This window comes from Salmo salar, chromosome 14 (assembly GCF_965601325.2).
Source record: "Salmo salar chromosome 14, fSalSal1, whole genome shotgun sequence".
In the NCBI taxonomy this organism is placed as follows: domain Eukaryota; kingdom Metazoa; phylum Chordata; class Actinopteri; order Salmoniformes; family Salmonidae; genus Salmo; species Salmo salar.
The window spans coordinates 53,999,835-54,107,449 of record NC_138304.1 but is presented as its reverse complement, the minus strand read 5'-3'; the positions used below and the strand labels follow the sequence as shown (position 1 = coordinate 54,107,449).

Below are 107,615 nucleotides of genomic sequence, written 5' to 3'. Positions count from 1 at the left end.
AGACTGGATCTGCATGGTCCCGAGTGGAGCAGAGGTCTCAGGCTAGAGGCGTCACTACAGCCCCTGGTTCGATCCCGGGCTGTATCACAACAGCCCGTGATTGGGAGTCCCATAGGGCGGTGCACAATTGGCACATTGTCGTTCAGGTTTGGCCCAGGGATAGGCCGTCTTTGTAAATAAGAATTTGTTCCTAACTGACTTATTGACCTGGTTAAATAAAGACTCACAACACTGCAGAATAGAGCCTCGCCAGGAATGTGTGTGTAAATGTAGAGGCTATTTTTATACCCTAGATCTCACAGCATAGATCACCTCTCTGCCTGACAGCCAGACTGTGGTACCTCTGGTTCAAAGTCTGAGATGAATACCATACATTTGTTTGGAAAATATCTGTCACAAGTCAGAATGTTAAATATAATAATATTTGAACATAGTTTTCCGGCTGTCCGTGTGGTTGGTACTTTTGGAAGGAGGAAGGTGAGACAGTATATATCCACAGGGAAGTAGAACGAGGTCACCTGAGACATGCGCACTAGATGAAAACAGACGCGTTCATACCTGCACAGATCGTGCACGTGTTTACACGGTTCTTTGTACGCATGCTTCAGGTGAGCGTTTTGAAAAGTTCACCTAATTATACTTTCCTTCCTCCAAAAGGACCAACCGCACGGACAAGCGGAGAAGTAAGTTCACATATCATTTAATTCAATATAGTGGCTGGAAAGAACTTTCCTGATCATGAATGTCTGCCTGACATAAGAATTCATTACAAATGAAACGTCGTGGCTTCAGGATAATCACAACAGTGCATGGTTACATAGCCAATGTGAAATCCTATATACAATGAATTGCCATCGGTTACGTTTTAAATGGCGAGAAGGAGTTGTATTCCACATGTAGTCCACTAGTTTTGACTGCGTTGAACTAGACAGGGAATTGGGTGTCGTTTTAAGACGTATTTCCTCAGGATCAAGGGGCGCTGTGCTGCTGGATTTTCTGCTCTGGCTTTGCGGCCTTGTTCTGTAGCCTGGAAAAACCACCTCACAACGTTATGAAATGAATACCGGACTGACTTAACCGTGGAGCTCGTCTTTAATCCCGGCTCGGTCACCGTTCGGGATGGATTGAGCCAAGATGTCGTGCGTTTTGCTGCCGTTACAGCTCCGGTAACCTTTCCTCATGTTAAGCCTTGGAGGAGGAGGAGGAGGTTTTGTTCAGTGTTGTGGTACAACTATTACTTTCAGACTTCTGCTGTTCGAGTCTGGCAACAACACAACTGTAAGTGGGGGTTTTGGCTTCACGGAGAGACTTGTCAAATCAGATTTTTTTAAAGGCTATCGTTGTAAATGACTGTGTGTGAGAGAGACAGAGAGAGAGAATGAGGGATTCCAACAGAAGGATTTCATGCTACTAAACTTGATGATGAGGATAACACCAGTGAGTATAGTAAATGACTGTGAGAGAGCGAGAGAAGGATTTCATGCTACTAAACTTGATGATGGGGATAACACCAGTGAGTATAGTAAATACCATCGCTTTGTTTTTCCATCTAATCTCACCTCTGGTACAACATGCTGGCTACTATGTATTATATTTACGGCAGTCTGGAAGTCTTCATTTATAACCTCTGATAGGGGACATTTTATAAAGATGATGCTGAATATTTGACTCATTAGGTAACATTTGTCTATTTAAAGTATCTGTGTCGTTAGCGTCCAACGTTGAGTAGCAAAGCCACATAAACAACATTAGCTAGCGAGCTAACCGACGGGGAATAACGCTAACTAATGTCTTAGCTGGCAGTGGACAACATTTAGTCTGCTTTCGGGTGGCAGCTTTGTTCACATGAAAAACCCAATCGGGCGTTTTTATATCCATAATAACCGGGGAGAGGACGACATGCCTGTCCGTGATTACAGCAGCCAGTAGCCGCTACTACACACGACCACCCCGCTGATTTTTACCAGCTACAATATATCTATTTATCCTAAACTACTACTTGTTAACCTTATCGCTCTGTGCTGCTACTATTTAGTAACATTTTGAGCACGTTGTTACAACATTGTAGCCTTGATGTTATTGACTAACGTGTGCGGCCTCCTAAAGAGGTTTCTGTATCGCTACTAGCATATTGCTACTAGCATATTACCTCAACAGCAGATCCCTAAAGAGGTTTCTGTATTGCTACTAGCATATTACCTCAACAGCAGGTCCCTAAAGAGGTTTCTGTATTGCTACTAGCATATTACCTCAGATCCCTAAAGAGGTTTCTGTATCGCTACTAGCATATTACCTCAACAGCAGATCCCTAAAGAGGTTTCTGTATTGCTACTAGCATATTACCTCAACAGCAGATCCCTAAAGAGGTTTCTGTATTGCTACTAGCATATTACCTCAACAGCACATCCCTATAGATGTTTCTGTATTGCTACTAGCATATTACCTCAACAGCAGATCCCTATAGAGGTTTCTGTATTGCTACTAGCATATTACCTCAACAGCAGATCCCTATAGAGGTTTCTGTATTGCTACTAGCATATTACCTCAACAGCAGGTCCCTAAAGAGGTTTCTGTATTGCTACTAGCATATTACCTCAGATCCCTAAAGAGGTTTCTGTATTGCTACTAGCATATTACCTCAACAGCACATCCCTATAGAGGTTTCTGTATTGCTACTAGCATATTACCTCAACAGCACATCCCTATAGAGGTTTCTGTATCTCTACTAGCATATTACCTCAACAGCAGATCCCTAAAGAGGTTTCTGTATTGCTACTAGCATATTACCTCAACAGCAGGTCCCTATAGAGGTTTCTGTACTGATCCTAACCTCATTAACTCCCTGGACACAAGTTAACCATATACAACCAACTAGCTGGCACTTGTTCTCATCATAGCTAAGCTATCTTCTAGTAATATTATGAAATGTAACGACCTAAGGTAACATTATTGTCCACCGCGTACTGAATGTGACTTTGTGGGGCTTATTTTTAGCCTGTTATGGCTTCAACTACTTAACACAGCTACTTAACACAGCTGTTGTTGGTAAGCGGTTCCCAGAGCGGTGTAGTAGAGTACTTCCAACAGGCCAGATTAACTACAAACGGTATAATAAGTAGCCTAAGTATTGAACTGATTCCTTGTGTAGGATAGTTGTGTTAGAGTAAGTGAAAGAGGCTGGCCTATCCAAGAAGCTAGGCCACGGTATTTAGGACTGCAGATTGATCCGTTCTGCCTTTTTTTAGATCCCCATTTAAAAGAGAACATGGACAGGGGAGGGACCAGTTCCCTTATTCACAAAACATCTCAGAAAAGGCTCCAGGAATCCAGTTAACCTGTTTTTATAAGACTAAAAATACTCCCAGCTCAGAGTAGGTTTTAGGGTGATGTTAGGATGCTGCTCAGAGTAGGTTTTAGGGTGGTGTTAGGATGCTGCTCAGAGTAGGTTTTAGGGTGGTGTTAGGACGCTGCTCAGAGTAGGTTTTAGGGTGGTGTTAGGACGCTGCTCAGAGTAGGTTTTAGGGTGGTGTTAGGACGCTGCTCAGAGTAGGTTTTAGGGTGGTGTTAGGACACTGCTCAGAGTAGGTTTTAGGCTGGTGTTAGGACGCTGCTCAGAGTAGGTTTTAGGGTGGTGTTAGGACGCTGCTCAGAGTAGGTTTTAGGCTGGTGTTAGGACGCTGCTCAGAGTAGGTTTTAGGCTGGTGTTAGGACGATGCTCAGAGTAGGTTTTAGGCTGGTGTTAGGACGCTGCTCAGAGTAGGTTTTAGGGTGGTGTTAGGACGCTGCTCAGAGTAGGTTTTAGGCTGGTGTTAGGACGCTGCTCAGACTAACTCTTGAGTCAGGAGTAAAATCAACTTGTAAAAGTTTGAGCAGGTAAACATGACAGTTTGAGCTACTGGAAAGGAAAGATGTCTGACCCTCGTTCACATTTATTAGCTTAGTGCAGTGGTTACCAACCCTTTGATGGACTGGTCGGTCTCCATGACATTCCTAGTCGATCACCAAACATTTCTGGTAAAAAAAACCCAACAAAGACAAAGCCTTGTTTCTATTTTTATTATTGGTTTCGTGCTGTTGGCGGTAGGTGCACCTGATTTAGCAGGTATAGTGTCGGAAAACCAAGTGTTCCCGTTTTTGAATCATTTCATGTGTCTGAAGGTAGAACTACGACTCGCCAGGCCTAGAGAACAAGTGCACCTACAGGCCTACCGTTGGCCAATCGGATAGCTCTGATCACCGTGACTGCACTGTTTCCTGGAGCCATAGACTGTAAAAAAATAACCTTGAGCTCACTGCCAAGTCGATACTGTGAGATTTCCAAACTTTTAAAACCACGAGAAGGCTTCAACGACTACAGCGAAGCGCTGCTGTTTTTATGAGTATGTTCAAGTTTTTACTCAACACTGTCAACACGTTGTTCAACACTTTTTTAAATTTTTTTTATTAGCCATAAAATGCGGTTTCTCCCTACTTCCACTCACGCTACAACCAGCACTGCAGCTGTAATGAATGACTATAGCAAAGTGTTCTGATAAGCTTGAATTGTTATTATTAATTACTTCTCTTTTTTTAATTTTAATTTAATTCTTTTTTTTTATCAAATAATATTTCACGTTATCTGGACATGGGATTAACAACATGAATTGGTGCACGAGTCAGATATAATGCAGTATAACTTGAGTTTCGCCATCAGCTGTCCCCTTTTCTCAATTATCATGCTCACTCAGCAGTGCCTCACAAGTAATACAACAAAATGATCTATTACCAGTGTGATCCAATACATAACGTGTTTTAAATATCATTTCTAAATGGTCTGAGAACATTGTCAGGGCAATTCAAGGATAGCCAATATATTGGGCTATAGACTACTACAAACCATTTGTTTTTTAAAAGTCATGTTAAAGAAAATAACATGATAATCTGAGCTGTAGATTTTGACTCAAGATTTTGACTTGCATTTTGACTCAAAGGTTTGGTGACCAATGGTTTAGTCTACTGTTGCATGTCTGTCTGTATTACTCATATAGAATTATCAAGACATTCTTCTAACAACTCCAACGCTATTGCATGTGGCGCGGCACACCGCCGACTCGCGGCATTGTTCACTTCTCAAGACAGCATTTAGTTTTGTTATTTATTTAACTAGGCAAGTCAGTTAAGAACAAATTCTTATTTACAATGACGGCCTAGGAACAGTGGGTTAACTGCCTTGTTCAGGGGCAGAACAACAGATTTTTACCTTGTCAGCTCTGGGATTCAATCCAGCAACCTTTCCGGTTACAAGTCCAATGCTCTAACCAATAGGCTACCTGGTAACTCTTAACTGGTTCGGACAGCTCATGAGGTCTCCTAAATATCTGTCCACTTGGTGGGACTCATATGACTAAAGAGGCTTCATGCATAGATTTTATTTTGACCCATAACAGGAGGAGTAAAATCTCTCTCATCAGCACTTGTGGCTACAGCCCCTGATCTCAGGTCAGTGCTCCTACTTTGAGAAGCTTTGTGGCCACAGCCCCTGATCTCAGGTCAGTGCTCCTACTTTGAGAAGCTTTGTGGCCACAGCCCCTGATCTCAGGTCAGTGCTCCTACTTTGAGAAGCTTGATACATAAGGAACCTGCTATTTGTTTTCGACAAGGCTAAACAACAATCTGAGACACTGTTTGTAGATCTGAAGATGAATATTGGACTGTAATCAGAAAATACTTTGTAATGAAGTCATCATCCAGTATATTGACGTTGTAAAACTAGTCAACGTTTACCTTGGTCTATACTGGTCTCATCTGACCGCTCTCCCTTCTGGAGGGCGGATAGGAACTCACACAGGAGATACAGTATTTACTAACGCATGATGGCTTACCTATAGGTTGGTTCCACACGGCAGAACCTCTATAGGTTGGTTCCACACGGCAGAACCTCTATAGGTTGGTTCCACACGGCAGAACCTCTATAGGTTGGTTCCACACGGCAGAACCTCTATAGGTTGGTTCCACACGGCAGAACCTCTATAGGTTGGTTCCACACGGCAGAACCTCTATAGGTTGGTTCCACACGGCAGAACCTCTATAGGTTGGTTCCACACGGCAGAACCTCTATAGGTTGGTTCCACACGGCAGAACCTCTACAGGTTGGTTCCACACGGCAGAACACTATTTAGGGTTTAGTTAGGGACGTAGACCCGGCCTATGGTGGGATGGGGGGGGGGGGGGGGGGGGCCTTCAGACTGACTTCTCTGATGTAGGTTACACTCTGGGGTTTGTCTCTGATGGCAGACAGCTTTTTCCTACTGGGGTTTGTCTCTGATGGCAGACAGCTTTTTCCTACTGGGGTTTGTCTCTGATGGCAGACAGCTTTTTCCTACTGGGGTTTGTCTCTGATGGCAGACAGCTTTTTCCTACTGGGGTTTGTCTCTGATGGCAGACAGCTTTTTCCTACTGGGGTTTGTCTCTGATGGCAGGCTGACAGGCAGCTTGTTCCTACTGGGGTTTGTCTCTGGGGGTGTGTGTTCCAAATGGCACCTTTATTCCCTTCATAGTGCCCTACTTATGATTTGGCTCTTCTCAATAGTAGATATATATATATATATGAAAGAATAGGCTGCCATTTGGGACACACCCTTGGTGTTTAAATGTAAATCAAAGCGGAGAGAGGGGGAAGAGAGAAATCTGGTAATAGCAGTTGAAATGTGAGATGAAAGGAGGTTAATAGATACTTTCTGTGACAGTCTGACAGCACCTTCCTCTCTGTACCTCTGCTACACAGCATTTAAATCTCAGGCTTTAGTCCTCTCTTCATGTCTTAGTAGTTATCATACAGAAAGAGAGAGAACAAGGGAAGGGTAGTCTGTCTTGTCTTAGTATGATGAGCAGTGACTACATTGTTGGTGGGGGTCACAGAGCAGTGACTACATTGTTGGTGGGGGTCACAGAGCAGTGACTACATTGTTGGTGGGGGTCACAGAGCAGTGACTACATTGTTGGTGGGGGTCACAGAGCAGTGACTACATTGTTGGTGGGGGTCACAGAGCAGTGACTACATTGTTGGTGGGGGTCACAGAGCAGTGACTACATTGTTGGTGGGGGTCACAGAGCAGTGAGTGATTGGGGGGGGGCAGAATTTCTTGTTTGACTTTTGTCACCCAGTGTGTCATTGCCTCGTCATCACTTTACCTAACGCCTGCTGTCATGTTTACAAAGACGCTTTATTGCGTCCTTAATGGAACCCTGTTCCCTACATAGTGCGCTACTTTAGACCAGAGCCCTATGGCACCCTATTCCCTATATAGTGCACTACTTTAGACCAGACACCTATGGAACCCTATTCCCTACGTAGGGAATAGGGCGCCTAACCCTTGTGTTAGGTGATGGCCAGTCATTGCTGTTATGAGGTCAGGTAGTTTGGTGTCGGTATAGTAACTAGCATCATGCTACATACTCACTGCTACAAACCATGTAGACAGCCTCCAGCACCTCCACGCACACTGCTCTGTGAGAACAGGAGCCTGTCTGGTTCAGATTGAATTACTCTACATTGTGTCTGAACAATCCATCTTTAAACTGAGCTGGTTCTAGACCGGTCAACTCACGTTAAGGTTAGAAGAAGACTGTGTATGTGGTGGTGGTGGCGGCCCGTGAGCTCTGCAAACCACGTTCTCTAATCTGGTTGTGTTATCTGTGTGAGTCTCACATCTCATCAACAGACCGGCTAGATCCTCTGACTACCCTTAATCATGAAAGGGGGGCTGGAGGACTGTACCGTTAGTCGTGACGGGGGGGGGGGGGGGGCTGGAGGACTGTACCGTTAGTCGTGACGGGGGGGGGGGGGGGGGGCTGGAGGACTCTACCGTTAGTCGTGATGGGGGGGGGGGGCTGGAGGACTCTACCGTTAGTCGTGACGGGGGGGGGCTGGAGGACTGTACCGTTAGTCGTGACGGGGGGGGGCTGGAGGACTGTACCGTTAGTCGTGACGGGCGGGGGGCTGGAGGACTGTACCGTTAGTCGTGACGGGGGGGGGGGGGGGGGGCTGGAGGACTGTACCGTTAGTCGTGGTGGTACAGTAATGGCTCCTTTCTCCAGAAGTGTGGACTCCTTCGCTCCTCCACCAATCCAATGCTTTTAGATTTGTGTGGCAAGGGATGGACCTGTGGGAGTTTCCATCTCCTAGAACACTTCCTTTTAAATATGTGAAAGGGAAGTGAGCATGTGCACACTTTGGGAGGAAGAAGGACAGATAATATGGACATGTACCTGGCGTTACCGGAGCCGCCTGGACATGGCGTTACCGTCCGCCAGGCTCTGGTCCGCCAGGCTCTGGACCGCCAGGCTCTGGACCGCCAGGCTCTGGTCCGCCAGGCTCTGGTCCGCCAGGCTCTGGACCGCCAGGCTCTGGACCGCCAGGCTCTGGACCGCCAGGCTCTGGACCGCCAGGCTCTGCAATTAAATCATCCTCTGAGTTTGGTGCTCTTCTATAATTCATGTGATTTAGTTTGGTTCTTTATTCTATAATTCATGTTGGCTGATTTGGGTGGAAGAAGGTACGTTACAGTAGTGTTCTGTCTGGAGAGTAGGGTTGTATTGTGGAGTCATTTTGTTACAGTAGTGTTCCATCTAGGTGTTTGTTTCTGTTGAGTCATTTGGTTGGTTCATTCCAGGTCATCCTTGTTTTGCGTCACCAATGATCACCATCAATTCCATGAATGTTCACATCTCCTCCTGAATTGACTGGATTGAAATGGAGAAAGTGGATGGCAACCCTGCTGTGTCACTGCCCTGAGACGCTGGACGGAGCTGTCCAGTCCTGCTGTGTCACTGCCCTGAGACGCTGGATGGAGCGGGCCGACCCTGCTGTGTCACTGCCCTGAGACGCTGGACGGAGCGGGCCGACCCTGCTGTGTCACTGCCCTGCGACGCTGGACGGAGCGGGCCGACCCTGCTGTGTCACTGCCCTGAGACGCTGGACGGAGCGGGCCGACCCTGCTGTGTCACTGCCCTGAGACGCTGGACGGAGCGGGCCGACCCTGCTGTGTCACTGCCCTGAGACGCTGGATGGAGCGGGCCGACCCTGCTGTGTCACTGCCCTGAGACGCTGGACGGAGCGGGCCGACCCTGCTGTGTCACTGCCCTGAGACGCTGGACGGAGCTGTCCAGTCCTGCTGTGTCACTGCCCTGAGACGCTGGATGGAGCGGGCCGACCCTGCTGTGTCACTGCCCTGAGACGCTGGACGGAGCTGTCCAGTCCTGCTGTGTCACTGCCCTGAGACGCTGGACGGAGCTGTCCAGTCCTGCTGTGTCACTGCCCTGAGACGCTGGACGGAGCTGTCCAGTCCTGCTGTGTCACTGCCCTGAGACGCTGGATGGAGCGGGCCGACCCTGCTGTGTCACTGCCCTGAGACGCTGGACGGAGCGGGCCGACCCTGCTGTGTCACTGCCCTGCGACGCTGGACGGAGCGGGCCGACCCTGCTGTGTCACTGCCCTGAGACGCTGGACGGAGCGGGCCGACCCTGCTGTGTCACTGCCCTGAGACGCTGGACGGAGCGGGCCGACCCTGCTGTGTCACTGCCCTGAGACGCTGGACGGAGCGGGCCGACCCTGCTGTGTCACTGCCCTGAGACGCTGGACGGAGCGGGCCGACCCTGCTGTGTCACTGCCCTGAGACGCTGGATGGAGCGGGCCGACCCTGCTGTGTCACTGCCCTGAGACGCTGGACGGAGCGGGCCGACCCTGCTGTGTCACTGCCCTGAGACGCTGGACGGAGCGGGCCGACCCTGCTGTGTCACTGCCCTGAGACGCTGGATGGAGCGGGCCGACCCTGCTGTGTCACTGCCCTGAGACGCTGGACGGAGCGGGCCGACCCTGCTGTGTCACTGCCCTGAGACGCTGGACGGAGCGGGCCGACCCTGCTGTGTCACTGCCCTGAGACGCTGGACGGAGCGGGCCGACCCTGCTGTGTCACTGCCCTGAGACGCTGGACGGAGCGGGCCGACCCTGCTGTGTCACTGCCCTGAGACGCTGGATGGAGCGGGCCGACCCTGCTGTGTCACTGCCCTGAGACGCTGGACGGAGCGGGCCGACCCTGCTGTGTCACTGCCCTGAGACGCTGGATGGAGCGGGCCGACCCTGCTGTGTCACTGCCCTGAGACGCTGGACGGAGCGGGCCGACCCTGCTGTGTCACTGCCCTGAGACGCTGGACGGAGCGGGCCGACCCTGCTGTGTCACTGCCCTGAGACGCTGGATGGAGCGGGCCGACCCTGCTGTGTCACTGCCCTGAGACGCTGGACGGAGCGGGCCGACCCTGCTGTGTCACTGCCCTGAGACGCTGGACGGAGCGGGCCGACCCTGCTGTGTCACTGCCCTGAGACGCTGGACGGAGCGGGCCGACCCTGCTGTGTCACTGCCCTGAGACGCTGGACGGAGCGGGCCGACCCTGCTGTGTCACTGCCCTGAGACGCTGGACGGAGCGGGCCGACCCTGCTGTGTCACTGCCCTGAGACGCTGGACGGAGCGGGCCGACCCTGCTGTGTCACTGCCCTGAGACGCTGGACGGAGCGGGCCGACCCTGCTCCATCCAGCTTTTTCTACTAGCGACCTCCTGTGTTCCACCCTGCAGTGTGTGTGGGTAGGGGGAAGGCGGGGACCTTGCATCTCTAACTAAGCGGAAAATGTGTGGAGTCGGCACCTTTTTGTAACGCAGTCACTGCAGAATATCAGGTCCCTGGTGTAAAGCCTGGGTCTCTCCTCTCTGTTTTATTGTCCTTCTTTATACTGCCATGACCCTGAAGTTGAAACAGTGCAGGTTTTACTCCTGGATCTCCTGAGGTCAGCAACAAGACTGGCCAGGAGTGTTACTGTAGTCCAGCTCTACTGTTCTGCTCCTATTGGCCGTGTTACTGTAGTCCAGCTCTACTGTTCTGCTCCTATTGGCCGTGTTACTGTAGTCCAGCTCTACTGTTCTGCTCCTATTGGCCGTGTTACTGTAGTCCAGCTCTACTGTTCTGCTCCTATTGGCCGTGTTACTGTAGTCCAGCTCTGCTGTTCTGCTCCGATTGGCCGTGTTACTGTAGTCCAGCTCTGCTGTTCTGCTCCGATTGGCCGCGTTACTGTAGTCCAGCTCTGCTGTTCTGCTCCTATTGGCCGCGTTACTGTAGTCCAGCTCTGCTGTTCTGCTCCTATTGGCCGCGTTACTGTAGTCCAGCTCTGCTGTTCTGCTCCTATTGGCCGCGTTACTGTAGTCCAGCTCTGCTGTTCTGCTCCTATTGGCCGCGTTACTGTAGTCCAGCTCTGCTGTTCTGCTCCTATTGGCCGCGTTACTGTAGTCCAGCTCTGCTGTTCTGCTCCTATTGGCCGCGTTACTGTAGTCCAGCTCTGCTGTTCTGCTCCTATTGGCCGCGTTACTGTAGTCCAGCTCTGCTGTTCTGCTCCTATTGGCCGCGTTACTGTAGTCCAGCTCTGCTGTTCTGCTCCTATTGGCCGCGTTACTGTAGTCCAGCTCTGCTGTTCTGCTCCTATTGGCCGCGTTACTGTAGTCCAGCTCTGCTGTTCTGCTCCTATTGGCCGCGTTACTGTAGTCCAGCTCTGCTGTTCTGCTCCTATTGGCCGCGTTACTGTAGTCCAGCTCTGCTGTTCTGCTCCTATTGGCCGCGTTACTGTAGTCCAGCTCTGCTGTTCTGCTCCTATTGGCCGCGTTACTGTAGTCCAGCTCTGCTGTTCTGCTCCTATTGGCCGCGTTACTGTAGTCCAGCTCTGCTGTTCTGCTCCTATTGGCCGCGTTACTGTAGTCCAGCTCTGCTGTTCTGCTCATTTCTCTCTACCACTTTTCCCTGAAGTGTGCACTCGTTCACTACCACTTTTCCCTGAAGTGTGCACGCTTCGTGAGAGAGATACAGGTGATGTAAATGATGCAGGTGTGTAAATGAAACTGGGAACACAAACTACAGGCCAATTCTTGATGAGCTCGAGTGTGACATGTTCCTGTCGTTGCAGGTATGGGCGCTTGGCGCTGGCCAGACTGGATGAGGAAGTGAGGCTGAGAGAGAGAGAAGTCTGCAGAGAGACAACGGCTACCTGGGACTGCGGCAGGAGAGAGGACCTTTGGGCAGGTGAGGGGGAAGGAAGGGAGAGAAGCCTACACAGTCGAGACTACCTGGGACTGCTACTGAAGACTACCTGTGGGCAGGGGGGGGGGAGAGGAGGACTTCTTGGGGGAGGGGGAGTCATACTGATGGTTATGTTGTTAACCCTGTGACGTTAACAGGTTCCTGCAGCTTGTGTCAGGGTGGAGTTAACTGACCCATGGAGAATTACTTCCAGGCAGAGGCCTTCAACCTGGATAAGGTGCTGGATGACTTTGAACAGAACCAAGGTGAGACCAATTAACCCAATTAACAAATTAGCCAATTGGCAATCAAGTGATCAGACGTACTGTTTCTGGGCTGAGCGTTGATTCTCCTCTTCTCTCCAGAGTGAGTTTTTTTATAGGACGTATTATCTGGTTGTTAAAGGAGGGTAACGGTGGAGAGGGAATACACACACCACACATCACTTGAGGGTAACGAGCGAAGAGGGAATGCAGATAATAGGATCGGCCTCTCCCTCAGGGTTATGGGTAATTGGTGTCATATATATTTGGTTGAGGTGTGTGCGAGCGCTTGTCTGTTTTTAAGTGTGTGTGACGTTCATATCGCTGTTGAATTTTAAAAGGTGATGAATCTGGAGTCCTTAGCGGTGGAACTGCCACATCCGTTTCCCATCAAATCAAACTTTATTTGTCACATGCGCCGAATACAACAGGTGTAGACCTTAGAGTGAAATACTTACTTACAAGCCCTTAACCAAGAGAGTTAAGAACATATTGACCTAATAAACTAAAGTAAAAAGTAACACAATAGCAACGCTATATACAGGGGGTACCAAGTCAATGTGCGGGGATAGAGGTTAGTCGAGGTAATTTGTACATGTATTTAACCTGTTAGGGCTAGGGGGCAGTATTGACACGGCCGGATAAAAAACGTACCCGATTAAATCTGGTTACTACTCCTGCCCAGTAACTAGAATATGCATATAATTATTGGCTTTGGATAGAAAACACCCTAAAGTTTCTAAAACTGTTTGAATGGAGTCTGTGTATAACAGAACTCATATGGCAGGCAAAAACCTGAGAAGATTCTGAACAGGAAGTGGCCTGTCTGACAAGTTGTTGTTCATCTTGGCTCTTTTTATTGAAGACTGAGGATCTTTGCTGTAACGTGACACTTCCTACGGTTCCCATAGGCTCTCAGAGCCCGGGAAAAAGCTGAATGATATCGAGGCAGCCCCAGGCTGAAACACATTATCGCGTTTGGATAGTGGCTGGTCAGAGTACTCTGACCGCTCGTGCACGAGGGCACGAGATGTTTTTATTTTCTCTCTCTTTGTACGTATACACGCTTTCCCGGTCGGAATATTATCGCTTTATTACGAGAAAAATTGCATAAAAATTGATTTTAAACAGTGGTTGACATGCTTCGAAGTACAGTAATGGAATATTTAAAAAAAAAATGTCACGAAATGCGCCATGCTCGTCACCCTTATTTACCCTTTCGGATAGTGTCTTGAACGCACGAACAAAACGCCGCTATTTGGATATAACAATGGATTATTTGGGACCAAACCAACATTTGTTTTTGAAGTAGAAGTCCTGGGAGTGCATTCTGACCAAGAACAGCAAAGGTAATAACATTTTTCTTATAGTAAATCTGACTTTGGTGAGTGCTAAACTTGCTGGGTGTCTAAATAGCTAGCCCTGTGATGCCGGGCTATCTACTGAGAATATTGCAAAATGTGCTTTCACCGAAAAGCTATTTTAAAATCGGACATATCGAGTGCATAGAGGAGTTCTGTATCTATAATTCTTAAAATAATTATGTTTTTTGTTGAACGTTTATTGTGAGTAATTTAGTAAATTCACCGGCAGTGTTCGGTCGGAATGCTAGTCACATGCTAGTCACATGCTAATGTAAAAAGCTGGTTTTTGATATAAATATGAACTTGATTGAACAAAACATGCATGTATTGTATAACATAATGTCCTAGGGTTGTCATCTGATGAAGATCATCAAAGGTTAGTGCTGCATTTAGCTGTGGTTTGGGTTTATGTGACATTATATGCTAGCTTGAAAAATGGGTGTCTGATTATTTCTGGCTGGGTACTCTGCTGACATAATCTAATGTTTTGCTTTCGTTGTAAAGCCTTTTTGAAATCGGACAGTGTGGTTAGATTAACGAGAGTCTTGTCTTTAAAATGGTGTAAAATAGTCATATGTTTGAAAAATTGAAGTTTTTGCATTTTTGAGGTATTTGTATTTCGCGCCACCGGATTACACTGGCTGTTGAGTCCCACCTAGCCCATAGAGGTTAACAGTTTAGCTTCCCTCCCTCTCTTTGCCCCAACCTGGGCTTGAACCAGGGACCCTCTGCACACATCAACAACTGACACCCCACGAAGCATCGTTACCCATCACGCCACAAAAGCTGCAGCCCTTGCAGAGCAAGGGGAACAACTACTTCAAGGTCTCAGAGCGAGTGACGTTACCCGATTGAAACGCTATTAGCGCACACCACCACTAACTAGCTAGCCATTTCACATCGGTTACATGTAGGTAGGGGTAAAGTGACTGCATAGATGATAAACAGCGTCTAGCAGCAGTGTAAAAACAGGGGGTGACTGGGCAGCAGCATCAATGTAAAATAGTCCAGGTGGCCATTTGATTTAGTGTTCAGCGGTTTTATGGCTTGGGAATAGAAGCTGTTAAAGAGCCTTTTGGACCTAGACTTTACGCGCCGGTACGGTTTGCCTTAGCAGTAGCGGAGAGAACAGTCTGACTTGGGTGACTGGAGACTGACACCGCCTAGTATATAGGTCCTGGATGTGATGTACTGGGCCGTACGCGCTACCCTCTGTAACGCCTTATGGTCAGATGCCGAGCAGTTGACATACCAGGCGGTGATGCAACCGATCAGGATGCTCTCGATGGTGCAGCTGTAGAACTTTTTGAGGATCTGGGGAACCATGCCCCCCAAAAAAAATGATCTCCTGAGGTATAGGTTTTGTCGTGCCCTCTTCACGACTGTCTTGGTGTGCTTGGACTATGATAGTTCGTTGATGTTGACACGAAGGAACTTAACTCTCGACCCGCTCCACTACAGCCCCGTTGATGTAAATGGGGGCCTGTTCGGCCCGCCTTTTCCTGTAGTCCACAATCAGCTCCTTTTGTATTGCTCACATTGAGGGAGAGGTTGTCTCTGACCTCCTCCCTATTGGCTGTCGGTAATCAGGCCTACCACTGTTATGCTGGTTGGTCCGCGCATGCTTTGAGTACATTTCCTGGTAATCCGTCTAGCTCCGCGGCTTTGTGAATGTTGATCTGTTTAAAGGTCTTGCTCATATAGGCTACCGAGAGCGTTATCACACTGTCGTCCGGATCAGCTGATGCACTCATGCATCCTTCAGTGTTGCTTGCCTCGAAGTGAGCATAAAAGGCATTTAGCTCTTCTGATAGACTTGCGTCACTGAGCAGCTCATGGCTGGGTTTCCCTTTTGTAGTCTGTAATGGTTTTTAAGCCCTGCCACATTAGGGCTCCCGAGTGGCGCAGCGGTCTAAGACACTGCATCTCAGGAGTCACTACACACCCTGGTTCGATTCCAGGCTGTATCACAACTGGCCGTGATTGGGAGTCCCATAGGGCAGCGCACAATTGGCTCAGCGTCGTCCGGTTTAGGGTTTGGCTGCGTAGGCCGTCATTGTAAATAAGAATTTGTTCTTAACTGACTTGCCTAGTTTTAATAAAATTAAAATAAACATCCGATGAACGTCAGTCGTACAGATTAGTGTCCCGCTCCTTGAAAGCAGCAGCTCTAGCCTTTAGCTCAGTGCGGATGTTGCCTGTAATCCATTGCTTCTGGTCGGGATATGTACGTACAGTCACTGTGGGGACGACGTCGTCGATGAACTTATTGATGAAGCCGATGACTGAGGTGGTATACTCCTCAATGCCATTGGATGAATCCCGGAACATATTCCAGTCTGTGCTAGCAAAACAGTCCTGTAGCTTAGTATCCGCTTCATCTGACCACTTCCGTATTGAACGAGTCACTGGTACTTCCTGCTTTAGTTTTCGCTTATAAGCAGGAATCAGGAGGATAGAATTGTCAGATTTGCCAAACGGAGGGCGAGGGAGAGCTTTGTATGCGTCTCTGTGTGGAGTAGAGTTGGTCTCGGGTTTTTGTTTTTATTTTTTCCTCTGGTTGCAAATGTGACATGAGGGTAGAAATGAGGTAAACCAGATTTAAGTTTCCCTGCATTAAAGTCCCTGGCCACTAGGGGCGCTGCTTCTGGATGAGCATTTTCTTGTTTGGGACAATAGAACAAGATGTTCCTTCAAACAACCAACACTGTGGGGCAATACTTGCGAGCCTTTTGAAAGTTCAATGTTACGCACAAAATGTATATCCGCCTATTGATTTACTTTCACGTGACAATGCTGAATTATAGCTGGTACCATCAAGATGCATGTACATTTGAGTCATTTAGCAGATGCTCTTATCCATTAGCGAGTTAATACCTACTTGTACTTTTTCGTGCTGGTCCCCTTTTGGGACTTGAAACCACAACCCTAGTGTCGCCAATCTCTTCCAACTGAGCCACATGGGACCAGATAGCATGAGGTAACACAAGTGCATCAGACAAATTTTAAAATTGTTTAAGTAGTTAGATGTGTTCCCAACACTTGTTCATGGATGGAAGTGTCCTTAACATACCTTAAGTAACCTAAACTTAACTAACTAGTCCCAACAGCATGTTCTGATCATCAAGCAACGATCTGGTGCATAGTCCACGTGATTGTGGCAAGGGTTAGAATCGCATGTCGTCGCCCCCCCCCCCCCCCTTGAAAAATGTATTTACAGTGCATTCAGAAAGTATTCAGACACCTTGACTTTTTCCACGTTTTTGTTACATTATTATGGCCTTATTCTAAAATGTATTAAATTCATTTTTTTCCCTCGTCAGTCTACACACAATAGCCCATAATGAAGCCATGAGGTTGAAGGAATTGTCCGTAGAGTTCTGAGACAAGATTGTGTCAAGGCACAGATCTGGGGAAGGGCACCAAGGACACAGTGCCTCTATCATTCTTAAATGAAAGAAGTTTGGAACCACCTAGACTTAGGGTTGTCCTTTGCCGAAAGAAGTGAAAATATTATCTAACCTTAGCTTTAGCCTAGTTAAGAATGTATCAGTGTAATATTAGCAGACATTTTGTTACAGACCAACGTAAACCTTGAATTTGTAGGTTTAAAAAATATCCCTCTTTAGCCAGGGTTGACTTAATTTTAAGGAATGCCATTGGTTGGTGGATTATAAAAGTCTAAGGTCTTTCGTAGGCTGAAGTTGTGCCAGGATAGAATCAGAACCACCTATAGAGGTTAGCATAGTGCTAATGTGTGCCATGTTATCTAATGGGACCAGCTTCGATTTAGTGTTCTGTCACTTGCAAGTAAATCAATGTTTTTCAGTGGCTGTGTTTAAAAAAAAAAAATATATATATATATATATATATATATATATATATAGATTTTTTTATAGCCAGTGGTTATCGTTTTTGTATTTGAAACCGATGATATAGGCATCACAGTAGCAAAAAATATATAGATTTTTTTATATCAATATATATATATAAATATTTTTTTGCTACTGTGATGCTTGATGCCCATATCATCAGTTTCAAATACAAAAACGATAACCACTGGCTCCCAGAGGGACCACCTTGTAGGAGGGACAATCATTTCACCTTTTTTGTAGATCTCAGTTTCTTCGTCTGACATCATTGTATACAGTGGATAGCACAGTACAGTGTGTGTGTGTGTTGTCGCTGACTGTGTCTATTTTAAGACTAGTGCAGAGATCAGCAGTACAGGGTTGGAGTCATGCTGTGAATGGGTCATAAAAAGATTGAGGAACAGTGGGGAGGAAAAAAACAAAACAAAGGTGACCCAGGAATTATCACACCACTCAACGTCCGTTGCTATGGAGACCTCCGTGTGTTCAGGCTGTGACTGATTTACTTGTGTGTCCTCTTCCAGAGATCCAGCTTGGCAGATTTAAGTGTGTGTGTGTGTGTGTGTTATGGAAGTGAATGTTCAGGAATGTCGTCGTCCCCCCCCCCCACATTCCTCAGACTGTATTCATGTACCAGAGTGACTGATGGGTCTCAGAGGAGAGGGAGAGCACAGAGGGCGAACGGGGGAGGAGGGCGAACGGGGGAGGAGGGCGAACGGGGGAGGAGGGCGAACGGGGGAGGAGGGCGAACGGGGGAGGAGGGCGAACGGGGGAGAGCAGCCTCTTACTGGGGCAGAGTCCACTATGGGGCGGGGCTTGCCATACAGACAAGAGAAGAAGAGAAGAGAAGCGGTGGGCAGAGCAGGTTTTGTATAGCTCAGTGGGTTTTCCTGGGTTGTAGTCATTTAAGGAAACAGTTTACCGTTTTAAAGAACTAAACGGAAGCATACAGACACACTAGTTTCCTTTTGGACAAATTCTGGTATGTCCCTCCGTTCCGTTTGCTTCCCTTTTTAAGAAATGTTTTGTTTCAGAATCGGCCTAATTGAGTACGCCCCCAGGGCATGTTCAGTACAACAACAAACAAAAAAATTGTTTTGGAACGCTGCAGATAGAACTGACATGATTCCTAGAATCAGAGGTTTGTTCTACGTATCTATCTGAACATTTACCACCACAACGTTGTGTCTGCCGTCCTGCTGAACGCAGCCCCTGGAACATGCTTGTCCCTATGTGAAGCTAGCCAAAATAACTGAATAATAATTGATTTCATTTGTAAAGAGCCTTCCTCACACCCAAGGTGCACTTTTTTTTTTTAAATGATGATGATCCAGAACTGAGAGGACAATCAAAGCTTATATACAGGTGTCATCAGATCCGGAGGAGAACCGAATTAGCCGAGGTCCTTGAAAGCTTTTCTAAAGAGCACGTTCTTGAGCTGTGCCTTAGAGGACAGAGACTCTGCGGCCCTGATAACTTACTCAAAGAAAGAAATGCAGTAATTTCAATGATTTTACTGTTACAGTTTTATATAAGGAAATCAGTCAATTGAAATAAATTCATAAGGTCCTGATCTGTGGTTGAGGCCAGTTGGATGTACTGCCAAATTCCCTGAAATGATAATGGAGGCTACTTATGGTAGAGAAATGGGCATACCTGGGGCGGCAGGTAGCCTAGTGGTTATAGTGTTGGACTAGTAACCGAAAGGTTGCAAGATCGAAGCCCAGAGCCGACAAGGTAAAAATCTGTCGTTCTGCCCCTGAACAAGGCAGTTAAACCACTGTTCCCTGGTAGGCCGTCATTGTAAATAAAAATGTGTTCTTAACTGACTTGCCTAGTTAAATAAAGTTATCTGGTAACAGCTCTGGTGGACATTCCTGCAGTCAGCATGCCATTTGGACAGAAATAATGTTTTTGCCCGTATGGAAAATTTCTGGTGTCTTTTTTTTAAAATTTCAGCTCTTGAAACATGGGCGCAACACTTTACATGTTGGGTTTTATTTTTGTACAGTGCATTCAGAAAGTATTCAGACCCCTTGACTTTAACCACGTTTTGTTACGTTACGGCCTTATTATTAATTTGATTTGTTTTTTTTCCCTACATTTTTTTCCCTCATCAATCATCAATCTACACATACTGACGAAGCGGGAAAAAGGTTTTTTGAAATTTGTGCAAATGTATTAAAAATTGAAAAACGGAAATACCTTATTTACATAAATATTCAGACCCTTTTCTATGAGACTTGAAATTGAGCTCAGATGCATCCTGTTTCCATTGATCATCCTTGAGATGTTTCTACAACTTGACTGGAATCAACCTGTGGTAAATTCAATTGATTGGACACGATTTGGAAAGGTACACAGCTGTCTATATAAGGTCCCACAGTTGACAGTACATGTCAGAGAATAAACCAAGCCATGAGGTCGAAGGAATTGTCCGTAGATCTCCAAGACAGGTTTGTGTCGAGGCACAGATCTGGGGAAGGGTACCAAAACATTTCTGCAGCATTGAAGGTCCCCAAGAACACAGTAGCCTCCAGCATTTTTTTAAATGGAAGGAGTTTGGAACCACCAAGACTCTTCCTAGAGCTGGCCGTCCGGACAAACTGAGCAATCGGGGGAGAAGGGCCTTGGTCTGGAAGATGACCAAGAACCCGATTTGTCACTCTTGACAGAACTCCGGAGTTCTTCTGGAGATGGGAGAACCTTCCAGAAGGACAACCATCTCTGCAGCACTCCACCAATCAGGCCTTTATGGTAGAGTAGCCAGACGGAAGCCACTCCTCAGTAAAAGACACATGACAGCCTGCTTGGAGTTTGCCAAAAGGCACCTAAAGGACTCTCAGACCACGAGAAACGAGATTCTCTGGTCTGATGAAACAAAGATTGAACTATTTGGCCTGAATGCCAAGTGTAACGTCTAGAGGAAACCTGGCACCATCCCTACGGTGAAGCATGGTGGTGGCAGCATCATGCTGTGGGGATGTTTTTCAGCAGGGACAGGGAGACACGTCAGGATCGAGGGAAAGATGAACGGTGCAAAGTACAGAGAGATCCTTGATGAAAACCTGCTCCAGAGCACTCAGTACCTCAGACTGGGAGTGAAGGTTCATCTTCCAATAGGACAACGACTCTAACCACACAATGCAGGAGTGGCAAGTCTCTGAATGTCCTTGAGTGGCCCAGCCAGAGCCTGGACTTGAACCCGATCGAACATCTCTGGAGAGACCAGAAAATAGCTGTGCAGCGACGCTCCCGTCCAACCTGACAGAGCTTGAGAGGATCTGCAGAGAAGAATGGGAGAAACTCCCCAAATAAAGGTGTATCAAGCTTGTAGCGTCAAACCCAAGAAGACTCAAGGCTGTAATCACTGCCTAAGATGTTTCAACAAAGTACCTAGTAAAGGGTTTGAATACTTAGGTAAATGTATTTGTTTTTTTTATTTGTAATTTGCTGTGGGGAGGGTAATCACTAACAGGTAGTGCTACGGGAGTAGGGATGGGTACCCTAGCTAGCTACTAACCTCTGCATAACGTTATGCGAACTACGGGAAAGAAGTGCTCGGCAGGCGGGGGTGAAGGACACTGTACTGGTGGCCCCTAGCTAGCTAGGTGGATTTTCTTCCCCCAGCAGTTGGCATCCAACGTTGGTGCATCACCGCCACCTACTGTGCCCGAGAGATGGTGCCAGCAGCCTCAATGGCAGCTGCCGTGGCATGTAGTCAACGCAGTCTGCGAGGGGTACTTCGGAATGCGCAGCGTAGGAAAGGAGGAGGGGAGAAATTGGCTTTCAGGCCACTTCCTCCCAATACATCCCAACATTAATTTCCCAATCCACCCATTTCTGGTTTCTCCATTTCCACTTCTATTTGAACCCTTTCAGTACCAAAGAGGTTTTTTAAAACATACAGTGGGGGAAAAAGTATTTGATCCCCTGCTGATTTTGTACGTTTGCCCACTGATAAAGAAAGGATCAGTCTATAATTTTAATGGTAGGTTTATTTGAACAGTGAGAGACAGAATAACAACAAAAATATTGAGAAAAACGCATGTCAAAAATGTTATAAAATGATTTGCATTTTAATGAGGGAAATAAGTATTTGACCCCCTCTCAATCAGAAAGATTTCTGGCTCCCAGGTGTCTTTTATACAGGTAACGAGCTGAGATTAGGAGCACACTCTTAAAGGGAGTGCTCCTAATCTCAGCTTGTTACCTGTAAAAAAGACACCTGTCCACAGAAGCAATCAATCAATCAGATTCCAAACTCTCCACCATGGCCAAGACCAAAGAGCTCTCCAAGGATGTCAGGGTCAATATTGTAGACCTACACAAGGCTGGAATGGGCTACAAGACCATCGCCAAGCAGCTTGGTGAGAAGGTGACAACATTTGGTGCGATTATTCACAAATGGAAGAAACACAAAATAACTGTCAATATCCCTCGGCCTGGGGCTCCATGCAAGATCTCACCTCGTGGGGTTGCAATGATCATGAGAACGGTGAGGAATCAGCCCAGAACTACACGGGAGGATCTTGTCAATGATCTCAAGTCAGCTGGGACCATAGTCACCAAGAAAACAATTGGTAACACACTACGCCGTGAAGGACTGAAATCCTGCAACGCCCGCAAGGTCCCCCTGCTCAAGAATACATATACATGCCCGTCTGAAATTTGCCAATGAACATCTGAATGATTCAGAGGACAACTGGTGAAAGTGTTGTGGTCAGATTAGAGCAAAATGGAGCTCTTTGGCATCACCAACTCGCCATGTTTGGAGGAGGAGGAATGTTGCCTATGACCCCAAGAACACCATCCCCACCGTCAAACATGGAGGTGGAAACATTATGCTTTGGGGGTGTTTTTCTGCTAAGGGGACAGGACAACTTCACCGCATCATTTGACGGGGCCATGTACTGTCAAATCTTGGGTGAGAACCTCCTTCCCTCAGCCAGGGCATTGAAAACGGGTCGTGGATGGGTATTCCAGCATGACATTGACCCAAAACACACGGCCAAGGCAACAAAGGAGTGGCTCAAGAAGAAGCACATTAAGGTCCTGGAGTGGCCTAGCCAGTCTCCAGACCTTAATCCCATAGAAAATCTGTAGAGGGAGCTGAAGGTTCGAGTTGCCAAACGTCAGCCTCGAAACCTTAATGACTTGGAGAAGATCTGCAAAGAAGAGTGGGACAAAATCCCTCCTGAGATGTGTGCAAACCTGGTGGCCAACTACAAGAAACGTCTGACCTCTGTGATTGCCAAGAAGGGTTTTGCCACCAAGTACTAAGTCATGTTTTGCAGAGGGGTCAAATACTTATTTCCCTCATTAAAATGCAAATCAATTTATAACATTTTTGACATGCGTTTTTCTGGATTATTTTGTTGTTATTCTGTCTCTCACTGTTCAAATAAACCTACCATTTAAAATTATAGACTGATCGTTTCTTTGTAAGTGGGCAAATGTACAAAATCAGCAGGGGATCAAATACTTTTTTTCCCCCACTGTATGTGTATGTGGTTAGCTGATACGTAAAATACCTATCCAGGCATTGTAATATCTGGCATGTGTAGCAAAGCCTGCGCAGAAGAAAGTGCCCATAATCTCTCTTTCTCTTTCTGTCTCTCTCTTTCTGTCTCGCTCTCTTTCTCTCTCTCTCTCTCTCCGTCTCTCTCTTTCTTCTAGATGATGAGACAGACAGTCCAACTCTGTCTGATGCTAAGTGGAGTCAGATCCTGGCCCCTCCGACCCACTTCTTGTCTCTGAACCCTGCTCTGGCTTTGACCCCTGACCCCAGGGACGGGGACTGTCCCCTCCTCTTCAAGACCCTCCAGGCCCCTGACCCGTCCTCTAGCCACTTCCTAGGGCCTGACTCCAAACGCCACCCCACTGCCAAGCCTCCTTCCTGGGGAGAGGAGAGGCCAGGCCGCACTGCAGACGTCCACAGCCCTCCGCTCCCCCAACCCAACATCGGCAAGCTGGTGGGTGGTGAGGAGGGCTTGTCTCCCCCTGTGCCGGCTTCTTCTAGCCCCCCTCCTTACCACCATCTGGCCCTGGAGAACGGCTTCCCCTCTATCAGCTCCTCTTGTCCAGCCAGCCCTGCTCTCAACGGGCTCAGTGAGGAACCCTGCAAGGGGAACCATACAGGGGTGACCCCTTCAATCCAGCAGCCGTCTGCCCTCTCTGAACCACGTCCTGATGCCCCTGTGGAGGGTAGGCAGGGGGAGAGGAGTGGTGGAAGCTCTCACATTAGTCATTCACACTTTATCTATGAGGAGAGGCTGGGAGGGGACAGACAGGTGGCAGACAGACAGGTGGCAGTAGAGGAGTCTAACCCCCGGCTGGAGCCAGAGAGCGCTTGGACTGGGTCACCCATACAGGAGAGGGACAGAGAGGAGGCTGACATGGCTGGGGGACAGTCACAGGACACTGGGGAGAGGGGACAGAATGGAGGATGGAGAGAGGGAAGACCGGGAGAAGACTCTGGGGGGAACGTACAGAATGGAGGGGTGATGGAAGAACTGAGAGGGGGGAGAAAGAAGGAGAAGAGTTTGAACGGAGAGCTGGAGAAGAGTAGAGGTCAGAATGGAGAGATGGCTCTCACCAACGGCCTGGCGACTGCAAGGGAAGAAGAAGAAGAGGAGAGAGGGTCTCTCACCCCTCCTCCCTCCAAGGAGGACTCCGTAACAGAAGAGAAGGAGATGGAGGAGAGCAAGCAAGAGAACGAAGGAGGAGGAGAAAGAGGTGGTAGCTCTTTACCCAAGAAACTGAACAACAGTCGTTTGCAGCCGGTGAGCTTGCCGTTCGGCGGTGCACGTCCTAAACAGCCGGTCGGTCTCAAACTCCAGATCCCCCGGCCCCTATACGAACAGGTTCAGAACCATCTAGCACCTTCTGCTGACACCGCCGGCAGCAACACCGCCGGCAGCAACACCGGTGGCGGCAAGAACAAGAACCTTGAGAACCGTGGCGGTGCCGTAATCATGGATACGGCAACTGTAGTTGCCTTGGGTGACTCTGGTGGTGGTGTTGTGAAGAGGGAGTTGCTAACCGGGGCGTCTTCGTCATCGTCGTCAGGCCTGGTGGAGGTGTCAGAGAACAGCCCGGATAATGACTTCCAGGCGGGGCAGCATCACCAGGGGGCTCTGCCCAGGAAACAGCTCTCCTCCCTGGGTGATGTGGCCCCCGTGTGGGTCCCTGACTCCCAGGCTCCAGTCTGTATGAAGTGTGAGGTCCGCTTTACTTTCACCAAGAGGAGGCATCACTGCAGGGCCTGCGGAAAGGTGGGTGGATTCTATTCAGCAGGGCTCTTCAACCCTGTTCCTAGATAGAGATACCCCTCCTGTAGGTTTACACTCCAACCCTGTTCCTGGAGAGATACCCCTCCTGTAGGTTTACACTCCAATCCTGTTCCTGGAGAGATACCCCTCCTGTAGGTTTACACTCCAATCCTGTTCCTGGAGAGATACCCCTCCTGTAGGTTTACACTCCAATCCTGTTCCTGGAGAGAGACCCTCCTGTAGGTTTACACTCCAACCCTGTTCCTGGAGAGAGACCCTCCTGTAGGTTTTCACTCCAACCCTGTTCCTGCAGAGATACCCTCCTGTAGGTTTTCACTCCAACCCTGTTCCTGGAGCGATACCCTCCTGTAGGTTTTCACTCCAACCCCAGTGTTAATTCATCTGCTTCAATGTATTAATCTGTTTCTAGTTGGAATCAGGTGAGCTAGATTAGGGAGTGTGTAGGCATGTCTCAGTGCAGGCCGTTAGCCCAATATAATGCTCTCTCTCTCCAGGTGTAATGTAATGGTGTGTGTGTGTCTGCAGGTATAATATAATGGTGTGTGTGTGTGTCTCTCTCTCCAGGTGTAATGGTGTGTGTGTGTGTGTGTGTGTGTCTGCAGGTATAATATAATGTGTGTGTGTCTCTCTCCAGGTGTAATGTGTGTGTGTGTCTGCAGGTATAATATAATGTGTGTGTGTGTGTCTCTCTCCAGGTGTAATGTAATTGTGTGTGTGTCTCTGCAGGTATAATATAATGTGTGTGTGTGTCTTTGCAGGTATAATATAATGTGTGTGTGTCTCTGCAGGTATAATATAATGTGTGTGTCTGCAGGTATAATATCATTTGTGTGTGTGTGTCTCTCTCCAGGTGTAATGGTGTGTGTGTGTGTGTGTGTGTGCAGGTATAATATAATGTGTGTGTCTCTCTCCAGGTGTTCTGTGCTGCCTGCTGCAGCCTGAGGAGCAGACTGATCTACATGGACAGGAAGGAGGCCAGAGTCTGTATCACCTGTCACTCTGCCCTACTGAGTGGTGAGTCACTATTACTACAGATCTGGGATCAGCTTACTACATCCCATCCGTTAGGATTTAAACACAATACTGGTCCTAGATCAGCATCTACTAGTACATCTTCCTTGGGTTCGAACAGGGTTGGGTGTTTACGTTTTCAGATCCTATATCGATCTTGATCAAGTATCTTATATCGATCCGAGATCGACCTGGTCCCCTAGATCAACCTGGTCCCCTAGAGCTCCCTAGATCAACCTGGTCCTCTAGATCAACCTGGTCCCCTAGAGCTCCCTAGATCAACCTGGTCCCCTAGATCAACCTGGTCCCCTGGAGCTCCCTAGATCAACCTGGTCCCCTGGATCAACCTGGTCCCCTGGAGCTCCCTGGAGCTCCCTGGATCAACCTGGTCCCCTGGAGCTCCCTGGAGCTCCCTGGATCAACCTGGTCCCCTGGAGCTCCCTGGATCAACCTGGTCCCCTGGAACTCCCTGGAGCTCCCTGGATCAACCTGGTCCCCTGGAACTCCCTGGAGCTCCCTAGATCAACCTGGTCCCCTGGAGTTCCCTGGAGCTCCCTAGATCAACCTGGTCCCCTGGAGTTCCCTGGAGCTCCCTAGATCAACCTGGTCCCCTGGAGTTCCCTGGAGCTCCCTAGATCAACCCGGTCCCCTAGATCAACCCGGTCCCCTGGATCAACCCGGTCCCCTGGAGCTCCCTGGATCAACCCGGTCCCCTGGATCAACCCGGTCCCCTGGATCAACCCGGTCCCCTGGATCAACCCGGTCCCCTGGATCAACCCGGTCCCCTGGATCAACCCGGTCCCCTGGAGCTCCCTGGATCAACCCGGTCCCCTGGAGCTCCCTGGATCAACCGGGTCCCCTGGAGCTCCCTAGATCAACCTGGTCCCCTGGATCAACCTGGTCCCCTGGAGCTCCCTGGATCAACCTGGTCCCCTGGAGCTCCCTGGAGCTCCCTGGATCAACCTGGTCCCCTGGAGCTCCCTGGAGCTCCCTGGATCAACCTGGTCCCCTGGAGCTCCCTGGAGCTCCCTGGATCAACCTGGTCCCCTGGAGCTCCCTGGATCAACCTGGTCCCCTGGAACTCCCTGGAGCTCCCTGGATCAACCTGGTCCCCTGGAACTCCCTGGAGCTCCCTAGATCAACCTGGTCCCCTGGAGTTCCCTGGAGCTCCCTAGATCAACCTGGTCCCCTGGAGTTCCCTGGAGCTCCCTAGATCAACCCGGTCCCCTGGAGTTCCCTGGAGCTCCCTAGATCAACCCGGTCCCCTAGATCAACCCGGTCCCCTGGATCAACCCGGTCCCCTAGATCAACCCGGTCCCCTGGAGCTCCCTGGATCAACCCGGTCCCCTGGATCAACCCGGTCCCCTGGATCAACCCGGTCCCCTGGAGCTCCCTGGATCAACCCGGTCCCCTGGATCAACCCGGTCCCCTGGATCAACCCGGTCCCCTGGAGCTCCCTGGATCAACCGGGTCCCCTGGAGCTCCCTGGATCAACCGGGTCCCCTGGAGCTCCCTGGATCAACCGGGTCCCCTGGAGCTCCCTGGATCAACCGGGTCCCCTGGAGCTCCCTGGATCAACCGGGTCCCCTGGAGCTCCCTGGATCAACCGGGTCCCCTGGAGCTCCCTGGATCAACCGGGTCCCCTGGAGCTCCCTGGATCAACCGGGTCCCCTGGAGCTCCCTGGATCAACCGGGTCCCCTGGAGCTCCCTGGATCAACCGGGTCCCCTGGAGCTCCCTGGATCAACCGGGTCCCCTGGAGCTCCCTGGATCAACCGGGTCCCCTGGAGCTCCCTGGATCAACCGGGTCCCCTGGAGCTCCCTGGATCAACCGGGTCCCCTGGAGCTCCCTGGATCAACCGGGTCCCCTGGAGCTCCCTGGATCAACCGGGTCCCCTGGAGCTCCCTGGATCAACCGGGTCCCCTGGAGCTCCCTGGATCAACACGGTCCCCTGGAGCTCCCTGGATCAACACGGTCCCCTGGAGCTCCCTGGATCAACAGTTGATCCCCTGGAGCTCCCTGGATCAACAGTTGATCCCCTGGATCAACAGTTGGTCCCCTGGATCAACAGTTGGTCCCCTGGATCAACCGTTGGTCCCCTGGATCAACCGTTGGTTCCCTGGATCAACCCGGATCACCCCGGTCCCCTGGATCAACCCGGATCACCCCGGTCCCCTGGATCAACCCGGATCACCCCGGTCCCCTAGAGCGCCCTGGATCACCCCGGTCCCCAAGATCAACCTGGACTCCTAGAGCTCCCTAGATCAACCCGGTCCCTGAGAGCTCCCTCGACCAATTCTATATACTGTATCTCTATACATACTTTTGATCATGTAGTGTATGTGGACACCTGCTTGTCGAACATCTCATTCCAAAATCATGGGCATTAATATGGAGTTGGTCTCCCCTTTGCTGCTATAACAGCCTCCACTCTTCTGGGAAGGCTTTCCACTAGATGTTGGAACATTGCTGCGGGGACCTGCTTCCATTCAGCCACAAGAGCATTAGTGAGGTCGGGCACTGATGTTGGGCGATTAGGCCTGGCTCGCAGTCGGCGTTCCAATTCATCCCAAAGGTGTTCGCTGGGGTTGAGGTCAGGGCTCTGTGCAGGCCAGTCAAGTTCATCCAAATCTATATCAACAACCATTTCTGTATGGACCTCGCTTTGTACATGGCGGCATTGTCATGCTGAAACAGGAAAAGGGCCTTCCACAAAGTTGGAAGCACAGAATCGTCTAGAATGTCATTGTATACTGTAGCGTTAAGATTACTCACAGCCCCAGACCATTATTTCTCCTCCACCAAACTTTACAGGTGGCACTATGCGTTGGGGCAGGTAGAGTTCTCCTGGCATCTTTCAAACCAAGATTAGTCTGTCGGACTGCCAGATGGTGAAGCGTGATTCATCACTCCAGAGAACGCGTTTCCACTCCTCCAGAGTCCAATGGCGGCGAGCTTTACGTCAGTCAAGCTGACACTTTGCCTTGCACATGGTGATCTTGGGCTTGTGTGCGGCTGCTCAGCCATGGAAACCCATTTCATGAAGCTCCCGATGAACAGTTCTTGTTCTGACATTGCTTCCAGAGGCGTTTTGGAACTCAGTAGTAAGTGTTGCAACCAAGGCAGATTTTTACGTTCTACGCGCTTCAGTACTCGGCGGTCCCGTTCTATGAGCTTGTGTGGCCTACCACTTCGTTTCTGAGCCGTTGTTGTTGCTCCTTGACGTTCCCACTTCACAATAACAGCACTTACAGTTGACCGGAGCAGCTCTAGCAGGGCAGAAATTGTACAAACTGACTTGTTGGAAAGGTGGCATCCTATGCCGGTGCCACGTTGAAAGTCACTGAGCTCTTCAGTAAGGCCGTTCTACTACCAATGTTTGTCTATGGAGATTGCATGGCTGTGTGCTTGGTTTTTATATACCCGTCAGCAACGGGTGTGACCGACATAGCCGAATCCACTCTTTGAAGGGGTGTCCACATACTTTTTTTTGTGTCTAAAACCCCAAACAGCAAGCAATGCAGGTGTAGAAGCACGGGGGCTAGGAAAAACTCCCTAGAAAGGCCAGAACCTAGGAAGAATCCTAGAGAGGAACGAGGCTATGATGGGTGGCCAGTCCTCTTCTGGCTGTGCCGGGTGGAGATTACAACAGAACATGGCCAAGATGTTCAAACGTTCATAGATGAACAGCAGCGTCAAATAATAATAATCACAGTGGTTGTAGAGGGTGCAACAGGTCAGCACCTCAGGAGTAAATGTCAGTTGGCTTTTCATAGCCGATCATTGAGAGTATCTCTACCGCTCCTGCTGTCTCTAGATAGTTGAAAACAGCAGGTCTGGGACAAGGTAGCATGTCCGGTGAACCGGACAGGGTTCCATAGCCGCAGGCAGAACAGTTGAAACTGGAGCAGCAGCACGGCCAGGTGGACTGGGGACAGCACGGAGGCATCCGGCCAGGTAGTCCTGAGGCATGGTCCTAGGGCTCAGGTCCTCTGAGAGGGAGAGAGAGTTAGAGGGAGCGTACTTAAATTCACACAGGACACAGTATAAGACAGGAGAAATACTCCAGATATAACAGACTGACCCTAGCCCCCCGACACACACTATTGCAGCATAGATACTGGAGGCTGAGACAGGAGGGGTCGGATATAACCCCACCCACTTTGCCAAAGCACAGCCCCCACACCACTAGAGGGATATCTTCAATCACCAACTTACCATCCTGAGACAAGGCCGAGTATAGCCCACAAAGATCTCCGCCACGGCACGAACCCGAGGGGGGCGCCAACCCAGACAGGAAGATCACGTCAGTGACTCAATCCACTCAAGTGACACACCCCTCCTAGGGACGGCATGGAAGAGCACCAGTAAGCCAGTGACTCAGCCCCTGTAATAGGGTTAGAGGCAGAGAATCCCAGTGGAGAGAGGGGAACCGGCCAGGCAGAGACAGCAAGGGCTGTTCGTTGCTCTAGTGCCTTTCCGTTCACCTTCACACTCCTGGGCCAGACTACATTCAATCATAGGACCTACTGAAGAGATAAGTCTTCAGTAAAGACTTAAAGGTTGAGACTGAGTCTGCGTCTCTCACATGGGTAGGCAGACCATTCCAGAAAAATTGAGCTCTATAGGAGAAAGCCCTGCCTCCAGCTGTTTGCTTAGAAATTCTAGGGACAATTAGGAGGCCTGCGTCTTGTGACCGTAGCGTACGTACGGTGGTATGTACGGCAGGACCAAATCAGAGAGATAAGTTGGAGCAAGCCCATGTAATGCTTTGTAGGTTAACAGTAAAACCTTGAAATCAGCCCTTGCCTTAACATGAAGCCAGTGTAGAGAGGCTAGCACTGGAGTAATATGATCAACATTTTGGGTTCTATTCAGGATTCTAGCACCCGTGTTTAGCACTAACTGAAGTTTATTTATTGCTTTATCCCGGTAGCTGGAAAGTAGAGCATTGCAGTAGTCTAATCTAGAAGTGACAAAAGCAAAAACCAGTCAAAAGTTTGGACACACCTACTCATTCAAGGGTTTTTCTTTATTTTTACTATTTTCTACATTGTAGAATAATAGTGAAGACATCAACTATGAAATAACACATGGAATCATGTAGTAACCAAAAGAGTTAAATAAAAATATATTTGAGATTCTTCAAAGTAGCCACCCTTTGCCTTGACGACAGCTTTGCACACTCTGAACTTTTGACGGGTACTGTGTGTGTGTCTCAATCCTATCCCTTTATCTTGTTCCTCTGTCTCTCTCTGCCCTCAGCTCGTTCGAGGGAGGGTATGTGTGACGGGTCTAACCAGAGTCCTAACCCAAACAACCCAGCAGAGTACTGCAGTACCATCCCACCTCTGCAGCAGGTCCAAGCCTCAGGGGCGCTGGCCTCCCTTCCCCCCACTGTCATGGTCCCTGTGGGAGTCCCTAAAACATCCAGCTCAGAGGGTAACCATCTCCCATACACCCACCTGTTATGCCATCTCCCATACACCCACCTGTTATGCCATCTCCCATACACCCACCTGTTATGCCATCTCTCATACACCCACCTGTTATGCCATCTCCCATACACCCACCTGTTATGCCATCTCCCATACACCCACCTGTTGTAACCATCTCCCATACACCCACCTGTTGTAACCATCTCCCATACACCCACCTGTGTTGAAGTATTTACCAACAGTGTCCTGTCTGTGCGTCACAGGGTCTCTCGCACGGGAGCAGAGGAGGGTGTGCTTTGCAGACGGGATCCTACCCAATGGGGAAGCAGCGGAATCCCCCAAGCCCCCTGCTACCAGCCCCGCTCCCTCGTGTCCATTGGCCGTCTCGCAGTGTTCCAACAAATCCTCCACTGCTGATTCGTCAGAGGTACGATCTGCACCACAGGTCAAAAAGTATTTATTTTACAGTTTGTTGAAGATGAACATTAGCAAAAGTCTAGTATTTCCAGTTTAGAATTGATATTCTGAGGTGAGCTGGGTTAGGATTAGGAGGGAACCCACAGCAGGGCAAATTTACACTGGATTGACAGCCAAGAGAGATGTTTGTAACCCTGTGCTAAAATAGTCAGCCTGACACCAGCTCTCGGAAGTCTTCCTGACTTGAGTATGGAACGGCTGTGTTGATGTGTCTGCGCGAAGCTCCCGTAATGAAGGGGCTGTGCCTTCAGACTTCAGGGTGGCACCCTATGCTGGTTGGACTTAAATGTATCTTTTTTATTATTATTATTTAACTAGGAAAGTCAGTTAAGAACAAATTCTTATTTATAATGATCGTCCTAGGAACAGTGGGTTAACTGCCTTGTTCAGGGAAAGAATAACAGATTTTGACCATGTCCACTCAGAGATTCGATCTAGCAACCTTTTGGTTACTGGCCCTACGCTCTAACCACTGGGCTACCTGCCACCCCAAGATATCCCTGTTTTTAGAATTTAACTAATCATGAGCTGTTGATTTACGTAGGACCACCCCAGACCTTCTGTTTACAGCCAGCCCTTCCGGGATAAGCTAGCTAGCACAAACATTCGGAGTTCGGACATTGTTTGCTGCTAGCATCAGGAATAGGGCAAATTTTAAATCATCACACACATTTTCAAAACGTTACAATCAAATAAAAGATCCCAGAAATGTTCCATACGCACAAAAAGCTTATTTCACAAAAATGTTTACACCCCTGTTAGTGAGCATTTCTCCTTTGAAGAATAATCCATCCACCTGACGTGTGGCATATTAATAAGAAGCTGATTAAACAGCATGATCATTCCACAGGTGCACCTTGTGCTGGGGACAATAAAATGCCACTAAAATGTGCAGTTTTGTCAACACAATGCCACAGATGTCTAAAGTTGAGGGAGTGTGCAATTGGTATGCTGATTGCAGGAATGTCCAGCAGAGCTGTTGCCATTGAATTTAATGTTCATTTCTCTACCATAAGCCTCCTCAAACGTCATTTTAGAGAATTTGGCAGTACGTCCAGCCGGCCTCACAACCGCAGACCATGTATAACCATGCCAGCCCAGGACCTCCACATCCGGCTTCTTCACCTGCGGGATCGTCTGAGATCAGCCACCCGGACAGCTGATGAAACTGTGGGTTTGCACAACGGAAGAATTTCTGCACAAACTGTCAGAAACCGCCTAAGGGAAGCTCATATGTGTGCGTGTTGTCCTCATCAGGGTCTTGACCTGACTGCAGTTCAGAGTCGTAACCGACTTCAGTGGGTAAATGCTCATCTTCAATGGCCACTGGCACGCTGGGGAAGTGTGCTCTTCACAGATGAATTGCGATTTCAACTGTGTATGACGTCGTGTGGATGAGCGGTTTGCTCATGTCAACGTTGTGAACAGAGTGCCCCGTGGTGGTGTGGTTATGATATGGGCAGGCATAAAGCTACGGACAATGAACACAATTGCATTTTATTCTATGACAATTTGAATGCACAGATACCCTGAAGAGATCCTGAGGCCCATTGTCGTGCCATTCATCCACCGCCATCACCTCATGTTTCAGCATGATAATGCACGGCCTCATGTAGCAAGGATCTGGACACAAATCCTGGAAGCTGAAAATGTCCCAGTTCTTCCATGACCTGCATACTCACCAGACATATCACCCATTGAGCATGTTTGGGATGCTCTGGATCGACGTGTACGACAGCGTGTTCTAGTTCCCGCCAATATCCAGCAACTTCACACAGCCATTGAAGAGGAGTGGGACAATGTTCCACAGGCCACAATCAACAGCCTGATCAACTCGATGTGAAGGAGATGTTTCGCACCATGAGGCAAATGGTCACACCAGATACTGACTGGTTTTCTGATCCACGCCACTACTTAAAAAAAAAAAAAAGATATGTGACCAACAGATACATATCTGTATTCCCAGTCATGTGAAATCCATAGATTAGGGCCTAATGAATTGATTTCAATTGACTGATTTCCTTATTTGAACTGTAACTCTGTAAAATATTTGAAATTGTGCATTTATTTTTGTTCAGTGTAGCTAAATACAAACTAAAATATATGTTTTTAGCCCTTTGTTTACGCATAAATTAGTTCAGGAATAAAATGTGGCTTAACAAATTAAGTTACATGGACTGGTGTTGAAACGTGTTAAGAATTTTTTTTTTTAATGTAAATAATAGTTTCTAAATATTTTGTCACATACACAAGATATAGTATATTGACCTGATTTCTGAGAATGACTTCCTCTGTCCGTCATACATGCATCTGTAAGGTCCCTCAGTCAAGTATTGAATTTCAAGCACAGATTCAACTACAAAGACCAGGGTGCAGTAAACAGTCTCTGATGCTCGTCAGAAGTTTGCAAGCCCTGACACAATCATGGAGTACAAAGGGAAACCCAGCCGCGAGCTGCCAAGTGACGCAAACCTACCAGACGAGCTAAATGCCTTCTATGCTCGCTTCAAGGCAAACAACTTTTGAACAGGTTAACATTCACAAGGCCGCAGGGCCAGACGGATTACCAGGACGCGTACTCGGAGCATGCGCTGACCAACTGGCAAGTGCCTTCACTGTCATTTTCTACCTCCTCCCTGAGCCAGTCTGTAATACCTACGTTTCAAGCAGACCACCCTGTGCCCAAGAACGTCAAGGTAACCTGCCTAAATGACTACCCCCCCCCCCCCCCCGTAGCACTCATCTGTATCCATGAAATGCTTTGAAAGGCTGGTCATTGCTCACATCAACACCATTATCACAGAAACCACGGACTCACTCCAATTCACATACCACACCAACAGATCCGCAGACAACGCACTCTCCACACTGCCCTTTCCCACCTGGACAAAAGGAACAATTTACGTGAGAATGCTGTTCATTGACTACACTATAGTGCCCTCCAAGCTCATCACTAAGCGAAGGACTCTGGGACTAAACACCTCCCTCTGTAACTGGATTCTGGACTTCCTGACCGGACGCCCCCAGGTGGTAAGGGTAGGCAACAACTCATCTGCCACGCTGATCCTCAACACTGGGGCCCCTCAGGGGTGCGTGCCTAGTCCCCTCCTGTACTCCCCTGTTCACCCATGACTGAGTGGAAAAACACAACTCCAACACCATTAAGTTTGCTGACGTCACAACAGTGGCAGGCTTGACCACCAACGACGATGAGACGGCCTATAGGGAGGAGGTCAGAAACCTGGCAGTGGGGTGCCAGGACAACAACCTCTCCCTCAACGTGAGCAAGACAAAGGAGCTGATCAGGGACTACAGGAAAAGGTGGGCCGAACCCGCTCCCATTCACATCGATGGGGCTGCTGTCCATATCAGTCAGGAGCTATTATGGTCCCCCCCAACACACACACCAACAGTCGTGAGGAGGGCACGACAACGCCTATTCTCCCTCAGGAGACTGAAAAGATTTGGTATGGGTCCCCAGATCCTCAAAGTTCTACAGCTGCATCATCGAGAACACCCTGACTGGTTAGATCACCACCTGGTATGGCAACTGCTTAGCATCTGACCACAAGGCCCTACAGAGGGTAGTGCATACCACCCAGTACATCACTGGTGCCGAGCTGCTTGCCATCCAGGACCTCTATACCAGGCGGTGTCCTCTCTCAAAGTCCTAGACTGTTCTTTATGCTACCGCACGACAAGCTGTACCGGACCGCCAAGTCTGGGACCAAAAGGCTCCTTAACAGCTTCTACCCCCAAGCCATCAGACTGCTGAACAGCTTCTACCCCCAAGCCATCAGACTGCTGAACAGCTTCTACCCCCCTCAAGCCACCAGACTGCTGAACAGCTTCTACCCCCCTCAAGCCACCAGACTGCTGAACAGCTTCTACCCCCCTCAAGCCACCAGACTGCTGAACAGCTTCTACCCCCCTCAAGCCACCAGACTGCTGAACAGCTTCTACCCCCCTCAAGCCACCAGACTGCTGAACAGCTTCTACCCCCCTCAAGCCACCAGACTGCTGAACAGCTTCTACCCCCCTCAAGCCACCAGACTGCTGAACAGCTTCTACCCCCCTCAAGCCACCAGACTGCTGAACAGCTTCTACCCCCCTCAAGCCACCAGACTGCTGAACAGCTTCTACCCCCCTCAAGCCACCAGACTGCTGAACAGCTTCTACCCCCCTCAAGCCACCAGACTGCTGAACAGCTTCTACCCCCCCAAGCCATCAGACTGCTGAACAGCTTCTACCCCCCCCCCCCCCCACACACATTCATATTCCTTTTACGCTGCTGCTACTCTGTTTATTATCTATGCATAGACACTTTACCTACATTACCTCAACTAACCTGTACCCCCGCACATGGATATACCCCCTGTATACAGCCTCCACATGGACTCTGTACCGGTACCCCCTGTATATAGCCTCCACATGGACTCTGTACCGGTACCCCCTGAATATAGCCTCCACATGGCGTCTGTACCGTAACACCCTGTATAGAGCCTCCACATGGCGTCTGTACCGTAACACCCTGTATAGAGCCTCCACATGGCGTCTGTACCGTAACACCCTGTATAGAGCCTCATTATTGTTACTATTTTTCTTTGAGTTTAAGTGCCTTGCTCAAGGGCATATCAACAGATGTTTAACATAGTCGGCTCAGGGACTTTTCGGGTTATTGCCCCAACGCTCTTAAGAGCTGCCACTCATTATTTACAGAATGTGAAGGGAAATCTTCCCGTGAATAATGATCATTTAACTGTAGTGTTCTGGGAAATGTAAACATTACCCAAAAGTACTTTCAATCACCGTATTTACAACCATTCACAGCAGAGATCTGTCCACTTCACCAGTCCACCTACATTTTTGACAACAATCACTTTATATGCTATAACCACAGCCTCCCACCACTACCCTCCAGGCGTTGTCCCCGGCCCCTGCAGCTCCAGTGGGAAGCCCTGTAGGCAGCTCCATCAGTCTAATTCCGGAGGACGGACTTCCTCCCATACTCATCTCCACCGGAGTTAAAGGAGGTACGGGAGGCCACAGCACAGGTGCTTGACCTTAGCCATCCTCACTGTCGATCCTGCTGTATGGGGGGGGCTGCTTTTATTGGCCCATGAATTCCTTCTGGGAGGGGTCTGGGGCTGCTTTCATTGGCCCATGAAGCATGCTGGGAGGGGTCTGGGGCTGCTTTCATTGTCCCATGTTGCATGCTGGGAGGGGTCTGGGGCTGCTTTCAATTAGGCCATCATTGGCCCATGTTGCATGCTGTGAGGGGTCTGGGTCTGCTTTCATTGGCCCATGTAGCATGCTGGGAGGGGTCTGGGGCTGCTTTCATTGGCCCATGTAGCATGCTGGGAGGGGTCTGGGGCTGCTTTCAATTAGGCCATGTTGCATGCTGGGAGAGGTCTGGGTCTGCTTTCATTGGCCCATGTAGCATGCTGGGAGGAGTCTGAGGGTACATGTAGATAAGGTGGGAGCCCTCTTCAGTGGGGTTCAATGTGAGATGTTTGAAAGCTTTTGTTTTCCTCCCATCATCACCGCCCTCAGACTATGCGGTGGAGGAGCGTCCCTCTGAGATCGTTCTGATGCAGCAGCTGGAGGAGGGAGGTCCTGACCCGTTGGTTTTTGTGCTCAACGCCAACCTGCTGGCCATGGTCAAACTGGTCAACTGTGAGTTAACTTCTTCTACCTCTTAGGTCTGAATTAGTCCCTGAATAGAAGGAGAAAATGAAAACCTGAGTCTGAATTAGTCCCATTGTCATTGATTGACCAGAGCGTACGCTCTCCTAGGTCTGAATTAGTCCCATTGTCATTGATTGACCAGAGCGTACGCTCTCCTAGGTCTGAATTAGTCCCATTGTCGTTGATTGACCAGAGCGTACGCTCTCCTAGGTCTGAATTAGTCCCATTGTCGTTGATTGACCAGAGCGTACGCTCTCCTAGGTCTGAATTAGTCCCTGAACAGAAGGAGAAAATGAAAACCTGAGTGTTTATCTTTCCGGGACTGTTAGTGAATAACCCTGCTATACACTGTATAGTTCTAACCACCTCTCTCCCCCCTAGGCTACAGTATCTAACCCCCTCTCTCCCCCCCTAGGCTACAGTATCTAACCCCCTCTCTCCCCCCCTAGGCTACAGTATCTAACCCCCTCTCTCCCCCCCTAGGCTACAGTATCTAACCCCCTCTCCCCCCCCTAGGCTACAGTATCTAACCCCCTCTCTCCCCCCCTAGGCTACAGTATCTAACCCCCTCTCTCCCCCCTAGGCTACAGTATCTAACCCCCTCTCTCTCCCCTAGGCTACAGTATCTAACCCCCTCTCTCCCCCCTAGGCTACAGTATCTAACCCCCTCTCTCCCCCCTAGGCTACAGTATCTAACCCCCTCTCTCTCCCCTAGGCTACAGTATCTAACCCCCTCTCTCCCCCCTAGGCTACAGTATCTAACCCCCTCTCTCCCCCCTAGGCTACAGTATCTAACCCCCTCTCTCCCCCCCCTAGGCTACAGTATCTAACCCCCTCTCTCTCCCCTAGGCTACAGTATCTAACCCCCTTTCTGGTGTCCCTTCTCCCCTTGTAGACGTAAACAGGAAGTGTTGGTATGTGACCAGTAAGGGGATGCATGCAGTGGGCCAGGCTGAGGTGGTGGTGCTGCTGCAGTGTCTACCTGACGAGAAGAGCATCCCCAAGGACCTCTTTAGCCACTTCGTACAGCTCTACCAGGAGGCCCTCACAGGTTAGTTTAACATACTGCACCTCTACCAGGAGGCCTTCACCAGTTAGTATAATATTCCTCTACCAGTAGGCCCTCACAGGTTAGTTTAACATACTGTACCTCTACCAGGAGGCCCTCACAGGTAAAGATAATATACCTCCACCAGGAGGCCCTCACAGGTTTGGATAATATACCTCCACCAGGAGGCCCTCACAGGTTAGGATAATATACCTCCACCAGGAGGCCCTCACAGGTTAGGATAATATACCTCCACCAGGAGGCCCTCACAGGTTAGGATAATATACCTCCACCAGGAGGCCCTCACAGGTTAGGATAATATACCTCCACCAGGAGGCCCTCACAGGTTAGGATAATATACCTCTATCAGGAGACCTCCACCAGGAGGCCTACTAAGATATTTTACAGCTCTACCAGGAGGCCTTCACATGTATTATAATAATAATAATAATAATAATAATAATAATAATACCAGTATGTTACCTCAACCAGGAGGCCTACTTGGATGATACTATACAGCATTGCCAGGAGGCACTCTGTAGTGTCCCACTAATGTTCTGTGTGCATCCAAAATGTCTCACTATTTCCTATATAGTGCACTACTTTAGACCAGATTGGATTTGGGCAAAACAAATGCACTACATAGGGATTAGGGAGCCATTTTGGACGCCGCCTCTGTCTCACCACTCTCCACCTTATGCTGCGGTTAAAAATATTGTGTGACATTGATGTCTCTGTGCCTCAGGCTGTGGTTGTTTTAGATATACACAGCAACACCAGGGAAAGCCCACAGTCTGGGGAATGACAGACATATTGTCTGTGTCTCTGCTGGTTCAGTCATAGTCAGTCAGTACGGTGATGGAGAGAATGTTGCCTCGTCATCCTTAGCAGTTCTAGTGTTGTGTATTATCTAAATCAGGCCTACCCATCCTTCTTCCTGGAGAGATACCCTCCTGGAGGTTTACATTCCAACCCTGTTCCTGGAGAGATGCCCTCCTGGAGGTTTACACTCCAACCCTGTTCCTGGAGAGAGACCCTCCTGGAGGTTTACATTCTAACCCTGTTCCTGGAGCGATGCCCTCCTGGAGGTTTACACTCCAACCCTGTTCCTGGAGAGAGACCCTCCTGGAGGTTTACATTCTAACCCTGTTCCTGGAGAGATGCCCTCCTGGAGGTTTACACTCTAACCCTGTTCCTGGAGAGAGACCCTCCTGGAGGTTTACACTCCAACCCTGTTCCTGGAGAGATGCCCTCCTGGAGGTTTTAACTCCAACCCTGTTCCTGGAGAGATGCCCTCCTGGAGGTTTACACTCCAACCCTGTTCCTGGAGAGATGCCCTCCTGGAGGTTTACACTCCAACCCTGTTCCTGGAGAGATGCCCTCCTGGAGGTTTTAACTCCAACCCTGTTCCTGGAGAGATGCCCTCCTGGAGGTTTACACTCCAACCCTGTTCCTGGAGAGATGCCCTCCTGGAGGTTTACACTCCAACCCTGTTCCTGGAGAGAGACCCTCCTGGAGGTTTACACTCCAACCCTGTTCCTGGAGAGATGCCCTCCTGAACAGTGCCTTCAGAATGTGTTCATTCCTGGATTAAATCAGCCTGGATTAAATAAAACATTCTCACCCATCTACACACAATACCCCATAATGACACATTTGAAAACAAGTGAAAAAATGTATTGAATATTAAATACAGAAATGTTTAATACTTTGTAGAAGCACCTTTTGTTCTTTCTGGTTAAGTCTTTAAGAGCTTTCCACACCTGGATTGTGCAACATTTGCCTGTTTTGTAGAGGTATAGTGTTTATGTGGGTCTGGCTTGATGTCTTTACAGAGGGTTAGTCAATAGTTTGATCAAGACTACTAGGTTAGCTACTGACCCTGAATCTGGAATGTCACTTGGCAACTTGGCGTTCTGCTTTGATTGTTTTAAAAAAAAAAATTATTTGAACCTTTTTATTTAACTAGACAAGTCAGTTATTAAGAACAAATTTCTTATTTACAATGACGCCCGACCCCGGCCAAACCCTAACCCGGACGACTGTGCGCCGCCCTATCACGGCCGGTTGTGATACAGCCTGGAATCGAACCAGGGTCTATAGTGACGCCTCTAGCACTGAGATGCAGTGCTTTAGACCGCTGCGCCACTCCTTTGAGTACTAAGGAGGGTCCTGCCTCTATCCTTTGAGTACTAAGGAGGGTCCTGCCTCTATCCTTTGAGTACTAAGGAGGGTCCTGCCTTAATCCTTTGAGTACTAAGGAGGGTCCTGCATCTATCCTTTGAGTACTAAGTAGGGTCCTGCCTCTATCCTTGGAGTGTATTAAGCTCTGAGCTTCTCACACATTGAATTACCCTGAGAACATGCTTTGAGCTTCAACTGGTCAAATCTGCTGTACCTAGTCAGTTTTACATCTGAATGCCTGAAACCCATTGAAAACCTGTGGTTTGAATTGAAGAGGGCCAGTCCATAAGCACAGACAAAGGATATCAAGGATCTGGAAAAATTCTGTTAAGGAGGAATGGTCTAAGATCCCTTCCAGAAGGTTCTCTAATCTCATAAAACATTTTAGAAAAAACGCTCAGTGTAGTTATTCTTGCAAGGTGAGTTATTGAAAACAGGGGTGCCAATAATTGACAGTAAATCTTAGGGAGGGGACTAAGCACACCCCACTCGGCTGACTCTCTTTAATGGCTAATTAAAAGGTGTTTTCACTTCTCTTCTCCCTCCTCTCTCTAGGTAATGTTCTGACCCACCTGGGCCTCTCGTGCCTCTCCTCCCTCTCCCCCTCCCTCCTCTCTCTAGGTAACGTTCTGACCCACCTGGGCCTCTCGTTCCTCTCCTCCCTCGGCCCCTCTCCCCCTCCCTCCTCTCTCTAGGTAACGTTCTGACCCACCTGGGCCTCTCGTTCCTCTCCTCCCTCCTCTCTCTAGGTAACGTTCTGACCCACCTGGGCCTCTCGTTCCTCTCCTCCCTCCTCCCTCTAGGTAATGTTCTGACCCACCTGGGCCTCTCGTTCCTCCCCCTCCCTCCTCTCTCTAGGTAACGTTCTGACCCACCTGGGCCTCTCGTTCCTCTCCTCTCTCCTCCCTCTAGGTAACGTTCTGACCCACCTGGGCCTCTCGTTCCTCCCCCTCCCTCCTCTCTCTAGGTAACGTTCTGACCCACTTGGGCCTCTCGTTCCTCCCCCTCCCTCCTCTCTCTAGGTAACGTTCTGACCCACCTGGGCCTCTCGTTCCTCTCCTCCCTCCCCCTCTCCCCCTCCCTCCTCTCTCTAGGTAACGTTCTGACCCACCTGGGCCTCTCGTTCCTCTCCTCCCTCCCCCTCTCCCCCTCCCTCCTCTCTCTAGGTAACGTTCTGCCCCACCTGGGCCTCTCGTTCCTCTCCTCCCTCGTCCCCTCTCCCCTCTCCCCTCCCTCCTCTCTCTAGGTAATGTTCTGACCCACCTGGGCCTCTCGTTCCTCTCCTCCCTCGTCCTCTCTCCTCCCTCTAGGTAACGTTCTGACCCACCTGGGCCTCTCGTTCCTCTCCTCCCTCGGCCCCTCTCCCCCTCCCTCCTCTCTCTAGGTAACGTTCTGACCCACCTGGGCCTCTCGTTCCTCTCCTCCCTCCTCCCTCTAGGTAACGTTCTGACCCACCTGGGCCTCTCGTTCCTCCCCCTCCCTCCTCTCTCTAGGTAACGTTCTGACCCACCTGGGCCTCTCGTTCCTCTCCTCCCTCCTCCCTCTAGGTAACGTTCTGACCCACCTGGGCCTCTCGTTCCTCCCCCTCCCTCCTCTCTCTAGGTAACGTTCTGACCCACCTGGGCCTCTCGTTCCTCTCCTCTCCTCCCTCCCCCTCTCCCCCTCCCTCCTCTCTCTAGGTAACGTTCTGACCCACCTGGGCCTCTCGTTCCTCTCCTCCCTCGTCCCCTCTCCCCCTCCCTCCTCTCTCTAGGTAACGTTCTGACCCACCTGGGCCTCTCGTTCCTCTCCTCCCTCCCCCTCTCCCCCTCCCTCCTCTCTCTAGGTAACGTTCTGACCCACCTGGGCCTCTCGTTCCTCTCCTCCCTCGTCCCCTCTCCCCCTCCCTCCTCTCTCTAGGTAACGTTCTGACCCACCTGGGCCTCTCGTTCCTCTCCTCCCTCGTCCCCTCTCCCCCTCCCTCCTCTCTCTAGGTAACGTTCTGACCCACCTGGGCCTCTCGTTCCTCTCCTCCCTCGTCCCCTCTCCCCCTCCCTCCTCTCTCTAGGTAATGTTCTGACCCACCTGGGCCTCTCGTTCCTCTCCTCCCTCGTCCTCTCTCCTCCCTCTAGGTAACGTTCTGACCCACCTGGGCCTCTCGGTCCTCTCCTCCCTCCTCTCTCTAGGTAACGTTCTGACCCACCTGGGCCTCTCGTTCCTCTCCTCCCTCCTCCCTCTAGGTAACGTTCTGACCCACCTGGGCCTCTCGTTCCTCCCCCTCCCTCCTCTCTCTAGGTAACGTTCTGACTCACCTGGGCCTCTCGTTCCTCTCCTCCCTCCTCCCTCTAGGTAACGTTCTGATCCACCTGGGCCTCTCGTTCCTCCCCCTCCCTCCTCTCTCTAGTTAACGTTCTGACCCACCTGGGCCTCTCGTTCCTCTCCTCCCTCCCCCTCTCCCCCTCCCTCCTCTCTCTAGGTAACGTTCTGACCCACCTGGGCCTCTCGTTCCTCTCCTCCCTCGTCCCCTCTCCCCCTCCCTCCTCTCTCTAGGTAACGTTCTGACCCACCTGGGCCTCTCGTTCTTCTCCTCCCTCGTCCCCTCTCCTCCTCCCTCCTCTCTCTAGGTAACGTTCTGACCCACCTGGGCCTCTCGTTCCTCTCCTCCCTCGTCCCCTCTCCCCCTCCCTCCTCTCTCTAGGTAACGTTCTGACCCACCTGGCCCTCTCGTTCCTCTCCTCTCTCCCCCTCCCTCCTCTCTCTAGGTAACGTTCTGACCCACCTGGGCCTCTCGTTCCTCTCCTCCCTCGTCCCCTCTCCCCCTCCCTCCTCTCTCTAGGTAACGTTCTGACCCACCTGGGCCTCTCGTTCCTCTCCTCTCTCCCCCTCCCTCCTCTCTCTAGGTAACGTTCTGACCCACCTGGGCCTCTCGTTCCTCTCCTCCCTCGTCCCCTCTCCCCCTCCCTCCTCTCTCTAGGTAACGTTCTGACCCACCTGGGCCTCTCGTTCCTCTCCCCCTCCCTCCTCTCTCTAGGTAACGTTCTGACCCACCTGGGCCTCTCGTTCCTCTCCTCCCTCGTCCCCTCTCCCCCTCCCTCCTCTCTCTAGGTAACGTTCTGACCCACCTGGGCCTCTCGTTCCTCTCCTCCCTCGTCCCCTCTCCCCCTCCCTCCTCTCTCTAGGTAACGTTCTGACCCACCTGGGCCTCTCGTTCCTCTCCTCCCTCGTCCCCTCTCCCCCTCCCTCCTCTCTCTAGGTAACGTTCTGACCCACCTGGGCCTCTCGTTCCTCTCTTCCCTCCAAGTAACGTTCTTCTCTCTCCTCTCTCCAGGTAACGTTCTGACCCACCTGGGCCATTCGTTCTTCACCCAGAGTTTCCTGGGCAGCAGGGAGCATGGAGGTTTCCTCTACGTCACCCCGTCCTTCCAGTCCCTCCAGGACCTAATGCTCCCCAACCCCCCCTACCTGTTTGGGGTGTTACTGCAGAAGTGGGAGACCCCCTGGGCCAAGGTGTTCCCCATCAGACTCATGTTCCGTCTGGGTGCAGAGTACAGATGTGAGTACAGAGGCATTGCATTGTTTGGTTTTTGGCTGGATATATTTTTGGCTTGTTAGAAGAGAGATTGATGTAATTTACGTTTTACGTTATGTTTTCAGTCTACCCCTGTCCTCTGTTCAGCGTGCGGTTCAGAAAACCCCTCTTTGGAGAGACCGGACACACCATCATGAACCTGTTAGCAGTAAGAACTTGGCTTTTTCTTTTTGAATGATTTTTAAGTATATTGTTTATTTTCTGATTTTATATATTTTTGTTTCTTGTCTTTTTGCCTCTGAATGTCTTGTGTTGACGAGCAGGACTTCTGTAACTACCAGTACACCTTGTCCATGGTGAAGGGTCTATATAATATAATGTATCTACAGGACTTCTGTAACTACCAGTACACCTTGTCCATGGTGAAGGGTCTATATAATATAATGTATCTACAGGACTTCTGTAACTACCAGTACACCTTGTCCATGGTGAAGGGTCTATATAATATAATGTATCTACAGGACTTCTGTAACTACCAGTACACCTTGTCCATGGTGAAGGGTCTATATAATATAATATAATGTATCTACAGGACTTCTGTAACTACCAGTACACCTTGTCCATGGTGAAGGGTCTATATAATATAATATATCTACAGGACTTCCGTAACTACCAGTACACCTTGTCCATGGTGAAGGGTCTGGTGGTGGACATGGAGGTGAAGAAGACCTGCATCAAGATCCCCAGCAACCGATACAACGAGGTGAGGCTCTCAACCAATCATATTAGTTCCCAGTGGGGCTTAGCCAATCAGATTCCTACTCACGGGGGGGCTCAACCTATCACCTCCCCCCACTTTGAAGTTAAGGTCACAGCCAGTCATTAGTCACCATGCTCCTCAATCAGAGACAACAGACCAGCGTTAATTTCATCCACAAAAATAGTCACTCATATTCATAGGACACTTATTTTTCCGTGGCAATTATGACTAAAACAAGACGATCTTCTTTGTGATTTAAGTAGACTGGACAAGAGGTTTTTTTTGTTTTGGAGAGAGTGGGAGATTTTTTTCTTTGGTAATGAACATAATTAATATTAGCAGCAGAGATACGCAGTTGTGTTTAGCAGTGGGAAGGACGAGCTACACCTGGTACACGCGGCCCCTGCACGCGGCCCTGCACGCGGCCCCACCAGCTGGTGAGCTGCGGGGGATGAGCGTGGGCAGACAGGCTCCGCGTTCCCGATTTTATACATATCGCCACAGGCGACTCTCTTGCTTCCCCATTGCTTACTAGTCACCAACAGCCTTAGTTAGCTACCATTACCTGGTTAAGAAACACAAGCATCTTTATCAAATTTAAAAAACAATAGCAGCGTTGAGTTGAATAGTAAAACAAGTCTAGCTATGTTTTTCTCTCCCGAGAGAAATCAATTCCATATAGCTTAGTAGACCCCCTCCTCCCCCTCCCCCAGGGACTATCTGTTATTCAATGTGTTTCTATGGGCTAATAGCAGTAAGACCCAAAATATTTTTTTAATATTTTTGATACTTAAAATTCTAAATCAAATAGCTAAATGACCTTCTTAAAACAATTCCATATAGCTTAGTAGACCCACCCTCTTCCCCCGGCATAGACGGGGCTTAGACTGGGTTAACTCAAAATAAAGTTATTTACCCGGTCGGCGACGGGGGAGCCGTTTACCCGGTCGGCGACGGGGGAGCCGTTTACCCGGTCGGCGACGGGGGAGCCGTTTACCCGGTCGGCCTACAGAGGAGTTAAATTGTTTTGATTTTCCTTTCTGTGCCACCAAATGTTTGCATGTATGTTACCATGACTACATTCAGTGGGCTACTGATCATGTTACCATGACTACATTTTAGGGACTCCACTACATCACTGGGTGAAACAGTCCATATCTATGTAGGCTGAATTTAAGAAATCATATTTCTGCTATTGGGAAGAGAATAGGATGTTAATCAGGACCGGGGGCACTGTTGGTAGGGACCGGGGGCTCTGTTGGTGGGGACCGGGGGCTCTGTTGGTGGGGACCGGGGGCTCTGTTGGTGGGTGGGGAGCCGGGGGCTCTGTTGGTGGGTGGGGAGCCGGGGGCTCTGTTGGTTGGTGGGGAGCCGGGGGCTCTGTTGGTTGGTGGGGAGCCGGGGGCTCTGTTGGTTGGTGGGGGCCGGGGGCTCTGTTGGTTGGTGGGGGCCGGGGGCTCTGTTGGTTGGTGGGGGCCGGGTAATCAGTGATTTATGTTTACTATAGGTTAATGAGACAATATAAATGTGATGTGACTAAAATGAAAGGGCATTTAGTTGACTAAAATGGCCCACTGTTTATGTAATTTTGACAATAACTAGACTAAATCGTTATTCAAATGACAAAAGTAATGATATTTTAGTCTGAATGACTAAGACTAAATCTAATGAGAGTCCTCCTATGAACCTTAACAGACACGATGTAGCCTGAATTATCATTCTGTTTAAACTTACACTGATTCAGTCTGGACCTGCCTTCATTGATACAATGTATGTGATATTAGCTGTTATGATTCCAGGCTAACCAAGATGTCTGCAATTTGGTACAGAAGGCTTCGTTATTCCCTGTTAGCCATTGTTACTAAACGTATAGTTTATCTACGTGGTTACTGCCGTTCTAACATATGGTAACCCAGGGATATGACGCGTGGACTGTTTTCACAACAGCTTGTATGAACGCTCTTAACACAGTCTGTCTAAAACGCTCCAGATTCTCACTTGTTTTCTTCCTTGCGAATTACAGTTTAGAAATGTCAATCACATATACAGTTGAAGTCAGAAGTTTACATACATTTAGTTTGGAGTCATTAAAACTCGTTTTTCAACCACAACAAATTTCTTGTTAACAAACTATAGTTTTGGCAAGTCGGTTAGGACATCTACTTTGTGCATGACACAAGTCATTTTTCCAACAATTGTTTACAGACAGATTATTTCACTTATAATTCACTGTATCACAATTCCAGTGGGTCAGAAGTTTACATACACTAAGTTGACTGTGCCTTTAAACAGCTTGGAAAATTCCAGAAAATGATGTCATGGCTTTAGAAGCTTCTAATAGGCTAATTGACATCATTTGAGTCAATTGGAGGTGTACCTGTGGATGTATTTCAAGGCTTGACATCATGGGAAAATCAAAAGAAATCAGCCAAGACCTCAGAAAAAATCTTTAAAAATCTGATCTAATTTAGAGACCTGTTTGAACAGGCAGTTCAGAACCGATCTGGTTTAGAGGGTCTTTGTCTCAAACCCAATTCCCCCAAAACTCTACACTCCAGGGCATGCTATTGTTTTTAATGAAATATTAGTATTTTCCTCACAGCTACAACAGAGACGTATGAAATGTTATTTCTACCCCCTGCTATGAAAAAGCGGCAGGGTTAATCTGGTGACGTTACAGATTTTTACCTTTTTAATGACACAACCATATTCTCTGTCCCCTGCAGCTAATGAAGGCTATGAACAAGTATTTATGTCCCATGTCCCCTGCAGCTAATGAAGGCTATGAACAAGTATTTGTGTCCCCTGCAGCTAATGAAGGCTATGAACAAGTCCGATGAGCACGTCTTGGCCATGGGGGCGTGTTTCAACGAGCGGGCCGACTCCCACCTGGTGTGTGTTCAGAACGACGACGGAAACTACCAGACGCAGGCTATCAGCATTCACCATCAACCACGCAAAGGTAAGGTAGACACACGACAACGGAGTCATTTAAGTCTGGGAAGTGGACTAACAAAACCATAGATGGCGTTAGTGTTGAATCTCGCCCCTTCAGATGGCTTACGATTTAAATGGAAATGTCATGGAGATTTTAAAAGCAGTATTTGTTGTTTTCTTTTCCAGTGACCGGCGCCTGCTTCTTTGTGTTTAGTGGTTCTCTAAAGGCAGGACACCTGGCCAAGACCAGCATCGTTGAAGGTACTCCAGTTCACCCACCTTGTTATTTTGTGAATGGGATATACCCACCTGTTAGGCTAGATTAGTGGTTTGGGTTTTTACAGGTATCACCTATTTACCCACTGTCCTCAGGGTTTAAATTACCCACCTATTTTTTTTTTTTTACCATACCATCCCTGACGTTAATGGGCCGTACCTGTTCCCCTGTATACGGGGTGTGATATACCCGTTGTTCCCCTGTAGACGGGGGGTGTGATATACCCGTTGTTCCCCTGTAGACGGGGGGTGTGATATACCCGTTGGTCCCCTGTAGACGGGGGGTGTGATATACCCGTTGGTCCCCTGTAGACGGGGGGTGTGATATACCCGTTGGTCCCCTGTAGATGGGGGGTGTGATATACCCGTTGTAACCCTGTAGATGGGGGTTGTGATATACCCGTTGTTCCCCTGTAGACGGGGGGTGTGATATACCCGTTGGTCCCCTGTAGATGGGGGGTGTGATATACCCGTTGGTCCCCTGTAGACGGGGGGTGTGATATACCCGTTGGTCCCCTGTAGACGGGGGGTGTGATATACCCGTTGGTCCCCTGTAAACGGGGTGTCATATACCCGTTGTTCCCCTGTAGACGGTGTGATGGTGCAGATCACAGGAGAGACGATGGACGCTCTACGGCAAGCCCTGAGGGACATGAAGGACTTCAGTATCACCTGTGGCCTGGTCGACCAGGAGGACGGCCAGGAACACGTTCACATACAGTGGATAGAAGATGACCTCAACTTCAACAAGGGGTAAGGCAGGAAGAGAGGGTGGGAGAGGCAGGAAGAGAGGGTGGGAGAGGCAGGAAGAGAGGGTGGGAGAGGCAGGAAGAGAGGGTGGGAGAGGCAGCAGGGAGAAACGCATACAGTGGATAGATGACCTCAACTTCAATAAGGGGTGAGTGTTTTCTGAATTCCAAATCAACTCTAGCCCCTACACTCCTATAGATCTGAGGGATTGGTTAGATACCAACCCCTAGCCCCTATAGATCTGAGGGGATTGGTTAGATATCAACCCCTAGCCCCTATAGATCTGAGGGGATTGGTTAGATATCAACCCCTAGCCCCTATAGATCAGAGGGGATTGGTTAGATATCAACCCCTAGCCCCTATAGATCTGAGGAATTGGTTAGATATCAACCCCTTGCCCCTACACTCCTATAGATCTGAGGGATTGGTTAGATATCAACCCCTAGCCCCTATAGATCTGAGGGATTGGTTAGATATCAACCCCTAGCCCCTATAGATCTGAGGGATTGGTTAGATATCAACCCCTAGCCCCTACACTCCTATAGATCTGAGGGATTGGTTAGATATCAACCCCTAGCCCCTATAGATCTGAGGGATTGGTTAGATATCAGCCCCTAGCCCCTACACTCCTATAGATCTGAGGGATTGGTTAGATATCAACCCCTAGCCCCTATAGATCTGAGGGATTGGTTAGATATCAACCCCTAGCCCCTATAGATCTGAGGGATTGGTTAGATACCAACCCCTAGCCCCTATAGATCTGAGGGGATTGGTTAGATATCAACCCCTAGCCCCTATAGATCAGAGGGGATTGGTTAGATATCAACCCCTAGCCCCTATAGATCTGAGGGGATTGGTTAGATATCAACCCCTAGCCCCTACACTCCTATAGATCTGAGGGGATTGGTTAGATATCAACCCCTAGCCCCTACACTCCTATAGATCTGAGGGGATTGGTTAGATACCAACCCCTAGCCCCTACACTCCTATAGATCTGAGGGGATTGGTTAGATATCAACCCCTAGCCCCTATAGATCTGAGGGGATTGGTTAGATATCAACCCCTACACTCCTATAGATCTGAGGGATTGGTTAGATATCAACCCCTACACTCCTATAGATCTGAGGGATTGGTTAGATATCAACCCCTAGCCCCTATAGATCTGAGGGATTGGTTAGATATCAACCCCTAGCCCCTATAGATCTGAGGGGATTGGTTAGATATCAACCCCTAGCCCCTATATTTCTGAGGGATTGGTTAGATATCAACCCCTAGCCCCTATAGATCTGAGGGGATTGGTTAGATATCAACCCCTAGCCCCTATAGATCTGAGGGATTGGTTAGATATCAACCCCTACACTCCTATAGATCTGAGGGATTGGTTAGATATCAACCCCTACACTCCTATAGATCTGAGGGATTGGTTAGATATCAACCCCTACACTCCTATAGATCTGAGGGATTGGTTAGATATCAACCCCTACACTCCTATAGATCTGAGGGATTGGTTAGATATCAACCCCTACACTCCTATAGATCTGAGGGATTGGTTAGATATCAACCCCTACACTCCTATAGATCTGAGGGATTGGTTAGATATCAACCCCTACACTCCTATAGATCTGAGGGATTGGTTAGATATCAACCCCTAGCCCCTATAGATCTGAGGGATTGGTTAGATATCAACCACTACACTCCTATAGATCTGAGGGATTGGTTAGATATCAGCCCCTATAGATCTGAGGGATTGGTTAGATATCAACCCCTAGCCCCTACACTCCTATAGATCTGAGGGGATTGGTTAGATATCAACCCCTAGCCCCTACACTCCTATAGATCTGAGGGGATTGGTTAGATATCAACCCCTAGCCCCTATAGATCTGAGGGATTGGTTAGATATCAACCCCTAGCCCCTATAGATCTGAGGGGATTAGTTAGATATCAACCCCTAGCCCCTATAGATCTGAGGGATTGGTTAGATATCAACCCCTAGCCCCTACACTCCTATAGATCTGAGGGGATTGGTTAGATATCAACCCCTAGCCCCTATAGATCTGAGGGATTGGTTAGATATCAACCCCTAGCCCCTATAGATCTGAGGGGATTAGTTAGATATCAACCCCTAGCCCCTATAGATCTGAGGGATTGGTTAGATATCAACCCCTAGCCCCTATAGATCTGAGGGATTGGTTAGATATCAACCCCTAGCCCCTATAGATCTGAGGGATTGGTTAGATATCAACCCCTACACTCCTATAGATCTGAGGGATTGGTTAGATATCAACCCCTACACTCCTATAGATCTGAGGGATTGGTTAGATATCAACCCCTACACTCCTATAGATCTGAGGGATTGGTTAGATATCAACCCCTAGCCCCTATAGATCTGAGGGATTGGTTAGATATCAACCCCTAGCCCCTATAGATCTGAGGGATTGGTTAGATACCAACCCCTAGCCCCTATAGATCTGAGGGGATTGGTTAGATATCAACCCCTAGCCCCTATAGATCTGAGGGGATTAGTTAGATATCAACCCCTAGCCCCTATAGATCTGAGGGATTGGTTAGATATCAACCCCTAGCCCCTATAGATCTGAGGGATTGGTTAGATATCAACCCCTAGCCCCTATAGATCTGAGGGATTGGTTAGATATCAACCCCTACACTCCTATAGATCTGAGGGATTGGTTAGATATCAACCCCTACACTCCTATAGATCTGAGGGATTGGTTAGATATCAACCCCTACACTCCTATAGATCTGAGGGATTGGTTAGATATCAACCCCTACACTCCTATAGATCTGAGGGATTGGTTAGATATCAACCCCTAGCCCCTATAGATCTGAGGGATTGGTTAGATATCAACCCCTAGCCCCTATAGATCTGAGGGATTGGTTAGATACCAACCCCTAGCCCCTATAGATCTGAGGGGATTGGTTAGATATCAACCCCTAGCCCCTATAGATCTGAGGGATTGGTTAGATATCAACCCCTTGCCCCTACACCCCTATAGATCTGAGGGATTGGTTAGATATCAACCCCTAGCCCCTATAGATCTGAGGGGATTGGTTAGATATCAGCCCCTAGCCCCTACACTCCTATAGATCTGAGGGATTGGTTAGATATCAACCCCTAGCCCCTATAGATCTGAGGGATTGGTTAGATATCAACCCCTAGCCCCTATAGATCTGAGGGATTGGTTAGATACCAACCCCTAGCCCCTATAGATCTGAGGGGATTGGTTAGATATCAACCCCTAGCCCCTATAGATCTGAGGGGATTGGTTAGATATCAACCCCTAGCCCCTATAGATCTGAGGGATTGGTTAGATATCAACCCCTTGCCCCTACACCCCTATAGATCTGAGGGATTGGTTAGATATCAACCCCTAGCCCCTATAGATCTGAGGGATTGGTTAGATATCAACCCCTAGCACCTATAGATCTGAGGGATTGGTTAGATATCAACCCCTAGCCCCTACACTCCTATAAATCTGAGGGGATTGGTTAGATATCAACCCCTAGCCCCTACACTCCTATAGATCTGAGGGGATTGGTTAGATACCAACCCCTAGCCCCTACACTCCTATAGATCTGAGGGGATTGGTTAGATATCAACCCCTACACTCCTATAGATCTGAGGGATTGGTTAGATATCAACCCCTACACTCCTATAGATCTGAGGGATTGGTTAGATATCAACCCCTAGCCCCTATAGATCTGAGGGATTGGTTAGATATCAACCCCTAGCCCATATAGATCTGAGGGATTGGTTAGATATCAACCCCTAGCCCCTATAGATCTGAGGGATTGGTTAGATGTCAACCCCTACACTCCTATAGATCTGAGGGATTGGTTAGATGTCAACCCCTACACTCCTATAGATATGAGGGATTGGTTAGATATCAAACACTACACTCCTATAGATCTGAGGGATTGGTTAGATATCAACCCCTACACTCCTATAGATCTGAGGGATTGGTTCGATATCAACCCCTAGCCCCTATAGATCTGAGGGATTGGTTAGATATCAACCCCTAGCCCCTATAGATCTGAGGGATTGGTTAGATATCAACCCCTACACTCCTTTAGATCTGAGGGATTGGTTAGATATCAACCCCTACACTCCTATAGATCTGAGGGATTGGTTAGATACCAACCCCTAGCCCCTATAGATCTGAGGGGATTGGTTAGATATCAACCCCTAGCCCCTATAGATCAGAGGGGATTGGTTAGATATCAACCCCTAGCCCCTACACTCCTATAGATCTGAGGGGATTGGTTAGATATCAACCACTACACTCCTATAGATCTGAGGGATTGGTTAGATATCAACCCCTAGCCCCTATAGATCAGAGGGGATTGGTTAGATATCAACCCCTAGCCCCTATAGATCTGAGGGATTGGTTAGATATCAGCCCCTAGCCCCTACACTCCTATAGATCTGAGGGATTGGTTAGATATCAACCCCTAGCCCCTATAGATCTGAGGGATTGGTTAGATATCAACCCCTAGCCCCTATAGATCTGAGGGATTGGTTAGATACCAACCCCTAGCCCCTATAGATCTGAGGGGATTGGTTAGATATCAACCCCTAGCCCCTATAGATCAGAGGGGATTGGTTAGATATCAACCCCTAGCCCCTATAGATCTGAGGGGATTGGTTAGATATCAACCCCTAGCCCCTACACTCCTATAGATCTGAGGGGATTGGTTAGATATCAACCCCTAGCCCCTACACTCCTATAGATCTGAGGGGATTGGTTAGATACCAACCCCTAGCCCCTACACTCCTATAGATCTGAGGGGATTGGTTAGATATCAACCCCTAGCCCCTATAGATCTGAGGGGATTGGTTAGATATCAACCCCTACACTCCTATAGATCTGAGGGATTGGTTAGATATCAACCCCTACACTCCTATAGATCTGAGGGATTGGTTAGATATCAACCCCTAGCCCCTATAGATCTGAGGGATTGGTTAGATATCAACCCATAGCCCCTATAGATCTGAGGGGATTGGTTAGATATCAACCCCTAGCCCCTATATTTCTGAGGGATTGGTTAGATATCAACCCCTAGCCCCTATAGATCTGAGGGGATTGGTTAGATATCAACCCCTAGCCCGTATAGATCTGAGGGATTGGTTAGATATCAACCCCTACACTCCTATAGATCTGAGGGATTGGTTAGATATCAACCCCTACACTCCTATAGATCTGAGGGATTGGTTAGATATCAACCCCTACACTCCTATAGATCTGAGGGATTGGTTAGATATCAACCCCTACACTCCTATAGATCTGAGGGATTGGTTAGATATCAACCCCTACACTCCTATAGATCTGAGGGATTGGTTAGATATCAACCCCTACACTCCTATAGATCTGAGGGATTGGTTAGATATCAACCCCTACACTCCTATAGATCTGAGGGATTGGTTAGATATCAACCCCTACACTCCTATAGATCTGAGGGATTGGTTAGATATCAACCCCTACACTCCTATAGATCTGAGGGATTGGTTAGATATCAACCCCTACACTCCTATAGATCTGAGGGATTGGTTAGATATCAACCCCTACACTCCTATAGATCTGAGGGATTGGTTAGATATCAACCCCGACACTCCTATAGATCTGAGGGATTGGTTAGATATCAACCCCTACACTCCTATAGATCTGAGGGATTGGTTAGATATCAACCCCTACACTCCTATAGATCTGAGGGATTGGTTAGATATCAACCCCTAGCCCCTATAGATCTGAGGGATTGGTTAGATATCAACCCCTAGCCCCTACACTCCTATAGATCTGAGGGGATTGGTTAGATATCAACCCCTAGCCCCTATAGATCTGAGGGATTGGTTAGATATCAACCCCTACACTCCTATAGATCTGAGGGATTGGTTAGATATCAACCCCTACACTCCTATAGATCTGAGGGATTGGTTAGATATCAACCCCTACACTCCTATAGATCTGAGGGATTGGTTAGATATCAACCCCTACACTCCTATAGATCTGAGGGATTGGTTAGATATCAACCCCTAGCCCCTATAGATCTGAGGGATTGGTTAGATATCAACCACTACACTCCTATAGATCTGAGGGATTGGTTAGATATCAACCCCTAGCCCCTATAGATCTGAGGGATTGGTTAGATATCAACCCCTAGCCCCTATAGATCTGAGGGATTGGTTAGATATCAACCCCTAGCCCCTACACTCCTATAGATCTGAGGGGATTGGTTAGATATCAACCCCTAGCCCCTATAGATCTGAGTGATTGGTTAGATATCAACCGCTAGCCCCTATAGATCTGAGGGATTGGTTAGATATCAACCCCTAGCCCCTATAGATCTGAGGGGATTGGTTAGATATCAACCCCTACACTCCTATAGATCTGAGGGATTGGTTAGATATCAACCCCTACACTCCTATAGATCTGAGGGATTGGTTAGATATCAACCCCTAGCCCCTATAGATCTGAGGGATTGGTTAGATATCAACCCCTAGCCCCTATAGATCTGAGGGATTGGTTAGATATCAACCCCTACACTCCTATAGATCTGAGGGATTGGTTGGATATCAACCCCTACACTCCTATAGATCTGAGGGATTGGTTAGATATCAACCCCTACACTCCTATAGATCTGAGGGATTGGTTAGATATCAACCCCTAGCCCCTATAGATCTGAGGGATTGGTTAGATATCAACCCCTACACTCCTATAGATCTGAGGGATTGGTTGGATATCAACCCCTACACTCCTATAGATCTGAGGGATTGGTTGGATATCAACCCCTACACTCCTATAGATCTGAGGGATTGGTTAGATATCAACCGCTAGCCCCTATAGATCTGAGGGATTGGTTAGATATCAACCCCTAGCCCCTATAGATCTGAGGGGATTGGTTAGATATCAACCCCTACACTCCTATAGATCTGAGGGATTAGTTAGATATCAACCCCTACACTCCTATAGATCTGAGGGATTGGTTAGATATCAACCCCTACACTCCTATAGATCTGAGGGATTGGTTAGATATCAACCCCTAGCCCCTATAGATCTGAGGGATTGGTTAGATATCAACCCCTAGCCCATATAGATCTGAGGGATTGGTTAGATATCAACCCCTAGCCCCTATAGATCTGAGGGATTGGTTAGATGTCAACCCCTACACTCCTATAGATCTGAGGGATTGGTTAGATGTCAACCCCTACACTCCTATAGATATGAGGGATTGGTTAGATATCAAACACTACACTCCTATAGATCTGAGGGATTGGTTAGATATCAACCCCTACACTCCTATAGATCTGAGGGATTGGTTCGATATCAACCCCTAGCCCCTATAGATCTGAGGGATTGGTTAGATATCAACCCCTAGCCCCTATAGATCTGAGGGATTGGTTAGATATCAACCCCTACACTCCTTTAGATCTGAGGGATTGGTTAGATATCAACCCCTACACTCCTATAGATCTGAGGGATTGGTTAGATACCAACCCCTAGCCCCTATAGATCTGAGGGGATTGGTTAGATATCAACCCCTAGCCCCTATAGATCAGAGGGGATTGGTTAGATATCAACCCCTAGCCCCTACACTCCTATAGATCTGAGGGGATTGGTTAGATATCAACCACTACACTCCTATAGATCTGAGGGATTGGTTAGATATCAACCCCTAGCCCCTATAGATCAGAGGGGATTGGTTAGATATCAACCCCTAGCCCCTATAGATCTGAGGGATTGGTTAGATATCAGCCCCTAGCCCCTACACTCCTATAGATCTGAGGGATTGGTTAGATATCAACCCCTAGCCCCTATAGATCTGAGGGATTGGTTAGATATCAACCCCTAGCCCCTATAGATCTGAGGGATTGGTTAGATACCAACCCCTAGCCCCTATAGATCTGAGGGGATTGGTTAGATATCAACCCCTAGCCCCTATAGATCAGAGGGGATTGGTTAGATATCAACCCCTAGCCCCTATAGATCTGAGGGGATTGGTTAGATATCAACCCCTAGCCCCTACACTCCTATAGATCTGAGGGGATTGGTTAGATATCAACCCCTAGCCCCTACACTCCTATAGATCTGAGGGGATTGGTTAGATACCAACCCCTAGCCCCTACACTCCTATAGATCTGAGGGGATTGGTTAGATATCAACCCCTAGCCCCTATAGATCTGAGGGGATTGGTTAGATATCAACCCCTACACTCCTATAGATCTGAGGGATTGGTTAGATATCAACCCCTACACTCCTATAGATCTGAGGGATTGGTTAGATATCAACCCCTAGCCCCTATAGATCTGAGGGATTGGTTAGATATCAACCCATAGCCCCTATATTTCTGAGGGATTGGTTAGATATCAACCCCTAGCCCCTATAGATCTGAGGGGATTGGTTAGATATCAACCCCTAGCCCGTATAGATCTGAGGGATTGGTTAGATATCAACCCCTACACTCCTATAGATCTGAGGGATTGGTTAGATATCAACCCCTACACTCCTATAGATCTGAGGGATTGGTTAGATATCAACCCCTACACTCCTATAGATCTGAGGGATTGGTTAGATATCAACCCCTACACTCCTATAGATCTGAGGGATTGGTTAGATATCAACCCCTACACTCCTATAGATCTGAGGGATTGGTTAGATATCAACCCCTACACTCCTATAGATCTGAGGGATTGGTTAGATATCAACCCCTACACTCCTATAGATCTGAGGGATTGGTTAGATATCAACCCCTACACTCCTATAGATCTGAGGGATTGGTTAGATATCAACCCCTACACTCCTATAGATCTGAGGGATTGGTTAGATATCAACCCCTACACTCCTATAGATCTGAGGGATTGGTTAGATATCAACCCCGACACTCCTATAGATCTGAGGGATTGGTTAGATATCAACCCCTACACTCCTATAGATCTGAGGGATTGGTTAGATATCAACCCCTACACTCCTATAGATCTGAGGGATTGGTTAGATATCAACCCCTAGCCCCTATAGATCTGAGGGATTGGTTAGATATCAACCCCTAGCCCCTACACTCCTATAGATCTGAGGGGATTGGTTAGATATCAACCCCTAGCCCCTATAGATCTGAGGGATTGGTTAGATATCAACCCCTACACTCCTATAGATCTGAGGGATTGGTTAGATATCAACCCCTACACTCCTATAGATCTGAGGGATTGGTTAGATATCAACCCCTACACTCCTATAGATCTGAGGGATTGGTTAGATATCAACCCCTAGCCCCTATAGATCTGAGGGATTGGTTAGATATCAACCCCTAGCCCCTATAGATCTGAGGGATTGGTTAGATATCAACCCCTAGCCCCTACACTCCTATAGATCTGAGGGGATTGGTTAGATATCAACCCCTAGCCCCTATAGATCTGAGTGATTGGTTAGATATCAACCGCTAGCCCCTATAGATCTGAGGGATTGGTTAGATATCAACCCCTAGCCCCTATAGATCTGAGGGGATTGGTTAGATATCAACCCCTACACTCCTATAGATCTGAGGGATTGGTTAGATATCAACCCCTACACTCCTATAGATCTGAGGGATTGGTTAGATATCAACCCCTAGCCCCTATAGATCTGAGGGATTGGTTAGATATCAACCCCTAGCCCCTATAGATCTGAGGGATTGGTTAGATATCAACCCCTACACTCCTATAGATCTGAGGGATTGGTTGGATATCAACCCCTACACTCCTATAGATCTGAGGGATTGGTTAGATATCAACCCCTACACTCCTATAGATCTGAGGGATTGGTTAGATATCAACCCCTAGCCCCTATAGATCTGAGGGATTGGTTAGATATCAACCCCTACACTCCTATAGATCTGAGGGATTGGTTGGATATCAACCCCTACACTCCTATAGATCTGAGGGATTGGTTAGATATCAACCCCTACACTCCTATAGATCTGAGGGATTGGTTAGATATCAACCGCTAGCCCCTATAGATCTGAGGGATTGGTTAGATATCAACCCCTAGCCCCTATAGATCTGAGGGGATTGGTTAGATATCAACCCCTACACTCCTATAGATCTGAGGGATTAGTTAGATATCAACCCCTACACTCCTATAGATCTGAGGGATTGGTTAGATATCAACCCCTACACTCCTATAGATCTGAGGGATTGGTTAGATATCAACCCCTAGCCCCTATAGATCTGAGGGATTGGTTAGATATCAACCCCTAGCCCCTATAGATCTGAGGGATTGGTTAGATATCAACCCCTAGCCCCTATAGATCTGAGGGATTGGTTAGATATCAACCCCTAGCCCCTATAGATCTGAGGGGATTGGTTAGATATCAACCCCTAGCCCCTATAGATCTGAGGGATTGGTTAGATATCAACCCCTACACTCCTATAGATCTGAGGGATTGGTTAGATATCAACCCCTACACTCCTATAGATCTGAGGGATTGGTTAGATATCAACCCCTACACTCCTATAGATCTGAGGGATTGGTTAGATATCAACCCCTACACTCCTATAGATCTGAGGGATTGGTTAGATATCAACCCCTACACTCCTATAGATCTGAGGGATTGGTTAGATATCAACCCCTACACTCCTATAGATCTGAGGGATTGGTTAGATATCAACCCCTACACTCCTATAGATCTGAGGGATTGGTTAGATATCAACCCCTAGCCCCTATAGATCTGAGGGATTGGTTAGATATCAACCACTACACTCCTATAGATCTGAGGGATTGGTTAGATATCAGCCCCTATAGATCTGAGGGATTGGTTAGATATCAACCCCTAGCCCCTATAGATCTGAGGGATTGGTTAGATATCAACCCCTAGCCCCTACACTCCTATAGATCTGAGGGGATTGGTTAGATATCAACCCCTAGCCCCTACACTCCTATAGATCTGAGGGGATTGGTTAGATATCAACCCCTAGCCCCTATAGATCTGAGGGATTGGTTAGATATCAACCCCTAGCCCCTATAGATCTGAGGGGATTAGTTAGATATCAACCCCTAGCCCCTATAGATCTGAGGGATTGGTTAGATATCAACCCCTAGCCCCTATAGATCTGAGGGATTGGTTAGATATCAACCCCTACACTCCTATAGATCTGAGGGATTGGTTAGATATCAACCCCTACACTCCTATAGATCTGAGGGATTGGTTAGATATCAACCGCTCGCCCCTATAGATCTGAGGGATTGGTTAGATATCAACCCCTAGCCCCTATAGATCTGAGGGGATTGGTTAGATATCAACCCCTAGCCCCTATAGATCTGAGGGATTGGTTAGATATCAACCCCTAGCCCCTATAGATCTGAGGGATTGGTTAGATATCAACCCCTACACTCCTATAGATCTGAGGGATTGGTTAGATATCAACCCCTACGCCCCTATAGATCTGAGGGATTGGTTAGATATCAACCCCTAGCCCCTATAGATCTGAGGGATTGGTTAGATATCAACCCCTACACTCCTATAGATCTGAGGGATTGGTTAGATATCAACCCCTACACTCCTATAGATCTGAGGGATTGGTTAGATATCAACCGCTCGCCCCTATAGATCTGAGGGATTGGTTAGATATCAACCCCTAGCCCCTATAGATCTGAGGGGATTGGTTAGATATCAACCCCTAGCCCCTATAGATCTGAGGGATTGGTTAGATATCAACCCCTAGCCCCTATAGATCTGAGGGATTGGTTAGATATCAACCCCTACACTCCTATAGATCTGAGGGATTGGTTAGATATCAACCCCTACACTCCTATAGATCTGAGGGATTGGTTAGATATCAACCCCTACACTCCTATAGATCTGAGGGATTGGTTAGATATCAACCGCTAGCCCCTATAGATCTGAGGGGATTGGTTAGATATCAACCCCTAGCCCCTATAGATCTGAGGGGATTGGTTAGATATCAGCCCCTAGCCCCTACACTCCTATAGATCTGAGGGATTGGTTAGATATCAACCCCTAGCCCCTATAGATCTGAGGGATTGGTTAGATATCAACCCCTAGCCCCTATAGATCTGAGGGATTGGTTAGATACCAACCCCTAGCCCCTATAGATCTGAGGGGATTGGTTAGATATCAACCCCTAGCCCCTATAGATCTGAGGGGATTGGTTAGATATCAACCCCTAGCCCCTATAGATCTGAGGGATTGGTTAGATATCAACCCCTTGCCCCTACACCCCTATAGATCTGAGGGATTGGTTAGATATCAACCCCTAGCCCCTATAGATCTGAGGGGATTGGTTAGATATCAGCCCCTAGCCCCTACACTCCTATAGATCTGAGGGATTGGTTAGATATCAACCCCTAGCCCCTATAGATCTGAGGGATTGGTTAGATATCAACCCCTAGCCCCTATAGATCTGAGGGATTGGTTAGATATCAACCCCTAGCACCTATAGATCTGAGGGATTGGTTAGATATCAACCCCTAGCCCCTACACTCCTATAAATCTGAGGGGATTGGTTAGATATCAACCCCTAGCCCCTACACTCCTATAGATCTGAGGGGATTGGTTAGATACCAACCCCTAGCCCCTACACTCCTATAGATCTGAGGGGATTGGTTAGATATCAACCCCTACACTCCTATAGATCTGAGGGATTGGTTAGATATCAACCCCTACACTCCTATAGATCTGAGGGATTGGTTAGATATCAACCCCTAGCCCCTATAGATCTGAGGGATTGGTTAGATATCAACCCCTAGCCCATATAGATCTGAGGGATTGGTTAGATATCAACCCCTAGCCCCTATAGATCTGAGGGATTGGTTAGATGTCAACCCCTACACTCCTATAGATCTGAGGGATTGGTTAGATGTCAACCCCTACACTCCTATAGATATGAGGGATTGGTTAGATATCAAACACTACACTCCTATAGATCTGAGGGATTGGTTAGATATCAACCCCTACACTCCTATAGATCTGAGGGATTGGTTAGATATCAACCCCTACACTCCTATAGATCTGAGGGATTGGTTAGATATCAACCCCTACACTCCTATAGATCTGAGGGATTGGTTAGATATCAACCCCTAGCCCCTACACTCCTATAAATCTGAGGGGATTGGTTAGATATCAACCCCTAGCCCCTACACTCCTATAGATCTGAGGGGATTGGTTAGATACCAACCCCTAGCCCCTACACTCCTATAGATCTGAGGGGATTGGTTAGATATCAACCCCTACACTCCTATAGATCTGAGGGATTGGTTAGATATCAACCCCTACACTCCTATAGATCTGAGGGATTGGTTAGATATCAACCCCTAGCCCCTATAGATCTGAGGGATTGGTTAGATATCAACCCCTAGCCCATATAGATCTGAGGGATTGGTTAGATATCAACCCCTAGCCCCTATAGATCTGAGGGATTGGTTAGATGTCAACCCCTACACTCCTATAGATCTGAGGGATTGGTTAGATGTCAACCCCTACACTCCTATAGATATGAGGGATTGGTTAGATATCAAACACTACACTCCTATAGATCTGAGGGATTGGTTAGATATCAACCCCTACACTCCTATAGATCTGAGGGATTGGTTAGATATCAACCCCTACACTCCTATAGATCTGAGGGATTGGTTAGATATCAACCCCTACACTCCTATAGATCTGAGGGATTGGTTCGATATCAACCCCTAGCCCCTATAGATCTGAGGGATTGGTTAGATATCAACCCCTAGCCCCTATAGATCTGAGGGATTGGTTAGATATCAACCCCTACACTCCTATAGATCTGAGGGATTGGTTAGATATCAACCCCTACACTCCTATAGATCTGAGGGATTGGTTAGATACCAACCCCTAGCCCCTATAGATCTGAGGGGATTGGTTAGATATCAACCCCTAGCCCCTATAGATCAGAGGGGATTGGTTAGATATCAACCCCTAGCCCCTATAGATCTGAGGGATTGGTTAGATATCAACCCCTTGCCCCTACACTACTATAGATCTGAGGGATTGGTTAGATATCAACCCCTAGCCCCTATAGATCTGAGGGATTGGTTAGATATCCATCCCTAGCCCCTATAGATCTGAGGGATTGGTTAGATATCAACCCCTAGCCCCTACACTCCTATAGATCTGAGGGGATTGGTTAGATATCAACCACTACACTCCTATAGATCTGAGGGATTGGTTAGATATCAACCCCTAGCCCCTATAGATCAGAGGGGATTGGTTAGATATCAACCCCTAGCCCCTATAGATCTGAGGGATTGGTTAGATATCAGCCCCTAGCCCCTACACTCCTATAGATCTGAGGGATTGGTTAGATATCAACCCCTAGCCCCTATAGATCTGAGGGATTGGTTAGATATCAACCCCTAGCCCCTATAGATCTGAGGGATTGGTTAGATATCAACCCCTAGCCCCTACACTCCTATAGATCTGAGGGGATTGGTTAGATATCAACCCCTAGCCCCTACACTCCTATAGATCTGAGGGGATTGGTTAGATACCAACCCCTAGCCCCTACACTCCTATAGATCTGAGGGGATTGGTTAGATATCAACCCCTAGCCCCTATAGATCTGAGGGGATTGGTTAGATATCAACCCCTACACTCCTATAGATCTGAGGGATTGGTTAGATATCAACCCCTACACTCCTATAGATCTGAGGGATTGGTTAGATATCAACCCCTAGCCCCTATAGATCTGAGGGATTGGTTAGATATCAACCCATAGCCCCTATAGATCTGAGGGGATTGGTTAGATATCAACCCCTAGCCCCTATATTTCTGAGGGATTGGTTAGATATCAACCCCTAGCCCCTATAGATCTGAGGGGATTGGTTAGATATCAACCCCTAGCCCCTATAGATCTGAGGGGATTGGTTAGATATCAACCCCTACACTCCTATAGATCTGAGGGATTGGTTAGATATCAACCCCTACACTCCTATAGATCTGAGGGATTGGTTAGATATCAACCCCTACACTCCTATAGATCTGAGGGATTGGTTAGATATCAACCCCTACACTCCTATAGATCTGAGGGATTGGTTAGATATCAACCCCTACACTCCTATAGATCTGAGGGATTGGTTAGATATCAACCCCTACACTCCTATAGATCTGAGGGATTGGTTAGATACCAACCCCTAGCCCCTATAGATCTGAGGGGATTGGTTAGATATCAACCCCTAGCCCCTATAGATCTGAGGGGATTGGTTAGATATCAACCCCTAGCCCCTATAGATCAGAGGGGATTGGTTAGATATCAACCCCTAGCCCCTATAGATCTGAGGGATTGGTTAGATATCAACCCCTTGCCCCTACACTACTATAGATCTGAGGGATTGGTTAGATATCAACCCCTAGCCCCTATAGATCAGAGGGGATTGGTTAGATATCAACCCCTAGCCCCTATAGATCTGAGGGATTGGTTAGATATCAGCCCCTAGCCCCTACACTCCTATAGATCTGAGGGATTGGTTAGATATCAACCCCTAGCCCCTATAGATCAGAGGGGATTGGTTAGATATCAACCCCTAGCCCCTATAGATCTGAGGGGATTGGTTAGATATCAACCCCTAGCCCCTACACTCCTATAGATCTGAGGGGATTGGTTAGATACCAACCCCTAGCCCCTACACTCCTATAGATCTGAGGGGATTGGTTAGATATCAACCCCTACACTCCTATAGATCTGAGGGATTGGTTAGATATCAACCCCTACACTCCTATAGATCTGAGGGATTGGTTAGATATCAACCCCTACACTCCTATAGATCTGAGGGATTGGTTAGATATCAACCCCTACACTCCTATAGATCTGAGGGATTGGTTAGATATCAACCCCTACACTCCTATAGATCTGAGGGATTGGTTAGATATCAACCCCTACACTCCTATAGATCTGAGGGATTGGTTAGATACCAACCCCTAGCCCCTATAGATCTGAGGGGATTGGTTAGATATCAACCCCTAGCCCCTATAGATCAGAGGGGATTGGTTAGATATCAACCCCTAGCCCCTATAGATCTGAGGGATTGGTTAGATATCAACCCCTTGCCCCTACACTACTATAGATCTGAGGGATTGGTTAGATATCAACCCCTAGCCCCTATAGATCTGAGGGATTGGTTAGATATCCATCCCTAGCCCCTATAGATCTGAGGGATTGGTTAGATATCAACCCCTAGCCCCTACACTCCTATAGATCTGAGGGGATTGGTTAGATATCAACCACTACACTCCTATAGATCTGAGGGATTGGTTAGATATCAACCCCTAGCCCCTATAGATCAGAGGGGATTGGTTAGATATCAACCCCTAGCCCCTATAGATCTGAGGGATTGGTTAGATATCAGCCCCTAGCCCCTACACTCCTATAGATCTGAGGGATTGGTTAGATATCAACCCCTAGCCCCTATAGATCTGAGGGATTGGTTAGATATCAACCCCTAGCCCCTATAGATCTGAGGGATTGGTTAGATATCAACCCCTAGCCCCTACACTCCTATAGATCTGAGGGGATTGGTTAGATATCAACCCCTAGCCCCTACACTCCTATAGATCTGAGGGGATTGGTTAGATACCAACCCCTAGCCCCTACACTCCTATAGATCTGAGGGGATTGGTTAGATATCAACCCCTAGCCCCTATAGATCTGAGGGGATTGGTTAGATATCAACCCCTACACTCCTATAGATCTGAGGGATTGGTTAGATATCAACCCCTACACTCCTATAGATCTGAGGGATTGGTTAGATATCAACCCCTAGCCCCTATAGATCTGAGGGATTGGTTAGATATCAACCCATAGCCCCTATAGATCTGAGGGGATTGGTTAGATATCAACCCCTAGCCCCTATATTTCTGAGGGATTGGTTAGATATCAACCCCTAGCCCCTATAGATCTGAGGGGATTGGTTAGATATCAACCCCTAGCCCCTATAGATCTGAGGGATTGGTTAGATATCAACCCCTACACTCCTATAGATCTGAGGGATTGGTTAGATATCAACCCCTACACTCCTATAGATCTGAGGGATTGGTTAGATATCAACCCCTACACTCCTATAGATCTGAGGGATTGGTTAGATATCAACCCCTACACTCCTATAGATCTGAGGGATTGGTTAGATATCAACCCCTACACTCCTATAGATCTGAGGGATTGGTTAGATATCAACCCCTACACTCCTATAGATCTGAGGGATTGGTTAGATACCAACCCCTAGCCCCTATAGATCTGAGGGGATTGGTTAGATATCAACCCCTAGCCCCTATAGATCAGAGGGGATTGGTTAGATATCAACCCCTAGCCCCTATAGATCTGAGGGATTGGTTAGATATCAACCCCTTGCCCCTACACTACTATAGATCTGAGGGATTGGTTAGATATCAACCCCTAGCCCCTATAGATCAGAGGGGATTGGTTAGATATCAACCCCTAGCCCCTATAGATCTGAGGGATTGGTTAGATATCAGCCCCTAGCCCCTACACTCCTATAGATCTGAGGGATTGGTTAGATATCAACCCCTAGCCCCTATAGATCAGAGGGGATTGGTTAGATATCAACCCCTAGCCCCTATAGATCTGAGGGGATTGGTTAGATATCAACCCCTAGCCCCTACACTCCTATAGATCTGAGGGGATTGGTTAGATACCAACCCCTAGCCCCTACACTCCTATAGATCTGAGGGGATTGGTTAGATATCAACCCCTACACTCCTATAGATCTGAGGGATTGGTTAGATATCAACCCCTACACTCCTATAGATCTGAGGGATTGGTTAGATATCAACCCCTACACTCCTATAGATCTGAGGGATTGGTTAGATATCAACCCCTACACTCCTATAGATCTGAGGGATTGGTTAGATATCAACCCCTACACTCCTATAGATCTGAGGGATTGGTTAGATATCAACCCCTACACTCCTATAGATCTGAGGGATTGGTTAGATACCAACCCCTACACTCCTATAGATCTGAGGGGATTGGTTAGATATCAACCCCTAGCCCCTATAGATCAGAGGGGATTGGTTAGATATCAACCCCTAGCCCCTATAGATCAGAGGGGATTGGTTAGATATCAACCCCTAGCCCCTATAGATCTGAGGGATTGGTTAGATATCAACCCCTTGCCCCTACACTACTATAGATCTGAGGGATTGGTTAGATATCAACCCCTAGCCCCTATAGATCTGAGGGATTGGTTAGATATCAACCCCTAGCCCCTATAGATCTGAGGGATTGGTTAGATATCAACCCCTAGCCCCTACACTCCTATAGATCTGAGGGGATTGGTTAGATATCAACCACTACACTCCTATAGATCTGAGGGATTGGTTAGATATCAACCCCTAGCCCCTATAGATCAGAGGGGATTGGTTAGATATCAACCCCTAGCCCCTATAGATCTGAGGGATTGGTTAGATATCAGCCCCTAGCCCCTACACTCCTATAGATCTGAGGGATTGGTTAGATATCAACCCCTAGCCCCTATAGATCTGAGGGATTGGTTAGATATCAACCCCTAGCCCCTATAGATCTGAGGGATTGGTTAGATACCAACCCCTAGCCCCTATAGATCTGAGGGGATTGGTTAGATATCAACCCATAGCCCCTATAGATCAGAGGGGATTGGTTAGATATCAACCCCTAGCCCCTATAGATCTGAGGGGATTGGTTAGATATCAACCCCTAGCCCCTACACTCCTATAGATCTGAGGGGATTGGTTAGATATCAACCCCTAGCCCCTACACTCCTATAGATCTGAGGGGATTGGTTAGATACCAACCCCTAGCCCCTACACTCCTATAGATCTGAGGGGATTGGTTAGATATCAACCCCTAGCCCCTATAGATCTGAGGGGATTGGTTAGATATCAACCCCTACACTCCTATAGATCTGAGGGATTGGTTAGATATCAACCCCTACACTCCTATAGATCTGAGGGATTGGTTAGATATCAACCCCTAGCCCCTATAGATCTGAGGGATTGGTTAGATATCAACCCATAGCCCCTATAGATCTGAGGGGATTGGTTAGATATCAACCCCTAGCCCCTATATTTCTGAGGGATTGGTTAGATATCAACCCCTAGCCCCTATAGATCTGAGGGGATTGGTTAGATATCAACCCCTAGCCCCTATAGATCTGAGGGATTGGTTAGATATCAATCCCTACACTCCTATAGATCTGAGGGATTGGTTAGATATCAACCCCTACACTCCTATAGATCTGAGGGATTGTTTAGATATCAACCCCTACACTCCTATAGATCTGAGGGATTGGTTAGATATCAACCCCTACACTCCTATAGATCTGAGGGATTGGTTAGATATCAACCCCTACACTCCTATAGATCTGAGGGATTGGTTAGATATCAACCCCTACACTCCTATAGATCTGAGGGATTGGTTAGATATCAACCCCTACACTCCTATAGATCTGAGGGATTGGTTAGATATCAACCCCTACACTCCTATAGATCTGAGGGATTGGTTAGATATCAACCCCTACACTCCTATAGATCTGAGGGATTGGTTAGATATCAACCCCGACACTCCTATAGATCTGAGGGATTGGTTAGATATCAACCCCTACACTCCTATAGATCTGAGGGATTGGTTAGATATCAACCCCTAGCCCCTATAGATCTGAGGGATTGGTTAGATATCAACCACTACACTCCTATAGATCTGAGGGATTGGTTAGATATCAACCCCTACACTCCTATAGATCTGAGGGATTGGTTAGATATCAACCCCTACACTCCTATAGATCTGAGGGATTGGTTAGATATCAACCCCTACACTCCTATAGATCTGAGGGATTGGTTAGATATCAACCCCTAGCCCCTATAGATCTGAGGGATTGGTTAGATATCAACCACTACACTCCTATAGATCTGAGGGATTGGTTAGATATCAACCCCTAGCCCCTATAGATCTGAGGGATTGGTTAGATATCAACCCCTAGCCCCTATAGATCTGAGGGATTGGTTAGATATCAACCCCTAGCCCCTACACTCCTATAGATCTGAGGGGATTGGTTAGATATCAACCCCTAGCCCCTATAGATCTGAGTGATTGGTTAGATATCAACCGCTAGCCCCTATAGATCTGAGGGATTGGTTAGATATCAACCCCTAGCCCCTATAGATCTGAGGGGATTGGTTAGATATCAACCCCTACACTCCTATAGATCTGAGGGATTGGTTAGATATCAACCCCTACACTCCTATAGATCTGAGGGATTGGTTAGATATCAACCCCTAGCCCCTATAGATCTGAGGGATTGGTTAGATATCAACCCCTAGCCCCTATAGATCTGAGGGATTGGTTAGATATCAACCCCTACACTCCTATAGATCTGAGGGATTGGTTGGATATCAACCCCTACACTCCTATAGATCTGAGGGATTGGTTAGATATCAACCCCTACACTCCTATAGATCTGAGGGATTGGTTAGATATCAACCCCTAGCCCCTATAGATCTGAGGGATTGGTTAGATATCAACCCCTACACTCCTATAGATCTGAGGGATTGGTTGGATATCAACCCCTACACTCCTATAGATCTGAGGGATTGGTTAGATATCAACCCCTACACTCCTATAGATCTGAGGGATTGGTTAGATATCAACCGCTAGCCCCTATAGATCTGAGGGATTGGTTAGATATCAACCCCTAGCCCCTATAGATCTGAGGGGATTGGTTAGATATCAACCCCTACACTCCTATAGATCTGAGGGATTAGTTAGATATCAACCCCTACACTCCTATAGATCTGAGGGATTGGTTAGATATCAACCCCTACACTCCTATAGATCTGAGGGATTGGTTAGATATCAACCCCTAGCCCCTATAGATCTGAGGGATTGGTTAGATATCAACCCCTAGCCCCTATAGATCTGAGGGATTGGTTAGATATTAACCCCTAGCCCCTATAGATCTGAGGGGATTGGTTAGATATCAACCCCTAGCCCCTATAGATCTGAGGGGATTGGTTAGATATCAACCCCTAGCCCCTATAGATCTGAGAGATTGGTTAGATATCAACCCCTAGCCCCTATAGATCTGAGGGATTGGTTAGATATCAACCCCTACACTCCAATAGATCTGAGGGATTGGTTAGATATCAACCCCTACACTCCTATAGATCTGAGGGATTGGTTAGATATCAACCGCTCGCCCCTATAGATCTGAGGGATTGGTTAGATATCAACCCCTAGCCCCTATAGATCTGAGGGGATTGGTTAGATATCAACCCCTAGCCCCTATAGATCTGAGGGATTGGTTAGATATCAACCCCTAGCCCCTATAGATCTGAGGGATTGGTTAGATATCAACCCCTAGCACCTATAGATCTGAGGGATTGGTTAGATATCAACCCCTAGCCCCTACACTCCTATAAATCTGAGGGGATTGGTTAGATATCAACCCCTAGCCCCTACACTCCTATAGATCTGAGGGGATTGGTTAGATACCAACCCCTAGCCCCTACACTCCTATAGATCTGAGGGGATTGGTTAGATATCAACCCCTAGCCCCTATAGATCTGAGGGGATTGGTTAGATATCAACCCCTACACTCCTATAGATCTGAGGGATTGGTTAGATATCAACCCCTACACTCCTATAGATCTGAGGGATTGGTTAGATATCAACCCCTAGCCCCTATAGATCTGAGGGATTGGTTAGATATCAACCCCTAGCCCCTATAGATCTGAGGGATTGGTTAGATATCAACCCCTAGCCCCTATAGATCTGAGGGATTGGTTAGATACCAACCCCTAGCCCCTACACTCCTATAGATCTGAGGGGATTGGTTAGATATCAACCCCTAGCCCCTACACTCCTATAGATCTGAGGGGATTGGTTAGATATCAACCCCTAGCCCCTATAGATCTGAGGGGATTGGTTAGATATCAACCCCTACACTCCTATAGATCTGAGGGATTGGTTAGATATCAACCCCTACACTCCTATAGATCTGAGGGATTGGTTAGATATCAACCCCTAGCCCCTATAGATCTGAGGGATTGGTTAGATATCAACCCATAGCCCCTATAGATCTGAGGGGATTGGTTAGATATCAACCCCTAGCCCCTATATTTCTGAGGGATTGGTTAGATATCAACCCCTAGCCCCTATAGATCTGAGGGGATTGGTTAGATATCAACCCCTAGCCCCTATAGATCTGAGGGATTGGTTAGATATCAACCCCTACACTCCTATAGATCTGAGGGATTGGTTAGATATCAACCCCTACACTCCTATAGATCTGAGGGATTGGTTAGATATCAACCCCTACACTCCTATAGATCTGAGGGATTGGTTAGATATCAACCCCTACACTCCTATAGATCTGAGGGATTGGTTAGATATCAACCCCTACACTCCTATAGATCTGAGGGATTGGTTAGATATCAACCCCTACACTCCTATAGATCTGAGGGATTGGTTAGATATCAACCCCTACACTCCTATAGATCTGAGGGATTGGTTAGATATCAACCCCTACACTCCTATAGATCTGAGGGATTGGTTAGATATCAACCCCTACACTCCTATAGATCTGAGGGATTGGTTAGATATCAACCCCTACACTCCTATAGATCTGAGGGATTGGTTAGATATCAACCCCTACACTCCTATAGATCTGAGGGATTGGTTAGATATCAACCCCGACACTCCTATAGATCTGAGGGATTGGTTAGATATCAACCCCTACACTCCTATAGATCTGAGGGATTGGTTAGATATCAACCCCTAGCCCCTATAGATCTGAGGGATTGGTTAGATATCAACCACTACACTCCTATAGATCTGAGGGATTGGTTAGATATCAACCCCTACACTCCTATAGATCTGAGGGATTGGTTAGATATCAACCCCGACACTCCTATAGATCTGAGGGATTGGTTAGATATCAACCCCTACACTCCTATAGATCTGAGGGATTGGTTAGATATCAACCCCTAGCCCCTATAGATCTGAGGGATTGGTTAGATATCAACCACTACACTCCTATAGATCTGAGGGATTGGTTAGATATCAACCCCTAGCCCCTATAGATCTGAGGGATTGGTTAGATATCAACCCCTAGCCCTACACTCCTATAGATCTGAGGGGATTGGTTAGATATCAACCCCTAGCCCCTATAGATCTGAGAGGGGATTGGTTAGATATCAACCCCTAGCCCCTATAGATCTGAGGGATTGGTTAGATATCAACCCCTACACTCCTATAGATCTGAGGGATTGGTTAGATATCAACCCCTACACTCCTATAGATCTGAGGGATTGGTTAGATATCAACCCCTACACTCCTATAGATCTGAGGGATTGGTTAGATATCAACCCCTAGCCCCTATAGATCTGAGGGATTGGTTAGATATCAACCACTACACTCCTATAGATCTGAGGGATTGGTTAGATATCAACCCCTAGCCCCTATAGATCTGAGGGATTGGTTAGATATCAACCCCTAGCCCCTATAGATCTGAGGGATTGGTTAGATATCAACCCCTAGCCCCTACACTCCTATAGATCTGAGGGGATTGGTTAGATATCAACCCCTAGCCCCTATAGATCTGAGTGATTGGTTAGATATCAACCGCTAGCCCCTATAGATCTGAGGGATTGGTTAGATATCAACCCCTAGCCCCTATAGATCTGAGGGGATTGGTTAGATATCAACCCCTACACTCCTATAGATCTGAGGGATTGGTTAGATATCAACCCCTACACTCCTATAGATCTGAGGGATTGGTTAGATATCAACCCCTAGCCCCTATAGATCTGAGGGATTGGTTAGATATCAACCCCTAGCCCCTATAGATCTGAGGGATTGGTTAGATATCAACCCCTACACTCCTATAGATCTGAGGGATTGGTTGGATATCAACCCCTACACTCCTATAGATCTGAGGGATTGGTTAGATATCAACCCCTACACTCCTATAGATCTGAGGGATTGGTTAGATATCAACCCCTAGCCCCTATAGATCTGAGGGATTGGTTAGATATCAACCCCTACACTCCTATAGATCTGAGGGATTGGTTGGATATCAACCCCTACACTCCTATAGATCTGAGGGATTGGTTAGATATCAACCCCTACACTCCTATAGATCTGAGGGATTGGTTAGATATCAACCGCTAGCCCCTATAGATCTGAGGGATTGGTTAGATATCAACCCCTAGCCCCTATAGATCTGAGGGGATTGGTTAGATATCAACCCCTACACTCCTATAGATCTGAGGGATTAGTTAGATATCAACCCCTACACTCCTATAGATCTGAGGGATTGGTTAGATATCAACCCCTACACTCCTATAGATCTGAGGGATTGGTTAGATATCAACCCCTAGCCCCTATAGATCTGAGGGATTGGTTAGATATCAACCCCTAGCCCCTATAGATCTGAGGGATTGGTTAGATATCAACCCCTAGCCCCTATAGATCTGAGGGGATTGGTTAGATATCAACCCCTAGCCCCTATAGATCTGAGGGGATTGGTTAGATATCAACCCCTAGCCCCTATAGATCTGAGGGATTGGTTAGATATCAACCCCTAGCCCCTATAGATCTGAGGGATTGGTTAGATATCAACCCCTACACTCCAATAGATCTGAGGGATTGGTTAGATATCAACCCCTACACTCCTATAGATCTGAGGGATTGGTTAGATATCAACCGCTCGCCCCTATAGATCTGAGGGATTGGTTAGATATCAACCCCTAGCCCCTATAGATCTGAGGGGATTGGTTAGATATCAACCCCTAGCCCCTATAGATCTGAGGGATTGGTTAGATATCAACCCCTAGCCCCTATAGATCTGAGGGATTGGTTAGATATCAACCCCTAGCACCTATAGATCTGAGGGATTGGTTAGATATCAACCCCTAGCCCCTACACTCCTATAAATCTGAGGGGATTGGTTAGATATCAACCCCTAGCCCCTACACTCCTATAGATCTGAGGGGATTGGTTAGATACCAACCCCTAGCCCCTACACTCCTATAGATCTGAGGGGATTGGTTAGATATCAACCCCTAGCCCCTATAGATCTGAGGGGATTGGTTAGATATCAACCCCTACACTCCTATAGATCTGAGGGATTGGTTAGATATCAACCCCTACACTCCTATAGATCTGAGGGATTGGTTAGATATCAACCCCTAGCCCCTATAGATCTGAGGGATTGGTTAGATATCAACCCCTAGCCCCTATAGATCTGAGGGATTGGTTAGATATCAACCCCTAGCCCCTATAGATCTGAGGGATTGGTTAGATATCAACCCCTACACTCCTATAGATCTGAGGGATTGGTTAGATATCAACCCCTACACTCCTATAGATATGAGGGATTGGTTAGATATCAAACACTACACTCCTATAGATCTGAGGGATTGGTTAGATATCAACCCCTACACTCCTATAGATCTGAGGGATTGGTTAGATATCAACCCCTACACTCCTATAGATCTGAGGGATTGGTTCGATATCAACCCCTAGCCCCTATAGATCTGAGGGATTGGTTAGATATCAACCCCTAGCCCCTATAGATCTGAGTGATTGGTTAGATATCAACCCCTACACTCCTATAGATCTGAGGGATTGGTTAGATATCAACCCCTACACTCCTATAGATCTGAGGGATTGGTTAGATATCAACCGCTAGCCCCTATAGATCTGAGGGATTGGTTAGATATCAACCCCTAGCCCCTATAGATCTGAGGGGATTGGTTAGATATCAACCCCTAGCCCCTATAGATCTGAGGGATTGGTTAGATATCAACCCCTAGCCCCTATAGATCTGAGGGGATTGGTTAGATATCAACCCCTAGCCCCTATAGATCTGAGGGATTGGTTAGATATCAACCCCTACACTCCTATAGATCTGAGGGATTGGTTCGATATCAACCCCTAGCCCCTATAGATCTGAGGGATTGGTTAGATATCAACCCCTAGCCCCTATAGATCTGAGTGATTGGTTAGATATCAACCCCTACACTCCTATAGATCTGAGGGATTGGTTAGATATCAACCCCTACACTCCTATAGATCTGAGGGATTGGTTAGATATCAACCGCTAGCCCCTATAGATCTGAGGGATTGGTTAGATATCAACCCCTAGCCCCTATAGATCTGAGGGGATTGGTTAGATATCAACCCCTAGCCCCTATAGATCTGAGGGATTGGTTAGATATCAACCCCTAGCCCCTATAGATCTGAGGGGATTGGTTAGATATCAACCCCTAGCCCCTATAGATCTGAGGGGATTGGTTAGATTTCAACCCCTAGCCCCTATAGATCTGAGGGATTGGTTAGATATCAACCCCTAGCCCCTATAGATCTGAGGGATTGGTTAGATATCAACCCCTAGCCCCTATAGAGCTGAGGGATTGGTTAGATATCAACCCCTACACTCCTATAGATCTGAGGGATTGGTTAGATATCAACCCCTACACTCCTATAGATCTGAGGGATTGGTTAGATATCAACCGCTAGCCCCTATAGATCTGAGGGATTGGTTAGATATCAACACCTAGCCCCTATAGATCTGAGGGATTGGTTAGATATCAACCCCTAGCCCCTATAGATCTGAGGGGATTGGTTAGATATCAACCCCTAGCCCCTACACTCCTATAGATCTGAGGGGATTGGTTAGATATCAACCCCTAGCCCCTATAGATCTGAGGGATTGGTTAGATATCAACCCCTTGCCCCTACACTCCTATAGATCTGAGGGATTGGTTAGATATCAACCCCTAGCCCCTATAGATCTGAGGGATTGGTTAGATATCAACCCCTAGCCCCTATAGATCTGAGGGATTGGTTAGATATCAACCCCTAGCCCCTATAGATCTGAGGGATTGGTTAGATATCAACCCCTAGCCCCTATAGATCTGAGGGATTGGTTAGATATCAACCCCTAGCCCCTACACTCCTATAGATCTGAGGGGATTGGTTAGATACCAACCCCTAGCCCCTACACTCCTATAGATCTGAGGGGATTGGTTAGATGTCAACCCCTACACTCCTATAGATCTGAGGGATTGGTTAGATATCAACCCCTACACTCCTATAGATCTGAGGGATTGGTTAGATATCAACCCCAAGCCCCTATAGATCTGAGGGATTGGTTAGATATCAACCCCTAGCCCCTATAGATCTGAGGGGATTTGTTAGATATCAACCCCTAGCCCCTATAGATCTGAGGGGATTGGTTAGATATCAACCCCTAGCCCCTATAGATCTGAGGGATTGGTTAGATATCAACCCCTACACTCCTATAGATCTGAGGGATTGGTTAGATATCAACCCCTACACTCCTATAGATCTGAGGGATTGGTTAGATATCAATCCCTACACTCCTATAGATCTGAGGGATTGGTTAGATATCAACCCCTACACTCCTATAGATCTGAGGGATTGGTTAGATATCAACCCCTAGCCCCTATAGATCTGAGGGGATTGGTTAGATATCAACCCCTAGCCCCTATAGATCTGAGGGATTGGTTAGATATCAACCCCTAGCCCCTATAGATCTGAGGGATTGGTTAGATATCAACCCCTACACTCCTATAGATCTGAGGGATTGGTTAGATATCAATCCCTACACTCCTATAGATCTGAGGGATTGGTTAGATATCAACCCCTACAATCCTATAGATCTGAGGGATTGGTTAGATATCAACCCCTAAACTCCTATAGATCTGAGGGATTGGTTAGATATCAACCCCTACACTCCTATAGATCTGAGGGATTGGTTAGATATCAACCCCTACACTCCTATAGATCTGAGGGATTGGTTAGATATCAACCCCTACACTCCTATAGATCTGAGGGATTGGTTAGATATCAACCGCTAGCCCCTATAGATCTGAGGGGATTGGTTAGATATCAACCCCTACACTCCTATAGATCTGAGGGGATTGGTTAGATATCAACCCCTACACTCCTATAGATCTGAGGGATTGGTTAGATATCAACCCCTAGCCCCTATATGTCTGAGGGGATTGGTTAGATATCAACCCCTAGCCCCTATAGATCTGAGGGATTGGTTAGATATCAGCCCCTATACTCCTATAGATCTGATGGATTGGTTAGATATCAACCCCTACACTCCTATAGATCTGAGGGATTGGTTAGATATCAACCCCTAGCCCCTATAGATCTGAGGGGATTGGTTAGATATCAACCCCTAGCCCCTATAGATCTGAGGGATTGGTTAGATATCAACCCCTAGCCCCTATAGATCTGAGGGATTGGTTAGATATCAACCCCTACACTCCTATAGATCTGAGGGATTGGTTAGATATCAATCCCTACACTCCTATAGATCTGAGGGATTGGTTAGATATCAACCCCTACACTCCTATAGATCTGAGGGATTGGTTAGATATCAACCCCTAAACTCCTATAGATCTGAGGGATTGGTTAGATATCAACCCCTACACTCCTATAGATCTGAGGGATTGGTTAGATATCAACCCCTACACTCCTATAGATCTGAGGGATTGGTTAGATATCAACCCCTACACTCCTATAGATCTGAGGGATTGGTTAGATATCAACCGCTAGCCCCTATAGATCTGAGGGGATTGGTTAGATATCAACCCCTACACTCCTATAGATCTGAGGGGATTGGTTAGATATCAACCCCTACACTCCTATAGATCTGAGGAGATTGGTTAGATATCAACCCCTACACTCCTATAGATCTGAGGGATTGGTTAGATATCAATCCCTACACTCCTATAGATCTGAGGGATTGGTTAGATATCAACCCCTACACTCCTATAGATCTGAGGGATTGGTTAGATATCAACCCCTAAACTCCTATAGATCTGAGGGATTGGTTAGATATCAACCCCTACACTCCTATAGATCTGAGGGATTGGTTAGATATCAACCCCTACACTCCTATAGATCTGAGGAGATTGGTTAGATATCAACCCCTACACTCCTATAGATCTGAGGGATTGGTTAGATATCAACCCCTAGCCCCTATATATCTGAGGGATTGGTTAGATATCAACCGCTAGCCCCTATAGATCTGAGGGATTGGTTAGATATCAACCCCTAGCCCCTATAGATCTGAGGGATTGGTTAGATATCAACCCCTAGCCCCTATAGATCTGAGGGATTGGTTAGATATCAACCCCTACACTCCTATAGATCTGAGGGATTGTTTAGATATCAACCCCTACACTTCTATAGATCTGAGGGATTGGTTAGATATCATCCCCTAGCCCCTATAGATCTGAGGGATTGGTTAGATATCAACCCCTAGCCCCTATAGATCTGAGGGGATTGGTTAGATATCAGCCCCTAGCCCCTACACTCCTATAGATCTGAGGGGATTGGTTAGATATCAGCCCCTAGCCCCTACAGTCCTATAGATCTGAGGGGATTGGTTAGATATCAACCCCTAGCCCCTATATGTCTGAGGGGATTGGTTAGATATCAACCCCTAGCCCCTATAGATCTGAGGGATTGGTTAGATATCAGCCCCTATACTCCTATAGATCTGATGGATTGGTTAGATATCAACCCCTAGCCCCTATAGATCTGAAGGGATTGCATAGATATAAGCCATTTAGTAATAGCTTAATCTTGCCTTCTGATTGGGTGGGTGACAAGGTAATGTTGCCTTAGTTCTTCCAATGATCCAATCCTGTCTCAATCAACAGGAGTCGCTTGAGGTTTGGGATCGATTTGGATGTAAAAAAATAAAGTACTCTCTGCCTTTCTTGCGTCCATCTATGACTCACAGTAAATGTTTTAACTAAATCTCCACCCCGTTCTTCTGTCCCCCACAGAGTGATCAGTCCTATCGATGGGAAGTCTATGGAGTCCATCACTAGTGTGAAGATCTTCCAAGGGTCAGAGTTCAAGGCCAACGGGAAGGTCATCCGCTGGACAGAGGTATGCGTGACGTGTTGTCGTCCTCCCTTACCCTTCTCAGAGGTGTTCACTCGTTCACTCCCCCTTCATGGATTTAAAAGGAATGGATTGGTGTTAGAAATATTGATGTCTAATTTCCCTCTCTCTCTCTCTCCAGGTGTTCTACCTCCAGAGTGATGACCAGGCTCAGCCCAACGGTCTAAGTGACCCTGCTGATCACAGCCGCTTGACGGAGAACGTGGCGAGGGCGTTCTGTGTGGCGCTGTGCCCGCACCTGAAACTGTTGAAGGAGGATGGCATGGCCAAGCTGAGCCTTCGGGTCACCCTTGACTCAGAGCAGGTACATGGGGGCGGTTTAATATATTTTCATCAAAGGTACAATCCAGAGTCCCTACAAAGGTACAATCCAGAGTCCCTACAAAGGTACAATCCAGAGTCCCTACAAAGGAACAATCCAGAGCAAGGGTTAAACGCAATTGACATGATTTCTGCCAATCAGGGCAGCCAGAGCATCTGTTAACTGTCTTCTAAATCAGGGTAAGAAACAACAAGCTGTTTGTGATGACTTGGTTCCGGACTAGGTGACAGAGTAATGTAACTGTGTTCTACAGTAACCTGTGTGTGTGTGTGTGCGTGCGCCCAGGATAGTTTGATGGACATTTTAAACTTGTGCTTTTTCAATAACAAATGTCTTGTGTTCTATTCATGTGCTGTTCTAATAACCAATTTCTGTGTTCATGCAAATGACCGATTTGAATGAATCCTCACTTATCAGTATCTGCAATTTTGGCAGTACGCCCAGACCTTGTTTTGAGAACGAAAGATATCTCAATTTCAAGGTCTCAGCTTGGGAGAGAAGAAGCCTCGTGAGGTATTGGTCGGTCACATGAATGAAACAAACGTTAATTAATTATGAATAAGCTAAATCATGCAAATACGACTTGTCTGTATATAAGGGAACTAACGGGACTGTCCCGTTAGAGCTCCTGACAGACGTTCACTATGGTGCATTAAGTTTGTTGGAACCTATCCAGCGCGCTGACGATTAACAGTGATTCATTTAAGATTGACTTCAACTGTCCCTAGTGGTAATTTCCACGACAATAGATCGATCAATAATAACTACCTGTCTCTGTCCTGTTCCTAGGTGGGTTACCTGGCGGGCAGTAACGGCCAGCCTCTCCTCCCCCATTACCTGAGCGACCTGGACAGTACCCTGATCCCTGTCATCCACAGCGGGGCATGTCAACTCAGTGAGGGCCCTGTCATCATGGAGCTGATTTTCTACATCCTGGAGATTATCTCCTAGGAGACAGATGCAACGGACCCCCCCCCCCCCCCCCTCCCGTTCTCTTGGTTCTCCCTTTCTCTCCGCCACCACTTTTTTTAATTTTTTTTTATTATTATTATTTAATTTTTTTACCCTCCCGTTCTGCCTTGCCTCCCATCCCTTCAGAGAGGGGCTGAAAACTGAGCAGGGCGGCTAGCTAATGTTGCTATCCCTTCACAAGACGGACAGCTAGCTCTGCTGGCTAGCTACCAGCTAGCTAATGTTGCTATCCCTTCACCAGACCGACAGTTAGCGCTGCTGGTTAGCTACCAGCTAGCTAGCGTCCCTCCACTCCACCTATGCACCATCTCTTCTCTGTCCTTTGACCAGATCACATGATCCAGGAAGTCTGAGTAGCATTCCAGTTCCACTGTGGTAGCTAGAGGACAAAGCAGAAGCACTGCACTCTGGGAAATGTCTTCTCTGAAGGCCTTGTTGTAGCATGGGTGCTCTTAGGACCTAACGGAGAGGTGTCCAGAGCTCTGCCTGATGAAACAGCGCTTCTATCTCCGCTGACAAGGACTTCACGCGGTCCGGTGAGCTAGGAAGATTTAAAAAAAAAAAACTCAGATAAGGAGAGAGCGAGAGAGCGAGAGAGAGGAAGCATCCTCCTGGTGATGCAGTGCCTGCAGGCACAACTCTTCACAGAGGAAAGAAGGGTTTAAGGAAGGATTTGAAGGAAGGACACTCCTCGGGTCTTCAGTCTGGCCTCTTTAGCTTTTTCCAATGATCACCAGGTTCTTTATTTCCTGACATGGACGGACTACAGTTTGTTTGCTCTAGTTGTGTTGTTGGAATGTTTTCTAGGCAGCACAATTGTAGTTGTCTCACCCTATTCCCTATTTAGTGCACGACTTGACCCCATAGGCCTTTGGTGAAAAGTAGTGAGCTATATAGGGGATAGGGGTCCATAGATTTGGGACATAACCCAGGACTGCCCTCTGCTGTGTGAATAAGGACCTCAACAGAGTTGTAAGAATAATGTAGTTCTGTTCTTGAGGATGAGAAAATGTAAGGTATTTTTATTTTTGATCTGTCAATATTATTTTGTCGCTAAATTTGGCAGAACAAACCCCCCCCTCCCATAGACATGTTGACATTTCGTAAAAATAATGACACTATATCTGAAGTTGTGTGTAAACAAAGATCAATATAATATTATGTACTTGAGACATGACCATTGTGGTTTTGTCAAGGGTTTTGTTGGGTATAAAACAAATATGCCTACGATATGAACGACCAGTGCTGCGATCGATAGACAGTCTCATCTGTAAACTCAGACAATCACGCATGAATATCTGCAGGAGATGCATTGACAAACATCATTAAGGTATACGTTTTGTATACTATATGTATTAAAGATAGTAATTTTATTGTAAAGATGATAAAATCTGGTTGGCAGACAGTATTGAGGACGTAGTATAACGAGGACAATGAAATGAATAAACTGCTATGGACAAATTACATTAAAATGGTTGTTTTGAGGTTTTCATTCCTCCTGGGTCGTGTTCATTAGGCACCAAACGGACTGAAACAGGAAGGGATTAACTGAACTACCCTATCCAATAAGAAACACTTGTTTTCATTTTCCACTGCAAAACGTTTTGCGCTAATTTAATATGGCTCTGTTGTGTCCGCCTGAGTTGGAGTTGTCCATTTAAGAAACGCTCTATTTTGGGTCTCTGTTGCAAAATATTTTCTGTGACGTGCCCTAATGAACAGCACCCAGTTTTCTGGAGAGATGATAATTGTATTGCGTGTGTCAGTGGCTTCCTTATCCTCGCACTGCAGTGTGCAACTTCAATAAGGAAACATTTTAAAGATTATTTTTGGTCCCTCGATTTTTCCATGGATGTATTGGAACCAAACAAAACGGCGCGGGGACCTACCTAAAATGGTCCAATAGAAACTCTTGTTATTGCAAAACGTTTTCCGTTTGCTTACGGTGTGCACTAGTGAATACACCATTTTGACTCCCCCCCCCCCTTGGCATTACTTCAGGTGTGCAATACCCAAAGGTGCAATTGTTTTGTTTTCTTGATGGTAACATTTTGTTATTCAATTAAACAGACTTCTACCGGAACTAGTACTGCATGTATACAGAAACCAACTAAACAAGCTCGCGATGGTGACGACAGCAAACCAACTACTCTGCAGACAATATTCTGCTGTCGTGTGGATTGAGTCAACACAAAAACATCCATTAAATCAGTCCTGAACGTGGCTGGATTTTCAGAAAATCCTGTTTCTTCTTTTTTCATTTTAACATTTTGAACATCAATCAAAAAAAAAAATCTGTATGAAAAGCCAAAAACCCTGTACGTCTTATTTTTCTTTACTGTACACTGCAAATGTCTAAACCAGTCTATTATACTGTAGTATAATACAAATGTATAGAAAAGTTTAAAAGCATGTGTCCTCCCCCCCCCAAATACACATTCAAGGATATCACACTAGAACCTATAAAGCTTAAAGTCTCTTAGTATTTTTTTATCTTTATTTATTTCACCTTTATTTAACCAGGTAGGCAAGTTGAGAACAAGTTCTCATTTACAATTGCGACCTGGCCAAGATAAAGCAAAGCAGTTCGACAACACAGAGTTACACATGGAGTAAAACACAGTCAATAATACAGTAGAAAAATAAGTCTATATAAAATGTGAGCAAATGAGGTGAGATAAGGGAGGTAAAGGCAAAAAAGTCTAATGGGGTGCAAAGGAGCAAAATAAAATAAATAAATGCAGTAGGGGAAGAGGTAGTTGTTTTGGGCTAAAATATAGATGGGCTATGTACAGGTGCAGTATAAATGGACCAATATACCAAAAGCAACATATCGGAACGGCGGAGCGAAAAGTTTGCGTTTTGATGAGAAACATTAAATTAAAAAGGAGATTTTTAAATATTACTGCATTGATTACAGGTAATCAGTTGACTACGTTCTGATAGTAGCGACATACTCAATGTCCTAGATGTTCTCTCTATATCATATCAAGGTACAGTGCATTTGGAAAGTATTCAGACCCCCCTTGACTTTTTCAACATTTTGTTTTAAGTTACAGCCTTATTCTAGAATGGATTAAATAAAACACCCTCATCAATCTACACACAATATCCCATAAGGACAAAGTGAAAACAGGTCTTTTAGAATTTTTTGCAAATGTATTAAAAAATTTAAAAAAGGACTCCTTCTTTACACAAGTATTCAGACCCTTTGCTATGAGACTTGAAATTTAGCATTTTCTATAACTTGATTGGAGTCCACCTGTGGTAAATTCAATTGATTGGACATGATTTGGAAAGGCACACACCTGTCTATATAAAGTCCCACAGTTGACAGTGCATGTCAGAGAAAAAAATCAAGCCATGAGGTTGAAGGAATTGTCCGTAGAGCTCTGGGATATTGGATTGTGTCGAGGCACAGATCTGGGGAAGGGTACCAAAAAATGTCTGCAGCATTGAAGGTCCCCAAAAACACAGTGGCCTACATCAGGATGAGCCTGCAGGAAGGGTACCACATGAGGGAGGAGGATGTCTTCCCTGTAACACACAGTGTTGAAATTGCCTGCAATGACAAGCTCAGTCGGATGATGCTGTGACACACCGCCCCAGACCATGACGGACCCTCCACTTCCAAATCGATCCCGCTCCAGAGTACAGGCCTCGGTGTAACGCTCATTCCTTCGACGATGAACGCAAATCCGACCATCACCCCTGAAGAGCACTTTTTGCCAGTCCTGTCTGGTACAGCGACGGTGGGTTTGTGCCCATAGGCGATGTTGTTGCTGGTGATGTCTGGTGAGGACCTGCCTTACAACAGGCCTACATGCCCTCAGTCCAGCCTTTCTCAGCCTATTGCGGACAGTTTGAGCACTGATGGAGGGATTATGCGTTCCTGGTGTAACTCGGGCAGTTGTTGCCATCCTGTATCTGTCCCTCAGGTGTGATGTACCGATCCTGTGCAGGTGTTGTTACACGTGGTCTGCCACTGCGAGGACGACCAGCTGTCCGTCCTGTCTCCCTGTAGCACTGTCTTAGGCGTCTCACAGTATGGACATTGCAATTTATTGCCCTGGCTACATCTGCAGTCCTCATGCTTCCTTGCAGCATGCCTAAGGCACGTTCACACAGATGAGCAGGGACCCTGGGCATCTTTCTTTTGGTGTTTTTCAGAGTCCGTAGGAAGGCCTCTTTAGTGTCGTAAGTTTTCATAACTGAGACCTTAATTGCCTACCGTCTAAGCTGTTAGTGCCTTAACGACCGTTCCACAGGTGCATGTTCATTAATTGTTTATGATTCATTGAACAAGCATGGGAAACAGTGTTTAAACCCTTTACAATTTACAAGATCTGTGAAGTTAATTCGTAAAAATCCATTTATCTTTGAAAGACAGGTTCCTGACAAAGGGACGTTTATTTTTTTTGCTGTTTATATGAGTATACAAGTTTGGACAAACTTTATTCAAGGGTTTTTCTTTATTTTTACTATTTTCTACATTTGTAGAATAATAGTGAAGACATCAAAACTATGAAATAACACATGGAATCATGTAGTAACCAAAAAAGTGTTAAACAAATCAAATTATATTTAATATTTAGCCACCCTTTGCCTTGATGACAGCTCTGCACACTCTTGGTATTCTATCAACCAGCTTCACCTGGAATGCTTTTTGCTTGTGGAGGCCAGGTCATCTGATGCAGCGCTCCATCATTCTCCTTGGTAAAATAGCCCTTACGCAGCCTGGAGGTGTGTTTTGGGTCATTGTCCTGTTGAAAAACAAATGATAGTCCCACTAAGCACAAACCAGATGGGTGGGTGTATCGCTGCAGAATGCTGTGGTAGCCATGCTGGGTAAGTCTGCCTTGAATTCTAAATAAATCACTGACAGTGTCACCAGCAATGCACCATCACACCTCCTCCTCCATGCTTCATGGTGAGAACCACACATGCGGAGATCATTCGTTCACCTACTCTGCGTCTCACAAAGACAGCGGTTGGAACCAACAACAAAAGAATCTGACCAAAGAACAGATTTCCACCGGTCTGATGTCCATTGCTTGTGTTTCTTGGCCCAGGCAAGTTCCTTTTTCTTATTGGTGTCCTTTAGTAGTGGTTTCTTTGCAGCAATTTGACCGTCTCTGAACAGTTGATGTTGCTATGTGTCTGTTACTTGAACTCTGAAGCATTTATTTGGGCTGGTAACTCCAATGAACTTATCCTCTGCAGCAGAGGTAACTCTGGGTTTTCCTTTCCTGTGGCGGTCCTCATGAGAGTCAGTTTCATCATATCACTTGATGGTTTTTGCGACTGCACTTGAAGAAACTTGAAATGTTCCATATTGATGAGGGACTGCCGTTTTCTGCTTGCTTATTTGAGCTGTTCTGGCCATAATATGGACTTGGTATTTTACCAAATAGGGCTATCTTCTGTATACCACCCCTACCTTGTCACAACACAACTGACTGGCTCAAATGCATTACAAAGGAAAGAAATTCCACAAATTAACTTTTAACAAGGCACACCTGTTAATTGAAATGCATTCCAGGTGACTACCTCACGAAGCTGGTTGAGAGAATGCCAAGAGGGTGCAAAGCTGTCATCAAGACAAAGGGTGGCTACTTTGAAGAATCTAAAAAATAAAATGTATGGAGACTGTTTAGTGCCAAAAATACGGGGTTAAAGACATGTCAAATGTTTCCTGAGCTTTCTCATCTCTCACAAATACAGTAGGACAAACACTTCAGAACAAACTTCTTTTAGATGTATTTTCTTGATACTTCAAGCGGTCTTAATTCTAAATCAAATTGCAAAATGATCCTTGGTATGACCTTCTTAAAACAATTCCATATAGCTCAGTAGAACCCCCCCCCCCCCCCCCCCCCCCCAACCGTCTTAAATTTATGGATTAGGGTGGTTGGGAAACAGTGCTGTAGCGCACTAACTCACTGTACTGGGGTAGGGGAAGTCAAACTTGGCATCCAGGTAGTTGGTAGCTGAGAAGGACTGGAGCCGGAGTGGCCACTTGGAGGACCGGAAACGGAGAGGCCACTTGGACGGCTGAGGAGGCCCCTTGGAGAGCCGGGGTGGTACCTTTTGAGGGGCCAAAGCAGCTACTTGGAGGGCCAGAGGAGGAGTTGCCCCATGGAAGGCCGGACCCTTGGAGGGCCGGGGCCGAAGCGGACCCTTGGAGGACTGAAGGAGACGGAGGATCGTCCCCGCTCCTCCTCGGGCTAGATCCTCCAAGGGGCAGCTAAATTGGTATGGAATTTTCACAATTGCCTTACAATGTTTGGGAATTACATATAGTAAGAATTTATCAAAACGTGAAAATTACATCTAAGTGCTCACTTGTCAGAATTTTTTTAAAGTGTCATATTCTTCCTGGAGGTGTATATTAGTAGATTTTTAATAACATTTCATATTGCTGAAATGCAGCTAGTTCCACTTTTAAACAGCCCTAACCAGAGTAAAACGAACCCAGCAAGAAGTCTGGGTAAAGCCTGAGGATGAAGGACATTAACTAGCAGGCAGTAGGCTACTGGTGAGTTGGCTGCTAGTCAGGTACAGGTCATGTGAGCACTTATCAGGTGTTCAGCCTGGCTGCGTTCCAGTTTATTACAAACAGCTGTTAAATACAACCTACATCATTTAATTCCAGCTCAAGGAACACCAAAAGAGAGTTGAAGATTTTGTGATAAAAAAAAAAATGTATATCTAAATAATATCTCGTACACATTATTGCCTTTTTTGGTCTGCGGAAGATTGTAAAAGTCGCTCAGTGAACATGGCGATTTGATCAACCAATCGTGTTCCGTTGTGGTGTGCATACCCGATACTTCCTGTATGGCGGGACTATTTAAACCACTGCCCGCCAAAAATACCTTCATCTTTCTGACGTGTTCTGACAGGGTCTGCTGGTTTCATTAAATGTTATTCTGCCCAGGTCATCAACACAGCGTTAGATAATAGTTTATGCTGCTCACAGTTCGTGTGGACTGTCCTGTCGTTTTGGAAGAACTGTCCGCGTAAGTATCCCGCTGTTATGATCTCTGAGTGAAACAGGTTGGTTTTTAGATCATGACATGCGTAAATCCAGAAATATGAATTATCAATAAATAAAGATATGTGTTTATACATTAATACATCGTTCAAGTGAGCACAGAGTTACTATAAAGAAAGTAGTCCTTGATCGAGCAGCTTTGATCACAGCTGATCTGTCCTAAATCTCATCGCGCCATTTTCTAGGATAGAGTCGGCTGATATTCTGTTTTCTTCTGTGACGACAGAACTTCAAGGAAATTGAGCTTTTGGTATCATAAAACATATGATACGATTTTGAATCAGGTAAGACAAGTATTAATGTTGATTCATGTAAATCACAGTTTAATCAAATGTTCGTGAAATGTTTTCTCAAAATAATTTTGATCTTTAGTTCGAATCACAGTTCGACTCTTTGTTACATTTATAGTGTTCACACCAGTCCAAATGAACCGAACAGTCCGAACTAAGGGGGTAAACGCGCCAGAGTAAAGAAAACCGCAACAAACCAATTTGGTATGAACGCTCCCTAATAGTCAAGAAGGAAAGCACTTTAATGAATCATAATATATTTTATTTAACATTTATTTAACTAGGCAAGTCAGTTAAGAACAAATGTCTTATTTATAATGACGGTCTACCCCGGCCAAACCCGGACGACGCTGGGTTAATTGTGCGCCGCCCTATGGGACTCTAAATCACAGCCGGTTGTGATACAGCCTGGATTAGGGATTAGGGATACATTGCATGGAGGGTGCTATCAAAAACTCGAAATACTTAAGAGAATAAGTCACAATTAATTAGAGAAAAAAGTCTAAATAAAATTGAGTTAAAGTCGCAATAATTCGAGAACAAAGTAGAAATATTTTCAGAATACATTATTTTTTATAAAATTGAGAATAAAGTAGAAATAATATTTCGAGAATAAAGTCAAACATTTTAGAGGGAATAGGCTACAGGAGGATTTTTTTACTCAGCCATAATCACATGACCTCTGGGATCAGCATGGTACGAAATACATATGAGGAACTCATTCCATAACTGACTAGGGGAGGATTTAGGAGGAGTGGTGATACTTGACTAGGGGAGGGTTTAGGAGGAGTGGTGATACTTGACTAGGGGAGGGTTTAGGAGGAGTGGTGATACTTGACTAGGGGAGGGTTTAGGAGGAGTGGTGATACTTGACTAGGGGAGGGTTGATACTTGACTAGTTAAGGAGTAAGGTCTGAGGAGGAATGATGTTCTTGAAATTAAATGTACACTTTATTCTTGAAATATTTTGACTTTGTTCTCTAAGTTTAATTTAGTCTTGTCTCAAAATAATACAACTTTATTCTCAACATTCTGAGAATTTGAAGTGTTATTCATGCACTTTTTAAAAATTATATTTGTAAAAAAAAAATTAGGCCAACTTTGGGCACGAAAAACGGTCCTACTCTGCCTCTCAATTTTCAAACAGATATGGGGTGTGGCTTTAGTGGTTCATCCATGTGTTTTTCTGGTCATGCGCTCAGCAACCAATGTAGCTTGTTTGTTAGCTAAGCTAGCCACTGTAGCTAGCCAGTAACTCCTCCAGCACAGGAGGTTGGTGGCACCTTAATTCTGGAGGACAGGCTCGTGGTAATGGCTGGAGCGGAATTGATGGAATTGTATTCCATTCGCTCCGTTCCAGCCATTATTATGAGCCGTCCTCCCCTCACCAGCCTCCACTCTAGTATGTGTTGATTTCATTTTAAAGGATTTGTTTTTGGACAGAAGCTGTAGAGATCTGTAAGAAATGGCACTTATGTAGCTAAATATCTTATTCAGCCATTTTGTTATTTTTAAACATTAAATGACCTGGCATGATGTGGTATTGATCAATTATACAGTTTAAAGCCATTGTTTTTTGCCCAAAGTTGACCTTTAAGTACATCCTTTTTTGTTTTTCTCTTCGCTTGGCCCTAATACTCTTCTGTAGATGATTACCGTTCTCCTAGCAGCAGGATATTATGCTGGCGGCATGATTGTAGATTTATTTTCTTCAAAATAAGAGTCCCGCTGCAAAGACATGCTGAACTTTGGGAATATAAAACATTTTTGCACCTGTGCAGTACAACTGTTTTTCACAGCATTGCAACCAACTTTCGGGGGGAAAAAATAATAATTTGATGTATTTTATTTTTAATATTGTATTTTATACCAGCATTTCTTTAAAAAAAAAATGTACACAAATACTGGTATGTTGAAAGCTGTTGTGTAGGCCAGGGCGCTCCACCCCTGTTACTGGAGCGCTCCCATCCTGTAGGTTTTCGCTCCAACCTTAATCTAACGTACCTGATTCTAATAATTAGCTGGTAGATAAGCTGAATCAGGTTAGTTACAACTGGGGATGGAGTGAACGTACAGGACGGTAGCGCTCCAGGAACAGGGTTCGAGAGCCCTGGTGTATATTTAAAGAAATACACTACAACAAATGTATGTTATTGGAATTACTTCATAGAATCTGCAAAACTTTAAAACGGATCTCTATTTTGCTGGGCAACAGGTTTAATACAGAGTACTGATGACTCCTCACTCCACCCACACCATTCACTGCAATACACAGTATAATGAGGTACTTATTGGCTTTGTAGAGGGAAAAAAAACATTACTTCCAGTCTTATAAACTAGGGTGGAAAATACAGGTCTCTACTAAATAAATACGGATAGTTTTGGAGAGGGATTGTGGTACATATCCAGCAACACAGCTTTAAATGACCTAGTACTATCCATGGATCTGAAATCAATACCTTTTTACACACTCAACAAAAAAAACAACCACACAAAAGGCAAACATTAAAAAAAAAAAATCTAAATGACAATCTAATTTATTTACAAGTTAAATGTAATGAATATTAACCAGGCTATTAGGACACAGTATAATCACGCTTTTCCGAACAGCGATGGAGAAAATTATTTGCAAGTTGTAGGCCGATATGTGCTGCTTATCTATCAAAGTTAGCAATATACAGTAAAGGCCTAGGACTATTACCGAGTTAGCAGTATACAGTAAAGGCCTAGGACTATTATTTACAAGCAAGGCTGTCAGCACACAGAATAATCAAGTTTCAGAACAAATCAAATGTATTTATATAGCCCTTCTTACATCAGCTGATATCTCAAAGTGCTGTACAGAAACCCAGCCTAAAACCCCAAACAGCAAGCAATGCAGGTGTAGAAGCACGGTGGCTAGGAAAAACTCCCTAGAAAGGCCAAAACCTAGGAAGAAACCTAGAGAGGAACCAGGCTCTGAGGGAGTCCTCTTCTGTGCCGGGTGGAGATTATAACAGAACATGGCCAAAATGTTCGTAAATGACCAGCAGGGTCAAATAATAATAATCACAGTGGTTGTCGAGGGTGTAACAAGTCAGTACCTCAGCAAAGGAGAACATTATTTACAAGCTTTAGTGTTGCTTTTCTGTCAAGGTTAGAGTATACTGTAAAGGCTTATTACCTCGTTTTTTAAAACCAATAACGACAAGATTGAAATATAATACAGAGATGTGATGATTATCAAGGTCAGCAACGGTATTTTATGTGATTTAAAAAAAAATGTAGTTATTTTCTCTAACTCGTATGAAACGTACGGTGACGCTTCAGTGTGAAACGTACGGTGACGCTTCAGTGTGAAACGTACGGTGACGCTTCAGTGTGAAACGTACCGTGACGCTTCAGTGTGAAACGTACCGTGACGCTTCAATTAAACGCTGAGTGTTAAATAGCTGCCTGTCTCTTTTAACCAAGTCAGGTCTTTAACACAACAATATAACGAGCCATACCGTGTGTAACTTGTGGAACAGATAACAGCTGGAATGCGGTTTTCACCAATCAGCATTCCGGATTAGACCCACCAGTTGTATAATTACATGTAGGTTTACAGCAGCTCTGATTGGTTATGCCGCAGCGGGGCTGTGCGGGTTGAGTCAGTGAGCAGTAGAATCCTACTCTGAAGTGTTCTGCCTATAGTAGAATCTCTTTCACAGTTCGTTTTGTTTCGGTACGTTGTATTGAAAGTGACTAATGTTGTGTTGATTCGATCACAATTGCCACAGTAAAGGTAAACAGTGACAGTGTTAACTAACAGGGAAAACTAGAAAGTTGAGTGAAATGTAATCTTGTGCTTCTCTCCTTGGGCTGATATTTATTCTGTGCAGCAGACAAACACGCGCAGCTTAGAGGGAACATTGATTACTGAGTATTTTGTGTAGGTTGTTGACAAAAAAATTACAATTTAAATCCATTTCAATCCCACTGTGTAACACAATAAAAAATAATGTGAATAAATTCAAGGGATATGAATACTTTTTCAAGGCACTGTATTTGGTTAGTATCACATTTAATTTATCTCATGCTTTGTAAACAACAGGTGTAGACTAACAGTGAAATGCTTACTAACGGGTCCTTCCCAACAATGCACAGAAGAATAATAACACAATAAATACATCCATAATGAGGTACGATAACTTGTCTATATACACGGGGTACCTGTACTGAGTCGATGTGCAGGGGTACGAGGTAGATATGTGCATATAGGTAGGGATAAAGTGACAAGACAACAGGATAATAAACATTGTAGTTTTCATAATTGGTCTTAAGTTATTTATGAGATTTAAAAACAAATATTTATCGCCTTTTCTTGTTGGCACAATCATTTTAATCAATGGCCATTTTTATGTTATTATTCAGCTAATGATATTACAATGTGTTGAAATGCGGGCTTTTATTTTGAAGGTTTCCTCATTACCATATGATAGTGGCGTCATTGTTTGTGCTGGTGGCATAATATCACTGTGCTGTTGCATATGCATAAGACCATGGGGGATAGAGCGAAGAAACAACAGAAACTGGACCCATTTTTGAAGGTATTTTGAAAGGAGTTCTACCAAACCAACTTTCTACAACTTGAGTCACTGCCAGAACCTACAGAATGTGATGGTGTTTTTCTATATTACAGGAGATTACATGTCCAAGTAACGTTTCAAACAACCAACAACAAACTCCTGGCCAATCTCCAGGAGCTGTTGCCAAGGTGACACACTCTGTCATATTACTTTTATTAGTGTGACTTGCTTCAGCAGTTACACTTTAAAATATTGTACAACTTATTTCTGATTCTTCTTTAGAACGCTATTTTTCGTACACTGTGTCGTGAACATTCTTACACAGGGACACTCAAAGTCAATCTTTAAATAAATCATTGTTTATTGTCAGCGTGCTAGTACACATGTCAATCAGGAACTCTCCCAGCAGTTGTTTTATACACAGCTATACACAGACAAGTTATATTTGCATGATTTAGCATAATTAATTCATCATTATCGTTTTCTATTCATGTGACAGACCAAGACTGGTTCATAACATGTGATACCTCACAAGGTTTCTCCTCTCTAAGCTGAGACCTTGAAACTGAGATATATTTTGTTTGTTTTCCAAACAAGATCTGGCCGTACTGCCAAAATGCAGCTACTGATAAGTGAGGATTTGTAGTCAGCCACTTGCATGAACACAGAAATTGCTTACTAGAACCTCACATGAATAGAAGACAGAAATTAGTTAAAAGAAAAGCACAAACAATAAAATTCCCTTAGCACTATTTATGCTAGATACCACTACTACTACTACTAATAACACTACTTCTACTACTAACACTACTACAACCACTACTACTAATAACACTACTACTAATACTACTATTACTTCTACTACTACTACCACTACTATTACTACTAATACTACTAATACCACTACTACTAATACCACCACTACTACTACCACCACTACTAGTACTACTACTACTACCACCACCACTACTACTACCACCACTACTACTACTACCACTACTACTACTACCACTACTACAACACTACTACCACCATTGCTATTACTACTACTACCACTACTACTACAACACTACTACCACTACCATCGGAGGGATCGAGTGTAGGTTTTTTGAGAAGGGGTGCAAATCTCGCTCTCTTGAAGACGGAAGGGACGTAGCCAGCGGTCAAGGATGAGCGAGGTGAGGTAGGGGAGAAGGTCTCCGGAAATGGTCTGGAGAAGAGAGGAGGGGATAGGGTCAAGCGGGCAGGTTGTTGGACGGCCGGCCGTCGCAAGATTTCATCTGGAGAGAGAGGGGAGAAAGAGGTCAGAGCATAGGGTAAGGCAACGTGAGCAGGACCAGCGGTGTCGTTTAACTTAACAAACGAGGATCGAATGTCGTCAACCTTCTTTTCAAAATGGTTGACGAAGTCATCCACGGGGAGGGGGAGGAGGATTCAGGAGGGAGGAGAAGGTGGCAAAGAGCTTCCTAGGGTTAGAGGCAGATGCTTGGAGTTTAGAGTGGTAGAAAGTGGCTTTAGCAGCAGAAACAGGAAGAAAATGTAGAGAGGAGGGAGTGAAAAGATGCCAGGTCCGCAGGGAGGCTAGTTTTCCTCCATTTCCGCTCGGCTGCCCGGAGCCCTGTTCTGTGAGCTCGCAGTGAGTCGTCAAGCCACGGAGCAGGAGGGGATGACCGAGCCGGCCGGGAGGATAGGGGACATAGAGAGTCAAAGGATGCAGAAAGGGAGGAGAGGAGGGTTGAGGAAGCAGAATCAGGAGATTGGTTGGAGAAGGATTGAGCAGAGGGAAGAGATGATAGGATGGAAGAGGAGAGAGTAGCAGGAGAGAGAGTGCGAAGGTTGCGACGGCGCAATACCATCTGAGTTGGGGCAGAGTGAGAAGTGTTGGAGGAGAGCGAGAGGGAAAAGGATACAAGGTAGTGGTCGGAGACTTGGAGGGGAGTTGCAGTGAGATTAGTGGAAGAACAGCATCTAGTAAAGATGAGGTCAAGCGTATTGCCTGCCTTGTGAGTAGGGGGGGATGGTGAGAGGATGAGGTCAAAAGAGGAGAGGAGTGGAAAGAAGGAGGCAGAGAGGAATGAGTCAAAGGTAGTCGTGGGGAGGTTAAAGTCACCCAGAACTGTGAGGGGTGAGCCATCCTCAGGAAAGGAACTTATCAAGGCGTCAAGCTCATTGATGAACTCTCCAAGGGAACCTGGAGGGCGATAAATGATAAGGATGTTAAGCTTGAATGGGCTAGTGACTGTGACAGCATGGAATTGAAATGAGGAGATAGACAGATGGGTCAGGGGAGAAAGCGTACCACCACTACTACTAATACTTCCACTACCACCATTCACCACTTCTACAGTCACTAACGGCTACTATCCCACTAGTATTTATAATACAGTCGCTACTATACTAGCCTCCATTTTTTCAACGCTAGCCTCTAACAATTTAAACTTCAGAAATGATTCCACTATGACCCTTTCTTGTAATTGTAGTTTATGTATATGTTGTAACTCATGCATTACAGAGTTCTCATCGGAGTAAATCCTTGGGCAACCAGCAAGGAACATCTAGCCAATCTCAGGATCCTGATATCAAGGTTAGACATGCATTCATCTGCCTGTATTTGCTTAACACTAATCTGTTCTTTAATAATAGTAAATTATGAGTTCTTTTTAATATATTCTTCTATTTTACAAGCTGATGTAGCGGAGGTGAGGCAGAGTAACTCTCTGCCTGCGTCTTAAAATCGGTGTCACTCTCGGGCCAAGGGGGAATTTCCTCTTGGCCTAGTGGTTGACGTTGGTTTCCTGAGAGGGAGACTGTGGTTCTAATCCCCTGAGCCTTAACACTTACATCTCTTCTGTCACAGAAAGAAGCACATGATGTAAGCCATTCCTTCCGATACCGCTTCGGATACCAACAACGCAGAGTTACATGCTATACTCATGGAACGGTCTTGGATGCATTGCGAACAAGCCGGGAGTTAGAGAACATGACAAAGACAAAACGGGAAATTGTCATCCAAAGAGAAAAAGAGCCAAGGGCAGCTGTCAGTACACATTTCCCCTGCCATTTAATTGATAACAATGAGCTAGTGACAGTCAGCTTCATCAAAGTTCCAAACGGCTGTTCTTCAGATACCCAGACCCATTCCAAACAGAGTAACCCCCCCCAAAAAATACAACCTGACAAGTTGATGACTTTCTGTGTTGAAACTGAGGGTGGACAAAATATTAAAACGAAAGTAATGAAAAACCCAGAGCTAAGGAAGAAAGTGAAGTATGTTTGTGTGTACGGATACAAAGGGGAAAAGGTGAAGCAAGCCTTGAGGAGAGATGGGCGATTTGATAAAACCATCTTGAAAACATGCTGTGTTCTTTCTGAGCCAGAGACGGGTGTCGACACAGAGATGTCCCAGCCAGTTGATGGTCTTGATAGGAAACGTCATCAAGGTCGTGAAGGTAAAACGTATCCGTCGTGTATCTCAGCCACAGCCAGATAGTCTTGAGGATTGGGACAACACACCAACTGAAGAGCTGTCCGTCCCAGCTGGTGGAACATCGGAAGCAGCTCTCTCTCCTGAGAATCCTACCACACCAGACACAGTTAAAATACAGCTGCAGTCAAAGGAGGCAGGAAAAGATGGTAGATCTCCGGTAGTGAAGCAAACACGGCAAGCGATCCCAAACTCTAAAGAGATCCTAAATATCCTGCGTTCCCAATATGCAGGTTTGGTAGATCACATGAAAGAGAGAGAGAATTTGAAGAAGCCTTCAGACGTGCACCAATTCTTAAGAGTAGAGTTTGGAAAGAAAACACAGAGCTTCCAAGAGGTGAAGAAAGTGAAGAGACTGATAGAGCTGAGTGCTTCTGTTTGTCAGGTGAGAATTGAAGGGAATGCAAAAGGAACTGGCTTCCTTCTGTTTGACAAGTTCATCCTTACAAATGCCCATGTTGTCGAGCAAATCTATGAGCCGATAACTAACACACTGCAACAATCGGTAACAGTCACGTTTGACTTCGAAGACCTGGATGAGAGAACGCAGCAGATACCAGTGCAAAGTGAGGTTCTAGCCTATGGAAAAGTTAATTCTGGGAATCTTGACTTTGCTTTGCTGGAGCTTAGCTCAGGTCCTGACATCACCTTGCCTTCAAGCTTGCTTGACACCTTCAGCTTTCCGTCTCAAGAGGGGGGAATCTGCATCATCGGCCACCCTGAGGGCGGGGTGAAAAAGACAGACCCCTGCTTTATCATTCAATATGGAGATCGGAAACAAGCTGTAGAAAAACATGTAACAGAAAATGAGGAATTCTTTTATGTCATAAACAACAGATATTTGGAGAACTGGGACATCAAAACACATCTACTGACGGACACAGAAAAGATTACTTATGACACCTGTTTCTTCCACGGTGCCTCTGGCTCTCCGGTCTTCAACGAGTACTGCAAGCTGATAGCTATGCATACAGCAGGCTACTCCTACCAGGGTAAAAGAGGGAAAACCCAGAGTGTCATAGAGTATGCCATTCCCCTGTCAGGCATACTTGAGAAGATCATCATCCAAGCGGTGCGTAGGAAAAGAGTTGATGTACTACAGGGATTCCTGAGCCAGAGGAGTCTGAAATTAGACGTAGTGCTGGAAAGAGTCAAGACACAGTCTGATAATGCCAGCCTGGTCAAGGCATTTCAGGAGAAGCTGCCGTTCAACAGTAACACTTCAGCTACAGATCAGGGAGAGCAGAGAACCTTCCACCAGTTCCTCTTTGATAAAGGCGACGCCACAGGGGTCGACGCCACAGGGGTCGAAGCCATGGAGGTGGATGATATCTATGACAATTGAAAAAGTGCCCAGTTGTCATATTTGAGTAAAAGTATAGATACCTTAATAGAAAGTTACTCAAGTAAAAGTGAAAGTCACCCAGTAAAATACTACTTGAGTAAAAGTCTAAAAGGATTTCATTTTAAATATATTTAAGTATCAGAAGTAAAAGTGTAAATCATTTCAAAATCCTTATGTTAAGCAAAGCAGACGGTACCATTTTCTGGTTTTGAAAATGTATGGATAGCCAGGGGCAACACAGACATAATTTACAAACGATGCATTTGTGTTTAGTGAGTCCTCCAGATCAGAGGCTAGTAGGGATGACCAGGGATGTTCTCTGTTTAGTGAGTCCTCCAGATCAGAGGCAGTAGGGATGACCAGGGATGTTCTCTGTTTAGTGAGTCCTCCAGATCAGAAGCAGTAGGGATGACTAGGGATGTTTTCCTGAATTGGACCATTTTCCTGTCCTGCTAAGCATTTTGGGTGTCAAGGAAAATGTATGGAGTAAAAAGTATATCATTTTATTTAGGAATGTAGTGGAGTAAAAGTAGTCAAATATAAATAGTTAAGTAAGGTACAGGTATCCCATAAAACAACTTATGTAGTACTTTAAAGTATTTTACACAAGTACTTTACACTACTGATGATAACGAGTAATGAAAGTAGTGATGCGTATACTATTCTTAAAATCCAAGTTTTTAATCTAATCTGTATTATTTGTCTGTTTTCATATATTAATTAGTATATATTTCATTATTACATTCCTCAATACAGATCTGTTCTTAGGCAGATCATGATTACGTTTGATGCATCATCCATGTAACCTACGATTATCGAATCAATGAACCTGAGATCTTTCCATGGAAATTGTAGTTTTACATACGCTAGTCTAACATGCTTGTATTGTTTTCTGCCAGGAAGACATGTACTGTAACCATTGCTTGTTTTAATCTACAAAATAAAAGTACAAGATTTCGTAGCAGTGCAGACGTGGTTTGTCGTCTTCTCGTGTACGTCTTTTTTGTATACATTTCAATTTATTTTCCATCTCTATTCCATTTTTAAATTAAATATACCTTCCGGTAACCCGCCTCACTCAATGTGACACGGATCCGCTATTTTTTAGACCTTATAGCCAGAACCTCCATCAGGAGCTAGCCATCAGCAGCTAATTAGCTACTAGCTATTTAGTCATTGTTAGCCACTACTAGCGGCCTTTACCTTCTGCACAGATACCAGATGTTTTTTTAGCCTGGATAATACTTGCCAGCATCGGACTGTTTTCTCCACTACAACGCCGGATTCCTGCCGTAAACCCTGGACCATTACTCCTGATCATCACAGCTAGCTAGCTGCCACCTAATGACCCAGCCCCGAAGCTAGCCCTGAGCCAGGTCCACCTCCCGGCCTACTCAGTGATCACTCGGCTACACAGCTGATGCTCTCGGACTCTACTCCAACACGGCTTGAATCCACTACTCCACCGGATCCTTGCCGTAAGCTCTGGACCTATGCATCGGATCATCGCTGCTAGCTAGCTGCTACCGAGTGGCTATAGTGGCTAACACCCTTGCCCCGAATCTAGCACCAGTTAGGCGCGAGCCAGGCGCATCTCCCGGCTAGCAAACGAAATTACTACAACTACCGTAACTCTTTCGCCATCTGGCCTGGACCCTTTGTCGACACGGTGCCCCGCCGTACCACCACGACTGGTCTGCCGACGTAACTCCATCTGCTGTGCCCTCAACCGGCCATTGCCGGATGTCGGAGCAGACGCTTCTACTTACCCCGGCCTTTTAACTTTAAACGCCGTGTCTCCCGCGTGCTAGCGTAGTAGCGGCTTCCCTGTTCCCTCTATTGCTCTTCACTGGATCAATCAACACCTTTCTTTATGCCTCGCTTTATGTCTCTCAAATGTCAATATGCCTTATATATTGTTGTTTAGGATAGTTATCATTGTTTTAGTTTACCTCGGAGCCCGTAGTTCCACTCAACATGCCTCAGATACCTCCTTTGTCCCACCTCCCACACACACCTCACCCAGCATAACTAGCATGTCCAGAGATGCAACCTCTCTTATCATCACTCAGTGCCTGGGTTTACCTCCACTGTACCCGCACCCCACCATACCCCTGTCTGTACATTATGCCCTGAATCTATTCTTCCACGCCCAGAAATCTGCTCCTTTTATTCTCTGTCCCCAACGCACTAGACGACCAGTTTTGATAGCCTTTAGCCGTACATCCTAGTCCTCCTCTGTTCCTCGGGTGATGTGGAGATTAACCCAGCCCCTGCGTGTCCCCAGGCACTCTCAATTGTTGACTTCTGTAACCGAAAAAGCTTTGGTTTTTTTTGTTAACATCAGAAGCCTCCTACCTAAGTGTCAAGGCTGTGGGTAACTGGTGAAATGAGTCAGGCGCAGGAGAGCTGAGATGCGTGGACAAGGTATTTAACACAAGATAACACCAGTATAAACACAATACTATGGTGCGGGAAAAATAACGGTAACACGAAATAAACGGGCGTAAATAACAAAACCCGGCAACAATATACCAGCCGTCAGTAACAGCCTGAACAATAGAACAAACACGCACACAAACATGGGGGAAACCAGAGGGTTAAATAATGAACATGTAATGGGGGAATTGAAACCAGGTGTGTAGAAAACAAAGACAAAAGAAATGTCAAATGAAAAGTGGATCGGCGATGGCTAGAAGGCCGGTGACGTCGAACGCCGAGTGCCGCTCGAACAAGGAGAGGGACCGACTCCTGCGGAAGTCGTGACACTAAGTTTGTTTTACTCACTGCTTTAGCACACTCCACCAACCCTGATGTCCTTGACGTGTCTGAATCCTGGCTTAGGAAGGCCACCTAAAATTCTGAGATAGAACTGCCAAAGGGGGAGGAGTTGCAATCTACTCCAGAGATTGACAGAACTTTGCAGGCTTACTTTCCAGGTCTATGCCCAAACAGTTTGAGCTTCTAATTTTAAATATGAATCTCTCCAGAAATAAGCCTCTCACTGTGGCCGCCTGTTATAGACCCCCCTCAGCTCCCAGCTGTGCTTTGGATACCATATGTGAATTGATTGCCCCCCATCTATCTTCAGAGTTCGTTCTGTTAGGTGACCTAAACTGGGATATGCTTAACACCCCAGCAGTCCTACAATCTAAGCTAGATGCCCTCAATCTCACACAAATTATCAAGGAACCCACCAGGTACAACCCTAAATCCGTAAACATGGGCACCCTCATAGAGCTTATCCTGACCAACCTGCCCTCCAAATACACCTCTGCTGTTTTCAATCAGGAGCTCAGCAATCACTGCCTCATTGCCTGCATCCGCTATGGGTCCGCGGTCAAACGACCACCCCTCATCACTGTCAAACGCTCCCTAAAACACTTCTGCGAGCAGGCCTTTCTAATCGACCTGGCCCGGGTATCCTGGAAGGATATTGACCTCATCCCGTCAGTCGAGGATGCCTGGTCGCTCTTTAAAGGTAATTTCCTCATCTTAAATAAGCATGCCCCTTTCAGAAAATGTAGAACTAAGAACAGATATATCCCTTGGTTCACTCCAGACCTGACTGCCCTCGACCAGCACAAAAACATCCTGTGGCGGACTGCACTAACATCGAATAGTCTCCGCGATATGCAACTTTTCAGGGAAGTCAGGAACCAATACACGCAGTCAGTCAGGAAAGCGAAGACTAGCTTTTTCAAACAGAAATTTGCATCCTGCAGCTCTAACTCCAAAATGTTTTGGGACACTGTAAAGTCCATGGTGCAGTGCAGTGGGCACCTCCTCTCAGCTGCCCACTGCACTGAGGCTAGGTACGTAACACTGTCACCGATAAATCCACGATAATCAAGAATTTCAATAAGCATTTCTCTACGGCTGGCCAAGCTTTCCTCCTGGCTACCCCGGCCAACAGCTCCACACCCCCCGCAGCTGCTTGCCCAAGCCTCCCCAACTTCTCCTTCACCAAAATCCAGATAGCAGATGTTCTGAGAGCTGCAAAACCTGGACCCGTACAAATCAGCTGGGCTAGACAATCTGGACCCTCTCTAAAATTATCCGCCGCCATTGTTGCAACCCCTATTACCAGTTTGTTCAACCTCTCTTTTGTATCGTCCGAGATCCCTTAAGATTGGAAAGCTGCCGCGGTCATCCCCCTCTTCAAAGGAGACACTCTAGACCCAAACTGTTACAGACCTATATCCATCCTGCCCTGTCATTTCTGAAGTCTTCGAAAACCAAGTTAATAAACAGATCACTGACCATTTCGAATCCCACCGTACCTTCTCCGCTGTGCAATCCGGATTCCGAGCTGGTCACGGTGCACCTCAGCCAAGCTCAAGGTACTAAACGATATTATAACCGCCATCGATAAAAGACAGTACTGTGCAGCCGTCTTCAATGTTATGGCTGGTCAGAACAGTAGTTTATTCAGCCTGGAGGGGTAATATTATGGCTGGTCAGAACAGTAATTTATTCAGCCTGGAGGGGTAATGTTATGCTGGTCAGAACAGTAGTTTATTCAGCCTGGAGGGGTAATGTTACGGCTGGTCAGAACAGTAGTTTATTCAGCCTGGAGGGGTAATGTTACGGCTGGTCAGAACAGTAGTTTATTCAGCCTGGAGGGGTAATGTTACGGCTGGTCAGAACGGTAGTTTATTCAGCCTGGAGGGGTAATGTTACGGCTGGTCAGAACAGTAGTTTATTCAGCCTGGAGGGGTAATGTTATGGCTGCTCAGAATAGTAGTTTATTCAGCCTGGAAGTTTACATACACTTAGGTTGGCGTCATTAAAACTTGTTTTTCAACCACTCCACAAATTTCTTGTTAACAAACTCTAGTTTTGGCAAGTCGGTTAGGACATCTGCTTTGTGCATGACACAAGTAATTTTTCCAACAATTGTTTACAGACAGATTATTTCACTTTTAATTCACTGTATCACAATTCCAGTGGGTCAGAAGTTTACATACGCTAAGTTGACTGTGCCTTTAAACAGCTTGGAAAATTCCAGAAAATTATGTCATGGCTTTAGAAGCTTCTGATAGGCAAATTGACATCATTTTTTCTCTATAACAAAGAACAAACAGCAAAAACATATACATGATCAAATACAAATCTTAGAATCAACTATTAAAGACAACCCGAAGCCACTGGGTGAACTACAGGACAAAATACAAACCCTCCAACCCAAAAAGGCCTGTGGGGTTGATGGTATCCTCAATGAAATTATAAAATATACAGACCACAAATTCCAATTGGCTATACTTAAACTCTTTACCATCATTCTCAGCTCTGGCATCTTCCCAAATATTTGGAGCCAAGGTGTCACGTCCTGACCAGTATTAGGGTTATTTGTTATTGTAGTTTGGTCAGGACGTGGCAGAGGGTATTTGTTTTATGTGGTTCGAGGTGGTGGTTTATTTAGTAGGGCGTTTGATTTATTATTTCCGGGTTTTTGGGTAATGTTCTATGTTTGTATTTCTATGTGTTCTCTGGTCTTTTGTATTTCGATGTCTGGTTTATTGGGGTTGGACTCTCAATTGGAGGCAGGTGTTTTCTCGTTGCCTCTGATTGGGAGTCCTATATATGGGTATGTGTTTGGTTTAGTGTTGGTGGGAGATTGTTTCTTGTTTTGCGTGTGAGCCTGACGAGACTGTTTTGTTGTTCGTGCGTTCTTCGTTTTGTTGTTTTTGGTGTTCTTTTTATTTAAAATAAATATCAAGATGAGCATCCACATTCCTGCTGCGTTTTGGTCCTCCATTCCAGACGACAACCGTTACACAAGGACTGATCACCCCAATCTACAAAAGTGGAGACAAATTTCACCCCAATAACTACCGTGGGATATGCATCAACAGCAACCTTGGGAAAAACACACACATTTCTTCCCACAGGGCCGTGGGGTGAGGCAGGGATATAGCTTAATAAGCCCCACCTTCTTCAACATATATATCAATGAATTGGCGAGGGTACTAAAACAGTCTGCAGCACCCGGCCTCACCCTACTAGAATCTGAAGTCAAATGTCTACTATTTGCTGATGATCTGATGCTTCTGTCCCCAACCAAGGAGGGCCTACAGCAGCACCTAGATATTCTGCACAGATTCTTTCAGACCTGGGCCCTGACAGTAAATCTCAGTAACACAAAAACAATGTTGTTCCAAAAAAGGTCCAATTGCCAGGACCACAGATACAAATTCCATCTAGACACTGTTGCCCAAGAGCACACAAAAAACTATACATACGTCGGCCTAAACATCAGCGCCACAGGTAACTTCCACAAAGCTGTGAACGATCTGAGAGACGAGGCAAGAAGGGCCTTCTACGCCATCAAAAGGAACATCAAATTTGACATACCAATTAGGATCTGGCTAAAAATACTTGAATCAGTTATAGAACCCATTGTCTTTATGGTTGTGAGGTCTGGGGTCCGCTCACCAAGCAAGAATTCACAAAAATGAGACAAACACCAAATTGAGACTGCATAAATATCCTCTGTGTACAATGTAAAACACCAAATAATACATGCAGAGCAGAATGTGGCCGATACTGTGGTGGAATATTGACTCAGAAATATAACACTTTTACTAGAACCTGTGAATTCAATATAGACTTTAATACAGAGTAGGAAAGCCGAGCCCCTCCATGAAAATACTACATTCTCAAATTACAGAGACCTGCCTTTATAGGATTCTGTCTTTGCATAACGTATAGAGTCCCCTCCCTCTATATGAAAATAGCTTCCCTAGACCTTTCTTCATCTCAGTTCTTGCTTGTTAACGCCCACATCTGACAGCTGTATAGGTTATAATGGTAGCAGGTCCTGATTCTATATGTTCCATTCCTTATATAGCCATTCTGTCTCAGCTCTTCAAAGTGGACAGCTTAGATGCTGCTAATAATGGAAATGTAATCATAGTCATGAGTTTTGCTCCAACAATACCCGCTAATTATCAAAATCCAGAAAAGAGCCGTTAAATTCTATAACCACCTAAAAGGAAGCGATTCCCAAACCTTCCATAACAAAGCCATCACCTGCAGAGAGATGAACCTGGAGAAGAGCCCACTAAGAAAGCCGGTCCTTGGGCTCTGTTCACAAACACAAACAGAGCCCCAGGACAGCAACACAATTAGACCCAACCAAATCATGAAAAAACTAAAAGATAATTACTTGGCACATTGGAAAGAATTAACAAAAAAACGGAGCAAACTAGAATGCTATTTGGCCCGAAACAAAGAGTACACAGTGGCAGAATACCTGACCACTGTGACTGACCCAAACTTAAGGAATTTTCTTTTATTTCACCTTTATTTAACCAGGTAGGCAAGTTGAGAACAAGTTCTCATTTACAATTGCGACCTGGCCAAGATAAAGCAAAGCAGTTTGTAACGGGTGTCGTATGAAGTGGACCAAGGTGCAGCGGGAATGTGCATACTCATCTTCTTTATTTAATCAAAAGAAGGAAAAACAAAAAAAACACGTATACAAAACAACAAACGACAATAACAGTCCTATCAGGTGCATAGACACTAAACAGGAGACAACTACCCACAAATCCCATTACAAAAACACCCCTATACATAGGACCTTCAATCAGAGGCAACGAGGAACAGCTGCCTCCAATTGAAGGTCCATCCAATGAACTAAACATAGAAATAGATAGACTAGACTGAACATAGAAATACACTAACATAGACCAAAAAAACCCGGAACACATAAAACAAACACCCCTCTTACATAATAAATAGCCCAACAAACCCCAAACCACATAAAACAAACACCCCCTGCCACGTCCTGACCAAACTACAAAAACAAATAACCCCTTTACTGGTCAGAACGTGACAGTACCACCCCCCCCCCGTAAAAGGTGCAGACCCTGGATGCAAAAAACACCAAAATAACCCCAAAACAAAAAGAATCCCAAACTAAAGGGAGGGAAGGGAGGGAAGGGAGGGTGGCCACCGTCACCGATGGTTCTTGTGCTACACCCCCCCTCCCCAACCCACCTACTATGGAGGTGGCTCAGGCTCCGGCCTTACTCCCCAACCTAACCTGTCCACCCCCGCTAAATACCCATTAAATATTACCCCTCCCGAAGTCTCTGGGCTATGGCGCATCGCTGAAGACCTCGGGCTGATGTGCGTTGCTGGAGACCTCGGGCTGAAGGGCGACTCTGGCTGCGCCGATTCCGGACTGTAGAGCGACTCTCGCTGCGCCGATTCCGGACTGTAGGGCGACTCTCTCGGCTCCGGACTGTGGGCCCTCTCTCTCGGCTCCGGAATTGTGGGCCCTCTCTCTCGGCTCCGGAATTGTGGGCCCTCTCTCTCGGCTCCGGAATTGTGGGCCCTCTCTCTCGGCTCCGGAATTGTGGGCCGTCTCTCTCGGCTCCGGAATTGTGGGCCGTCTCTCTCGGCTCCGGAATTGTGGGCCGTCTCTCTCGGCTCCGGACTGTGGGCCGTCTCTCTCGGCTCCGGACTGTGGGCCGTCTCTCTCGGCTCCGGACTGTGGGCCGTCTCTCTCGGCTCCGGACTGTGGGTCGTCTCTCTACGGGGCACTGTCGCCGGAAGCTCTGGACGGGGCACTGTCGCCGGAAGCTCTGGACGGGGCACTGTCGCCGGAAGCTCTGGACGGGGCACTGTCGCCGGAAGCTCTGGACGGGGCACTGTCGCCGGAAGCTCTGGACGGGGCACTGTCGCCGGAAGCTCTGGACGAGGCACTGTCGTCGGAAGCTCTGGACGGGGACTGCGCACTGAAGGCCTGATGCGTGGGGCTGGCTTAGGAAGCGCCAGACTGGAGACACGCACCCCAAGGCTAGTGCGAGGAGCGGGAACAGGACGTACTAGACTGGGCTGACGCACTGGAGGCCTGGTGCGTGGGGCTGGTACTGGAGGTACCAGACTGGAGACACGCACCTCAAGGCTAGTGCGAGGAGCAGGAACAGGACGTAGTGGACTGGGCTGACGCACTGGAAGGTTAGTGCGTGGTGCTGGCTTTGGAGGCGCCAGACTGAAGACACGCACCTCAGGGCTAGTGCGGGGAGCGGGAACAGGATACACTGGGCCGTAGAGGCGCACTGGCGATCTCGAGCGCAGGATTTGCACCGCACGTGCTGGCTGGGTGCCCACTTCCCCCCGGCAAATGCAGGACGCTGGCACCGAGCACACCAGCCTGTGGATACTCGGCCTCGCCGCCGTGCTCATCACCCCATAGCACGGGGCCTGACCAGTACCACGCTGCCTCCGGTAAGCACGGAGAGTTGGCTTAAGTCTCAACTCTGGCCCTGCCAAACTACCCGTGTGCCCCCCCAAAAAATATTTCTTGGGCTGCCTCTCACGCTTCCATGCCAGCCGTGTTCCAGTATAAACTTACTCATCCTATTGTCGGCGTGCAGGCTGGTCCCAACCTCGTGACGCACTTCCTGTTGCCGGGTGTAGTTTTTGTCTTCAGCAGTTGACTTATCCATAGTTTATATACTTAATATTGTAGCATAGCTTCTCCGTTATATTATATAGGCTATGCAAACAAATAGCCAGTTCAATCCTAACAATATTGTACACTACCATTCATAATGGTAGCACACTTTGTCCTATTGAAGCACACTGGCTGATGGAGAATGATGAAGCATTTACAGACACATCCATATTTTTTTATTTAACTAGGCAAGTCAGTTAAGAACAAATTCTTATTTACAATAACTGCCTAGGAACAATGGGTTAACTGCCTTCTTCAGGGGCAGAACAACAGTTTTGTACCTTGTCAGCTCAGGGATTTGATCTAGCAGTTTTTCGGTTACTGGCCCAACGCTCTAACCACTAAGCTACCTGACGCCCCTCCACTCTAACCACTAGTCTAGCTGCCGACCCTCCACTCTAACCACTAGTCTAGCTGCCGACCCTCCACTCTGACCACTAGTCTAGCTGCCGACCCTCCACTCTAACCACTAGTCTAGCTGCCGACCCTCCACTCTAACCACTAGTCTAGCTGCCGACCCTCCACTCTAACCACTAGTCTAGCTGCCGACCCCCCACTCTAACCACTAGGCTAGCTGCCGACCCTCCACTCTAACCACTAGGCTAGCTGCCGACCCTCCACTCTAACCACTAGTCTAGCTGCCGACCCTCCACTCTAACCACTAGGCTAGCTGCCGACCCTCCACTCTAACCACTAGTCTAGCTGCCGACCCCCCACTCTAACCACTAGGCTAGCTGCCGACCCTCCACTCTAACCACTAGGCTAGCTGCCGACCCTCCACTCTAACCACTAGGCTAGCTGCCGACCCTCCACTCTAACCACTAGGCTAGCTGCTGACCCTCCACTCTAACCACTAGGCTAGCTGCCGACCCTCCACTCTAACCACTAGGCTAGCTGCTGCCCCAATAAAACTGCTCAAACTGCTCATATAATTTGGTTTCCTTGAGCAAGGCACTTAACCCTAACTGATTCTGTAAGTCGCTCTGGATAAGAGCATCTTCTAAATTACTGAAATGTAAAATATAAACAGAAATAGATGCCAAATGTATATATTCATGAGGAGTAAAATAAGACTTTTACAGTGTTCAGCAATTATCAAACTATACACAGTAACTAGGCACTATATAATTTTGGTTTAGTATTTATCAGTTTTGACCAGTTTGATTAAAGTGATAGTTAATTGTATT

At 46.7% G+C, this 107,615-nt stretch overlaps 2 protein-coding genes across 9 annotated transcripts; both read left to right on the top strand.

Moving 5' to 3' along the window:
- The first annotated feature begins 533 nt into the window (after positions 1-533).
- On the top strand, positions 534-81,702 carry zfyve9a (zinc finger, FYVE domain containing 9a). 8 transcript variants are annotated; one of them, XM_045694528.2, is made up of 19 exons: positions 534-683; positions 11,982-12,097; positions 12,253-12,360; positions 23,273-24,870; positions 25,803-25,902; positions 31,165-31,341; positions 31,601-31,764; positions 36,715-36,868; positions 37,368-37,490; positions 38,398-38,553; positions 44,042-44,266; positions 44,368-44,450; positions 44,901-45,005; positions 47,814-47,964; positions 48,126-48,200; positions 48,806-48,968; positions 78,816-78,921; positions 79,058-79,240; positions 80,048-81,702. In XM_045694528.2, exons 3-19 carry the CDS (start codon positions 12,291-12,293, stop codon positions 80,207-80,209), a joined length of 3,795 nt encoding a protein of 1,264 aa, XP_045550484.2. In that variant the 5' UTR covers positions 534-683; positions 11,982-12,097; positions 12,253-12,290; the 3' UTR covers positions 80,210-81,702. The 8 variants fall into 8 exon arrangements, with proteins under 8 accessions (XP_045550484.2, XP_045550488.2, XP_045550487.2 ...); XM_045694532.2 differs by lacking the exon at positions 534-683 and adding an exon at positions 924-1,278 and having other exon boundaries at positions 36,715-36,847; XM_045694531.2 differs by lacking the exon at positions 534-683 and adding an exon at positions 929-1,166.
- A 5,405-nt stretch (positions 81,703-87,107) lies between these two features.
- On the top strand, positions 87,108-97,925 carry LOC106569698 (serine protease FAM111A). The gene is given in 7 exon segments (XM_014141263.3): positions 87,108-87,252; positions 87,473-87,571; positions 92,018-92,148; positions 92,241-92,315; positions 94,640-94,711; positions 94,985-95,596; positions 95,598-97,925. Coding segments are annotated over 5 exon segments (2,166 nt in total). The 5' UTR covers positions 87,108-87,252; positions 87,473-87,571; positions 92,018-92,100; the 3' UTR covers positions 96,957-97,925.
- The last annotated feature ends 9,690 nt before the right edge of the window (positions 97,926-107,615 follow it).

Bases quoted from the DNA above. Each gene is read 5' to 3' on its own strand.
- zfyve9a (XM_045694528.2), top strand. From the start codon at position 12,291: ATGGAGAATTACTTCCAGGCAGAGGCCTTCAACCTGGATAAGGTGCTG. The intron at 48,969-78,815 runs GTAAGGCAGGAA...TGTCCCCCACAG, and splicing joins GACCTCAACTTCAACAAGGG to AGTGATCAGTCCTATCGATG. The intron at 79,241-80,047 runs GTACATGGGGGC...TCCTGTTCCTAG, and splicing joins TCACCCTTGACTCAGAGCAG to GTGGGTTACCTGGCGGGCAG.